This window comes from Macaca nemestrina, chromosome 2 (genome assembly GCF_043159975.1).
Source record: "Macaca nemestrina isolate mMacNem1 chromosome 2, mMacNem.hap1, whole genome shotgun sequence".
Classification (NCBI taxonomy): Eukaryota; Metazoa; Chordata; class Mammalia; order Primates; family Cercopithecidae; genus Macaca; species Macaca nemestrina.
This window is the reverse complement of record NC_092126.1, coordinates 1,788,959-1,909,806: the sequence shown is the minus strand read 5'-3', so window position 1 is coordinate 1,909,806 and position 120,848 is coordinate 1,788,959. Positions and strand designations below refer to the sequence as shown.

The following is a 120,848-nucleotide window of genomic DNA, read 5'->3' as shown; positions in this document are numbered from 1 at the left end:
AGTCAGCAAGACCAATACCTGTAATACTAGCACTCTGGGAGGCTGAAGGGGGCGGATCACCTGAGCTCAGGAGTTTGAGACCAGCCTGGGCAAAATGGTAAAGCCCTGTCTCTACTAAAATACAAAAATTAACCAGACATGGTGGTACGCATCTGTAATCCCAGCTACTCAGGAGGCTGAGGCAGGAGAATGGCTTAAACCTGAGAGGCGGAGGTTGCAGTGAGCCGAAATTGCACCATTGCACTCCAGCCTGGGTGACAGAGCAAGACTCTGTTTTCAATAAATAAATAAATAAAGGAATAATGTTGACTCTGTAGATTGCTTTTGGCAGCATACCATTTTAATGATATTGATTTTTCCAATACATGAGCATCGAATGTTTTTCCATTTGTTTATGTCATCTAGATTTGGGTGCGGACACAGAGCCAAACCATATCATGTGGTGAATCACATTTATTGATTTGCATATGTTGAACCAACTTTCCATTCCAGGAATAAAACCTACTTGATTGAATTAACTTTTTTTTTTTTTTTTTTTTTTTGACACGGACTCTTGCTCTGTCACCCAGGCTGAAGTGCAGTGGTGTGATCTTGGCTCACTGCAAACTCCAACTCCTGGGTTCAAGTGATTCTCCTGCCTCAGCCTCCTGAGCAGCTGGGACTACAGGTGTGGGCCACCACACCTGGCTAATTTCTGTATTTTTAGTAGAGACGGGGTTTCATTATATTGGCCAGGCTGGTCTCAAACTCATGACCTCAGGTGATCTGCCCACCTCAGCCTCCCAAAGTACTGGGACTACAGGCGTGAGCCACTGTACCTGGTTTTTTTTGTTTTTGTTTTTGTTTTTGTTTTTTCTTTTTGAGATAGAGAATCTCACTCTGTCACCCAGTCTGGAGTGCAACGGCATGATCTCGGCTCACTGCAACCTCCGCCTTCCACATTCAAGCAATTCTCATGCCTCAGCCCCCCGAATAGTTGGGATTATAGGCACATGCCAACACACCCAGCTAATTTTTGTATTTTTAGTAAAGATGGGTTTCACCATGTTGGCAAGGGTGGTCTTGAACTTCTGGCCTCAAGTGATCCACTCGCCTCAGCCTCATGAATTAACTTTTTGACGTGCTGCTGGATTCAGTTTGCTATCTGCCTGGGCCTCTCAAAGCGCTGGGATTACAGGTGTGAGCCACTGCACCTGGCCTCCTATATTTTTTTGTCTTTTTTCCCTTTCCTCTCCCCCATAGGGGGTGTGACTGTAGAGAATGCTGGGCAAGCCAGTGTGGTGGCTCATGCCTGTAATCCTAGCACTTTGGGAGGCTGAGGCGGCAAGATCACTTGAGGTCAGGAGTTCGAGACCAACCTGGCCAACGTGGTTGAAAGCCTATCTCTACCAAAAATACAAAAATTAGCTGAGCGTGGTGGTGAGCGCCTATTTTCCCAGCTACTCAGGAGACTGAGGTGGGAGAATCACTTGAACCCACGAGGCAGAGGTTACAGTGAGCCGAGATGGCACCGCTGCACTCCCACCTGGGCAACAGAGCAAGACTCCGTCTCAAAAAAAAAAAAAAAAAAAGTGTCTATTTTGGGCTCTGGGCACAGTGGCTCATGCCTGCAATCCCAGCATTTTATGAGGCCTAGGCAGGAGGATTGCTTGAGGCCAGGAGTTGGAGACCAGCTCAGGAAACACAGAGAGATCCTCCCAATCCCCCAAATCTAAAATATATTTTAAAAATTAGGCCAGGTGCGATGGCTCACACCTGTAATCCCAGCACTTTGGGAGGCTAAGGCTGGCGAATCATGAGGTCAGGAGTTGGAGACCAGCCTGGCCAACATGGTGAAACCCAGTCTGTACTAAAAATACAATAAAATAAGCTAGGCATAGTGGCAGGCGCCTGTAATCCCAGCTACTCAGGAGGCTGAGGCAGGAGAATCTCTTGAACCTGGGTGGTGGAGGTTGCAGTGAGCTGAGATCAGGCCATTGCACTCCAGCCTGGGCAACAGAGCGAGACTCTATCCCAAAAAAAAAAAAAAAAAAAAAGGAAAAAAGAGACAGAATAAGCACCGTTGGACCTCCTGCATGCTTCTGGGAGTCATATCCCAGGGGAAGAAAGTACACGGGAGCCAGGAAGCGAACCTACCCCTTCTTATGCCTCACAGGGCAAAGAATAGTAGATTTCGAGCCCAGGGGTAATAGACTGTGTACGGGGAACACCCTCTACATTTCCTGTTGTTTTATGAGCCCCAACTTCTGTCTCATGACCCTTCAAACCAATAATGCTTTCACTTTTTGCCACCTAAATTGTGTGCAGGTTGAGGAACAGACTCAGTATAAAACTCATAAATCTCACCAGGATCACTTCTGTCTTCAAGATAGGATCCCTGCTGCCCCCGCCCCGGCCCCCCTCAGTTCCTGCTTGCCGTTTTATAGGGGTCCCTGGAGCTCCTGTAGTATGTCTGTAGTATGTCTGTAGTATGTCTGTAGTATGTCTGTAGTCTGTAGTATGGCCAGCCAGGAATTTAGGCAGCCTTTATACTCAGGTTTTGAATCCAACCCAACTGCGACTTTCTCACTTCTAGAATTTATCCTTCAAGTTTCTAGCTGCTCCACTGTTTTGTACTCCTTCATCTGCCACATCAAGCTGGTAAGGCTGTGGTATTCTGCATGGAGAGTTGACAGCGTTCAGAAAGCCACAAAGTTGCAGTTCTTATCTGACATGGTAACAGTCTTTTAAAGAGTTAACTCTTCTCTTGACCAGGCGCATTAGCTCACGCCTGTAAACCCTGCACTTTGGGAGGCAGAGGCAGGAGGATCCCCTAAGGTCAGGAGTTCGAGACCAGCCTGGCCAACATGGTAAACCCCATCTCTACTAAAAATAGAAAAATTAGCTGGGCGTGGTGGTGTGTGCCTGTAATCCCAGCTACTCACAAGGCTGAGGCAGAATTCCTTGAGCCCAGGAATTCAAGGCCAGCCTGGGCTACATAGAGATACTTTATCTTGGGAAAAAAAAAAAAGAGAGAGAGAGAGACCATAAAACAAAACAAAATATGCCATAAGACCATTTTGTACAACACCCTGAAAAATTATTATTATTATTTTGAGACGGAGTCTTGCTCTGTCACCCAGGCTGGAGTGCAGTGGTGCGATCTCGGCTCACTGCAACCTCTGCCTCCCAGGTTCAAGCGATTTTCCTGTCTCAGCCCCCCAAGTAGCTGAGATTACAGGTGCTCGCCACCACGCCCGGCTAATTTTTGTATTGTTAGTAGAGACGGGGTTTCACCATGTTGGTCAGGCTGGTCTCTAACTCCTGACCTCGTGATCTGCCCGCCTTGGCCTCCCAAAGTGCTGGGATTACAGCATGAGCCACCGCACCCGGCCTGAAAAATTATTTTCTTAGTGACATGATTCAGCTCAAATGTAGCCCTATATGTCACAATTATACATGCTTTTTTCCTGTTCTCATGTATAAGCCTATCTTTCATAAAACTGCTATTTTTGAAAGTAAAATAAAAAATACAATTTAACTATTTAATGCGTAACCCGTTTGCTTTTACTGCACAAATATTGGATCCAATCCTGCATTAAGCTTGAGATAAGCACACACTGATTTCATTTGCCACTGAAATAAGGTTGTTTCCGTTTTTTCTCCTGATGTCTGTTAAACAAGAGAAAGTTTGCTCATAGGAAGCTAAAATTCTAACAAAATGTGCACTTCTTTCCTAAGAATGGCAGGGTATGCTTCCTTCACAGATATCCAGAACTATGAAGACCAGAAAATGTCCTTCATCTAGTTATACACTTCTGTTTGTTCCTGCCCAAGTCATCTTATATCCATAGCTGCAGAATTACATTAAAAGCGCCCATTGCCGAATGCCTAGCTCATGGATCGTGCTCGGCACTGCTCCTGTCATTTCCCTCAAATTATCTGGCTCTGAACTTTTTTTTTCTTTTCAAGATGGAGTCTTGCCCTGTTGCCCAAGCTGAAGTGTAGTGACGCCATCTTGGCTCACTGCAACCTCTGCCTTGGGTTCAGGTGATTCTTCTGCCTCAGCCTCCCTAGTAGCTAGGATTACAGGCACCCCCACCATCATGCCCACATGATATTTGTATTTTTAGTAGAGATGGGTTTTGCCCATGTTGGCCAGGCTGGTCTCAAACTCCTGGCCTCAAGTGATCTACCCACCTCAACCTCCCAAAATGCTGAGATTATAGGCGTGAGCCACTGCGCCCAGCCACCAGCATTTTTTTTTTTCTTTTTTTGAGACGGAGTCTCACTCTGTCACCAGGCTGGAGTGCAATGGCATGATCTCGGCTCACTGCAACCTCCACATTCCGGGTTCAAGTGATCCTTCTGCCTCAGCCTCCTGAGTAGCTGGGACTACAGGCGACTGCCACCACGCCCAGCTGATTTTTGTATTTTTAGTAGAGACGGGGTTTCACCATGTTGGCCAGGATGGGCTTGATCTCTTGACCTCATGATCTGCCAGCCTCGGTCTCCTGAAGTGCTGGGATTACAGGCATAAGCCACCACACCCGGCCAACCAACTTTTGTTAAACTTTTTTTTTTCTTCCTTTATACACAAACATCCCCTTTGCCTTATCCACTTTGGGTTGGTAACCCACTCTTGCGTTACCTACTCAGCCCCAGTATGGCACTTCCTGGAGACACTGCTTCCCATGCTGCCCCCTTGGTTGCAGGTACCACAACCCCATGAGCAAACAACTGTTAATACTGCCCAAGTTCCTCGCCCAGCTCCTGGAATTCAGTTTCTGCCCAGTCCTCAGTTCTCAGCATCTGAGACCATCTCCCCAAAGCCCTCAAGCATGAAAATAACTCATCAGATTGACCCAGCCCGTCACTGGGAGAGGTACCTTAATGTGAAAGTCACAGAAAATTAAGGTGAACATCTTAAACACCTCCCAGAGGCCTAATGTCACTATACCGAACCCCTGGGATTCAGGATGAGCTGAGAACATCAGAGTCTCTTTCTGAAAAACTTAATAATACTAAATGCAATATGGTATCCTGGATTGGATCCTTGAACAGAAAAATGACATTAGTGGAAAAGCTGCTGAAATTTGAACAAAGTCTATAGTTTTGTTAATATTATTGTACCAACTTTTTGGTTTTGACAAATGTTCCATGGTTATAGTAAGATGCTAATATTAGGAGAAGCTATGTGAAGGGTAGATGAGGTCACCCTGTGCTATCTTCGTAACTTCCGTAAATCTAAAATTATCTTAAAATATTCACAGCCAGGTGAGGTGGCTCACGCCTGTAATCCCAGCACTTTAGGAAGTTGAGGTGCACAGATCACCTGAGGTTAGGAGTTAGAGACCAGCCTGGCCAACATGGCGAAACCCTGTCTCTACTAAAAATACAAAAATTAGCCGAGCGTGGTGGTGCGTGCCTGTAATCCCAGCTACTCGGGAGGCTGAGGCAGGAGAATTGCTTGAACCCGGGAGGTGGAGGTTGCAGTGGGCTGAGATCTCGCCACTGCACTCCAGCCTGGGCAACAACAGCAAAACTCAAAAAAACAAAAATAAATAAAAATAAAATTATTTAAAAATAAAGTTTAAAATAATAATGAATATGTTTTGAGAGATTTCTATTTACAGACACTGTGCTAAGCACCTTAAGTGAATGAACGGAGGCTTAACAGGGAAAAGAAAGAGAAAAAACAGCTCTCCTCTAGCGAGAGAGGACTTCCCAGAGGAACAGTCTGGCCAGCAGCAGATGCCGGATTTTATAGTCTGACTTGAGGAGGTGGTGTCTGATTTACATAGGGCTCACAGATTGGTTCCATCAGGTGTGATCCTTCCTGTACACGTGGTGGCAGAGAAGGGAAGAGGGAGCTGCCATCTTGAATGTGATTGGCACAACTGACAGCATCTGCGTCTGCAGCTTTGTTTTATAGGCAGCTCTGTGTCAGAAAGAAAAATAATTTGGGGCTGCTTTTCATCCAAAGGAGAATCCTACCGAAGACTTCCATACCCTCACTCTCTGCCTAAGTAATTTCTGCTTAACTCCTGTATCATTCCCGCCTCTGGAGTGGTAACCCTGACTGTTGTTAGGGGGTGCTGGATAAACTGTTGTTAGGGGGTGCTGGATAAACACTCTTTCTGGCTACTTCTTGCTGAAAAGGGGCATTGTGTGGGGAGCAGCAGCCAAGGCTGCTCCTGGGACCGATCTCAGGGTCCTCAGAAGAAACGCGTGTTCATGGGTGGTTCTGTCTGCAGCAGCATTTGGAATCTGATTGCTGTCAGCCATTCTGACGGGTTCTAACACTGGTTTCCCTCCACCAGATGTTGCCGAAACATTAATATAAAAGTAACATTCCTTTATAAAAGTAACATTCCTGCCGGACGCGGTGGCTCAAGCCTGTAATCCCAGCACTTTGGGAGGCCGAGACGGGCGGATCACGAGGTCAGGAGATCGAGACCATCCTGGCTAACACGGCGAAACCCCGTCTCTACTAAAAAATACAAAAAACTAGCCGGGCGTGGTGGCGGGCGCCTGTAGTCCCAGCTACTCGGGAGGCTGAGGCAGGAGAATGGCGTAAACCCGGGAGGTGGAGGTTGCAGTGAGCCGGGATCCGGCCACTGCACTCCAGCCTGGGCCACAGAGCGAGACTCCATCTCGGGGGGGGGGGGGGGGCGGGAAGTAACATTCCCTTTTTTTTTTTTTTTTTTTTTGAGATGGAGTCTTGCTCTGTCACCCAGGCTGGAGTGCAGTGGCGCCATCTCAGCTCACTGCAACCTCCACCTCCCAGGTTCAAGCAATTCTCCTGCCTCAGCCTCCCAAGTAGCTGGGATTACAGGCATGTGCCACCATGCCCAGGTAATTTTTGTATTGTTAGTAGAGACCGGATTTCACCATGGTGACCAGGCTGGTCTCAAAATCCTGACCTCAAGTGATCTGCCCACCTTGGCCTCCCAAAGTGCTGGAGTTACAGGCGTCAACCACTGTGCCTGGCCAAAAAATAAAAATACAAATAAATAACAAAATAGAAGTAACATTCCTTTTAGGATAAGTGGCATTGGATTTGGGTGGCTAGGGTAACTTTAGTGTTAACTTTGGCTAAATCTTTACCACAATTATGAATCCCTTCATGACTTCTGCAGACCGTCTAAGACATGCTTAAACTTTCCAACTTGTGTTGAACATCCTTTTTGTTAAACAACCAGGCCCGGTGTAGTGGCTCACATCTGTAATCCTTGCACTTTGGGAGGCTGAGGCGGGTCTATCACTTGAGGTCAGGAGTTTGAAACCAGCCTGGCCAACACAGTGAAACCCTGTATCTACCAAAAATACAAAAATTAGCTGGAAATTGCTTGAACCCAGGAGGCAGAGGTTGCAGTGAACTGAGATTGTGCCACTGCACTACAGCCTGGGCAACAGAGCAAGACTCTGTCTTGAGAAAAAAAAAAAAAAAAAGGCCAGGCACAGTGGCTCACACCTGCAATTCCAGCACTTTGGGAGGCTGAGGTGGGTGGATCAGCTGAGGTCAGAAGTTTGAGACCAGCCTGACCAACATGGAGAAACCCTGTCTCTTACTAAAAATACAAAATTAGCTGGCGTATTGGCACATGCCTGTAATCCCAGCTATTTGGGCTCAAGTGATCCTTGAGGAGGCTGAGGCAGGAGAATTGCTTGAACCTGGGAGGCAGATGTTGCGTTGAGCCAAGATGGTACCATTGCACTTCAGCCTGGGCAACAAGAGCAAAACACCGTCTCAAAAAAAAAAAAGAAAAAAGAAAGAAAGAAAGAAAATTCACTCATTAGGGTAGCCAGTGTCTAGTCAGAACAGTTACACACTACACATTAGAGGCAGCTACTACTTGCAATTTTTTTTTTTTTTTAAGAGATAGGGTCTTGCTCTCTTGTTCCAGACTGGAGTGCAGTACTACAAGCATTTCTATTATCTATATCTCAATCAACACCTGAGGCTCAGTTAACAAGCAGAGTGATTATCAGAAATAGATGTTCTGGCTGGGTGTGGGGGTTCATACCTGTAATTCCAACACTTGGGGAGGCCAAGGCGGGAGGATCACTTGAGCCTAGGAGTTCGAGATCAGCCTGAAACCACTATTGCAAAATTGTAACTGAGACAGTGAAAGAGATTTGACCTAACTAACTCCATCTTGCTTCTAACCTCCAGACTGTCCCTGTTCATTCCTGGGTGCAGGCTGAACTAACTTTGGGAGGAACTTAGTTTATAGTTTACAACAAATATGGTAACAGCCCTTTCCCAAAACAAACCTCCTTCTTGCCTGGGTACTAGACTGCCTTTGTAGGACAAACAAATTGGCCACAGGATTAGAAATCATGGTTTAGGAGTCATGCAGCTGGAGGCTACAAGATTCTGACCCTCCCTAAACTGCTCCTAAGGTCAGTGCTTGAGATATTTTGCAGACCCTGCCCTTGATGGGTCAGCTGGCACCACCCGGATGGATAAACTGGCTCATCTGATCTTGTGGCCCCGACCCAGGAACTGACTCAGCGCAAGAGGACAGCTCCAATTTCCCATGATTGCGTCTCCGGCCCAACCAATCAACAGTCTCTCACTGGCCTTCTCCCACCCACCAAATTATCCTTAAAAACTCTCGATTTCTGAATGCTTGGAGACTGATTTGAATAATAAACTCCAGTCTCCTGCACAGCCGGCTCTGCGTGAATTCCTCTTTCTCTACTGCAATTCGCCTGTCGTGATGTATCGTCTCTGTCTAGGCAGCGGGCAAGGTGAACCCATTGTGCAGTTATAAGCCTGGGCAACATCGTGAGACCCCCGTCCATACACAAAATAATAATAAAAAAAATTAGCCAGCCGTAGTGGCAAGCATCTCTGGTCCCAGTTACTCAGAAGGCTGAACTGGAAGGATTGACTGAGCCCAGGAGGTCAAAGCTATAGTGAGCCATGATCACACCACTGCCCTCCAGCCTGGGCAGCAGAGCTAGACCCTGTCTCAATAAATGAATGAATGAATGAATGAATGAATGAATGAATGAATGAAAAAATAAATGGTTGTTTCTTTATGAACTTAGTTGCTTGTTAATCAGTAATGAGGTCATAAATGGGCTCTCATCAGTGAAATGAAAGGTATTCAGGATCTTTCCATTGGCTAAAGTTATTTGAGAGATTCCTGCTGCCTTTGCATAAGCAAGGTGTAAGAATCTAGTGAGGCCAGCAACTTGACCCCTTAGGAATGGCCCTCAAGGCTCCATCCTTAAATAATCCTGTGACCAGCCACTAGTTAAGAGGATGTCTGGTTACATGATGCCATCTTGCAGGGTAACAGAATCCTGGCCCCTGGCATGTTTCCCTCTCCGCCTCGAGTGAACTTTTCATGCCAGGTTGTAGACAAGTGAAATTTTCATGCAAGGTCGTGGACAGAGCATTTGGGACAGACAGCATGGATCATAGTGAGCTACAGGACAGGCTGAACAAACGCTTTTGCAGATAAATGTTTGCTTAAATTAGCTTTTAGGTGTGTGGCAAGATTTGGTCTGAGACTTGCGTTCATTATGATCTGGCAGTGGGGTTGTCAGAAGTTAGTTAACCCTCACACCTCAAACTGCATAGGTAGCTGACTTTGCGGAAAGAACCTAAGCATGGCTGGGCGAGGTGGCTCACACCTGTCATCCTAGCACTTTAGAAGGCTGAGGCTGTGGATCACTTGAGGCCAGGAGTTCAAGACCAGCCTGGGTCACATGGTGAAACCCATCTACAAAACACACAGATTAGCCGGGTGTGGTGGCTGGGAGTCCCGGAGTCCCTTCTTGAGAGGCTGAGGTGGTAGGATCACTTGAGCCTGGGAGGTGGAGTCTGCAGTGAGCTGAGATCGTACTGCTGCACTCCAGCCTGAGCGACAGTGTGAAACCCTGTCTCAAAAAAAAAAAAAAAAAAAAAGAAAAACAAAAGCAAAAAAACAACCAAAGAAAAATGAGGCATGATCAAAACCTTGTTTAGGTTCATTTGCAACAATCTGCAAACCATGTTTTTCTTTATCCCTTTGTCAGAGGTGTTTGAACCAGAGTGACTCCATCTTGAATAAGGGCTGGGTAAATAAGGCTTTTGCCTGGAGGTCAGCACAAGATACAGGTCATAAAGACCCTGCTGATAAAACAGGATGTGTCAGGAAGCCAGCCAAAACCCACCAAAACCAAGATGGCAATGAAGTGACCTCTGGTGGTCCTCACTGCTCATTATATGCTAATTACAATGCATTCGCTGCTAAAGGACACTCCCGCCAGCACCATGAGTTTACAAACGACATGGCAACGTCAGGAAATTACACTATATGGTCTAAAAAGGGGAGGAATCCTCAGTTCCGGGAATTGCTCACCCCTTTCCTGGAAAACTCATGAACAATCCACCCCTTGTTTAGTAGATGGTCAAGAAAGAACTGTAAGTATATTCAGTCAAGCAGCCCAAGCTCCTGCTGCCTATGGAGTAGCCAGGCTTTATTCCTTTCTTTACTTTCTTTTTTTTTTGAGACGGAGTTTTGCTTTTGTGGCCCAGGCAGGAGGAGTTCAATGGCGCGATCTCGGCTCACTGCAACCTCCGCCTCCCGGGTTCAAGCGATTCTCCTGCCTCAGCCTCCTGAGTAGCTGGGATTACAGGTGCACACCACCACACCTGGCTAATTTTATATTTTTAGTAGAGACGGGGTTTCACCATGTTGGCTAGGCTGGTCTTGAACTCCTGACCTCAGATGATCTGCCTGCCTCAGCCTCCCAAAGTGCTAGGATTACAGGCGTGAACCACTGTGCCTGGATTTCTCCTATATATATATATATAGGAGATATATATATATATATTTACACACACACACACATATATTTTTAGATGGAGTCTCACTCTATCATCAGGCTGGAGTGCAGTGGCGCGATCTTGGCTCACCGCAACCTCCGCCTCCCCGGTTCAAACAATTCTCCTGCCTCAGCCTCCCGAATAGCTGGGATTACAGGCATGACCATTTCTAGGTACTTTGTATTTCTGATCTGTTATAAATAGTAGATTTTTAAGACTACATGTTCTGTTTGTTGCTAGTGCTTAACAATGTAATTGACTCTTGCACACTGATTTTGTATACAGCAAACTTGCTAAATTTTAATAGTTTATATCAACCTTATCTGAAAATAATGAGATTTTATCTTGCTTTCCAATTTTTTTTTCCTGAGACCGAGTCTCACTCTGTTGTCCAGGCTGGAGTGCAGTGGTGCGATCTCAGCTCACTGCAACCTCCACCTCCCAGGTTCAAGTGATTCTCCTTCCTCAGTCTCCCGAGTAGCTGGGATTACAGGCAACCATCACCACGCCCAGGTAATTTTGTATTTTTAGTAGAGACAGGGTTTCACTATGTTGCCAGGCTGATCTCAAACTCCTGACCTCAGGTGATCTGCCTGCCTTGGCCTCCCAAAAGGGCTGGGATTACAGCCATGAGTCACTGTGCCCAGTCATCGCTTTGAAATTTTTTTCTCTTTTTTTTTTGAGACGGAGTTTCACTCTTGTTGCCCAGGCTGGAGTGCAATGGTGCGATCTCAGCTCACCACAACCTCAGCCTCCCGGGTTCAAGCGATTCTCCTGCCTCAGTCTCTTGAGTAGCTGGGATTACAGACATGTGCCACCACGCCCAGCTAATTTTGTATTTTTAGTAGAGACGGGGTTTCACCATGTTGGTCAGGCTGATCTCGAACTCCCGACCTCTGGTGATCCGCTCACCTCGGCCTCCCAAAGTGCTGGGATTACAGGCGTGAGCCCCCGTGCCCAGGCATCCAATTCTTGTATCTTTTCTTTTACTTACTGCACAAACTAGGATCTTCAATTTCACATTTAAATTAAAGTGGTGATAATGGGCCGGGCACTGTGGCTCATGCCTGTAATCCCAGCACTTTGGGAGGCCAAGGCAGGCAGATCACATGAGGTCAGGAGTTCAAGACCAGCCTGGCCAACATGGTGAAGCCTGTCTCTACTACGAATACAAAAATTAGCTGAACGTGAAGGTGCTTGCCTGTAAGCCCAGCTACTCGGGAGGCTGAGGCAGGAGAATCCCTTGATCCCAGGAAGTGGAGGCTGCAGTGAGCTGAGATTGTGCCACTGCCCTCCAGCCTGGGTGACAGAGCAAGACTCCATCTCAAAAAACAAACCAAAAAATCACCAGGACGTGGTGGCGTGTGCTGTAATCCTGAGGCGGGAGGTGGAGGTTGCAGTGAGCCGAGATCGCGCCACTGCCATCTAGCCTGGGTGACAAAGAGTAAGACTCCATCTCAAAAAAAAAAAAAAAAAGATTCGTGATAATGGGCATGATTCTGGTCTTACTCTGGTACTCAAAGAAATGGTTTCAATGCTTCACTTCTGAGCATGATTTCTTGTTGCAGGATTTTGGAGGTACATTTTATTGGGTTAAAGTTCACTCCTGGCTGGCACAGTGGCTTCACTGTAATCCCAGCACTTTGGGAGGCCAAGGCGGGTGGATCACCTGAGGTCAGGAGTTCAAGACCAGCCTGGCCAACACGGTGAAACACCGTCTCTACTAAAAATACAAAAATTAGCTGGGTGTGGTGGTGCATGCCTGTAATCCCCACTACTCGGAAGGCTGAGGCAGAAGAATTATTTGAACCTGGGAGGCGAAGGTTGCAGTGAGCCAAGATCGCGCCACTGCACTCCAGCCTGGGCAACAGAGCAAGACTCCATCTTAAAAAAAAAAAAAAAAAAGTTCACTCCTAATTTGCTAAAATGTATATTTTTAAATCATGAATTGATATTGAATTTTACTTTTTTTTTTTTTTTTTTTGAGACAGAGTGTTGCTCTTTTTGCCCAGGCTGGAGTGCAATGTAGAAGTCTTAGGTCACTGCAACCTCCGCCTCCCAGGTTCAAACGATTCTCCTGCCTCAGCTTCCTGAGTAGCTGAGATTACAGGTACATGCCACCATGCCCGGCTGATTTTTGTATTTTTAGTAGATACAGGGTTTTACCATGTTGGCCAGGCTGGTCTCGAATGCCTCACCTCAGGTGATCCACTCACTTCGGCCTCCTAAAGTGCTGGGAGTATAGGCGTGAGCCACCAAGCTGGGCCAATGCTTTTTTTTTTTTTTTTTAAAGAGACAGTCTCACTGTGTCATGCAGGCTGGAGTGCAGTGGTGCACTGCAACCTTGGACTCCTGGGCTCAAGCCATTCTCCTAGCTCAGCCTCCAGAGTAGCCAGGACTCTAGGTGTGCTACCATACCTGGCTAATGTTTTTTTATTAGGTTTTTTAGAGATAGGGTCTCACTATGTTGCCCAGGCTGGTCTTGAACGTGGCCTCAAATGATTCTCATGCATTGTCCTCTCAGAGTACTGGGATAACAGGTGTGAACCACTGGGCCCAGCCACTCTCTTAAATCTGTTGAGATGCCCAGATAATCTACTAATACTGTAAACTATCTTGATTTTTACATGCATAACCCTACTTGATTAGGATGCACTATCTCTTTTATACATTGCTAGATTTGGTTTGCTAGTAATATATTTAATAATTGCACATTTGTATTTATAAGATTATCATATATATATATATATACACACACATATATATATATATATATTTTTTTTTTTTGGGGGGAAACAGAGTTTTGCCCAGGCTGGAGTGCAATGGCGCGATCTTGGCTCACTGCAACCTCCACCTCCTGGGTCAAAGTGATTCTCCTGCCTCAGCCTCCTGAGTAGCTGGGATTATAGGCACCCACCACCACGCCGAGCTAGAGACGGGGTTTCACCGTGTTGGCCAGGCTGGCCTTAAACTCCTGACTTCAGGTGACCCACCTGCCTCAGCCTCCCCAAGTGCTGGGATTATAAGTGTGAGCCACCATGCCTGGCCTATCCTGTAATTTTCTTCTTCTTCAATTATTTTGGTATCATGGCTATGCCATCCTCATAATAGAATTTGGGGAATGTTTTCTATATCCTCAGATACTTTGTGCAGGATTGGAATTTTTTCTTTGAATATTCGTAGAACTCACTGGTAAAACGGCCTGGGTGTTTGCTCTAAATTTCATCCAGGGAATGCGGAAGAACTACCCTGTAAGACGGGTTAGAACAGAGGGAAACGAAAGTCAATTTTCTGCGATTGCGCCCTTCAAGAACTGCTTGGTCTACAAAACTGACCAATATCTAGATATAATGTATAGAGAAAGGTCTGAAAAGATGGAAACTAGCAAGTTTTCCTTTGGAACGGGGACTTGGACTGGGACTGAAGGGCCTTTCTTTTGTTTGAATGGCTGAAATTTTATAGATAAGAATGTATTTCTCTATTATGTAGTTGTTTTTTTTTTAAAGAATAAGAATTATCATAGGGAGCCAGGCTCTCTGGAGCACCAGCAAGTGTACATTCTCTCCCTATAAGAATGTAGCTTTGCTGATACCAACTTTGACTCGAGAACCAAAAGATCTCCACGTTTCTTAACAGTCAGACTGCTTGTTACATCGAATAATGTTATATTTGAGTTCTTCCAGAACGGCGACATAAACCCGAGGATAGCAGGGCAATGGCAAGAACTGGGCTTTCACCTCTGGCAGGCTCCATCTTTGAGAATGACAGTGGCAGCAGCACCCCCTAGAGGACGCTCAGGGGCCAGGAACACCCACAAAGGGCTATTTTGCTCAGGGTCACCTAGGCTCCTGCTAAACTAAATCAATCAACTGCTTAATCACGAATTTATAGCAGATACTTGTGGTCTCCTCCCAACGATGGATCACTAAACTTGCCACATTGCCGATTACATTTAAATTGCATTTATGACCTATAAGCAATTACGTTTCTTCAAAACTAGCTCTCTAGCTGAGATGAGGCCTAGAGAGTTGAAAAGTTTCCAGTTCCTTAACCCAGAAGAGCTAAAATTCTACCTGGATAACACTGGAAAAGTTAATTGCTCTAGGCCTTTTTCTCATATCTAAAAGTGAACACCCCCATCAATCATGTAGTATCAAAGTCAACAGATGGGGAAGTGCCCTGTAGAAATAGTAGGGGAAGAGCTACAAAAGATTCCAATAGAGCAATTTTCACACTCAAGCTATGGTGGTCAGTTATATACTATTTCCATCCCTCCTTCTTTACCAGCAAGTCTGATTTTATCTGGAGAAGCACTCTTCCCTAGACTCTCTTGCAGCTATGGGGTGCCAAATGAGTTCTGGCCAATGGGAGAGAAGTTGAGGGTTTCTGGGAAAACTTGTGTTCTCTTGCTGTAAGTACTACTCCCTTCTGCTCTCCACGTTGCCTTTTGCCATCTCTCTTTTTCCTGCCTGACACCTGGACAAGAGGTTGGAGGTGCACCAGCCATCTAGTATCTATGTTGCAACAGGCATAAGGATACAGGCCTACATGCTAAGAATGGTAGAGTGAATACGTGGAGAGTCCAAGTGCTGGCGGGGCTGCTGGACTCCCCGATTGTCCTAGGACAACCCCAGACTGACAAACACTGAACTTCTTGTTACATTAATTAAAGGTACTAACACTTTGGAACCTGTGGTTTACAAACTTATTTCTAATAAATACATAAAACAATTCTTGGCTGGGTATGGTCGTTCACACCTGTAATCCTAGCACTTTGGGAGGCCGAGGCAGGAGGATCACTTGAGTTCAGGAGTTTGAGAACAGCCTGGGCAACACAGTGAGACCCTGTCTCTATTTAAAACAACAACAACAAACAAAAACTTCAAAAATCAATTCTCGATTTAAATTTTTTTCTTTGCAATCTCTCTTCAGGAAAGTGATTATCCAAACTGTAATGCACAGTGTCACATTACCAGCTATGCAATACTGTAAAATATACAATTTCTCACTGTGTGACCAAATAGGGATGTACTGGGGGCCTTCTTTGTGTAAAGCTGTGGAACAGCTGGGTGTGGTGGCTCACGCCTGTAATCCCAGTAGTTTGGGAGGCTGAGGCAGGTGGATCACTTGAGGTCAGGAGTTCAAGACCAGCCTGGCCAACATGGTTAAACCCTGCCTCTACTTAAAATACAAAAATTAGCTGGGCTGTAACGGCACCTGCCTGTAGTCCCAACCACACGGAGGCTGAGGCAGGATAATCGCTCGAATCCAGGAGGCGGAGATTGCAGCGAGCCGAGATTGAGACTGTGCCACTGCACTCCAGCCTGGATGACAGAGGGAGATCCTGTTAGAAAAAAAAAAAAAAAAAAGCTGTGTAATATTTGCAGAATAATTTCCATAATGCATACATTTTTAAAATACGAGAGGTGGGAGAAAAGTGCAAATAGCTCTGTGCGGCATTCCGTTACTTCTGCACCTGCTCCGGTACTTCCATAGAGGGGAAAAAAATAATGATAGGAGATTACATTTATCAAATGTTTACTTCGTGCTGGACATCATTCTAAATATTTTATTTGGAATTAATGAATTTAACCCTGAAAACCCCCTAGGATGTGGGCCCTTGTATTATCACTCAAAACAGACACAGAAACAAGCCCAGCAACTCACAGTAACCGTTTTCGTGCACATCCTACCAGAGCAGTGCTGCTAGTAACTTCCAAAAGCATAACCAGTCCTCCCTCTAGCAGCAAATCTCAAAATTAAACAGTTCCATGTAAAAGAAACTCACAAGTTCAAACACGACTATAAGATGAAACTAAGTAAAAATAAGCTTTCATACAGTTCTGTGTCTTGCGGTGCTTAGTGACTGGATGGGGAATGTGCAGCAAGAAGCTCTCATTTACTCACACCTGTGATAACACCTTGGCCAGCTGTGCTTTGTCATAAAACAAAACAAAAAAAAACACCACCACAGAAACAGGACAGAGCAGGCGCATAACGGAACACAGTTTATCCACAGTAAAACATGCAGGGCTGAAGGGAAGTGGAAAAGTATTTGCTGACAATGCAGGTTACATGAAAGTAGCTTATCCATATATCCAACAGTCCAAGGCCTAAGGTCATTTTCAATGACACCACAGTCTCATGGCACGTTCCAACAGATCTACAGATGAACAAATGAGATGGTCAAACGTTTAAACACTTCTGTAGCACCAAGAGCGTGAACAAAACAGTGACAATGTCTATAGTAAAAACTCAAATGATTAAGATTTTTAGTTTACCGAAAAACAGCTCAACAAAGTTACTAGCAGCAGATCGTAACGTGTACTACAATGTAAGGAATACCGAATGTGACTGAGATGTCTTCTAGTTTCAATCCTGAAGCTCCCTAAAGACTTTACTGACAATATATTAAAGCAATCAGAGTTGGGTTGTACTGCTAGATATTCCTTAATTTTATGGCCTGGATCAATTAGGTTTTGAAAATTGTACACTTCTATTATTTTATTTTTGAGACGGGGTCTTGCTCTGTTACCCAGGCTGGAGTGCAATGGTATGATCTCGGCTCACTGCAACCTCTGCCTCCTGGGGTCAAGCGATTCTCCTGCCTCAGTCTCCCGAGTAGCTGGGATTACAGGCATGTGCCACCATTCCTGGCTAATTTTGTATTTTTAGTTGAGATGGGGTTTCGTTGGCCAGGTTGGTCTTAAAACTCCTGCCCTCAGGTGATCCACCCACCTTGGCCTCCCAAAGTGCTGGGATTACAGGCGTGAGCCACTGTGCCCGGCCCTACACTTCTATTTTAAATATGTAAGTCAAAGTGAAATAGTTTCTTTTCTTTTCTTTTTTTTTTTTTTTGAGACGGAGTCTCGCTCTGTCGCCCAGGCTGGAGTGCAGTGGCCAGATCTCAGCTCACTGCAAGCTCCGCCTCCCGGGTTCACGCCATTCTCCTGCCTCAGCCTCCCGAGTAGCTGGGATTACAGGCGCCTGCCACCTCACCCGGCTAGTTTTTTGTATTTTTTAGTAGAGACGGGGTTTCACCAGGTTAGCCAGGATGGTCTCGATCTCCTGACCTCGTGATCCGCCCGTCTCGGCCTCCCAAAGTGCTGGGATTACAGGCTTAAGCCACCGCGCCCAGCTTTTTTTTTTTTTTTTTTTTGAGACTGAGTCTCTCTCTGTCGCCCAGGCTGGAGTGCTGTGGCTGGATCTCAGCTCACTGCAAGCTCCGCCTCCCGGGTTTACGCCATTCTCCTGCCTCAGCCTCCCGAGTAGCTGGGACTACAGGCGCCTATGAAGTAGTTTCTTAAGAAATAAAGGAAAACAGTTTTTTGGCAATGCGCTGATGATGCTGTGCTGTATATACCTACAGGTCTAAGAAAGAAAAACAGAAATGGATGGCATTGTCACTCTATCTGGATTGTTAAAAAAAAAAAAAAAAAAAAAAAGGCAGCACTACTAGGGTGAGACGTTTTCATCTGCTACAGAGCACAAACTGGGACGGATGCAAGGAGGTAACGCAATGGTCATCTTTTAACAAATGTACCAGAGATGATATATCCACCAGTGTCATTCCTTTCAAGATCATCAGTCTCTTGATGTAACTTACAAGTTTATATAAATGCTGTCATTTTCTGAACAAATTGTTTCCCAGAAATGCAGCATTTTTAGTTTTTTTCCCTAACCCCAAACTAAGATGTATGGGTAAAACAGTTATAATCAGGATTACTGAGACTATAAAATTATCTTTATAGAGATATAGGCAATTATCAACTCTTTTTTTGTGAGACAGGGGTCTTGCTCTGTTGCCCAGGCTGGAGTACAGTGGCATGATCTTGGCTCACTGCAACCTCTGCCTCCCAGACTCAAGCCATCCTCCCATCAAGCCCTAGAAATAGAGCTTCTGAAATTAACCACAGACTTTTAAAAGTTTTCTTAGGCAATGCTTTGAGCATTTGCTATTAGTTCAAAGAAATATGTTAGAACAAGACAAAACAGCCACACAGTGTAACAAATACATTTTAAAGTCATTGCCTCCAACTCTCACCCAGGATAAAAATATGTATACTTTTTTTTTTTTTTTTTGAGACAAGAGTCTTGCTCTGTCACCCAGGCTGGAGTGCAATGGCATGATCCTGGCTCACTGCAACTTCACCTCCCGGATTCAAACAGTTCTCGTGCCTCAGCCTCAGTAGCTGGGACTATAGACATGCGCCACAATAACTGGCTGATTTTTTGTATTTTAGTAGAGACGGGGTTTCATCATGTTGTCCAGGCTGGTCTCCAACTCCTGAGCTCAGGCAGTCTGCCCGCCTCAGCCTCCCAGTGCCAGGATTACAGGTGTGAGCCACCGCGCCTGGCCTTATTTTATGCTTTTTTTTTTTTTTTAGACGGAGTCTTGCTTTGTCGCCAGGTTGGAGTGCAGTGGCACCATCCCCGCTCACCACAACCTCCGTTTCCCGGGTTCAAGCAATCCTCATGCCTCAGCCTCCAGAGTAGCTAGGATAACAGACACACGCCACTACTGCTGGGCTAATTTTTGTGTTTTTTTTGTAGAGACAGGGTTTCACCATGTTGGCCAGGCTGATCTCGAACTCCTGACATCTCGTGATCCACCCGCCTCGGCCTCCCAAAGTGCTGGGATTACAGGCGTGAGCCACTGCGCCCAGCCTATTTTATGCTTTTTGATAGCAAACCATTACTGTGGCTGTTCCCTATGTTAGGGTATCTAAGATCCCAAATTAATTCACATAATGAAGTGACGCCTTTTACCGCGTATTACACTCTTAAGGTTTCTTGGTTCATTTAACACAGAAATTCCGATCAGGTTTTTATTACTCCAGCCAAGTATGTGCTCAAATCAGAACTGTTTCCCTGGGTCTGACAGAGAAACACTGTAAGAAAATTATTCTGAACTTGATTTAGAAGGGGAAACTTCCCCAACTACTCCGGAGGCTGAGGCAGGAGAATCACTTGAAACTGGGAGTCAGGGGTGCAGTGAGCTGAGGTCGTGCCACTGCACTCCAGCCTGGGAGACAGAGTGAGACTTTGTCTCAAAAAAAAAAAAAAAAAAAAAAAGGAAAACTTCATGTTTACTGCCCACCCACACATTTCTAGAAACCTTCCTACTTTGGAGCTTTGTAATAAATTCAAAATGATGGCAAAACACCATTAAAAGGTTTAAAATATTTATCACTAAAAATACTAGAATGTTCTCTGAAAACCTATTAAAACATTTAAATATTCTTTTATGCTATTCTGATCAAAAGAAAGAATAAGTTTAGGAAAGGTTAAAAATGCAAATTTTTTTAAAAAGTTTATTTCTAGCCCTGAAAGAACAAAATTATTGAACAAAGTCGTAAAATACAGCAGTTAATGTCAATGTATAACAATTAAATAATTGAACGGGATTAAATTAAAAATAAAAGGCATTATAAAATTTGAAGACAACAGAAAAGACAAACTACTTTTACTTAATTCCACTTCTATCAAAACAAGGGAAAAAAAGCCAATGTGTTCCAACATTGAATTCCAAACATAACTGTTTCTCTTAATAAAGAATCGAAGTGTGCTTGGCAGAATGGTCACCCGTTCCTTTCTGCCTCTCTCGGCAGCACTCTAGAGGACTGAATGGGAGAGACTTCCATTCCTTCAAAGGCGGCCAGTGCCTGCTTCTTTCTAACTCCAACCTCACCCACCACAGCATCTTTGCCAGAGTGTTCAATCAATGTGTTGGGGGAGAAAAAAGAAGGCGTGTATATATTTTTTCTTATATACACAACACTATCAAAAAACTGATTTTACCAGTTTCAATACCTACTGGGGGAGTGGAGACAGGAAGATAATCTGCTTTTTGTATTACAATGAAGTTCTACTATAAAAAAACCCCAAATGAGGCCGGGCGCGGTGGCTCACGCCTGTAATCCCAGCACTTTGGGAGGCCGAGGCGGGCGGATCACAAGGTCAGGAGATCGAGACCACGGTGAAACCCCGTCTCTACTAAAAATACAAAAAATTAGCCGGGCGCGGTTGTGGGCGCCTGTAGTCCCAGCTACTCGGGAGGCTGAGGCAGGAGAATGGCGTGAACCCGGGAGGCGGAGCTTGCAGTGAGCCGAGATCGCGCCACTGCACTCCAGCCTGGGCGACAGAGCGAGACTCCGTCTCAAAAAAAAAAAAAAACAAAAAAAAAACCCCAAATGAGTATTAATCTGGATTTTAACTATAATCTGTAATATTTTGACACTGCCATTTTACTAGATGTGGATCTCAGTATATTTTAAAAGATTTAGACTCAAAAATTGATGCAAATTCTTTAAGCACCTTTTTTTTTTTTTTTTTTTTTTTTTTTAATTTTAGCTACTACCTGATCAGATCTAAAATTATTCTGGCCAGAATACAGTATATACAAACATGTATTTAAGTGAGCCCTATAAAGAAATACTCATAGGTAGTTTAAAATTGCTTGTTAAAGGCACAGGCTCATTTACAATTGGTGGTTACTAGACTGTAAGCAGCTTAACATTTATATGTTAAAGAGAAGAGAATTAAATACTATGTGCCAGGCACTCAATACATGAAGATAGAGTTGTATTAGCCTTGGTGTCTTATGCTGCACAATTACTCGTTTACTATTCTAGGTAGGATAAAATGTTCCATGTTTCATAGTTTCCCAGTTTTAACTGTCCCTAAAAGCAGCAGAAGAAAAAAGAAAAAGAGAAGATAACTTTAAGTCTAAAATAAAATAAATAAGTACTATAATAATACTGTCCTAATAACACAAGAGGACTATTAAGGTAACTTTTAGATTTAAATGAGAATTTTCATTCTAAAGTGATGACAAAAAGGGGGGATATAAAAGGCAATTATTTAAAAAACATGAGGCCAGGCGCAGTGGCTCACGCCTGTAATTGCAGCACTTTGGGAGGTCAAGGTGGGCAGACTGCCTGAGCTGAGGAGTTGGAGATCAGCCTGGACAACATGGTGAGACTCTGTCTCTACTAAAAATACAAAAAATTAGCTGGGTGTGGTGGCGTGCACCTGTGGTCTCAGCTACTCAGGAGGCTGAGGCACGAGAATTGCTTGAACCCAGGAAGCGGAGGTTGCAGTGAGCTGAGATCACACCACTGCACTCCAGCCTGGGTGACAGAGTGAGACTGTATCAAAAAATAAAAATAAAAATAAAAAATAAAAATCATGAATCTTGATTCAGATATAATTTTTCTTTCAACAAGTTCTGAATGTTTTAATTTAAAATTAATCACAATTCTGTATTGCTTTTAAGATTTTGTTTAAAAATGACACATTTCAAAATTAACCAAAGTATATTTCTGTTAGAGGTTAGTTTATCCACGTAACTTAAGAATAAACCACAGTGTAGCTCCCTTAACCAAAGAGCCAGGTTTTAATGACTGAAGTCAGTTGCCAGCAATGGACGTGCAGGTAACTATCGAAGAAGCTGTAACTACAAATCCCAAACTGCTTCTATCAATGGAAAAGCCCTTTGTTGAGTCACAAGCCTGAAACGAGGCATTGGCACACAGTCAATGAGGATGGTCTTTGACTTAGGAGGGAAGTGCCTCTGAGGGCACGAGGATCACAGTCTTCTCATCTAGGTGGTTTTCTATTTCATTGGTAGCATCTTCTTTATCACAATCCATCCAGCTGTTTACACAGAAAGTTAAAATGTGGAACTCAGGTGGCACTGCAGCTTTCTGCCAGAAGTAAACCAGTTTCTGTAATTCAGTAATAGCTGTAGAAGGCCAATATATTCCAGAGAAAAATGAAATCAAGAATTATATTGAAAACAGAGACCATTAAGTGCTCTAAATATGTTTCATTAATTATTTTACTCATTTTTCTGAAAACCTTCTTGCCTAATCAATGAAAAAGTCACTTCTCTCCTTATAATTGTATCTTAACATAGATATAGCGGGAATAAAATAATGGAAATAAAACCCTTCTAGTTTCCCCAATGTATACTACAACAGCAAAATGATTTTTTATTCATGATTTCTACTGCAGGATGGGAAGCAGGGGGGAAGTTCATGGGGGAAGGGGATGGTGGGAACAAAATGCCAGAACCAAACCACTGATACTTGAACAACACCTACTCCAAAAGCAAAACTACGAATAAAGAAGAAGGAGAGGAGAGGAAAGCAGAGAAGAGAGGAGAAAGGGAGGGGAGGGGAGAAAGGAGGGCACTCAAATAATTAATGCTACAGGTCTCAGACCTTTTAGAATCTTTAAAAGAAACAAATTATTGCTATCAACACGCACATTTCATTTTCCTTTCTTGTTTTTTATAATAGTCTCTACTTATTTGGAAAAAAAAAAAAAAAAGTAACTCAACATCTCAAATGATCTATAAATTCACAAGAAATACTCTGTCACTCAAGTTCTCACAGACAATGCCACACTGATGATGACCCCGGGCAATGCGCCCACGGCCGATTTGCTATCAGCTGCTTCTCTGTAACACAAACATTCTCCTTCATGAGTATAATCTCTTCTCACTATATCAGAGCTCACCAAGGTCCACATCTCTCACTCTGCCTCTGCTAGTCCCAAATATTTTTCTCCTTTAAGTGGAAAAAACCTAATTTTAAGTTCCGAAAATTCACTGGTTATTATGTTATTTGCCATGGGAGGGAGTATCTGTGAGGTGAGAGAGGATTAAGGAAAAACAAAAAGAACAAACCTAAATCTAAAATTGCAACATATACAGAAATTTATTTCCAAATTGAAGGGGGAAAGGAGAGAAGAGGAAGGTAGGGCACTAACCAAAGTCGTAAAGTCCAGGTTGGAACAAGGAACAAATCACTTTGGTTCCTGGAGCCAAACCTGAAGGGGAAACAGGCAGAAGGGAAGACAAAATGGGAAGTCTACAGTCAATGGGAATCTTTTTCTATCTCAATGATTTAGTTATAAATAGAGATTATTAGTCTTCTCTCTATACATGTAACAAATGCCAAACTTACTACCACGAAATTTCTAAAACTGACTTTTTCACATTTGTTAAAAAAGGTAAAAATCACACACTCTTCTTCCCTTCCTTCAGGTCAAGTTCTGAACTAAAATATTACATGTAACAACAGCTGGTCCTAACTTTTATACAAAGTGAAACTATATAGAGCTCCTTAGCCAACAGAAGGAGCTACATAATTTCTATTACACTTGCCTAGGCATGAGAAACTCAAAAGCAACTCAAAAGGAGCAAGTCCAGGGAAAGGAAAGCTATGAAGGAGAGAAAGACTAGCAGATAAACAAATACTCTGAAAAACTCCAATCTGCCATTCAAGTATTGGAAATACCCCAAAGGGGACAATGAATGGGATCTATTACAACAAAGTCAGCAAAGTAAAATGCAAATCTCACACATGATAAATGGCCCTGATAGGCTGTTTGCTGAAAAGACCTAAGGCTAGTGATTCAGTCCACAATTCCTTTTGGACCCTAAAGAAGGGGTTCATATAAAAGTCATACTTTTCTTTTTGCAATTTTCTCTTGGTTGTCTTCAGAGAATAGTCACTTGCTTCTTTCATTCAGGTTATGCAGACCATTTCTTTAAACCCCAAAAAGAGTAATAATTTTCATATACTAAAAGGCTTCTTGTAGAAAATGGAAAAAAGAATATGAGGCCACAGCAGTGATGTTAACGGTTACTCTTCATCGCTTCTTTAGCTGCCATGATCAGTGGTGTCAAGCTAGATAATGGTTTGGCCAGTTTCAAGAAAGGATGCTGCCAGAAAGAAGGGGAAAAATAAATGTGTAAGTGCTATTCATCAGGTTAGAAACAAAATAATTTTGTTCAATTAAGCCCCAAAGACTACTTGTCAATCATAATTTATTTAATAAACTAAACACATATTAACACCTTCATAAGACTAACATAATCAATGCATTACTTTCAGAGTTGAATGAAAGCAGAATCATTTCAGTTTGACAAATATACACAAATATACGCAAGCCAGCAATAAACAGGTCTGAGGACTGTAAACAGGTCCGAGGACCGACACTACACGCAGACTGTAAACAGGTCCGAGGACCGACACTAGGCGCAGACTGTAAACAGGTCTGAGGATTGATACTATGCACAAACTGCACACTGTGGTATTGTCAGAATTTTAATTCCAGCAGATGAACCCCCCTTTTTAATACTTTAAGTTCTAGGGTACATGTGCACAACGTGCAGGTTTGTTACATATGTATACATGTGCCATGTTGGTGTGCTGCACCCATTAACTCATCATTTACATTAGGTATTTCTCCTAATGCTATTCCTCCCCCCTCCCCGCTGCACCATGACAGGCCCCCGTGTGTGATGTTCCCCACCCTGTGTCCAACTCATTGCTCAACTCCCACTTATGAGAACATGCGGTGTTTCGTTTTCTGTTCCTGTGTTAGTTTGCTCAGAATGATAGGATGAAACCCTAAATTGCAGCAGCTGCCATACCGCTAGTGATCAATGAATAGTGAAATCTAATTATTAGCCCTAGGAAAATTTTCTGTTGGTTACCAAGAGTCAACTATTCCCCCAAATGAAATCATTTTTAAATTTACCTGTAATAATTCTTTGGCTGAACCCCTTTTTTCCACATCCATTTCCAAACATCGATTTAAGAAATCTCGAAATATTGGGGAAAGTTTCTCTGGATTCTGAAGCTCTGGGGTTCCATTAGTTGCTATTAGGTACAAGGCCTAAAAATAGAAGAACATCTTTGATCCACTTAAGATAGCTCAGCACGGCCGGTCACGGTGGCTCACGCCTATAATCCCAGCACTTTGGGAGGCTGAGGCAGGTGGATCACAAGGTCAGGAGATCGAGACCACCCTGGCTAATACGGTGAAACCCCGTCTCTACTAAAAATACAAAAAAATTAGCCGGGCGTGATGGCGGGCGCCTGTAGTCCCAGCTACTCGGGAGGCTGAGGCAGGAGAATGGCGTGAACCCAGGAGGCAGAGGTTGCAGTAAGCCAAGATCCGGCCACTGCACTCCAGTCTGGGCAACAGAGAGAGACTCTGTCTCAAAAAAAGAAAAGGATAGCTCAGCACAGTCACAGAGCCATGAATAAAGTCTATGAACTTTTCTTCTTTAAAGAAAATCATCATAAAATACTAAACTGGGCTTATCATTATCTCATTTAAACTTAGATTTGATACTTTCCTCTTATTTTTAGATGTTACATTTCTCTAAGTTATTCTTCCAAAATTAGATTCACATTTGGTTTTTCTTTAGTTATAAATGCGATGCATATTGCTTTTGTTTTGTTTTGTTTTTTTGTTGAGACAGTCTCACTCTGTCACCAAGGCTGGAGTGCAGTGGTGCAATCTTGGCTCACTGCAACCTCTGCCTCCCGGGTTCAAGTGATTCTCCTGCCTCAGCCTCCGGAGTAGCTGGGATTACAGATGCCACTATGACCAGCTAATCTTTGTATTTTTAGTAGAGATGGGGTTTCACCATATTGGTCAGGCTGGTCTTGAACTCTTGACTTCAAGTGATCCATCTGCCTCGGCCTCCCAAAGTGCTAGGATTACAGGCGTGAGCCACTGTGCCCAGTCCATATTGCTTTAAAAAATAAAACAATGTTAATAATTAAAAATAACCACAATCTCACCATTGATCATCCTGCTTAGTTTTCTCAAATTTTTTTCAAGTCATACGTATCATTTTAAAAAATGAGATTTGTGAAGACTTAAAAAAAAAATTAGGCTGGGCATGGTGGCCCATGCCTGTAATCCTAGCACTCTAAGATGCTGAGACAAGTGGATTGCCTGAGCTCAGAAGCTCGAGACCAGGCTGGGCAACATGGCAAAACCCCATTGCTACTGAAAATTCAAAAAAAAAAAAAAAAAAAAAAAAAAAAATTAGCTGGGTGTGGTGGCACACGCCTGTAGTTCCAGTTACTTGGGAGGCTGAGGCAGAACGCTTGAATGTGGGAGGTGGAGGTTGCAGTGAGTGGAGATTGCACCCTGAACTCCAGCCTGGGCAACAGAGCAAGACTCTGTCTCAAAAATGAAAACCAAAAACAAATTATCCCAGGTCATCATTACTAGTAACTACCTAGATCTATAAAACTACTGTAATGGCTTAAGGAAACACTGCCTTATATGAATGTTTCCTAATTTAATCAACTCCCTTTAGAAAATCCTTATGTAGTTCTAATTATTTCCTCTACAGTTCTATACATTTAATTAATTTATTTATTTTTGAGACAGAGTCTGGCTCTGTGGCCCAGACTGGAATGCAATGGTGCAATCTCAGCTCAATGCAACCTTCACCTCCTGAGTTCAAGCGATTCTCCTGCCTCAGTCTTCCGAGTAGTTAATTTTTTTGTATTTTCAGTAGAGACAGCATTTCACTATGTTGGACAGGCTGGTCTTAAACTCCCGACCTTGTGATCCACCTGCCTTGGCCTCGCAAAATGCTGGGATTACAGGTGTCAGCCACTGCATCCAGCCTATTTTTCTTTTGAGACACAGTCTCGCTCTGTTGCCCAGGCTGGAGTGCAGTGGCATGATCTCAGCACACGGCAACCTCTGCCTCCCGGGTTCCAGCAATTCTCGCATCTCAGCCTCCTGAGTAGCTGCAGGTACAGGCAGGCACCACTATGACCGACTAATTTTTGTATTTTTAGTAGAGACGGGGTTTCACCACGTTGGCCAGGTTGGTCTCAAACTCCTGACCTCAAGGGATCTGCCCACCTTGGCCTCCCAAGTGCTGAGATTACAGGTGTGAGCCACTGCACCTGGTCCTGAATTATTATTTTTAATTGACTATTTTTTTTTTTAGAAGTTTTAGGTTTACAGGAAATTGAGCAGAGAGTACAGAGTTCCCACACGCAGCCTCCCTCATGTGGAGTGTTACTATTATCTGCATTATTACACTATGGGACACTTGTTACTAATGAACCAATACTGATACGTTTCTATTAAACTAAAGCCCTCAGTTTACATTAGGGTTCACTGTGTATTACATTATATAGTCCTATGGCTTTTTTGTTTTGTTTTTAGTTTTCTTATGCAGTCTCGATATGTTGCCCAGACTGGCCTTGAACTCCTGGGCTCAAGAGATGCTCCTGCTTCAGCCTTTCAAGTAGCGGGGACTACGGGTGTGCACCACCGTGCCTAGTTGTTCCATGGGTTTTGAAAATGAACACTGTCCAGTGTCCACCATTATAATATCATACAAAGTAACTTCAGTGCCCAAAAAACTCCCCGTGCTTCATCTACTCCTCCTCTCTACCCTCCGGCCCTGCCAAACCCCATAGCCACTGATCGTTTTCATTTTTACTCTCTCTAGTTGAAACAATACGTAGCCTTTTTAGACTGGGTTCTTTCACTAAGCAATATGCATTTAAAGTTCTTACAACTGAAATGCAGTTGTAAGACTGTTTTAATGAGCTTGTGTGGTAATTCTTTTATCTGTGCCAGTTCTGTGTCTGTTTCAGTTGACTGGATGTTTTTCTCATTATAGTCTGCATTCGCCTGCTCCTTTGCCTATCTGGTAAACTTTGACTGGATGTCTGGGTGCTTGCTGGGTCCTGGCTACTTCTGTATTCCTACAAATATGCTTTTTCCCCCCTTTAGGCAGATAAAATCTTGTTTTATTTGAATGACTGGATCTATGTAATCACCAAGATCCGCTATGTATAGACAAGAGAGGGAGACCTTTATTCTTAGTTTCTTCCTCCTGGGACAGTCTTAATGACTTTCTCCTTCTTGGACCAGTGCTTTCCTGGTCTTAGACCCACGTGCCCTGGCCTGGTCAACCAGAAGCTTCTTGAGGCCTTGTCTATATTCAGCATGGAATCAGTTCCCAAAGAACCTGCTTGTTTTTGAACATGTCCCCCCTTCACTTCATGTACATGTAAAGGCCAATCTTCGTGGATTCACAGTGTCTTCTGAGCAGCTGGGACGGAATTCTCGTCTTCCTCATCCATGTTGCCTTTTTGGTAATTTGTGCATTAGCAGTTATGCCCATATGCCTGTGGGCCAAGGTGGTTTTTTTGTTTTTGAGACAGAATCTCTCTGCCGCCCAGTTTCAAGCAATTCTCCCGCCTCAGCCTCCCGAGTAGCTGGGAATACAGGTGCCCGCCACGACGCCTGGCTCATTTTTGAATTTTTAGTAGAGACAAGGTTTCACCATGTTAGGCTGGTCACGCCTGACCTCAAGTGATCCGCCCACCTCAGCCTCCCAAAGTGCTGAGATTACAGGCGTGAGCCACCGCGCCCGACCAAGGGTTTTTTTTTTTTTTTTTGCGGGGGGCGGGGGATCCAGCCTGGGAATGGATAGTCACAGGCGTGCAGAAGATCAGCCCATCTTTGGAAAGCTTCTGGATCTGCTGATAGGAGCTGGCGCTGGTGATTTCACCAGTCTCACTGGGGTTCAAATATACCTTTTTGTCACAGTGAAGGCCACTGGAGGCGAGCCTCTTCTGAAGCCTAAGCGCACTCCTGGCTGTGGGCGCAGTCCTGTAATATTCTTCAGCTTTGTACAGGAAAGCAGTTAAGTTACTTGGGAACAGATCCCGTTGGTCTTCTCTCTCCCATGTAGACTCCTCTTTCAAAATACATCCAGAATCCCACCACTTTTTACCACCTCCGCTGATACCGTCCTGGTCGAGGCTATCATCACTGCTTGCCTGAATCATTACATCAGCCTCCTAACTGGTCTTCTGCTCTGCCTTTGCCTTCCTCAAGAATCTCTCAACAAAGTAGCCAGGGCAATCCTATTAAAACCTAAGGAGACCAACTTACTCCTCCGCTCAAATCTCTCTAACAGTTTCCCCATCTGGCCTCCAGTAAAAGCCAGAATCCTTCCAAGGGTCTCATAAGGCACTACAGCCTGGCCTGGTTTCTCTGCAGATCGACCGCACCTCTTGCTGTTTGTTCAGCAGAGGCCAGCTATGCTGAGGTCCGTCATCACCTCTTGATACACCAGGCACGCTCCTGCTTTAGGGCTTTTGCACGTGCTGTGCCTTCTGTTTAGAATCCTTTCCCCTTAGGTAAGTATTACTCTCGCACTTCCTGTGTCCAAATGTCACCTCACCTCAGTGAAGCCCTCCCTATGCATGCTTTTGATTTAATTTTAAAATTTATTTTTATTGTATTTTTTTGGAGACAGGGCCTAGCTGTCACCCAAGCTGGAGTGCAGTGATGTGAGAACAGCTCACGGCAGCCTCATCTTCCTTGGGCCCAAGTGACCCACCCACTGAGGCGGGATGGTCCCAGTTAGCTGTGACTACAGGCACACACTAACATGCTTGGCTAATTTTTAAAATTTTTTTTGTAGAGATGGGGTCTCACTATGTTGCCTAGGCTGGCCTTGAACTCCTAGGCTCAAGAAATCCTCCCACCTTGGCCGCCCAAAATACTGGGATGACAGGCATAAGCCACTGTGCCCAGCTCTCCAAGCACCTTTTGAAAGTAAACGCCCTAACCTCCTTCCTGCCAGTCTCAGCACTCAAGAGTCCATTCTTCAATATATTACACATTATTCTGTTTATTTGGTTTTTCTCTCTTTTCCCATTAGAATATAAGTTCTGTAAGAGCAGGAATTTGTGTGGGTTCTTTTAGACAGCCTTTTGAGTAGTGCTTAGCACACGGCAGGTACTCAAATCAATACTGGCTAAATGAATGAATGAAATTAGAGGACTTTAAACATCGCTCTGAAAAGTACCCTAATTAATCACCTCTAGAGAAGTACTTTAACTGCGCACATGAACTGGAATCTTTGGCAACGGGATGAAAAGCATTCAGGATACAGAGGGCCAGAATCTACTGCCATCTGTTATTCAGTTTCTTTCACTTAGCACCATACTTTGAAGGCTCAGTGCTGCAACACAGATTGGCACTTCCTTCCTATGACCAAATAATATTCCACTGTTCAGCAGGTTTGAATTATTTCCATTTTTAGTGTAAATAATTGAGGCTGCATGCAGGCTTTTGTATGGATGTATGATTGTAATTCTCTTGGCTCTGCTGTCTGTACCCAGCAGAGGAACTCTTAGGTCATCTGGTAATCCAGTATTCACTTCATACAGAATTGTCAAATTGTCTTCTAAGGCAGATGTACCATTTTATATTTTGCAATGAATAAGGGTTCCAGTTTATCTTCTCACCAACATTTATTTATTTATTTATGGAGACAGAGTTTTGCTTTGTTGCCCAGGATGGAGTGCAGTGGTGCGATCTTGGCTCACTGCAACCTCTGCCTCCCGGGTTCAAGCGATTCTCTTGCCTCAGCCTCCCAAGTAGCTGGGATTACAAGTGCCCACCACCGCACCCAGCTAATTCTGTATTTTTAGTAAAGATGGGGTTTCTCCATGTTGGTCAGGCTGATCTTGAACTCCCAACCTCGGCCTCCCAAAGTGCTGGGTTTACAGGTGTGAGCCACCGCACCTGGCCACCAACATTTATTATTGTCTTTTTGAGTATAACAATTCTAGTAGTTGGAAGTGTTATCCTGTTGGGGTGGGTTTTTTGCTGTTGTTGTTTTCTGAGATAGAGTCTCACCCTGTCGCCCAGGCTGGAGTGCAGTAGCTCTTGGCCACCTTGGCTCACCGCAACTGCCACCTCCTGGGTTCAAGCAATTCTCTTGCCTCAGCCACTGATTGTTGAGGTTCTGATTTACATTTCCTTAATAAGTGATAATGTCGAACCACATATGGTAATTTAAAAGAAAAAGAAGTGGCCAGGCACAGTGGCTCACACTTGTAATGCCAGCACTTTGGGAGGCCAAGGTGGGTGGATCAACTGAGGTCAAGAGTTTGAGACCAGCCTGACCCAACATGGAGAGACCCCGTCTCTATAAAAATACAATAATCAGCTGGGTGTGGTGGCACACACCCACAGTTCCAGCCACTTGGGAGGCTGAGGTAGGAGGATCGCTTGAACCTGAGAGGTGGAGGTTGCAGTGAGCTGAGATTGCGCCACTGCAATCTAGACTAGGCAACAGAGTGGGACCCTGTCTCAAAAAATCTTAAAACATAAAAGAAGGAGAAGGTTTAGAGGCAGGTGCTCCAAACTTCCTATGTAAAATACAAAACAATACAGCTTACTACTAAAAACCTACCAAGTCTTCACCTAGCACATTAATTTGTGACTCAGAAAGCAAATGATTTTCAGATGAAGAGTTAGGGGCAGAGACTAGGTTTTATCAACTTTCTACTTTAAATTCAAGAAAAATATTTACAAGGCTGGTGTTTAATTGATCTTACCCTCAAGGGATTTTCATTGAGGTATGGAGGCTCTCCTTCTACCATCTCAATAGCCATGATACCCAGAGACCATATGTCGACTTTGGGGCCATAAGCTTTCCGTGTAACCACCTCTGGTGCCATCCAGTATGGGGTTCCGACCATGGTACTGCGTTTGCTCTGCTCGGGGGTGATCTGGGCACAGAAACCAAAGTCAGCTACAAAACAAAACAAAACAGAACAGAGTTAATGGTTTCCACAGATCGTTTTAACAAAGGAGTTCACTTCAGATGATGTAATTAATTATATTTTGACTCTTCAGCCTCTTGTTTTTAAGGATTTTATTAATAAAGTAAACCAGAATGAGTTTAAAAACATTTTCATGATGTAACACACTCTCACATTTTACTTTTACTTGTCACAGAGTCCAAATTATCAGGAGGCCTTTTATTCTGAATAATTCATTCTCTCCTAAAAAATCTTTTTTTTTTTTTTTTTTTTTTCTGAGACGGAGTCTCGGTCTGTCTCCCGGGCTGGAGTGCAGTGGCGCAATCTCGGCTCACTGCAAGCTCCGCCTCCCGGGTTCACGCCATTCTCCTGCCTCAGCCTCCGGAGTAGCTGGGACTACAGGCGCCCACCACCGCGCCCGGCTAATTTTTGTATTTTTAGTAGAGACGGGGTTTCACTGTGTTGACCAGGATGGTCTCGATCTCCTGACCTCGTGATCCTCCCACCTCGGCCTCCCAAAGTGCTGGGATTACAGGCGTGAGCCACCGCGCCCGGCCCCTCCTAAAAAATCTAAGAGAACTGAAAGAGGTCCATGAACAAGTAAGCGAAGGCAGACGCCGAAACTAAAGGCAGTGATCAGGCAAAGGTCGAAGGTCAGGCCACGGAAACCACTTTGTCTTTGAATTCTGTTTAATTTTTTAAAATTTCCTGTAGAGAGGGAGTCTCCCTATGTTGCCTAGGCTGGTCTTGAACTCTTGGGCAACACAGGGAGGGATCTTCATACCTTGGCCTCCCAAAGTGTTGAGATTACAAGTGGGAGCCACCACACCCAGCTGTAAACTGTTTTTGAATAAAACAAACAGAAGCAGGCCGGGCGCGGTGGCTCACGCCTGTAATCCCAGCACTTTGGGAGGCCGAGACGGGCGGATCACGAGGTCAGGAGATCGAGACCATCCTGACTAACACGGTGAAACCCCGTCTCTACTAAAAATACAAAAATTAGCCGGGCGCGGTAGCGGGCGCCTGTAGTCCCAGCTACACGGGAGTCTGAGGCAGGAGAATGGCGTGAACCCGGGAGGCGGAGCTTGCAGTGAGTGGAGATCGAGCCACTGCACTCCAGCCTGGGCGACAGAGCGAGACTCCATCTCAAAAAAAAAAAAAAAAAACAAAAAAAAAAAAAAAAACGAAGCTAGAGTCACTAAACATCCATCATCTCAGCAGAGAGCCTAGAAAAAGAACACACTGAACTGCACCAAGCGATGAGTTCGCCGCCCGTGCTACCTTCTCAGCCATCTCACCTGGAACAGAGGCGCAGGACGCCTGGTATAGTACTCAATATTCATTTAGTGGAAAAGTCAGGATTCGTATTTAGAATTCTTTCTTATGCTGTTCAACCCATTCTACTCCATATGTGACTACTGTTAAAATTTAGGTTTGTAAGCTTTAGACTGTTGGTTACGCATGTACATATATGCATGAATAAAATCTATGAACTGTTTGGTTTGCATTATCAATCAGGATATTCTGTAAACTTTTGTAAAACCTTTTTTTTAAAGAGACCTTTCCGTATCAGTACATTTATCTGCCTACTTAAACATTTTTTATTTTTAAATTTTTTGTCACAGTGTTTCACTCCGTTGCCCATGCTAAGTGCAGTAGAGCAATTTCAGCTCACTGCAACCTCTGCCTCCTGTGCTCAAGCCATCCTCCTACCCCAGCCTCCCAAGTAGCTGGGATTAGAGGCGTCTGCCACCATGCCCAGCTAACTGTTGTATTTTTAGTAGAGATGGAGTCTTGCCATGTTGCTCAGTCTAGTCTCGAACTCCTGGGCTCAAGCAATCCACCTGCCTCAGCCTCCCAAAGTGCTGGGATTTTTTTTTTTTTTTGAGACGGAGTCTCGTGGCCCGGGCTGGAGTGCAGTGGCCAGATCTCAGCTCACTGCAAGCTCCGCCTCCTGGGTTTACGCCATTCTCCTGCCTCAGCCTCCCGAATAGCTGGGACTACAGGCGCCCGCCACCTCGCCCGGCTAGTTTTTTTTTTTTTTGCATTTTTTTAGTAGAGACGGGGTTTCACCGTGTTAGCCAGGATGGTCTCGATCTCCTGACCTCGTGATCCGCCCGCCTCGGCCTCCCAAAGTGCTGGGATTACAGGCTTGAGCCACCGCGCCCGGCCAGTGCTGGGATTACAGGCGTGAGCCACTGCACCTGGCCTGCGTCATCTTAAAAACTACACAGAGGGCTGGGCGCGGTGGCTCACGCCTGTAATCCCAGCACTTTAGGAGGCCGAGGCGGGCGGATCACGAGGTCAGGAGATCGAGACCATCCTGGCTAACACGGTGAAACCCCGTCTCTACTAAAAATATAAAAAACTAGCTGGGTGTGGCGGCGGGCACCTGTAGTCCCAGCTACTCTGGAGGCAGAGGCAGGACAATGGCGTGAACCCGGGAGGCAGAGCTTGCAGTGAGCGGAGATCGCGCCACTGCACTCCAGCCCGGGTGACAGAGCGAGACTCTGTCTCAAAACAAAAAAAAAACAACAAACAAACAAAAAAAACTACACAGAATATAAAAATATAATAATCTATTTAATTTATTCTCTTACTGCTCAACACTTAAGATAGTTTTGGTTTTTCTTTGCAATACTGCAGAGAACATCCTTGTACTTACTGTGGTATGTAAGTTCAGAAATTCTACAGGAGAGAATTCTAAAAGAGTAACAGTTAGGTCAAATAATATTTATAGCTAAAATGAGTACTTAAAACAACCCAGGTACTGTTTAAGTACCTTATAAGAATTAAAATATTTAATCCTCATGGTAACCCTACGAGAAAGGTACATTTATTATTATAATTATTCCCATTTTACAAATAGGAAAACGGAGGCACAAAAACAACTTATCCAAGGTTATTCACCGAGTAAATGGCAGAGCCAGGAAAAAAAAAATGTCATTCAAAAGTTTAATTCAGTTGCATGTGTATTCATCAAAAATGAATGAGAGCGTGCCCATTAAGATTACTTAAAAATAAGCAATCATGGCCGGGCATGGTGGCTCACGCCTGTAATCCCAGCACTTTGGGAGACTGAGGCGGGCAGATCACCTGAGTTCAGGAGCTCGAGACCAGCCTGACCAACGTGGAGAAACTCCATCTCTACTAAAAATACAAAAATCAGATGGGTGTGGTGGGGCGCGCCTGTAATCCCAGCTACTCAGAAGGCTGAGGTGGGAGAATTGCTTCAACCCAGGAGGCGGAGGTTGCAGTGAGCCGAGATCGCGCCGTTGCACTCCAGCCTGGGTGACAAGAGCAAAACTCCGTCTCAAAAGAAAAGACATTACCTAAAAACGTCGCATCTAGTGGTAATTATTAGGTAATGTCTTATCTAGCTAGTCCTTTCTCTGGCACTGATTAGTTAAAACCCTCAGAGTATCACTCAGTTTTCAAAGGTCTTACCTCTTCCTATATTAAATCATTATTAATCCTTGCATTGGTCAAGAAACGTTTTTAATTAAACAAAAGGCAGAAACTTAAAATAAAAAATAGTGGTTTGTCCATTTGTTACTCACTGAGCTTAACCGATCCTTCCATTCCCAAAAGGACATTGTCGCTTTTGATGTCTCTGTGGATCACTTGATTAGCATGTAAAAACTCCAACGCCTGCAAACACTGAACAGAAGAAAAACACCTCTTCATGAAATAGTCCCTGAAAAGACACAGGGAGGTTCCCGTACAGTAGTTATGGCCTGAGCACTGCTTCCAGTACCCAGAAAAGACCCACCAATACTTGTAGTTATAAAGAGAAAACATCCTCTCTTATATACAAAGTTATGAAAAGTAATTATATCTCCTCCTTAAAGTTTTATATAAGAAAATAAAATTTTTTGAAAAGTTAGTAGATGCCCTCCTATCCTCTGATCTTACTCAGGGACACTCTTGAGCTGGGTCTGTATAATTTCTTGCCTCCTGGCCGGGTAAGGCAGGTAGATCACTTGAGGGCAGGAGTTCAAGACCAGCCTGGCCAACATAACAAAACCCTATCTCTACTAAAAAATACAAAAATTAGCCAGGTGTGATGGCTCACTCTTGTAATCCCAGCACTTTGGGAGACCAAGGCAGGTGGATCATCTGAGGTCAGCAGTTCCAGACCAGCTGGGCCAACATGATGAAACCTTGTGTCTGCTAAAAATACAAAGAAAATAGCTGGGTGTGGTGGCACACACCTGTAACCACAGCTACTCAGAAGGCTGAGGTAGCAGAATTGCTTGAACCTGGGAGGCAGAGGTTGCAGTGAGCCGAGATCGCGTCACTGCACTCCAGCCTGGGAGACAGAGCAAGACTCCATCTCGGAAAAAAAAAAAGACAGAAAGAAAGAAAAATTAGTGAGGTGTGGTGCCTCAGGCCTGTAATCCCAGCTACTCGGGTGGCTGGGGCAGGAGAAGCCCTTGAATCTAGGAGGCAGAGGTTGCAGCAAGCTGAGATTGTGCCACTGCACTCCAGCCTGGGTGAGAGAGTGAGACTCAGTCTCAAAACAAAACAACAATAAAAAATTGCCTCTTTCAGGTTTAAATGCCTAAAGGTATACAACACTTAGTAAACATGCACAGGCTCTTCAGAAATCATTTCAACAGTAATGAAAAAAACTTGATCATTCCCATCTGAATGAGAGATACTCGAAGGCTAGTCAATGTGAGCCACTGAGAAGCGGTAAGATTCTGGGTGGCCGCTTCCATCTGGCTGTTCATCAGAGACAAGATGTTCTTCTTCAGTGACGGATTTTAATTCAGCTGCATCTACAACTTGGACATGAATGACGAAAGAATAGCTTTCCCCTTACACCATATTCCAGAGAGCACCGAGTCACAAAGTAGGCGCAAACTCTTCACTTCCTTACAAACGAGAACGAGATGATGTTTAAAACATCTGCCCACTCTGGTGTTTTTGAATATAAACTACGGGTGTAAGTTGGCTGTGCTTTTATTTCTTACTCCCATCACAGGAGAACAAAGTCAGCACAACTAAAAATCTCATCCAAAATCTTCTACTATTCATTCAAGGAAAACCAGACAAATTGGGTGTTATACCACAATATATTTACCAGGAAATAATCAGATACAAAGCTCCAGAAAATATTTGTACAAATAAATAGAAAGAAAACTGTCACAATTAAAAAGTTCTGGCACACAAAAGAAAACTCAAATTAGAGGAACTCCCAAAATTAATTTTTATATAGATTACAAAGAAATCTGTAGAAAAAACAAAATTAAGTATAAATAGGTAAATTATTGTTTTCATCAGCTTTCCAGTGACCAAGCATCCATTGTTAAGGAATATCATATGCTATTAATATTCTATTCAAGAGTTCTTATTTCCTCCCTTCAACCAAAGAGGTACTATTCCTCAGGTAGAACATAATTCAGAATTAAAATTTTCAAAGAATTTTTTTTTTTTTTTTTTTTTTGAGACGGAGTCTCGCTCTGTCGCCCAGGCTGGAGTGCAGTGGCCGGATCTCAGCTCACTGCAAGCTCCACCTCCCAGGTTTACGCCATTCTCCTGCCTCAGCCTCCCGAGTAGCTGGGACTACAGGCGCCGCCACCTCGCCCGGCTAGTTTTTTGTATTTTTTAGTAGAGACGGGGTTTCACCGGGTTAGCCAGGATGGTCTCGATCTCCTGACATCGTGATCCACCCATCTCGGCCTCCCAAAGTGCTGGGATTACAGGCTTGAGCCACCACGCCCAGCCTCAAAGAATATTTTTAACACCTTAAGATGACAGATGGAAAAGGGAAATATATATGTATCATCCTTACATGAACAAAGTTTGTAATTCACATGTCCCTGAAGAACTGTTGAAGCCAAATCACAGAAAACACAATACAGTCCTACAAGCTTAAAATTCTGCCCTTTGTGACAGTGATTCCTATGATATTAGAAATTTCAATGACAATAAGCAAACCATTAGCCCAAAACTTATCTGTAGAAAAAGCTGAGATACAGGTGGGAAAAAGAAGGCCTATTTTTGGCTTAAATTGGCAATTTGGCAGAATTCTACTGGCTTAAGCTAATAGTATGTCTAGAAATTCATTAATGAATATAAAGAAATAACCAGTTTCTTCACCATTAGTGAACTCAATGAAGCTAGGCACAGACTTATTGATACTTAAGGCGAGTAAGTGTCCTGCTTCACCTGAGATAGTTCTAGTTTCCGCTGTTGAGTGGTGCATTTCTTTCTTTCTTTTTTTTTGAGACAGTCTTGCTCTGTCGCCAGGCTGGAATGCAGTGGCGCGATCTCGGCTCACTGCAGCCTCCACCTCTTGGGTTCAAGTGATTGTCCTGCCTCAGCCTCCTGAGTAGCTGGGATTACAGGCATGCACCACCACACCCAGTTAATTTTTGTATTTTTAGTAGGGATGGGGTTTCACCATGTTGGCCAGGATGGCCTCTATCTCTTGACCTTGTGATCCGCCTGCCTCGGCCTTCCAAAGCGCTGGGATTACAGGCATGAGCCACTGCGCCTGGCCTCTTTTTTTGAGACAGACTCTTGCTCTGTCGCCAGGCTGGAGTGCTGTGGCACGATCTCAGCTCACTGCAATGTCTCCCTCCCCAGCTCAAGCGATTCTCCTGCCTCAGCCTCCCGAGTAGCTGGGATTACAGGCACGCGCCATCACGCCCAGCTAATTTTGTATTTTTAGTAGAGATGGGGTTTCACCATGTTTCCCAGGCTGGTCTCAAACTCCCGACCTCAGGGAATCTGCCTGCCTCGGCCTCCCAAAGTGCTAGGATTACCAGCATGAGCCACCACTTCCAGCTGAGCGGTGTATTTCTAATGGTATACACCCTTTTACTCTCAAAAGTGTCCTGTTTGGATGGTAAATGATCGTCATCACTCTACCGGAATTTCCTTGTGAATCTGGATCTTCAAAGGTCCACAATTCATTCCCAAATTATCTTATACCTGAAGGAAAGGGCTGAAATGCCTGTGTAGGATGAAATGGTATGGGGATGGAGTAACTTGTAGAGAATGTGTACAGAGAAAGCACTTCCCACAATAACAATTAACTGTGCAGAAAAAGTTCCTTTTGTTCACTTCTTGCTAACCACATATCACCATAACATATCAAGGAGGAGGCACACCTACCTCTCTGCATACGGCAGCAATCTGTGCTTCATCCATGCAGGTTTCTGTTACCACATCAGTGAGCGATCCACCAGCAAGGTATTCCATGACCACAAACAATTCATCTCCTACCAGGTAACTAAAAATACACATACCAAATACACTCACACTTACATTTTTTCTAAACACATGGTATCCTATGTTGAAGAATACAAATATTAAACACCCTAACAATGAAACTAGAGGGCTGGTAGCTTGAGAGTTAGGAAGAAAATTGGAAAGCTGCTATGTAACAGCACAGAAAAATAACTGAGGTTATGACCCTGAATCATTTTTAAGTTAGTTTGCCCACAACTGTAGTGTGAGTATGCACACAGATTCATTCTGATTAAAATAATCCTACAATATAGAAATTACTAGTCCCGTTTTAGAGATAAAGAGACAAAGGCTTGGAGAGGTTCGTGACTCATCCAAGGTCACACAGCTATTAACAGTAAGTAACAGAACCAGAATCTGAAGCCAAGCATCAACGATTCCAAAGCCCATGGCTTATCTTAACCACCCTACTATGCTGACTTGAAATGTTATTTCAAAAAGCAGGGAACTGTACCTGAAAAGTTTATTTTTTATTTTTTTTTTGAGATGGAGTCTTGCTCTGTTGCCAGGCTGGAGTGCAGTGGCGCAATCTCGGCTCACTGCAACCTCCGCCTCTTGGGTTCAAGCAATTCTCCTGCCTCAGCCTCCGGAGTAACTGGGACTACAGGTGCGTGGCACCATGGCCAGCTAATTTTTGTATTTTTAGTAGAGACGGGGTTTCACCATGTTGGCCAGGATGGTCTCGATCTCCTGACCTCATGATCCACCTGCCCTGGCCTCCCAAAGTGCTGGGAGTACAGGCATGAGCCACTGTGCCTGGCCTGAAAAGTTTATTTCTATGAACATGTTCTCCATAACTAGGGCTAAAGTCTCGAAATGTATTATCATTTCCTTATTCTAAACAAATTTAAATATGGAAGAAAATCACCTATAATCACCTCTATCTTCAATAAAACCACTGTTGTCATTTTCAACTAATCTTCTCTCATTCGTATATGTGACTGCTTTTTCAAGCGCAGTTGTAGTAATATACATCATTTTCTTTTTTTTTTTGAGAAGGAGTCTCACTGCGTTGCCCAGGCTGGAGTGCAGTGGTGCGACCTCAGCTCACTGCAACCTCCACCTCCCTGGTTCAAGCGATTCTCCTGCCTCAGCCTCCTGAGTAGCTGGGATTACAGGTGTGAGCCACTGCACCTGGCCAATATGCATCATTTTCAATTCTGCTTTTTGGTCTGTTATTTAACATTAATTCCTAAACTAAATGAGGTTTTGATAGACATACAATTTGTCCATAAAGGATAGCATTTGAAATAAAAATTGATCTACAAGTTTAAAAACCATGTGACCAGTCCCCTGTCAGTCACGACATGAATCACAGCCAACCATTCATGTTTTCACTTCAGGTCATTTGCAATGAATATAAACACCACCAGCTATGGCCTTCATTTAACTGCCTTCTCTCACTTGCCAAGTGATATCCTTGTAGAGAAGGACCTTCTAAAACTGCAGTGTGCTATTTTTACCTCTCCTCTTATTTCTCAGCATTGACAGTTTATTCTAAAGTGGCTAGCCAGCCCCCAAACCATGAGACTTAAAATTTCTACATTTTTATCCCAATGTTTAAGAAATAATCATATTGGCCGGGCGCGGTGGCTCAAGCCTGTAATCCCAGCACTTTGGGAGGCCGAGACGGGCGGATCACGAGGTCAGGAGATCGAGACCATCCTGGCTGACACGGTGAAACCCCGTCTCTACTTTAAAAAATACAAAAAACTAGCCGGGCGAGGTGGCGGCGCCTGTAGTCCCAGCTACTCGGGAGGCTGAGGCAGGAGAATGGCGTGAACCCGGGAGGCGGAGCTTGCAGTGAGCTGAGATCCGGCCACGGCACTCCAGCCTGGGCAGCAGAGCGAGACTCCGTCTCAAAAAAAAAAAAAAAAAAAAAAAAAAAAAAGAAAAAAAGAAATAATCATATTTACCTGTCCAAGAAGTTAACTATGTTGGGATTTTTTAATTCTTTCATCACCAGAATCTCATTAATGATCAATTCCTTCTTTGGCTGTTTCTGTAAATTAATCTGTTTGATAGCAACCTATAATGAAAACAGGATTGAAAAAAATCAGGTTTACGAATTCTCTTAGAAAATTACAAACACCAAGCAGTTAATAACTTACTTTACGGCATGTATATTATATTATACAATGCTATTACTCATAGGTGGTACTTTTACTTGCACATTGCCTCTGCACAATGCTTTGTAATGTATAGAGCCTAAACAGTTTTAGATTTATCTTGAAGTTAATACACCCACAGTCAGTCCAACACTAAGAATTAATCCTCTTTTCACTTGAGCTGAGAAAACAATTTTTAAATACTTGCTTATTTATGACATTAAACTCAAAATTCCTTCTTTGTTCCCCTTAATGACAGAAGTGCTATAAAAACACGTAGAGCAATTCTTACAACATGTTCAACTTAAAAGAGAGTCCTAGTGATTCTTCCCAGCTTTATCTAGTTTCCACCTATATGACAAAATAATGGTAACATCCAGGATTATGACAAAGTAGCTACCTCCTGTCCCAATGCAACGTCAGTAGCAGTGAAAACTGTACCAGAAGCCCTAGAGGGAGAAAACAGCCAGATTTAAGGTTGACACATCACCAGCATTTACAATATCCAAAGACTTTACACTTCAAGCAACTGAAAAAGAATTAAAGAACAGTGACGACCTAACATGCTTAAAAGGAGTAAAAGCAAAAACACGAGGAAAGGGAGTGGGGGAAGAAAAAGAGACAATCCTCATGGCCAAAACTTATGTTTGAAATATTTCAGACCTACAAAAATGTAGGGAAAAAAGATCAAGAAAAAAATATATGTAGGCCGGGCGCGGTGGCTCAAGCCTGTAATCCCAGCACTTTGGGAGGCCGAGACGGGCGGATCACAAGGTCAGGAGATCGAGACCATCCTGGCTAACACGGTGAAACCCCGTCTCTATTAAGAAATACAAAAAACTAGCCGGGCGAGGTGGCGGGCGCCTGTAGTCCCAGCTACTCGGGAGGCTGAGGCCGGAGAATGGCGTAAACCCGGGAGGCGGAGCTTGCAGTGAGCTGAGATCCGGCCACTGCACTCCAGCCTGGGTGACAGAGCGAGACTCCGTCTCAAAAAAAATATATATATATATATGTAACATATACTTATGGATACACTTCCCTGATTAAGATACAAAGAACTATAAATAATTTGAAGATTCCCATGAGCCCTTTCCAACAGCAGTCTCCTTCCTCCCAAAGGTGATCTGTATTTGGTGTTTATCCTGTATTTAATGTTCATCATTTTCATGCATTTCTCCATACTTTTAACTACAAAGGACACAGATGTTTATCCCTATAAAATATACTTTGCCTAATTTTTTTTTTTTTGAGACGGAGTCTCCCTCTGTTGCCCAGGCTGGAATGCAGTGGCACAATCTCCACTCACTGCAAGCTCCGCCGCCTCCCAGTTTCACGCCATTCTCCTGCCTCAGCCTCCCTAGAAGCTGGGACTACAGGCGCCCGCCACCACGCCCGGCTAATGTTTTTTGTATTTTCAGTAGAGATGGGATTTCACCGTGTTCGCCAGGATGGTCTCGATCTCCTGACCTGGTGATCCACCCGCCTCGGCCTCCCAAAGTGCTGGGATTACAGGTGTGAGCCACCGCGCCCGGCCTGCCTAATTTTTAAAGTCATATAGTTTCATTTCACATATTATCCTGCAACTTGCTTTTGTTACTCAATACTGGATTTGTGATGGTCATCCATATGGATAGGCATTGCTTGTTCATTCATGCTCAAAAATAATAAGATAATCTTCAATTCTCTTTCACAAAACCAGTGCTGCAATTGAATTTAGCTGTTAGGAAGAAATTCAGGCCTGGTGCAGTGGCTCACACCTGTAATCCCAACACTTTGGGAGGCTGAGGCAGAAGAACTGTTTGAACCCAGGAGGCAGAGATTTCAGTGAGCTGAGATTGTTTCACTGCACTCCAGCCTGGGTGACAGACTGAGACTTCACCAAAAAAAAAAAAAAAGAGAGAGAAGGGAAGGAAGGAAGGAATTCATATGGAAGTTTTCAAAAATGGCTTAAGCCCTCACTGTAAATTCACTGAATGCTTTCCAGAGTTTAATAACATTAAAGATTTAAGGTGTTTATTTGCTTCGAAGCAACAGAAAAAAGGAGTTTAGTTAGTACACTTTAAAAATACAAATTACAGAACAAAATCAGAAGATGAGTAGACTCAAAAGTCGATACTCAATGACATGATTTAAATGCATTTTTTTATTGCTTATAATCCTGAAGTAAATATTCTTACTGTCTTTTAAATATATTTTGTGGGCAATTCTTCCCTCTAACTCTTTATTTTTTTTTGAGACAGAGTCTTGCTCTGTCGCCCAGGCTGGAGTGCAGTGGCTGGATCTCAGCTCACTGCAAGCTCCGCCTCCCGGGTTTACGCCATTCTCCTGCCTCAGCCTCCCAAGTAGCTGGGACTACAGGCACCCACCACCTCGCCCGGCTAGTTTTTTGTATTTTTTAGTAGAGACGGGGTTTCACTGGGTTAGCCAGGATGGTCTCGATCTCCTGACCTCGTGATCTGCCCGTCTTGGCCTCCCAAAGTGCTGGGATTACAGGCTTGAGCCACCACGCCCGGCCCCCTCTAACTAATTCTTTATCACGGATGGGAAATGACACTTAAGAAAAAATGAAGGCCGGGCGCGGTGGCTCAAGCCTGTAATCCCAGCACTTTGGGAGGCCGAGGCGGGCGGATCACAAGGTCAGGAGATCGAGACCACAGTGAAACCCCGTCTCTACTAAAAATACAAAAAATTAGCCAGGCGCGGTGGCGGGCGCCTGTAGTCCTAGCTACTCAGGAGGCTGAGGCAGGAGAATGGCGTGAACCCAGGAGGCGGAGCTTGCAGTGAGCCGAGATCGCGCCACTGCACTCCAGCCTGGGCAACAGCGTGAGACTCCGTCTAAAAAAAAAAAAAAAGAAAAAAAAAAAGAAAAAAGAAAAAATGACACACAATCGCTGCTAACAACTAGTACAGTTTTTTAACAGCATCTACAAATAACTGCATTATTTATTTACACAAATCCCCCAAGGGTACCACTCACAGACTACTACATAAGTGCTCAATGTCAGCAGGCAAAATAAATATCATGCTATAAAACCAGGAAATACTGAATATTGAATATTATGATAATACAGTCATGAATACTTACCCTTGTCCAATTTTTTCATATCTTGTATATTTTTTCTTAGGGTCACCTATGCTCACAATAGTTCCTAGAATAAACAAAAAGCTGGAAGCTCAGTCAAGCATTTTAAGTGTAAATTGATTTTGATATTATTATTCCTTTTAATAAATGCCACTGCTTTTATAAGTGATTTTCAAACATAACATTAAGTTTCAAAAATAACAGGTTTCAAACACAAAACACTAAAGAAACTTAAATACATAATAAAAGTTTAAAAGTATCAGAAACAAGACACATTAAAAGTTAAAGTATCAGAAACAAGAAGACACATTATTTCCATGAGGTGAGACCTCCTAACTCATCATTTGCTCAATAATGGTCACATTTTGGAAAGACTGTACCAGTCTGTCAGAGATTAATTAGGTTCTCACATGTTCAGCTTTAGAATCAGGTAATCTCAAGGAAACAGACATATTTGAATATAAAAGATATATTTGAATATAGAAATAGGTATATTTGAATATATCTATTAATAGATAAGTTTGAGACTACTTAGTATTGTAAATAATAAAGTCTATCTAAACCCTAGATGGTCTTTCTGACTCCTCCAGTATACATATCATCTACCTTTCAATATATTTAGAAAACCACCTGTTAGCATAACAATTACTATGCTTTCACATAAACTAATCATATGTTTGTTTTAGGAAAGTTCAAAGTCGCAAGACACATATTTTTTTTTTTTTTTTTTGAGACGGAGTCTCGCTCTGTCACCCAGGCTGGAGTGCAGTGGCCGGATCTCAGCTCACTGCAAGCTCCGCCTCCCGGGTTCAAGCCATTCTCCTGCCTCAGCCTCCCGAGTAGGTGGGACTACAGGCGCCGCCACCTCGCCCGGCTAAGTTTTTGTATTTTTAGTAGAGACGGGGTTTCACTGTGTTACCCAGGATGGTCTCGATCTCCTGACCTCGTGATCCGCCCGTCTCGGCCTCCCAAGGTGCTGGGATTACAGGCTTGAGCCACTGCGCCCGGCCAAGAAACATATTTTAAAATCAGGAAGTTGGGGCTGGGCACGGTGGCTCACGCCTATAATCCCAGCACTTTGGGAGGCCGAGGCAGGCAGATCACGAGGTCAGGAGATCGAGACCGTCCTAGCTAACACGGGGAAACCCCATCTCTACTGAAAAAAAATACAAAAAGTTAGCTGGGCGTGGTGGTGGGCGCCTGCAGTCCCAGCTATTTGGGAGGCTGAGGCAGGAGAATGGCGTGAACCCGGGAGGCGGAGCTTGCAGTGAGCTGAGATCGCAACACTGTACTCCAGCCTGGGAGACAGCAAGACTCCGTCTCAAAAAAAAAATTAGGAAGTTGGACAGAAAAATCATAACTTATATTCTTATTACTAGTAAGTCAAAATATAAGAAAAATCACATTACATTTTCACTTGCCTTGTCAAGGTAAAAAAGGACAGGACCATATCAAGGAAACTCACATAAATAATTTTATGTAGGTACCCAACCTCAAGTCAACAAGCAAAGAACAGGAGCAATAATAAGAGGCTAAGGCAAAAAGAAACCAAAAAGACTGGGGATGTGATAGCTAAAGGTCACAACTGAATGATGACGATCAGGATTCCAGTTAATTTTTTTTTTTTTTTTTAAAGTAGCAGCTCTCCTAAAATAATTCTTATATGCCCATAGAGTAACAGAGTAGGCTGGGTGTGGTGGCTCATGCCTGAGGTCAGGAGTTTTGAGACCAGCTTGGCCAACATGGTGAAACTCCATCTCTACTAAAAATGCAAAAATTAGCAGGGTGTGGTGGTGCGTGCCTGTAGTCCCAGCTACTCGGGAGCCTGAGGCAGAAGAAACGCTTGAACCGGAGAGGCAGAGATTGCAGTGAGGGGAGCCAAGATCGTGCCACCGCACTCCAGCCTGGGCGACAGAGTCAGACTCTGTCTCAAAATGAAAAAAATAATAATAATATCAACAACAACAACAACAACAGAGTAACAGCCAGGTTTATACTTGAAAGCACTGAGAAATCAAAAGCAAATAAACATGAGGCATATGAACATTTGTTTGCTTTTTAGAGACAGGGTCTCACTCTGTCACCCAGGCTGGAGTGCAGTGGTGCAACCACAGCTCACTACAGCCTTGAACTCGTGGCTCAAGCAATCCTCCTGCCTCAGGCTCCCAGTCAGCTGGGACTACAGACACGCACCACCATGCCTCGTTAATTTTTTTTTTTTTTTTTGGGTAGAGTTGGGGTCTAAGTTGTATAGTTTGGCCTTGAACTCCTGGACTCGAGCTATCCTATCTTGGCCAGACAACGTACTGAGATTACAGGTTTGAGCCACTATGCCCAGCCTAAATGTTTAAAACAGTCCTTCCATAAACTATTTTTCCTTGATCCCTCTAGATTAGCATTCTTTAATTATTATTTATTATTATTATTGTTATTATTTTTTGAGACTGAGTCTCTCTCTTTTGCCCAGGCTAGAGTGCAGTGGCACAATCTCGGCTCACTGCAATCTCTGCCTCCTGGGTTCTAGTGATTCTCCTGCCTTAGCTCCCCAAGTAGCTGGGATTACAGGCGCCTGCCAAGACACCCAGCTAATTTTTGTGTTTTTAGTAGAGATGGGGTTTTGCCATGTTGGCCAGGCTAGTCTTGCTCCTGACCTCAAGTGATCCGCCCACCTTGGTCTCCCAGAGTGCTGGGATTACAGGCGTGAGCCACAGTGCATGGTCAGTTAGCTTTTTTTTTTTGAGATGGAGTCTCACTCTGTTGCCAGGCTGGAGTGCAGTGGCATGATTTCAGCTCACTGCAACCTCCACCTCCCGGGTTCAAGCAATTCTCTCGCCTCAGCCTCCCAAGCAGCTGGTACGACAGGCACGCGCCACCACACCAGCTGATTTTTGTGTTTTTAGTAGAGACAGGGTTTCACCATTTTGGCCAGGATGGTCTCAATCTCTTGACCTTGTGATCCGCCCGCCTTGGCCTCCCAAAGTGCTGGGATTACAGGCGTGAGCCACTGCGCCCGCCCCAGTGACGCAATCTTGACTCAATGCAACCTCCACCTCCTGGATTCAAGTGATTCTCTTGTCTTAGCCTCCAAGTAGCTGGGATTACAGGCACATGCCAGCACATCCAGCTAATTTTTGTATTTTTAGTAGAGATGGGGTTTCACCACGTTGGCCAGGCTGGTCTTGAACTCCTGACCTCTGGTGATCTGCCCACCTCGGCCTCCCAAAGTGCTGGGATTTAGGGGTGAGCCACCACGCCCGGCGACATCTCTAGATTGTAATTGAAGCTACCGTTGCTATAAGAAAACAATGTATTCTTTATACTTTAAGCCATAATGTAAGGTGTAAGTTAAAATCCGTCTGGGCCAAATGTTTTAAGAGCTGTTAACAATTTAACAATGATATAAAATGTAGATAACATACTTAATTTCTCCATAATCTCTTCATCTGTCATTTTAGTCTTCTTTTTCTGTTTGTCTGAAGACTTGGCACCACCATCAACACTTGAATCACCAACTGGTGCAGGAACGGGGTCAATTACAGACCGTGTGTAAATCTGTGGAGAAACAGTTCATTACTAAGGTCTGAGGAATCATGTTTTCAGATATTCTTGCTGGCACACTAATTCAGTTCTTTGATTTTTAACCTGAACTAAGTTATCTCTTCCATTGTTCTAAATAATGAGAACACTATTTTCAGATATAAAAGATGTGTAACTAAGAATAAAAAATACGAAACATTTTTCTTTGGCATAGCATGTATATATTTGAAAAGCTGTCTAGTAAAACAGCAAGTCCATGAATGAAATTTAAGTGTGACCAGGTCTAAAATGGTACAACAATGTATCAAAAAGCACAGTTTAAAAATCCTGTTTTTACTACAGATGTAAGTAAAATGCAAAAGAATGGAAACCTTGACGTTGAAAGATTAATTCCCACAAAAGTTTTTACACAATTATAATGCCTACCACCCATTTCAAATAGCCAGGTTTAAAGGCTAAAGAAAACAGTCCTCTGCCGTCAGCTCGGCATCCAGAGGCCGTCCCCGGAGCTCTGCCTGCCCACTGTGCCACGAGCACAGCCCATTCCACGGCACAGCACCTTCCCCACCCTCTACTTGCATCAGTGCAGGGAGCAGAACGGTAACTGCAGTCATTCCTCTCTTCCTGGCTCCATTTAAGGCCATCATTTTTAGTCTCCCTTACCTGGTTAGGAATTTCACTCTCAACTGCCTTTTGAATGACATGAAGGCGCTGAGAGGAGTGTAAAATGGGAGATTAAAACGCATCATCTGGGTAGGAGGAAAGCTGTAATAGATTTACCAGCCATCTACGTTGAGATGAACAGAGAAAGCTTGGGAAATAGATGAACCCTCTGGAAAAGCGTACTACAGAAAGAAAAAAGCCCAGTGAGGTGAGTGCGTTATTTATTTATTTATTTTTTTGGAGACAGGGTCTCGCTCTGTCGCCCAGGCTGGAGTGCAGTGACGCGATCTCGGCTCACTGCAAGCTCCGCCTCCTGGGTTCACACCATTCTCCTGCCTCAGCCTCCCCAGTAGCTGGGACTACAGGCACCCACCCACGCCCGGCTAATTTTTTGCATTTTTAGTAGAGATGGGGTTTCACCATGTCAGCCAGGATGGTCCTGATCTCCTGATCTCGTGATCCACCCGCCTCGGCCTCCCAAAGTGTTGGGATTACAGGCGTGAGCCACCGCGCCCAGCCTCGAGTGCATTAACTTTTAAAGACACATCACATTTCAATCTTCAGAAAACTAGTTTTTGGTGAGTGGTCTTTGGGTACAGATCTCTCGGTTAAATTTCCCCACACTAAATGGTTTTAAACTCGACGGCTTTCTAAAAGCAATCACTGAAAGTCAAATACAGACTCTTGTTTTTTAAAACACACACGCACACACACAGCCTAGGTCACCAATCGACACTCACTGATTTCGTATGATCTGGTCGTGGGGCAATAACAGGAGGAGCAGTCTCTTCATCATCATCATCTTCCTCTGTCACTACTGCGGGTGTTTCTGTTCCCTTGGCGTTCAGCTGCATTGATTATGAGCAAAGTCAGGAAAACAAGTCAAATAGGCTTAAATGTGACTATCGCCCTTTATGAACAGACTTCAAAAAGTTTGCTTCTGGCCGGGCGCGGTGGCTCAAGCCTGTAATCCCAGCACTTTGGGAGGCCGAGACGGGCGGATCACGAGGTCAGGAGTTCGAGACCATCCTGGCTAACACGGTGAAACCCCGTCTCTACTAAAAAATACAAAAAACTAGCCGGGCGAGGTGGCGGGCGCCTGTAGTCCCGGCTACTCGGGAGGCTGAGGCAGGAGAATGGCATAAAAACCCGGGAGGCAGAGCTTGCAGTGAGCTGAGATCCGGCCACTGCACTCCAGCCTGGGCGACACAGCGAGACTCCGTCTCAAAAAAAAAAAAAAAAAAAAAAAAAAAAAGTTTGCTTCTTTGATAGCTCATTTCAAAACCATTAAATCTCATTAGCTCTTATATAACTCAAGAGAATTATAATCTAATAAGGTGATTCTATGAATTATGAAAAAGTTTATGAAATAAATATGTTCAGTACCACATCTTTTTAATAAAGTACTATTTACCCTAAGCATACATATACAATGCCCTGAAAGTAAACAATGTTATTTGTTAAGACCAAAATCAAAGATCCTCTGAGCTTTGTATGTCAGAGACATTTGGTGACATTTAAAATAGTCAGATTTGGCCAGGTGCAGTTGCTCACGCCTGTAATCCCAGCACTTTGGAAGGCCGAGGTGGGTGGATCACTTGAGGTCAGGAGTTCGAGACCAGCCTGGCCAACACGGTGAAACCCTGTCTCTACTAAAAATACAAAAAATTAGCAGGGCGTGGTGGCGGGCGCCTGTAGTCCCAGCTACTCGGGAGGCTGAAGCAGGAGAACAGCGTGAACCAGGGAGGTGGGGCTTGCAGCGAGCTGAGATCCGGCCACTGCACTCCAGTCTGGGTGACAGAGCAAAACTCCGTCTCAAAAAAAAAAAAAAAAGTATCATATCAAGGAATTTCTATTTAATACAGCTTCTTCAACTAATTGGGTGGCTAGCTAAAAACACCTATTGAATAGTTATTTACCTCTGATGGCTGTAATTTATTTTAGAAAGCGAAATAAAAACTGAGATTTGTCTTGGGTATCCTAAATCAGAACAAGAGATACAAGAAATAATATCATTAACTTACTGCTGGTGTTCCAGAAGGGAAGCCATCTTTCTCTGAATATGAAACAAAACATAATGTTAGCAATTCAAGAAATAGCACTTTTATATGATAAAAGGAAAAAAAAAAAGCAGAAAAAGTGAAATGTTCTTAAACTGATCTCAAGTTGAATTAACTCTTGAGAAAAATGATAACACAAGTAGTCAAATAAGAATTTATGTAAGACCAAGCTAAGGAATCTGAAATCTAAATGAAACTATAAATTTACTAAAATTTCAGTGAATTACATATTTAAAATGGGTGAATTGTACTGCATGTAAATTATACCTCAATAAAGCTATCAAAATTTATTTTGAAAGTATACCTATCCATCTGTATTTATTAAAACAAAACAAATGGCCGGGCGCGGTGGCTCAAGCCTGTAATCCCAGCACTTTGGGAGGCCGAGACGGGCGGATCATGAGGTCAGGAGATCGAGACCATCCTGGCTAACACGGTGAAACCCCGTCTCTACTAAAAAATACAAAAAGCTAGCCAGGCGAGGTGGCGGGCGCCTGTAGTCCCAGCTACTCGGGAGGCTGAGACAGGAGAATGGCGTAAACCTGGGAGGCGGAGCTTGCAGTGAGCTGAGATCCGGCCACTGCACTCCATCCAGCCCAGGCGACACAGCGAGACTCCATCTCAAAAAACAAACAAACAAACAAACAAAAAAACCAAATGTATTCATAAAGATACTTTCTCCAGTAAACTGCTGACTGAGGAACTTAATGACAATTGTGCAAAGTAAAAATTCTGACATTGTTTTGTTTTTCTTTTAAAAATGCCCAGAGACATACATATATATATATATCATATATAACACACGTACAGGCCGTGCGCTGTGGCTCACGCCTGTAATCCCAGCACTTTGGAAGGCTGAGACAGGCAGATCACATGAGGTCGGGAGTTCAAGACCAGCCTGGCCAACATGGAAAAACCCCGTCTCTACTAAAAATACAAAATTAGTCGGGTGTGGTGGCACATGCCTATAATCCCAGCTATTGAGGAGGCTGAGGCAGGAGAATTGCTTGAACCGGGGAGGCAGAGGTTGTGGTGAGCCAAGATTGTGCCATTTCACTCCAGCCTGGGCAACAGAGCAGAACTCCAGTTCAAAAACAAAACAAAACAAAACGACACACACGCGCGCACACACACACACATTTATGTATGTATGTATGTGTACTAGGTGCAAATAAGCTACCATTTGGTGGTCACTGATTTTTCAAACAAATTACTAATTTACACACAGACTTACTGGTTGATACAAAAATTCTAGGTACAAGTCTGACCTTTTCCTAAGGGTGTACTAGACTCAACAAAAAAGGTCAAGATCACTTGCAAAAAGATTTCTCTGTCTCCCCTGAGCATGGCCTTTGTTTCTGTGAGGATGCAAACATTAAGTATAATCAATTAAAATCACATGCAGGATTTTAGCTCAATCATACTGTTTTTAAAAACCACGTGTATGACTTCAGATACAGACAAACACATTGAAAAATGACATCCTGAGGGTGTAGTGAGCAAAATCTAAACTGAGGGAAACAGGACAAATGGTCTTGTTTCTTTAATAAATAAACGGCAAGAAAAGACAGCAGGAACCAGTGTGTGGGAGGGAAGCCTAAAGATCAAGAGATTCAGTATCAACCAACTGCAATGTATGAACTTTATTCTGATCTTTATTTGAACAAAAACTATTTTTAAAAATCCACTACACTAATTCTTATCCTATATACCAATTCACTGGTTCTCTCATAGATAACGGTATATCTCAGATACTGAGCAACTTGGAAAACAAAGTACATCAAACCCAATTTCCACCCAGCTATATTCATCCAGAAAGTAAAATTTACATTACTATGATTACATAGATAACATTCCAGATATTCCAATTCTGAGGTATAAATCCTTCTAGTTCTAACGTTTATTTCATATACGATTTATCTATTTTATATATTAAAATACATATATTCTATTATCTGCATACTCACGAGTTTCAATTTTTTGAGTGGACCTAAACATTTTTTAGTTGAAATCGGTGCAAAACAATCTCCTCTTGTCCCACTAACAATAAGTGTATTTCTAGTGTGAACATGTCTATCAACCAGCGTCTTTTCCTTTGATTGCTGGAAGTCATTTAAAAGCAGTGACGAGTGAAAAATGAAAACAAAAACACAGCAATGAAGAGAAAAAACCAAATAAACAAAAAGCCAAAATATCCATCAACTCCCATTTCTGTCAAACCTATGAGATTACTATAATTTCAGATCCAAATTATGCTTCAGAACAGCCCTGGATCAGTCTACAAAAGGTAGAATCTATCCAGGGAAAAACGTTATCGACAAGAGCCATAGTTTAGCTTTTCATTTTTCCAGGAGTAATCTTTTTATCTAGAAGCGCTTCACACATCTCCATCTGACCCAGCCCTAGCCGCTGTCTTACCCGGAGGAGTAAAGCTCAGATACTTCTGCTTCACTGTGTTGGAGTCGTAGAACTTGAGGACATCCAGCACAGCCTGAGGATTCTTCTTTTGCTCTAGTTTGGTGATGTTGGAGGTCTGTAGTAATCGAGCCCACTGTTCTGGCATGCCCTAACAAAAAGACATTCAGAAATTAGGTATGGTTTAAATTGACGCAATAAAATTAATTTCCAGAGATAAATGACAAAATATACAGAACAAACCAATCTTGTAAGTGTAGGTTTGACTAAATTCTAAAAGATCTTGTTTTCTAAAGGTCTATTTTTTCTTTTTCTGAGACAGAGTCTCGCTCTGTGGCCCAGGCTGGAGTGCAGTGGCGCGATCTCAGCTCACTGCAAGCTCCGCCTCCGGGTTCACGCCATTCTCCTGCCTCAGCCTCCCGAGTAGCTGGGACTACAGGTGCCACCACCTCGCCCGGCTAATTTTTTGTATTTTTAGTAGAGACGGGGTTTCACCGTGTTAGCCAGGATGGTCTCGATCTCCTGACCTCGTGATCCGCCTGCCTCGGACTCCCACAGTGCTGGGATTACAGGCATGAGCCACCGCGCCCGGCCTGGGTCTATTTTTCTAAGTCTGCTTTGCATAACTACAATGAACAGGCTCTGCTCTCTAGGGAAACAATATATCCAACCACTAACACTTTTATAAAAAGCGGAAAGCAGTAAGAATTCATAGTTGACATATGGATAGAAATGTTAATTTCCTTTTTTTGTGAGATGGAGTTTTGCTCTTCTTGCCCAGGCTGGAGTGCAATGGCAGAGTCTCGGCTCACTGCAACCTCCACCTCCCGGGTTCAAGCGATTCCCCTGCCTCAGCCTCCTGAGTAGCTGGAATTACAGGCATACACCACCACGCCCGGCTATTTTTTTTGTATTTTTAGTAGAGACGGGGTATCACCATGTTGGCCAGGCTGGTCTCAAACTTCTGACCTCAAATGATCTGCCATCCTTGGCCTCCCAAAGTGCTGGGATTACAGGCGTGAGCCACCGCGCCTGGCCTGAAATGTTAATTTCAAATTTAATAATGAAGGAAAATGTTTGAGTGCTATTTTACATGTTATAAATGGGCCCAAACTAGGTAAACTTACAGTGAATTCTCCAGTAACAGCATCAAAGCCAACATGGATGGTGTGTTCAAAATCAGATGGAGGAGAAATTTCTGGCCGTTCCTTTTCTTTCTTTTTACTTCCTAGAGGGCATCAGAAAAAAAGAAAAAGAATCAGCCTATTTAAACAAGACTAGCGAAGGCACTTACAATTTTTTTTTTTTGTCTTTTGTTTTTTTACACAGAGTTTCGCTCTTGTTGCCCAGGCTGGAGTGCAGGGGCACGATCTCAGCTCATTGCAACCTCTGCTTCCTGGGTTCAAGCCATCCTCCTGCCTCAGCCTCCTGAGTCACTGGGATTACAGGTGCGCACCACCCCTCCTGGCTAATTTTTGTATTTTTAGTAGAAATAGGGTTTCGCCATGTTGGTCAGGCTGGTCTCAAACTCCTGATCCACCTGCCTTGGCCTCCCAAAGCGCTGGGATTACAGATGTGAGCCACTGCTTGCCCGGCGTATTATATTTTTCCTAAAACATATTAGGATCAAAGTTATTCTAGAAAACATATTAGGATCAAAGTTATTCCAGAAAAGATTTCCCCTAAAAACACTGGCTGATAGGAAACCAGTAAATGGAGTAAAGCGGACTGTCCTGCCACAGAGCAGGGCTGGACACAACCAAACACCGTCCTGATGAGGCGGCACATGGAGCGAGCAACAGCAGCCTGAATAACAGCACAGGCAGAAGAGACACCCCTTAGGGCAGCAGCTCTCTCACAAAGGGCTCCATCTCAGATTCTGAGCAACGTGGACAGCAAGCACAGCAAACCCCATTTCCGCTCAGCTACATACATTGGGAAGTCAGATTTGCATCGCTGGGACTCCGCAGCGAATACACACTGTCAGGACAAGCAGTGACAAGGCCACCTCTCCTTTTTTGTGCAAGCCTAATCCTTCCTTTTCAGTGGAGTTACTAATTGCCACTTTTTAAAACTACACAGTTTTTCTATGATCCGAGTGCAGAAATTATTTCTGCAACATTTCTGCCATACACCTATCAATAATATTCTCTGTAAACTCCAACACATCAGTTCCTCCCCGCAACCCTCCCTCTCAGCTCCTCCTGCTGCAATCCCAGTAGCTCACGCCTAGGCCTCCTGCACAGTTCCTGTCCGTGACATCCCTTCACTCCTGCCCTGTGCTGGAATCTATTTTCTGGATCTTATGTTTTCCTCCTCTAGATTTATCCCTTTAGGTGATAGTTCTTGACTCATTATATATATGCATATATACGTTGGAAATGTGTTTTTTTACCCTCAGCATTTCCAGTGTTGCTATTGAGAAGGCCAGCGCCATTCTGGTTCTCGTTTGGAGCCACCGTTGGAAGTCAATGTCTGTATATGTGTACGTCTGTCTCTGGAGGCTCTGCCCTGTTGCAATTATCTGTTTGTCTGCCTTTCTGCCTCTATCAGACTGCCTGGATTATTTTCTTGCCATTTTGTAACACGCATTGAAACTATGTCACATAAGTCTTCTTTTTCTTTTGTCAAAGCTTTTTGGGTAATCCAGTCCTCTGTATTTCCATATGAGTTTTAGAATGAGCTTATTAATTTCTACAGAAAGCCTGTTGGAATTCTGACTAGAATTGGAATGAATGTACAGATGAAATTTTAGGGAGAATTTCTTTTTTTCTTTTTTTTTTTTTTTAGAGGGAGTCTCGTTCTGTCACCCAGGCTGGAGTGCAGTGGCATGATCTCAGCTCACTGCAACCTCTGCCTCCCGGGTTCAAGGGATTCTCCTACTTCAACCTCCTGAGTAGTTGGGATTACAAGCGCCCACCACCACACCCGGCTGATTTTTGTAATTTCTGGTACAGATGGGGTTTCACCATGTTGGCCAGGCTGGTCTCAAACTTCTGGCCTCAAGCGATCCACCTGCTTTGGCCTGCCAAAGTGCTTGGATTACAGACATGAGCCACTGTGCCTGGCTGAGAATTTATTTCTTGATTTTTTTTTTTTTTTTTTTTTTTTTTGAGATGGAGTCTTGCTCTGTCGCCCAGGCTGGAGTGCAGTGGCCGGATCTCAGCTCACTGCAAGCTCCGCCTCCCAGATTTATGCCATTCTCCTGCCTCAGCCTCCCGAGTAGCTGGGACTACAGGCGCCCGCCACCTCGCCCGGCTAGTTTTTTTTTTTTTGTATTTTTTAGTAGAGACGGGGTTTCACCGGGTTAGCCAGGATGGTCTCGATCTCCTGACCTTGTGATCCGCCCGTCTCGGCCTCCCAAAGTGCTGGGATTACAGGCTTGAGCCACTGCGCCCAGCCTCTTGATTTCTTACCACCACCGAGTTTTCTGATCCATGAAAACAGTAAATCTTTTCATTTATTTAGGTCTTTAAAAATTTCTCTTAGCAGTGTTTGCAGTTGTCTGTATCTGTTCGGTATGCTTTATCAGAATACCACTGCCTAGGCAATTTATTAATATAAACATTAGAAGCTGGCTGGGAGCAGTAGCTCATGCCTGTAATCCCGGCACTTTGGAAGACTGAGGTGGGCAGATCACATGAGGCCAGGGGTTCAAGACCCATCTGGCCAACATGGCAAAACACTGTATCTAAAACCAAACTTTAGCCGAGTATGGTGGCACGAGAATTGCTTGAACCCAGGAGGTGGAGGCTGCAGTGAGCCGAAACTGTGTCACTGCACTCTAGCCTCGGTCACAGCGTGAGACTCTGTCTCCAAAAAAAAAAGTTCATTTGGCTCACAGTTCTTCTGGAGGCTGGGAAGTCCTCCAGATCAAGGATCAAGAAGCCACATCTGGTGAGGGCCCTGACATAGCAGAAGGCATCACATTGCAAGAAAGAGCAGGACGGGGCCAAACTGGTTTTTATAACCAACTCGCACCCACAATAGAGACGTTGAGCCCATCTGTGAGCACTCGCGTCGTCTCCTGAAGGTCCCATCTCTCAACACTGTCTTACTGGGGCTTCAGTTTCTAACACGTGAACTCTGGGGCCACTTCGAATCAGAGCTGTAGTTATCAGTATAGAGCGCACACTGTTTCATCAGCGTTCTGCCTTGGTATTTCCTGATTTTTGATACTACTGCAAATGGCAGTTTTTAAATGTCCTTTTTAATCATTCATTGCTGCCATAAAGAAACACAGTTGTTTCCTGAATACTAATCTTATTTCCTGAAACCTTATTATGCTTACTTCCACTAGTATTTTTGTAAATATAGAATTTTGCTATAAAAATTCAATCATGTTGCTGGTGAATAAACTCAAGTTTACTTGTTTCCAATCTGGAGTCCTTTTATTCATTTTCTTAAAAAAAAAAAAAAGTTTTTTGTTTTTGTTTTTTTTTTTTGCCTTACAGAATTAGCTAGACCCTTCAGTATATTGTTGAATGAAAGTGGATGAAGAGAAATTTTATTTTTCCTGATCTAAGAGGAAAAAGTGTCATTCTTTTTACCTTTAAGTTTAATGGCAGTGGTAGGTTTGTAAAAGATGTCCTTTATGAGGCTGAAGGGCATTCTCTTCTATTCCAAGTTTGCTGAACACTTTTATCAGAAATGGATATTGGGTTCTGTCAAATGCCTTTTCTACACATACTGAGACAAACCCATGGCTCATCCTTTCTATTGTGTTAATACAGTAAATAACATCAATCGATTTTCAAACTTAAACCAATGAAATCCACTTAGTCATGACGTATCACCCTTTTTATACACTGTTGGATTCCAATTGCTAAAATCTTGCTAAGAATTTAACATTGGCCAGGCACAATGGCTCATGCCTGTAATTCTAGCAGTTTGGGAGGCTGAGGCAGAGGGATCACTTGAGCTCAGGAGTTTGAGGCCAGCCTGGCCAACATGGTGAAGTCTTGTCTCTACTAAAAATACAATAATTAGCCGGGCGTGGTGGTGCATGCCTATAATCCCACCTACTTGCGAGGCTGAGGCAGGAGAACTGCATGAACCCGGGAGGTGGCAGTTGCACGGAGCCAAGATGGCGCCACCGCACTCCAGCCAAGGCAACAAAGCAAGACTCCTCCAAAAAAAAAAAAAAAGAGAGAGAGAGAGGGGAAAAAACATTGGTACGTATTTGTTCATATCATCTTTTTAAAATCTGTACGGTGCCATCACCTCTCTCATTCTCAATACTGGTAATTTGTCTCCTTCCCATCCACAGCCACCTCCCCTCCCCGTCAGTCTGGCTACAGTTTATCCATTTTATTGATATTCTAAATGAATCTACTTTTGGTTGCAGTGATTTTCTCTGCTGCTTTTTTCCCCTATTTCATTTATTCCCATTTTGCTTTTTATTATTTCTTCTACTTACCTTGGATTTCATCCACTCTTCCCTTCTAGTTTATTAAGACGGCTTAGTTAAAGTCATTGATTTAAAATCTTTCTTTTCTTCTAATATGGTGTTTAATACCATAAGTTCTCCACCAAGTACTGCTTTAGCACTATCCTACAAATATTGATGTTTTGAATTTTCATTCAGTTTAATATATTTTCTAAATCTTTTTATTTGTAAAGTGCTTTCTCTACTCTCCAAATATTTCCAGAGACCTCCTTGTGACTGCTTTCTAATTGAATTATATTACGGTCACGAGAACACATTTTGTACGATTTAAATCCTTTATTTATTTATTTTTTTTTGGATACAGAGTTTAGCTTTGTTGCCCAGGCTGGAGTGAAGTGGCATAATCTTGGCTCACTGCAACCTCCGCCTCCTGGGTTCAAGCAATTCTCTGCCTCAGACTCCCGAGTAGCTGGGATTACAGGCGCCTGCCACCATGCCTGGTTTATTTTTGTACTTTTAGTAGAGACGGGGTTTCACCATGTTGGCCAGGCTGGTCTTGATCTCCTGACCTCGTGATCCATCCTCCTCAGCCTCGCAAAGTGCTGGGATTACAGGCGTGAGTCATGACACCCAGCCTATTTATTTATTTTGAGAAGGAGTCTCGCTCTGTCACCCAGGCTGGCGTGCAATGGCGCAATCTCAGCTCACTGCAGCCTCCACCTCCCAGGTTCAAATGATTCTCCCACCTCAGCCTCCTGAGTAGCTGGGATTACATGTGCCTGCCACCACATCCAGCTAATTTTTACACTTTAAGACGGGGTTTCACCATGTTGGCCAGGCTGGTCTCGAACTCCTGACCTCAAGTGATCTGCCCGCCTCAGCCTCCCAAAGTGCTGGGATTATAGGTATGAGCCACTACACCCAGCCAACATTTTTGAGAATTTGTAAAAGTAGATCTCATGTGTCTTTAAAGAGAATGTATATTCTGCTGTTACTGTGTGGAGTGTTCTATAAACGTCTATTAGGTCAAGTTGGCTGATAGTTACGTTCAAATTTTTTATATCCTTACCGATTTTATGTCTATTTTTTCTACCAATTACTGAGAGAAGTTTTGGAATCTCCAATTATAATTGAATTTTCCTGTTTCTTCTTGAAATCCTCTCAGTTTTTGCTTTGTGAATTTTGAAGCTGTTATTAGATATATAAATGTTTAGTTCTATTATATCAGCTTAACGAACTGGTCCTATTATCACGAAATAACAACCTTTCTCATTATCACTGATAGTATCTTTTAGCTCTGAAATCTAGTTTGTCTGCTGTTTATACAGCCAGTCCAGGTTTCTTTTAATTGTTAGCACACCTTTTCTATCCTTTTATTTTGACCTATTTTGTGGCTTTATGTTTTAAAGTAGATTTCTTGTAGGTAGGTCTGTTTTCATCAATCTTTTCTGCCTTCTTCTGGACTAAGTATTTTGAGATTCCCTTTTATCTACTCAGTTGTTTGTTAAGCTAGAACTCTTCATATACTAACATGTTCACCTGTTGAAATTGTACACGTCGGGCCGGGCGCGCTCGCTCAGTCGCCCAGGCGAATCACCTGAGGTCAGGAGTTCGAGACTAGCCTGGCCAACATGGCGAAACCCCGTCGCTACTGAAAATACAATTAGCTGGGCGTGGTGGCGGGCACCTGTAATTCCAGCTACTTGGGAGGCTGAGGCACGAGAATCGCTTGAACCCGGGAGGTGGAGGTTGCAGTGAGCCGAGATCACACCACTGCACTGCAGCCTGGGCGACAGAGCGAGACTTGTTTCAAAAAAATAAAAACTGAAAATGGTAGTATAAGCATGTTTCTTAAGAAATGGAGAGAGAAATTTTGGAAGGCATGCTTTTTAAAATTCAATCCGGCTCCGTATGAAGAGGAGTAGGGCCAAGGACTATAGTTTGTTGTTATAAGCCTTATAGAATTATTTTATATTCCAAATACAAACATTACTTCAACAAAAATTAAAGTTAAATTTTAAAAAGAGTCTAGTAAAAAAAACTACATTATTTGAGCACCAACTGCATACATCTTTGAGGAGTACAGCCATTGCGTCAGTGTGTGTAGTTTATATTGTGCCCAGTAGGTTCTAGTTTACTAACATCAAATTTTAGTTAGGTGAATTGGGAGTAGTATTCGTTGAAAAACAAAAAAAAGCCGGGCGCGGTGGCTCACGCCTGTAATCCCAGCACTTTGGGAGGCCGAGGCGGGCGGATCACAAGGTCAGGAGATCGAGACCACGGTGAAACCCCGTCTCTACTAAAAATACAAAAAATTAGCCGGGCGCGGTTGTGGGCGCCTGTAGTCCCAGCTACTCGGGAGGCTGAGGCAGGAGAATGGCGTGAACCCGGGAGGCGGAGCTTGCAGTGAGCCGAGATCGCGCCACTGCACTCCAGCCTGGGCGACAGAGCGAGACTCCGTCTCAAAAAAAAAAAAAAAAAAAAAGAAATTGTACACGTCAATGGGTTTTAGTATATTTAGAGTTGTGCAATCATAATCACAATCTAACTTTAGAACATTTATCATACCCAAAAGAAACCTTGTACCTAATGGCAATGACTCCCCATTTCAGCCGCTGCCCAACCCCAAACCTCAGGCAACCACCAATCTACTTTGTCTCCAAAGGTTTGCCTGTTCTGCTCATTAATCTAAATGGGACCACACAATATGCAGTGTTTTGCGAATGACTTTTTTCACTTAATGTTTTTGGGATTCATCCATGTTACAAGGTGTATCAGCGCTTTGTTTCTTAAACACTCAAACGATTATCTTTCAAAGAAATTTAGATAAGAAAGAACGCATCCCACAGGGGTCCCCAACCCCCAGGCCACGAACTGGTACCAGTCTGAGGCTTGTTAGGAAGCTTGTTAGGAACCGGCTGCACAGCAGGAAGTGAGTGGCAGGTGAGTGGGCATCGCTGCCTGAGCTCCGCCTCCTGTCAGATCAGCAGTGGCATTAGATTCTCATAGCGTGAACCCTACTGTGGACGGCGCACGCGAGGGGTCTAGGCTGTGTGCTGCTTATGAGAATCTAATGGCTGATGACCTCAGGTGCTGGGTCTGTGGAAAAACTGTCTTCCATGAAACCAATCCCCGGTGCCAAAAAGGTCGGGAACCACTGATGAACCACTTCCAGTGCTTTTCATTCTTTCCCGTAAGTCCACATTTCCATCTGACATCATCTTCCTTCTGCCTGAAGGGCTTAGTTTAACATTTTTTGTAGTATGTCTGCTGAGATACACTCTTTCAGCTTTTATGCATTTAAAATTCTGTTTCCTCCTTTGTTTTGGAAAGACACTTTCAAGAGTATAGAATTCCAGGCCGACAGATTTTTTTCTCTTTAAATACTTGAAAGATGATGTTCCTTGTCTTCCGGCTGGCATTGTTACTTCGATATAGTCTGTGATCTCTCTATCTTTGTCCTCTATATGTAGTGAGTCTTTTTTTTCTGGTAGCTTTTAAAATTTTCTCTATCACTGTTTTTCTTGTTTATTTCTTCGGGTTTGAAACAGGGTCTCGCTCTGACACCCAGGCTGGAGTGCAGTAGTGCGATCTCGGCTCAGTGAGATCTGCAGCCTTAACCTCTGGGCACAAGCAATTCTCCTGCCTCAGCCTCCCCAGTCCTGGGAGTACAGGTGCATACCACCTTGCCCAGATCATTTTTCTTACTTTTTTTTTTTGTTATTTTGCAGGGATGGGGTTTCGCCACGTTGCCCAGGCTGGTCTCGAACTCCTGGGCTCAAGTGATCTTCCCACGTTGGCCTCCCAAAATCCTAGGATTAGAGGCCTGAGCCACTGTGCCCGGCCCTATCACTGGTTTTAAACAATTTGATTACTGTAAGCCTTGGTGTAGTTTTCATGTTTCCTATGCTCAAATTTTGTTAGATTTCTTGAATCTGTGGGTTTACAGTTTTCATTAAATTTGGAAAATTTTAAGCCATTTTTCAAAAAAGTATGAGGATATTTAAGCTGGTTTTTATTGGATATGTTTGCTTAGAGAGTCTCTGTAATTTACCTGTTGATTTTCTTTCTTTTCCTCACCCCTGTGCCTAGGTTGCTGCCTCCTTTCCAGCACTAAATGGCACTGTAAGTCCAGGTTTGCCTTGGTTCTAGCAGAGTGCAGCCCATCCTAAACGGGAGCGAGGCGCCCCAGAGGGGATACTCTGGCAGCAGTACAGGCAGGGTGCTGTGGAATAAACCTCCTACAACACGGTGGTGCTGAACAGCCGCTCTATGTGGCATCCCCTCTGGCTGAGTTACACGGCAGGGTTTCCAAGGCTGGGAAACGTAATCCCACCTCCCTCCTTTGCCTCTGGCTGCCCTCAGGGGAGTTCTCCCTTTGGGCACTCCCTATGCCTCCTGTGGGCTAAGGCAGGGACAGGCCTCCTGCCAGGGAACCCAAGATGGTGGGGAAGGTGGTTGTCCTCTTCAGTCTCACTTTTTCCCACGTAGAAACTGTAAACTGGGGGAGATTTTCCCACACTCAGTGCCAGGCGGACTGGGGGAAGGGGTGTTGCAGATACAGAAGTCCGATTCTTACAGCATGCTTGCAGTTCTTTCATTTCTCTGTGCCCCTATCTCATATTTGAGTTCTTGGATATTGCTGGCGATCATCTTAGTGCTGTATGTTCTTGGTTTTCTGTGGTGGGAACGGCAGAGTGAGTGAAGCCAGTGTGCTTCTATACCACCACTTAAGAGCTAGAAGTCGCTATTTCCTTAATTGTCATTAGTTAGATCTTTTAACTGTTATCTTTTCTCTCATATGTTCCATCTTTGTATTGCTGTTTAATTCTTTGGGATTTTATTTTCTTTTTTTATTTGAGACAGAGTCTTGCCCTGTCACCCAGGCTGGAGTGCAACGGTGCAATCTCGGCTCGCTGCAACCTCAGCCTCCCAGGTTAAAGTGATTCTCCTGTCTCAGCCTCCCAAGTAGATGGGATTACAGGTGTACGCCACCAAGCCCAGCAGCTACTTTTTGTATTTTTAGTAGAGACGGGATTTCACCATGTTAGCCAGGCTGGTTTCGAACTTCTGACCTCAAGTGATCCACACACCTGGGCCTCCCAAAGTGCTGGGCTTACAGGCTTGAGCCACCACTCCAGCTGGGAGAATGTTCTTGATTATCTCCCACTCTTCTTTCTATTGCTATCTTTTGTTTGTTTTGGTAATTTTAGATGTTGATATTCCAAGAATTAGTTTTCCATTGTTCTCTGTTCATTCTTTCTCTGCGAACTCTTTTCTTGTTTCATGGATTCCTTTATCTCCTCTCTCTCCGAAGGTCACACAGTATGTGTGTGTGCGCACGCTGGGGTTTTGGGGTTGTTTTCTCCTTACACTATTTAAGTTCCTGTTTTTATCCCTATTGTTTTGGACTCTCCTTCTCATTTATAAAGGGTTTTTCATAAATGTCTGGTGATCCTTTACTGTCTACTCACACAGAAAAGTATTAAAAAGCTAACTGGGAGATAAGCCAACCTTAACACTAAAGATAAGGACAGCATGCAAGGTACCTAAAGTATTTTTTCTCCAGGCCATTGTTTATCCAGAGAAAAATCCTCCAATCTCCTGTCTGAGGGCTATGAGTCAGGCTACAAGTATTCTGAAAGCAGGATGGGGGAAGGAGATGAAAATGCTGACTTGCATGGAAGTCACCTTCTTTATTCTGGAGCTTCAACTTTTCCTGACTCCCCTGATAAGAACAGAGGCTTCTCTGGTTTAATTTCCCTTGAAATAAATGTAAATGTCAGTTTATTCTTTTTTCCTTCCAGAGAATGGGGGTTACATTTACGTGGATTGTGGGGTGTAAAGGAGGAGTCCTGGCGGGCCTCTGACACTTTCTGTGTTGATTTTCAACTAATCCCCCTTCTTTTCAGCATGTGTATTACATCCCACCCCTACTCTGACACAGTATTGTGTGACTCTAAATCTTGAGCTTCCGGAATTTTTACATGGGAAACTTGGTCCCCTTCTCACAGATTCCCCTCTGCTAACACTTAGGTTATGTGTTTCTCTGTCCTGCTGAGTCAGGTGCCAATTTTCCACCACTTCCGCCTTCCAAATGTGTACCGAGGCCTCTTTCACACTACTATCTCCTCTTTTTCTCCTTGACCTTGTGTGCGTGTGTATATACATATATGTGTTTTATTTTTTTCTTCTGTCATTTTAGTTGAATCTCGGGAGGGAGAGTAAATAGAACGCCTCTGTATGTGGTCAACATGCTGTGTTTAACCTGAAGATTCTTCTAATATCAAAGAGTTAAAAATCATGCTGCTTGATAAGTCTGTACATATAAAACTGGAAATGTTACCATATGCTACTCTTTGTTTACCATGGTACTACTAATTTAGTATTGGTAGGAAACACAATAATACTTATTTAACTAGTAATGACAGATTGATGCTCAAATGTCCACCCCCTCTCTAGGCACATAACTTAGAAGAGATCTGGTCAGAGTGACGGGGAAGGGAATACTGGTTATGGAAAGGAGCAGAGGGAAATGAAATTGTTAAGTCTGGATTATCTTTACTGAAACACACAATTATTAACATATCTATCATAAATTACTTTTCTCTCAATTTTCACTAGACTTTGAGTAATTTGAGGTCATGCGCTCAACATTTCTTTATGTCCCTTGGCTTCTAACGGAATATCCCATATACAGGAGAAAATATTTGTTGGTTAATGATAAACTAGTAGTTTACAATTTAACGTACTATGATTATATGTGTTCTTTCTTTTAAAAAAAAATCTGCTCAGCATCCTACTTCTGGAAACTTCCCTCACCCTTCCTCTATGCAGATAGTTGGGAAAGATGCCGTTTTCTTACATGACTATGGTCACAGATGACTGGTCCAAGGTGGACATTTAATTCAAGCCAGGTCAGCACAGCTTCCCACATACCCTCGGGCAACTGGTTCAGGGGCAGCTACCTCAGCAGCTAAGCCAGACTCAGCTCCCTCAGAATCAGTCTATCACCAGTGACTAAAGTTATAAGAAACTGAGCCCAGGAATTATATTTCTTAACACATAGAAAAAAAACATTCTGAAATAAGAAATATAAAATAAGAAAGAAATATAAAGAAGGGTGAGAGATATCCAGCAAGAGAACTCCTGCTCCCTGCTGTGTCTGAGGCCTAGTCAATATTCTTCAACTTGGAAATGTTAAGAGTTTAGAGAAATATATTAAAGTTTCATATATGATGGAAGTATAGAGTAAAAAGTTAAAGGAAAAGACACAAAAATGATTAAGTAGAGCTTGAGATAGAGTCACATTCCTTCATTCAAAATAAACATAATATCCTAAAAATCTGTTTAATTCCATTTGTTTTTACGTAACACACATACAGGTACTCTGTATATTTTAATAGTCTCAATGAGAAAAGGAAGGGATATTAGAAACAGTGTCTAAAACAAAAAGATACCAAAGCATATCTCGAATTGACCAATGTGCTGGAAGGACAATGTGCTGGAAGGACAATGTGCTGGAAGGATATTGCTATATAAACAGAATGTCTTTGATACTGTTATATGTAACAACTCTAGAAGCCCAGAAATAGAGGGCCAATCAAAATAAATTTATGTAGATGTGGGGGTTCAGTCTGGATGGCAGAAGAAATTATAGAAATAGAAAAAAGCGAACCTTCTTGGAAGGCCGGGGAGTTTTGGATAGCTTCAAATAGTTTGGCTGAAGGCAGCCAGATTCTCTTTTCAGGAGCCAGAGAGCTTAAGGTGCAGATACAAAGGAATATAAAGTAGTTTATTTAAAGAGCTTGTTTACTCATGTGGTCCTAAGACTAACCTTTGATCATTTGTGGGCAAGATGGCCCTCTCCAGGGTGGAGGTGACCAGGTTAATTACCCACAGGTGTGTTGACTCAAGCCTTTGTCAATTAATCTATACTAAATAAATGCAAGCTTCATTGGCTAGTCGAGGCCGGTGGTTGCAACATTTTTTTTTTTTTTTTTTGAGACAGAGTCTGGCTCTGTCCCCCAGGCTGGAGTGCAGTGGTGGGATCTCCGCGCACTGCAAGCTCTGCCTCCCGGGTTCACACCATTCTCTTGCCTCCCCCATTCTCTTGCCTCAGCCTCCCGAGTAGCTGGGACTACAGGTGCTCACCACCACGCCCGGCTAATTTTTTGCATTTTTAGTAGAGATGGAGTTTCACCGTGTTAGCCAGGATGGTCTCAATCTCCTGTCCTCGTGATCCGCCCACCTCAACCTCCCAAAGTGCTGGGATTACAGGCGTGAGCCACTGCATCTGGCTGGCTGCAACTCTCTACAGCACTCTCCTGGGAGTCTGTAAGCAGCCCGGACTCTCAGTTGGACTGACAAGCGTAACATCTGTGTCAATGTAAGTTATTAATCTGTCATTGGGACAGGGTCTGCGGGACAGACCCATGCATGTGGACACCTTAGCCTTGGAGAAATCTGAAATCTGTTCATGTTTCATAAAATAAAAATAGGTCAACTTCCCACTTCTGTTTATCAAACACAACCATCCACAGGAGGTTCACCGGGCAACCAGATCACCTGATGGGAAGTAATGGACCAGGGTAAAAAACTTATTTTAATAAAATGAACGATTTAACTAGTGTCCTAGGGGAAAAAAAGATTCTTAGAATCATCTTCCAACTTCATTAGACAACAAAACAGCAGCAGGCAGGCAGCAACCTTCAGCCAAGAGGCAGAGAGAGACCCTGAGTCACATGTTGACAAAAGGCACTGAAAAGAATCCTAAGTAGGCTGCTGTCACGTTCTCCAGGGCCACTACCTTTTAGACTACTTCGAGCTAGTCTAAGGCTAAACAAACAAAAGAAACCCCTTATCTGTTTAAAAGGAAGACTCTTCTGTTTCTATTCTAACCATAAGCAATTCCTTCTTTGTTCTTTTGACATGCTATGGCTTCAAATTCCACCACACAGCAGAGAAACGGGTCCCCAGCCCCTGGGCCATGGACCAGTACAGGTCGATGGCCTGTTAGGAACTGGGCAGCCCAGCAGGAGGTGAGCAGTGAGGAGTGAGCATCACCGCCTTAGCTCCGCCTCCTGTCAGATCAGTGGCAGCATGAGATTCCTATAGGAGCACGAACCCTATTGTGAACTGCACATGTGAGGGATCTAGGTTGCACACTCCTTATGAGCATCTAACTAACGTCTGATGTTGTGAGGTGGAAGAGTTTCATACCAAAACCACCCCCCCGCTAGCCCCATAGAAAAATTGTTTTCCAGCCGGGTGCGGTGGCACACGACTGTAGTCCCAGCACTTTGGGAGGCCAAGGTCGGCAGATCACCTGAGGTCAGGAGTTCAAGACCAGCCTGGCCAACATGGTGAAACCCCGTCTCTACTAAAAATACCAAAAAAGTATCCAGGCCTCATGGCAGGTGCCTGTAATCCCAGCTACTCGGGAGGCTGAGGCAGGAGAATCGCTTGTACCCAGGAGGCGAAGGTTGCAGTGAGCTGAGATCATACCATTGCATTCCAGCCTGGGCAACAAGATGAAACAAAAAATAGAAAAAAAAAAAAAAATTGTTTTCCAGGAAACCATCCCCCCCAGTGCCAAAAAGGTTGGGGCCCACTCCTCTAGGAAATAGGCAGAGAAGTATGGGCTACTATTATTAATCTTAGAATTCAGTTTTTTATTGTATTTATTTATTCACTTATTTTGAAACGAGTCTCGCTCTGTCGCCCAGGCTGGAGTGCAGTGGCGCGATCTTGGCTCACTGCAAGCTCCGCCTCCCGGGTTCACACCGTTCTCCTGCCTCAGCCTCCTCAGTAGCTGGGACTACAGGCGCTCGCCACCACGCCCGGCTAATTTTTTTGTATTTTTAGCAGAGACGGGGTTTCACCGTGTTAGCCAGGATGGTCTCAATCTCCTGACCTCGTGATCCGCCCGCCTCAGCCTCCCAAAGTGCTGGGATTACAGGCGTGAGCCACTGCGCCCGGCCAGAATTCAGTTTTTTAAATTAGAAAGGTTGTTTACAGATCGAAGTCATAACCAACCAGAAGTGAAGGTGCTTATAGGTTGAATAACTAGATGTGAAAATTGCTTTAGTTAATAAAGACAATATTATTCAACTCTGGCTGTATGAATAAAGCTTATTTTAAAAAGTCAAATGGCTCATTGACATTTTCATTATTAAAACTAGTAGACTAGTTAGGACATTTCTCACTTGGGCTACTGCAAAAACCTCCTAACTAGTTTCCAACTTTACTCTCACACTTTGAACAAAACCTATTTTCTGTAAGCCTATTATTCTCTCCTATCTAAAACAGAGAGGTGGCCAGGTCTTTCCCCTGTTTAAAAATCTGTAACGGTTCCCCAGGAAACAGGATAAAATCTGAGCTCTGTAGCATAGAATACAAGGCCCTTTATGACCTGGTCACTGCCTACCTACCTCTTCAGCCTCTTCTGCTGTCTGCAGTGCCTACACACACCCTTCTGCAATTCTCTCTCCTTCCCTCTCTGCTTTCCAGTAACACAGGACGGCCCTCAGCTCCACGGACGTGCTACGATCCCTCCTGCAGGTGGGCCGCTGAAGCAAGCTCTTCCCCAGGCATGGAACACACTTTGTAGCTGTCGTTGCCCTTACTCATGCTGCAGTCATCAGCTCTATTATCATTTCCTTAGGAAGCCTTCCCAGGCGTTCCAGATCAGACAGACGTCTTACGCTACCTTGGTACCATAGCTTGTAATTCCATAGCCTGTAATTCCATACCATGGTTGTAGATTGCTGTCACGGGAGCAGGGACACTATCTGCTTTGCTTGTCACTTATCTCTGATTATTCACATAGTACACACATTAGCAAGCATGGAAAAAAGATTTGTTCCATCAAGTTGCCCTAAAAAGGCATGATCGGAAAGGATTTCTAATTTTCTCAAGTTTTTCAGTGACACCAATTAAAACCAGTAACGAATAACTGAAAACATCCTAGAGTCTTTCTTTTCTTTTTATAAAAATATTAGCTGTTTTTTATTTTTTTTTTGTAAGGAAAGCAGTGAGGGATGTAAATTTTTTAGTGGAATAAAATGAATTATCTCTAGATCAGGCCTTACATTAGAGATGGCAAAAATCTTGAGGTCGTTACGATTTTTTAAAAATAGAAATACAATTGTTTGCCTTTTAGACTCTTCTGTTTCAAGACGATGTACTGAGCACATACTGTAGTCCTCTCCCTTCTAAACAAAATCCAAGTATTTCACAGAATAAAATTCACGAGGAATGCTCAAGAACGAAAAGCAATTAGGATAAGACCAGGGAGACAAGCAGCGCTTAGGATGTCGGTGGGAGAATGCTTCTGCAAACCGCTGCAGGTGGCTGAAACTAGAAGCGAGGAGGGTGAAAATGGGGGGACCCAGAGGCAACAACTAGGGTGATGAACGGGATAATCCAGTAAGAGCAGCAGAGCAGGTTATTTCTATGTTCACAAAAGCACGGATATGCACACACCACACGGTTCTCCCTCATTCCTAATGCCGAAATCTGGGCCCAGTGACTGGGCTGTGTTTCAGCTTCCAGATAGGACCAGTAAGTGTAAGAGGAAAAGGAGGTAGAGCTCCAGGGACAGGAGAAATCAAGAAGCATCCTGCCCTCCCAACATTCCACACATCTCTTTGTCTCTCTGAGACTGAAGACGACGTGCAACTAAACTTCCCTGTAAACAGGCTACACAGAGGCTCTGCAGATTCTCCACCCTCAGTTACAAAGATGGATGCAATTCTCCCCTATTTGTCCTACAAAATCTATACAATTCTTTTTCTTTTTTTGAGACAATCTCGCTCTGTCGCCCAGGCTGGAGTGCAGTGGCCGGATCTCAGCTCACTGCAAGCTCCGCCTCCCGGGTTCCCGCCATTCTCCTGCCTCAGCCTCCCGAGTAGCTGGGACTACAGGCGCCGCCACCGCGCCCGGCTAGTTTTTTGTATTTTTAGTAAAGAGGGGGTTTCACCGTGTTAGCCAGGATGGTCCCCATCTCCGGACCTTGTGATCCGCCTGCCTTGGTCTCCCAAAGTGCTGGGATTACAGGTGTGAGCCACTGCGCCCGGCCCAAGAATCAAAGTAGCCACAGGTTTTTCTTTGTTGCTGTTAAAGTACATGATAAACAGATTCTAAAATTTATAGAAAAAGCTGAAGAAGAATCTGGTTAAGAAATTTGTTCTATCAGACATTAACAATAATTATTTAAGAGCCAAGTGTGGTAGCTCACACCTGTAATCCCAGCACTTTGGGAGGCCAAGGCTGGCAGATAGTTTGAGCCCCAGAGTTTGAGACTAGCCTCGGCAACATACAAAAATACAAAAATTAGTTTATATATATATATATATATATATAAAAAATACAAAAAGTAGTTGGGTGTCGTGCACCTGTAGTCCCAACCACTTGAAAGGTAAGGCAGGAGGATCACTTGAATCTGGGAGGTGGAGGTTGCAGTGAACCAAGACACATCACTGCACTCACTCCAGCCTGGGTCACAGAGTGAGGCTCTGCCTCCAAAAAAAAAAAAAAAAAAAATTATATAGTAATCAAGACAGGGTGCTATTATTAGCTCAGGTACAGACAACCTAATGGAATAAAATAGAGAACACAGGAACAGACTCTCACATAGAAACTTGATAAATAATGGTGTTATAGGTCAGTGGGAAAACAGAAGACTCAATAAATGGTCGGGGATACTATCCAAGTTTAAAGAAAAAAGTGAAAGTGAATCTTTTCACAGACATACAAAAATAAAATCCAGATAGCTCAAAGATTTAAAGTGCAAAAGGCAAGCTATAGAAAAAATATAGGAAAAAGTCTTTATGACCCCAAGTTAGACAAAAATTTCTTAAAAAACAAAAACCTCGAACCATAAAAGAGAAATTGAGGCCAGGCACGGTGGCTCATGCCTGTACTCCTAGCACTTTGGGAGGCCGAGGCAGGTGGATCACGAGGTCAGAAGTTCAAGACCAGCCTAGCCAAGATGATGAAACACTGTCTCTACTAAAAATACAAAAATTAGTTGGGCGCAGTGGCAGGCACCTGTAATCCCAGCTACTCGGGAGGTTGAGGCAGGAGAATCGATTGAACCTGGTGGGACGGAAGCTGCAGAGAGCCAAGATTGAGCCACTGGACTCCAGCGTGGGTGACAGAATGAGACTCTGTCTCAAAAGAAAAAAAGAAATTAATTCCATTATATCAAAATTAATAACTTCTATTCATTAAAATATACTACTAAAAGGGTAAAAAGGCAAATCACATCCTGGAAGACTATCTTTAACATCATATGATTGACAAAAGATTAGTTTATAGACTAAAAGGAATGTTTATTAATAGAAAACGAAAAAGTTAACAACCCAGTAGAAAAATGGATTAAAGACCTTGATATGGTTTGGTTGTGTCCCCACCCAAATCACATCTTGAATTCTCACGTGTTGTGGGAGGGAGCCGGCAGGAGTAACTGAATCATGGGCAGGTCTTCACAAGATCTCCTGGTTTTAAAAGGAGGAGTTTCCCTGCACAAGCTCTCTCTCGTTGCCTGCCGTCATCCCTGTAGGACATGACTTGCTCCTCCTTGCCTTCTGCCATGATTGTGAGGCCTCCCAGCCATGTGAAACTGTAAGTCCAATAAACCCTTTTTCTTGTATAAATTATTCAGTCTTGTATAAATTTATCAGCAGCATGAAAACTGACTAATATAGATAGCGAACAGGTATTTCTTTCTCTTGAAGAGATATTTCACAGAAAGCACACAGGAATGGTCAATTAACCTGAAAAGATGCTCAGTTTTTTTGAGTAATCAGGGAAAGGCAAATTTAAACCACAACGAGCTACTATTTCACCCCTCCCAGAGCTGCCGAGGGTGTTCGGCAATGGGAACCCTCATGTCCTGTGGGTGAGAATGTACACTAAAAACTTTTAGAAAACAATCTTGGCCGGGCGCGGTGGCTCACGCCTGTAATCCCAGCACTTTGGGAGGCCGAGACGGGCGGATCACAAGGTCAGGAGATCGAGACCATCCTGGCTAACACAGTGAAACCCCATCTCTACTAAAAGTACAAAAAAAACTAGCCGGGCGAGGTGGCGGGCGCCTGTAGTCCCAGCTACTCGGGAGGCTGAGGTTGGAGAATGGCGTAAACCCAGGAGGCGGAGCTTGTAGTGAGCCGAGTTCGCGCCACTGCACCCCAGCCTGGGTGACAGAGCAAAGACTCCGTCTCAAAAAAAAAAAAGAAAACAATCTGACAAACCTAGTCAAGTCACACACGGGAACAGCCTGTAACCCAGCAATTCTAATCCTAAATATATACCTCTGAAGGACCTTTAAATCTTTAAGCCAGGACAGACACCAAGAAATCCATTTTACATCCTGACTCAGTATACACATAACTAAAACAAAGTCTTTCATAAGACAACGTTTCCACTGTGTGCACAATACTCTGATTACATTATTCTCTTTCATTTAGTGTTGTCCACTACACAGATTTCAAAACCCCCCAATGCACTGGTTTTTAATATGAGCTGCACATCAGAATCATCTGAGGTATTAAAAAAATTAAAAACAAAACCAAAACTGATGCCCAGGGTAAGCCCCTAAAGATGCTGATTGCTGATTCAACTGGAATGAGATGGAGTTTGAGCACAGAGTTATTAAGCTTCCCAGGGGATTCTAATTAGCAATTCAAGAACTAAACTAACAGATCGCCTGAAGCTTGAGAAGCTTTGCCCCAGAGAAATACCTCAACACATCCAGTAAGATGTATGTTCAAGACTATCCACAGCAGCACTACTCATGAAAACAACCCAAATGTCTACAGATAGGAGACTGGCTAAATAAACTGCAGTATATTTACAGTGCAGCAATACACAGCAGTGAAAGTGAACAAACTGCACCATACACATCAACAACTCTCAAAAGCATAAAGCTGAGTGAAAAGGATGTGGAAAAAATAAAGACAGCATAATTCCATTCATAAAAGGTTCCCAAACAGGCATGCCTAAACCACAGATATTTGAGGGTGAATAGATACGTCATAAAATTACAATAAAAATGCAGAATTCAGAATGGTGCATATTGGGGACAAAGAGAAGGACAGGATGGGGCATAGCAGATGGGGACTTCAGAGGTACTGATAAAATTCTAGGCTGGGTGGTTGGTACAAGGATGTTTTATATATATATACATAGATACACATTTTTTTTTTTTGAGACAGAGTCTCACTCTGTCCCCCAGGCTGCAGTGCAGTGCCACGATCTTGGCTCACTGCAACCTCCACCTCCCAGGTTCAAGTGATTCTCCTGCCTCAGCCTCCTGAGTAGCAGGGATTACAGACACACCACCATTCCCGGCTAATTTTTTGTACTTTCAGTAGAGATGGAGTTTCACCATGTTGGCCAGGCTGGTTTTGAACTCCTGACCTCAAGTGATCTGCCCGCCTCAGCCTCCCAAAGTGCTAGGATTAACAAGTGTGAGCCACCGTGCCCAGCCTATATAAATATATACTATATATATTACATATACACTATATATACTACACATATATTATATATATGTATACTATATACAGTATGCATATATATAGACTATATACTATATAGATAATATACTATTGCGTCTATTATGTCAACACAAAGTAAAAAAGCCAAATTCAATTTGACAGTGGTTATGGCCTATATCTGGGTGTATCCATTTGTCAAAACTGTGTAATTAATATCTGTGCATTTTGATAACTGTAATTTTATCTAAAAAATAAGTGGAGGCAGGATGTTGAAATTAGGTGACAGCATTGATTTACACTATTCTGTCTACTTTGAATTTATTTAACATTTTCAATAACAGAAATTTTTTTAAGAGAAAGAAAAAAAAAGGATAAGGCAAAGTTCATTTTTAGAGAACTTGTAAAGTTTTGAGATCAGCACTCAAAAGTTATTAGATGTTGACTGTAAACACAATAAAACGAAGACTTCAGAAATCACCAACAAAAACTGAATGAATATCAATTACAGATATAAAGAACTGATAACCCTAAATGCAATTAGAGTCCCCGCTAGGAAACCAGTATGTTCACTCCCCCTTTCTTAGGGGGACCTTGAGTTGGCTACAGCAGGTAAGTAATTTGGGGAGAAAGAAATGGAAAGGAGGAGTAGAGGAGGATAAAACTGGAAGATTCTCAAAATGACCAGAGATGGGAGCGCTCTCCTGCATTTACGTAAACGCAGTTCAATTTGCTCACAAACCCTTCCGTTACCCAAAATCAACCACCAGACTGTCCACACTTTCTGTTTCGTTTTACCATCTTTTCCCTTTTCCAATGCCGTCCCCAAGTATACTTTATCTTGAGAATTCCCCTACTCTGCCCTTGATTCTAGCTCTCCATAGGGAAGTAATAACAACTCTTTCAGCGATTTTTTCTGGTGTTAACCTTTATCTTTTTTTTTCCTGACCTCCATAATTTTAAAGACCATGTTCACATTGCCATTTTTAGGTCTTCCCACTTTAAATATACTGACTTACTACTCCAATACACACTTCATTGCCTTCTTCCCATGCAATTTTTGGTTCATTGCTTCATCTTCCTCTTTAACCTTTACCTAATCCAGCCTAAGTACATTTATCATTCTCAAATGTGTCAAACACACACCTTATCACTTCCTTTAAATAAACTTTAAAAATATACTTCCATTAAGGCTTTTCAGTTATAACTTCACAAGAAATCTTAATAAAACAAAATTAGAAAGAGGTGATATACAATGAAATGAATAGGTTTTCAACTGTTCCATGATTACACTCTATGAATCTAAATTCTCCAAGACTTGATTCTTCATTAATACTAACTCAAATTCTCACTGATTATCTCACTTAAATGTGTATTAAGGCGTATTACATACAAAGCACCATTCATCTTCTACTTGGGTTTACCTCTCCATGTAGAATATTAAGAGGTATATCTTTATCTTCGCATATATGTATTTCCAGCCATCAGAGCCATATCACCATATTTAAGGTGATGAAACAAATGAACCCCTTACCCTTATTCTAAAATCCATTAGTGTCTGTAATCCATTACTTAATTCTAAAATCCAAAAAGCCCTGAAAACTGAAGGGTTTTTGCTCAAATTTGACAACAAAACTAATTTAGCGATTTCAACTTATTTGAGACTATTTGTAGCCTTTATCCCACCTTTGTGTGACTAGACCAGTGGTTCTTTTTGTTTTTGAGACAGTCTGGATGGAGTGCAGTGGTATGTCCCTGGCTCACTCCAACCTCCCCGTCCAGGGCTCAAGCCATCCTCCCACCTCAGCCTCCCGAGTAGCTGGGATTACAGGCATGTGCCACCATGCCCGGCTAATTTTTGTATTTTTGTACAGATGGGGTTTTGCCATGTTGCCCAGGCTGGTCTTGAACTCCTGAGCTCAAGCAATCTGCCTGCCTTGACCTCCCAAAGTGCTGGGATTACAGGCATGAGCCACTGTGTCCGGCCCAGTGATTCTTAATTGGAGTAATTTTGCCCCAGGAGATAGGTCCCTGCAAACAAATTATTTGGCTCCAAGATGTCAACAGCATCGAGGTTGAGAAACCCCGAACTAGATATATTTTGCTGAGGACATCAGTCTGTGAGTACTGAGGCTGCCTCAGACTCTTCTGAGGGCATTATAGAATACCTGGGAAAAGACAGTATTTACTACTCAAGAATCACAAAAACTCTTAATTCCAAAACACAGTTGGCTCCGGGGATTTCAGACAGGGGACTGTGGGCCCTATATCACCATTCTTATAATGGCAGGTCTCCTCAAATGTCACAAATCTCATTAAAATATGGCCAAGGTCTCAGAAAACAAAGGAGATGAATATAGAAATTCACTGGCCGTAACAAGTACGGTGAGAAACAAATTTACATTTTTTTTCTCTTTCAAAATCACAATTTAAAATAAACTAGCCTTTTAAACAGTGCCTGTATATGAGCATCGATTGTTTTCATGATCTGTTTTAATGTTCTCACCATAAAAGTTATCAACACGGGTAACATAGAATAATAAACCAACACTGAGACTCTTAAAACCACAAGTGCTGTTTACCTTTCTCTGTGCCTGAGAATATGGAGATGATTTTGTGCCTGGGCTTCTTCTCCTCCGGAACAGAGGGCAAAGGTTTCAAACTGTGATTGGCTGACAAGGGGTCTTTGCCTCCAGTGCTAAAGATGGTGCTGCTCATTCGCACAGGAGGTGCTGGGGGCTTGTCTTCCAGTTCTCCGTTATCAGACATGGTTCAGAATTACCAAACGGCCTGAACCTGGAAAAAACACAATTAGTAACAACGCAAAAAACGGCACGAACAAGCAAAAAACAGTCATAACTACCCCTGCCACAATTCCAAATTAGAAAATAGTATCCATTTAGAGTGACATTTGCAAAATTCTGGAAAAATCAATGTGTAAAAGATGTAACTCTCTTGAGGTGTAACAAAGGTAACTTCCCCTAACAAAGTTGGTAATGGTCAGCTGGAAAAAGTTTGAAAAGTCACATGGAAACGTGATGGTACTACCAAAAGCTCCTGATCTAACCAACAGATTCTAAGAGACCTTCTCAATGGAAAGACAGACAACATGAAATCTTTTTTTTTTTATTCCAAAGAGGAAAATTATGTTCTGACCAGCAAATTACAGGATATCTTGGGGAGGTGCACCTCTAGAGCAGAGACAGACGGTTGGCTATTAAGCCTATCAAACAGCACCCCTCTGATCTGATTTCACGCACACCAACTTCGCAGTTACAACTTAGTCTTCACAATAACTTGACTAAAAAATTCTTATTTTTGAGATGGAGTCTCACTCTGTCACCCAGGCTGAGGTGCAGTGACGTGATCTCAGCTCACTGCAACCTCCACCTGCCAGGTTCAAGAGATTCTCCTGCCTCAGCCTCCTGAGTAGGTGGGACTACAGCCGCACGCCACCACTCTCAGCTAATTTTTGGTATTTTTAGTAGAGATGGGGTTTCACCATGTTGGCCAGGCTGGTTTCAAACTCTTGACCTCCGGTGATCCGCCTACCTTGGCCTCCGAAAGTGCTGGGATTACAGGTGTGAGCCACGGCATCCAGCCTAATCTTTGTATTTTTAGCAGAGACGAGGTTTTGCTACGATGCCCAGGCTGGTCTCGAATTCCTGACCTCAAGTGATCCACCCGCCTTATCCTCCCAAATTGCTGAGATTATAGGCATGAGCCCCCAAGCCTGGCCGAGGATTCTTAAAACAACGCACTGCTGAGGCAGTATTTGGTCTCTGAAAATCTGACATCCTAATTTACACAAATTAGTCTTTTGAGTTTTGCAGACAATCACAAAGGAGCTTGGCCAATCTGGATACACTGACAAAATTAAATACAGAGCATGGCTGAAAGGCTGAGTGTGGCCACATCCCGCAGGTTCTGTGACACCAGCAAATGCCCTGTCCAGGCAGTTGCGTAATCCCTCTTACCTACATGGCTAATTCAGCGGGAACCTCAACCCTGCTTACCCATACTTCTAGGCATGTCTTTAAAAAAGTAGATTACACAAATTTGAAATCAGCAGGAAAAGGGAGAGGATCCCTAACTTACATATGAGTTCTGATACCAAAAAAAAAAAAAAAAGGCCATGTTAGGAAACATATTTCCCACTAAACATGGTTTTGATTGGTAACTGGATCTTAATTTGATTCTAAGATTATTTAATGCGCTTAAGCAAATACAACCTTGCATACATACAATGAAAAGAATGCTAACTGTTCAGAACTTATAAATATATTTTTTATTTAGTTTGAATGCTTATACCTGAAGAAAAGTAGGTACAATTTGAGAAGATTATAGCAAATCTTACAGCTTTTATTTTCCTTGATGGGAGTGTGTCACTAGCACTACGGTGTATTTTCTCTCTCAAAATCATGATTATTTTTTCATTCTACGAAAGAGCAAGAATAAAAAAAGGTAAAGGAGCAAACACATTTCTGGGAGTGACATGGTTTGGCTGCGTCCCCACTCAAATCTCGTCTTGAATTCCCATGTGTGGCAGGAGGTCAATGCGCTCAGATCTCATCTTGAATTCTCACGTGTGGCGGGAGGTCAATGCGCTCAGATCTCATCTTGAACTCCCATGTGTGGCGGGAGGTCAATGCGCTCAGATCTCATCTTGAATTCCCACGTGTGGTGGGAGGGACCTGGCGGGAGGTCAATGAATTATGGGGGCAAGTCTTTCCTGTGCCGTTCTCCTGACAGTGAGTCTCACATGATCTGATGGGTTTAAAAAGATTTCCCTGCACAAGCTCCCTCTCTCTGCCTGCTGCCATCCATGTAAGATGTGACTTGCTCCTCCTTGCCTTCTGTCATGATTGTGAGGCTTCCCCAGCCACATGGAAATGTAAGTCCAATTAAGTCTGTTTCTTTTGTAAATTGCCCAGTCTCAGGTACGTCTTTATTAGCAGCATGAAAACAAAACAGACTAATAGAGGGGGTAACTAGCTAGAGAAGGTCTGGGAAAAGGGAGTGAAAATGATCTCTATTTCTGTGTGTGAAAGACTGGTCTAAGGAAGACATGAGGGCAGGATCTAAGGTGGTGCTGACATGCCCTAAAATGATTCTTCTTAACCAGCTCATGACATCATGCGGGATTTATTTTGTTTTTGGGGTGGGATGCAAGCAGGATGTAACTGGTTATTCCTAAGTATGGGCTACTACCAGTGTGCATTCCAAGAGGGGACTTATCTTGCTACAGACAGAAGAAAGACAAAGCTTAGTAACAACATTGCAGCTGGGCACAGTGGCTCACGCCACACTTTGGGAGGCCAAGGTGGGCGGATCGCTTGAGGTCAGGAGTTCGAGACCAGTTTGGGCAACATGGTGAAACTCTTTCTCTATGGAAAACACAAAAATTAGTCAGGTGTGGTGGCGCACGCCTGTAGTCCCGGCTACTCGGGAGGCTGAGGCAGAGGAATCACTTGAGCCCGGGAGGCAGAGGTTGCAGAGCCGAGATCATGCCACTGCACTCCAGCCTGGGCAACAGAGTGAGCCACCATCTCAAAAACAAAACAAAACAAAAAATAACAAAAAAAAACATGGCACAATAAAGTGACTATGAATTCTCTTCTCAAGGCTCCCATATCGATGGAACATGAGTAGAAACTGCCAATGCACCTTCAATAATAATAATAATAAATCAGCTGCATGTCATCCAGTTCTGTGGTTAACAGCGTATGTTCCAGAATCAGACTGCTTTGGATGGAATCCTGTTTCCACCACTGACTTAGTGTGTGACCTTGGGCAAATCACTTCACCAAGTCTCATGACTCCCTGAAGAAATGGCTGACTCTAGGCGTGGGACAGGGAAAATGCAAGATGAGCCCAGAGCACGCTGTAGTGTCAGAAGGCAAGGGAGCACTTTAAAAGGATGAAGAAATGCCAAAGGGACACAGGAAAGATCTTCCATAGGCCAATGCTGGGATGATTTGAGCAAATTAGTATACTATTTGATTATGACCCAAAGTATCAAATAAATATGTTATTCCAATCTGACATAAATAAATGAGTAAGTAAATAAATGGGAGAAAAGGAACAAATCTTTCTTACAGAAGAATTGCAAATAAAATAGGTAAATACATCTCCCTCTAGGAGTTTCAGCTTAATCCATGTTTCCTCTTGAGTGAAGGCAAAACTTAGTGACTCGTTTCCAAAGAACAGTGTATGGCAAGGGAAAAAATAACTTCGCAGTGAAAAAACCCAGCAAACATGCCTTATTTATTACCCAAGTGACCACAGCTGACATCGCCAGCGACAAGTCGTGACCCTATTACTTATCCCCTCATCTAATGTGATGGAGCACACACTTCGCCTCTGTGGTGTTCTTCCCGCAAACCCACAGCCCTAGTCTAATCATGAGAAAACACCAGACAAACCCCAATTGAGGGATATGCTACAAAACTCCTGACCACTACATTCCTCCAAACTGTCAAGGACATGAAAACCAACACTGAGATACTGTAACAGATCAGAGGAGACAGAACCATAAATGCAACATGACACCCTGGATTGGATCCTGGAACAGAAAAGGGGCACTGGTGAAACAACTAGTAGAATCCAAATAAACCCTAGAATTTAGTTAACAGTAAGGCACCAATACTGGCTTCTTTGTTTTGACATGCGTATCACGGTTATGTAAGATGTTAACATCAGAGGAAGCCGGGTGACAGGTATACAGGAAATGCACTATCTTTGCAATTTGTCTGTATATCTAAAATCATCCCCTAATAAAAACTCTATTAAAAAGGGAGTTAGTAAGTTCCTCAAAAATTAAATACAGAGCTACCATGTGATCCAGCAATTCCACTCCCAGGTATACAGCCAAGAGAACTGAAAACATATGTTCACGCAAAAACTTTATATGAAAGTTCACAGAAGCATTCATAATAGCCAAAAGATAGACCTAAATATCCATCAACTGATGAACGGATATCCAAAATGTGGTGTGTCCATAAGATGGAATATTGTTTGGCCACAAAAAGAAGTACTGATACATGCTGCAAGATGGATGGCCCCTGAACACTAAGTGGAAAAAAGCCATAAAAGGCCACATATTGTAGGATTCTACTTCACATGAAATGTCCAGAACAGGGGCATCACAGAGATGGAAAGGAATTTAGTTCATAAACACGGCTGATTAGCGAGTGGTTGCTACGGAGTGAGGGAAATGAGATGTGGCTGCTAATGGGTATGAAGTTTCTCTGGGGGACGCAAAGGTTCAGTATGAAGACAGCGGAGAGGGTCGCACAGCCTTGTGAATATACTAAAACCACTCAATTGTATACTTTATAAGATGGTAAATTTTAGGTTGCGCAAATTATATCTCAAATTAATATCTACTCACAGAATAAACATCAAATGAACTAACAAAGATAAAAAGCCTTTGCAATTGTTACCATCATTACTACTTATAAGACTCTATGCTAGACATTAGAGAAAATGAAAGTCACCCTGTGTCTTCTCTAAGAGTTCATAACCTAGCGGGAAGGACCAACACATACTTGTTTTAAGTTAGGTCAGGCATTCCCCTTATCAGTATCTGCTCTCAACACAGGCCTATCAAAGCTACTCAGCTCCTTCAAAGTAGCCGTTCTCAAAACATTTTGGCCACAATACCCTTTACATTCTTAAACATTAATGAAGAGTCCAAAGAGTTTTTGTTGATGAGGGTTATATCTATCTATATTTACTGCATGAGACATTGAAACAAGTTATTGGCTGGGCACCTTGGCTCACGCTGTAATCCTAACACTCTGGGAGGCTGAGGTTGGGGACTACTTGAGGTCAGGAGTTCGAGACCAGCCTGGCCAACATGGTGAAACCCCGTCTCTACTAAAAATACAAAAATTAGCTGGGCACGGTGGCGCATGTCTGTAATCCCAGCTACTTGGGCGGCTGAGGCAGGAGAATCGCTTGAAGCTGGGAGGCGGAAGTTGCAGTGAGTCGAGATCACGCCACTGCACTCCGGCCTGGGTGACAGAGTGAGAATCTGTCTCAAAAATACAAAGCAAAACACACAAACAAAAAAAACAAGTTGTTTAAATAATTCATTTAAAAATAACAACAAACCCATTACATGTTATACATTTTTATGAAAAATGACTATTTCCCAAAACAAAGTAAGTTGAGTGAGAAGACTGATATTCTTTGACATTTCGGCCAGTCTTTTTCATGTCTGGTGTGGTAGAAGACAGCCAGATGATAGATCTGCTTCTGCATTCAATCTGTTGTGCTACGTTGTTTTAGCTGAGGATGATGAAAAACATCTGGTCTCACACAGATACCACCTTTTCGAAAAGGCAGGAGCATTTTAACAGCTTTCACATAATTGTGGATTTTCTTCTTCGGTATGACACTAAACCTGACCTTCCTAAAAGGTTAGCTGTGGAATCTGAAACCACAGCAATGAATCCTTTTTACTCTATTACATGAAGCCAATTGATTCTCTTGAATTCTGAATGAATCTGTTACCTATGCAGAAGTTTTACGATGTCATGTGTCGGTTTTTGGAAAATATTGTTCCCTGGGTTTTGAAGATACTCCAAATGTTGACACATTTCATTGTGCAGTAAAAATAAAATCACATTCATTAATATCACCACCCATCTCATCAGAAAAGTCTTTCAAGTGCTGGGAAACTGCTAAAATCAACATAGCGGATACAAGTTTTCTAAAACTCTAATTTTTGCTTAAAAGCCTAAATTATATCAGAAGCAACACATTCTGTCACTATTTTTGAGGAAATGTCTGCAAAATACCTAAGTTGAACCACCAGAATTTGTGGGTCAGTTGTTCTTTCAAATAAAAAAAGGTGTTCCATGAAACAGAGGGCTAGTTTAGCTCTCTCGCAAAAGTGGTTATCTCCAAGACAACGATTCCTACTTGGTATGCAGAAGTACCTTATGAGTACTTCCCATTTTGCTATATAGAATACTTGATCAATAACTTTATTGTTCCATTAAGTATGTTATTACGTGAGGCTGGTACTTTACCGCAAGCACGTGGCCATGGCCTTGGTATGGGTTAAAGTAACGAGCAATTTGACCCACTTCTGCTTTTACTCCATCAATCCATTTGTCAACACAGTGTGAAAGCAAATAATGTGTTAAGAATATTCTGAAAAAAGTTTTGACATCATAGACTCCCCCATGATACCGCAGACCACACTTTGAGAACTGCTGCTTTAAAGTGTACTCCATCTTTATACTTCACCGACATACCCCAAATGCTTTGATGTTTTATGGAGGTGGCAGAAGACTCATATTTATTTCATCTTATACTCGATAGAACACATTTTAACAGAACAAATAAGCAACAGCTAGATTTCCAAGCTAGGGTACAAAAACCTCCTCAATCCTTAACGTGTTGAAAAATCCAAATACGTGCAATGGTATTTACTATATCGCTTTTCATTACAGTATCAGAAAGATGAGTAGGCTTTCGTGGCTTAGCCAGAGACACACTTTCATTCTTACGAGAAGCAATGCTAAATTCTAAGCAAAGGACATTACACAGCAACCTTCAGAACACAGCCTTTCCTTATACTTTGGTTATCCTTTGGTGGCTCACGTCTGCAATCCCAGCACTTTGGGAGGCTGAGGCAGGCAGATCACAAGGTCAAGAGATCGAGACCATCCTGGCTAACACAGTGAAACCCCGTCTCTACTAAAAACACAAAAATTAGCTGGGCATGGTGGTGCGCGCCTGTAGTCCCAGCTACTCACAAGGCTGAGGGAGGAGAATTGCTTGAACCCGGGAGGTAGAGGTTGCAGTGAGCCGAGATTGCGCCATTGCACTCCAGCCTGGGCCACAGAGCAAGACTCCGTCTCAAAAAAAAAAAAAAAAATTATTTTTTCCTACTGCTCAATATTAGTATACTGTGCAGTAACTTTTTAATTTTCTGCACATATTCAGTCTAGTAGAACGAAACAGGAGCCAGAGCATTGCGTTCTCAGAACTTTTTAGTGACTATACACTATCATGTTGAATGAGCTGTCTCAAAGAAATTCCAATTAACATGACTTACCCTTTAAGCAATACTTGCCTAAACAAATCCCAGATTTAACAGTAAACTTGAGTCAGAGATGTCCCTAATGAAATTATTCAAGATGACGAATATGCCGCAACAATTCTAATACACCACATGAGTGACTAGATCTTAGTAAATACAAGCACAACCTTCGATACAACACTGACGCCCCTGCCACCTGCTTGGCTGAGGACTTACCACTTCATCTCTGGGTTTCTCTCAGTCTCTATTGTTGTTGAAGAAATTCTATCAGGTTGGTGCAAAAGTAAGTAGTTTCCATTGAAAGCAATGACAAAAACCGCAATTACTTTTGTACCACCTAATAACTAGCTCCCTAGAGGGTTCCTCTGTGTTCAGTTTTTTGTTGGGAGAAAGAAGTCAGAATTGGTTAAATATACCTTAATTATCATGCAGAAGTTGACTAAAAGTAACAAGTGCTATGGCTCTCCCTGGCTACACATCGTCCTGACTGGCTGCCCATAACCTACAGACTGAGGACTAAACTCTGGCATTATGGCCACTCAACTCCAAACTGCTGAGTCAATCTCATCTCATGGAATGCACGTCAATCCTGTGCCTCATATTCCTCAAATACACCAAAGACTTTCCTGGCCTAAGTAATTTTTATGTATCGATTTCTGCATTCTTAGCTTTTCTTTTTCCTTTTATCTACCCAACCAAATCTTTCAAGGCTTAGTGAAAATGATTTCCTTCCTAAGGTCATTCCTTGCCCAAAAAGATCCTTCACATCCTCTAAACTCGAGTTACATGGGAAAACAAATTCGGATGGTATTAAGATTGTGAAGGATTAAGTCATCTAGTCCATTTGCCTTGTTTTATATGTGGAAAAAAACCAACTTTCCAAAAAAGTAAGTGGTTAGCCTAAAGGCACATCAATCTAATTACTAACAGAACTAAGACCAGAACTCAAGTTTCCTAACAACTCTTAATCTCATGCTCTTTTTTCTTACTATATGCTAATACACTGGGCCATTCTTCCGCGACCAATTACAACTATAAACCCTTAGTTATTTTATCTGCTTTTCCTACCTAAGACCTCAAGCAATTCAAAGGCAAGTACTGTGCATGTACCAGGCAATGTTTGCTGATTTATGGTACCATACTCTATCCACAGATGAAATACTATTCTTGAATTTGCCTTTTTTTTTTTTTTTTTTTTGAGACGGAGTCTCGCTCTGTCCCCCAGGCTGGAGTGCAGTGGCACGATCTTGGCTCACTGTAACCTCCACCTCCCGGATTCTCCTGCCTCAGCCTCCCAAGTAGCTGGGATTACAGGCGTGCACTACCACACCCAGCTAATTGAATTTGTTTTCTTTTTCTTTTTTTTTTTGAGATGGAGTCTCAATGTCACCTAGGCTGGAGTGCAGTGGCATCATCTTGGCTCACTGCAACCTCTGCCTCCTGGATTCAAGAAATTCTCCTGTCTCAGCCTCCCAAGTAGCTGGGAGGCAGACACCACCACATCTGGCTAATTTTTCTATTTTTGAGTAGAGATGGGGTTTTACTATATTGGTCAGGCTCGTCTCAAACTCCTGACCTCAGGTGATCCACCCACCTTGGCCTCCCAAAGTGTTGGGATTACAGGCGTGAGCCGCTGTGCCCGGCCTGAACTTGTTTTCTTAATCAAACAGCACTAGACAACATAAACTACCCCATATTAACAAAAATATATTTAGAAAGGTTTATACTTTTCCCCTCACATCTGATTCATGACCTTCAGTTCTCTTTTCCAAAAAACAGCACTTTTTGTGTGTGAATTGCTGCTTCTGACAGTGTCAAATGCCTGAAAAGTACCAAATGAGACTGTGGTAAGGTTCTTTATGTTCATCTTATATGTTAGCCAAAAATAGTATTAGGTATAAAAATAATTCATGGTGAAACACTGATTTACCTTATGTTTTGCTCAACCATTAGTCAAAAATGTTTTATAAAAAAAAGAGCAAACAGTAACTAGTGCTTCTCTCTAAATCTGTTCAAACACTTTTTGCTACTTTTCAGTGAAAAACAAGTAGGCGAAACAAAAAGTGTGCCCCAAACACACTGCACTCTTCTGAGAGGCCCATTGTTTAACTGTGACACGGCTCAAACACAAACAACTCCTCAATTGTCTGCTGAAGGAGACTAGGGGTAGCTAAACATACAGCAGAAACCAACAGCGGAGTGGTATCTGGAACCAGTCAGCCCAGAGTAGAAATTACTAAACTTAATATTATCTGCTGGGATCAACTATAGTACTCCAAGTATAAACCATATACTATTGAAAAACACAATGATTTTAAAAGCACAATTTCGCTTTACATTTTTATTTACTTTTCATATAAATAGCAAGTGAGTCTTAATTTTTCAGTACATTATGAATGCAGTAACGCAGCACTAATTAATTACCCAGACATTCAACAATCTCTCAAGAAGCTGCAAGAGCCCCCACACCAGTGGTCCCTCCCTCCCCCAGTCAAAAAAACAAGAGCCTCAAATGCCTTTGAGAGCAAAAGCATGAATGAAAACATTTCCAAATCACCTGAAGATGACAACACACACTTCTAAATAGAAGGTTCACAACTCAGAAGGAAAAGGGTGTTCTCATGTGGTGACAATGGCCATAACATCAGTCCCACTAGTAGCAAAGCCAGAAAGAAAAGAGGAAAAGGGAGAAAAGAGATGTAGAAAACACAAGCTGGGGCTGGTAAAAAAGAAGGAAAATAAAACGTCGCTTCAAACTCTAAAATAAAGGACTGGATAACGTATCAAATCTTTTTAAATGCATGGATGGGCTAGTAAAATAAGAGAGATGATTCCACAGAGCTCCAAACCAAAGTGAAACCAGGAACTCAAAAAGAGTAAGCAATTTACTAATCTAGTTATTCTCGAGGGATTTCTACTAAACCCCGGAGACCTCATGCTTCCACTTTGATGGCTGCCACAGGGGACAGGTAGTAAAACCCAGACTGCCTAAGGTTGAAAAATTAACAGGACTCCCCTCCCACCTGAGGCTAGGCCTGAAAAAGGCTATAATGCACATAACGACCAATCAGGAATAAATCCCTCTGGACAGAAAGGAGCAAGAAAACCTTAAGCATTTTGAAAATGGTGATGGCAAGAGGAGGAAAAATCTCTGAAAAACACAGATAGGGAATGACGTGTCACAGAACACATAGAAGCAGCTTGAAAATAAAAGCAGAATAGAGCAAATATGAAAACACCATAGAGAACTTTCAATAAGTCTATATGGTGAACTTATTGGTAAGTTCTTTCTCACCAATAAGAAAAAATAAGTGAAAGCTAAAACTCAGCATTTGAAGTAAAAAGCAGCGCAGACATAGTGTTAGAGAGAACTGATGAACAATGAACTAACTGCAGACAATGAGATAGAAAATATGAAAGCGGAGACCGGACGCAGTAACTCACGCCTGTAATCCCAGCACTTTGGGAGGCTGAGGTGGGCGGATCATCTGAGGTCAGGAGTTTCAGACCAGCTTGACCAACATGGAGAAACCCCGTCTCTACTAAAAATACAAAAATTAGCCAGGCGTGGTGGCGCACACCTGTAATCCCAGCTACTTGGGAGGCCGAGGCAGGAGAATTGCTTGAACCCAGGAGGTGGAGGTCGCAGTGAGCCGAGATGGTGCCACTGCACTCCAGTGTAGGAGACAGACCAGGACTCTGTCTTTAAAATAAAATAAAATAAAATAAAATAAAATAAAAAATACTATATGTAAAAAACTTGCAGGATTGAATAAACAAAATGTGGTATATATACACACAAAAACTTCTTTAAGAGATGAGGTCTTGCTGTGTTGCCCAGGCTGGAGCACAGTGGCTACTCACAGACATGATCAGAGCACAGCATCGCAGCCCTTCAGCTCCTGAACTCAAGCAGTCCTCCCACCTGGTCCTCCCAAGTAGCTGTACTGAGACGACAGGTACATGCCACCATGCCTGGCTCACGGATGAAATTCTGATATATACTATTAATAAGAGTGAACCCTGAAAATAATATGCTAAGTAAAATAAGCCAAACACAAAAGGACAAATACTGTATATATGTATTTTTAATTGAGATAGGGTCTCACTGTCACCCAGGCTGGATTACAACGGCATGATCACAGCTCACTGCAGTCTAAACCTCCTGGGCTCCAGCGACCCTCCCACCTCAGCCTCCTAAGTAGCTGGAACTACAGGTGCATACCACCATCCCCGGCTAACTTTTAAACTTTTTAGCAGAGACAAGGTCTCACGATGTTGCTCAGGCTGGTCTTGAATTCCTGAGCTCAAGCTATCCTCCCACTGTGGACTCTCAAAGTGCTGGGATGACAGGTGTGAGCTGCCATGTCCAGCCTCACAAATACTGTATTAATTTCACTCAAATGAGATACCTTACAGTAGTCAAATTCATAGGAAGTAGAATAAAGGTCACTAGAGACTGGGGAAAGTGCAACATGTGTAGTTACAGCTTCATGGATGCGGAATTTCTTCTTCTTTTTTTTTTTTTTTTTTGAGATGGAGTCTCACTCTGTCGCCCAGGCTGGAGTGCAGTGGCGCGATCTTGGCTCACTGCAAGCTCCGCCTCCCGGGTTCAAGCAATTCTCCTGCCTCAGCCTCCTGAGTAGCTGGGACTACAGGCGCCGCCACCACGCCCAGCTAATTTTTTTGTATTTTTAGTAGAGACGGGGTTTCACTGTGTTAGCCAGGATGGTCTCCATCTCCTGACCTCGTGTTCCACCCACCTCAGCCTCCCAGTGCTGGGATTACAGGCTGAGCCACGGCGCCCAGCCAGGATGCGGAATTTCTGCTGGGGATAATGAAAACGCTCTGGAAAAGGACAGCGGTGGCGGCTGTACAACCCTGAATATACTTAATGTCACCAAACTGTACACCTAAAAATGGTTAAAACATTTTATGTTACGCATATTTCACCACCAGCACAACAAAAAACCATGCTAGGATATGAGGCCCTTACAGCTCTGAATTTTTATTTTTTATTTATATATTTTTTGAGACTCATTGTCACCCAAGCAGGAGTGCAGTGGCGCAATCACGGCTCACTGCAGCAACCTCCTGGGCTCAGGTGATCCCCCCACCTCAGCCTCCGAGTGGCTGGCACCACAGACGTGCGCCACCACGCCCAGCTAATTTTTGTATTTTCTGTAGAGAAAGGGTCTCCCTATGTTGCCCAGGCTGGTCTTGAACTCCTGGGCTCAAGTGATCCACCCTCCTCGGCCCCCAGATTGCTGGGATTACAGGTGTGCACTACAGTGCCCAGCTAGCTCTGAATGTTTACATCAAAAAAGGAGAACTTCCAGCCTGGGTAACATAGCAAGACCCTGAAAAAAAAAAAAAAAAAAAAAAAAGGCCAGGTGCGATGGCTCATGCCTGTAATCCCAGCACTTTGCAAGGCCAAGGAAGCTGATCACTTGAGGTCAGGAGTTCAAGACCATCCTGGGCGACATGGTAAAACCCTATCTCTACTAAAAATACAAAAATCAGCCGGGCGTGATGACGCACGCCTGTAGTCCCAGCTACTCGGGAGGCCGAGGCAGGAGAATTGCTTGAAACCATGAGGAGGTTGCAGTGAGCCGAGATCGCACCCCGCACTCTAGCCTGAGGCACAGAGCGAGACTCTGTCTCAAAAAAATAAATAAATAAAAACAAAGAATGAGCTGGCCGTGGAGGCTTGCACCTGTAATCCCAGCTACTCGGGAGGCTGAGGCAGGAGATCACTTCAGCCAGGAGGCTGCGGTCGCCACTGCACTCCAGCCTTGGCAACAGAGTGAGACCTTGTTTCCAAAAAATAAATTAAATAAATAAATAAATAAAATGAAGGAGAACTAAAAATTAACAAGTGAAGCATCCAACCTAAGAAGTCCAAAAAACAGTAAAATAAATCCAAAGAATGTAGGAAGGAAATAATCAAGATAAAAGCAGAAATTACTGAATATGGCCGGGCGCAGTGGCTCACGCCTGTAATCCCAGCACTTTGGGAGGCCGAGACGAGAGGATCACGAGGTCAGGAGATCGAGACCATCCTGGCTAAGACGGTGAAACTCCGTCTCTACTAAAAATACAAAAAATTAGTCGGGTGCAGTGGCGGGCGCCTGTAGTCCCAGCTACTCGGGAGGCTGAGGCAGGAGAATGGCATGAACCTGGGAGGCGGAGCTTGCAGTGAGCCGAGATGGCGCCACTGCACTCCAGCCTGGGTGACAGAGCAAGACTCCGTCTCAAAAAAAAAAAAAAAAAAAGAAATTACTGAATATAAGACTAATATACAACTAAGAATATCAATAAAGCTAAAAATAGTGTCTTGGGCAAAACTAGTTAAATACCTCTGGCAAAATGAATCAAAACAAAGAGAGTAAAAAATAAACATGATTGAGAATGAAAAGCAGTTCTGCTGGCATTTAATGAGCAGAGGTCACAGGTATCCGATGTCTGCACTGTGTGCACAGCTCCTCGTGTCCCACCACGTGTTGACTTATCATTTTAAAACTTACAATGATCTGAACTGAGGACACAATTCTATTTCACATATGAAAATATTTTTCCAGTTTTAGCATACACTGAATTTTCCAGATATGCAACCGCTATGTAAACCAAGAGGAGCTTGTACTTTTGCTCAGACTTTACCAAGAAGTTTATTCACAATTTCGGAAATCATGTCACTAGGCATACCGCGCTCATGCTGGTTGAGTCACCAACGGCAGAGTCCATATGATGAGACCGTACTGTGGTCACCCCTATGTAGAGACACAAGTCTCTGGTCACTGCATAATGGTTTTTAGTATAGTTGTGATCAAGTATTTACAAATAAAAACATGTATTTCATTATAAATTGTTTGCCTTTTATTTCTTTTTTTCTATTATAGTCAGGGCATTATATTGATTTTTTCCTCCTAAAATTCTGTGAGGATAGGTCTAATAATCCACAATTTTCATGTCATAGGAAAGCAGTATAACACAGTGTTTAGGAGTACCGACTATATATATACCTTTTGACCCATATATCCCGTTTCTAAAAACCTATCCAAAGGATATACTTGCAAAAATATGAAAAGACACATGCACTAGGCTGTTATTGTAGCATTATCAGTAACAGTAAAAGACCGGAAGCAACTCAAACAGCCATAAATAGGGGAATGGCTCAACTAACTACAGAACATTCTACACTCAAGTATTTTGAAGCTATAAAAACAAATGAGAAAATCACTCTATATATTGCCATGGAGTAATCTCCAGGATATATGAAGTGAAAATCAGTTGGAAGGAAAAAAATATATGGGAAGCTGTCATTTACCAAAGCGAGATGGGGGGGGAAGAAGGTATATCAATGTATACACACACACACACACACACACACACACACACACATACACACACACACTTGGGTGTACTTATTTCTATTTTTTTTAAATGGAAGAACCATAACTTTTTCCCAGCTTTACTGAGGTATATAATCGAAAAAAAATTGCATACATTCAACATGATGATTTGATATACGTATATACTGTGCCATAATTATCACAATCGAAATGAAGACATCCATCACCATCCATAGTTACCGCGTGGGTCGGGGATGCGGCTGGCGGAGGAACCATAATTTTAAAAAATAGTTACTTTGGGAGAGATGGGACTAAGTTAAAACCTAGATTTCTCTGAATATACATTTTTTGTATATTTGCTTTTGGAACTCTGTAAATTATATAAAATCACCAGCTTATGAAGAATGAACCACACCTGCTCATAGTAAGATCACTAAAAAAATTCCTTGTACTTTTTTGCTTTGTAGATGACATATGAACCTTATTTAAATTTACAATTAAATGAAGACCAAACTACAGAACAGAATTGAATGCAAATTGACAGTGGTTCTGTTCTTACATCTTTAGAGATTATGATGTCTATAATGGTAACTTTTTGTATTATATGTATTACACAGTTAGCAAACACTCATTAACCAGATTATGACCTGGTTATTAGCTCTATTATTTATAGGTTATGCCTCTATTATTAGCTACTATGATGTATCATATTTCCTATACTGAACTCTACTCTTTGTGAGAAGACACTAATTTTTGAGCGAGGATAAGAAAATAAAATATAAAAATAAAAATTTAAAAAAGAGGCCAGGTGCGGTGGCTCATGCCTGTAATCCCAGCACTTGGGGAAGTTGAGGCGGATGGATCATGAGGTCAAGAGTTCGAGACCAGCCCGGCCAGCATGGCAAAACCTCATCTCTACAAAAAGTACAAAAACTAGGCGGGCATGGTGGTGCTCGCCTGTAATCCCAGCTACTCGGGAGGCTGAGGTAGAACCGCTTGACTCCAGGAGGCGGAGGTTGCAGTGAGCTGGGATCACGTCACTGCACTCCAAGCTGGGCAACAAAGCAAGACTCCGTCTAACATAAAAAAAAGAAGACACTAATTTTATAGCTCTCTGTATTCCCAAGGAGCACCTAGCAAAATGTTATATACATCATAGAAAACTCAAAATGTGTTTTTCAAATAAACGATGTTAGCCAGTCTAGGCAAATAAACTACTGCCACTTATCAAGTTGCATACTGAACGCCAAAACACTCTTCCTTTTAGTCCCTTTATTTAACTACCACTATAACGGAGTAATACCTGTATTATCTGTTGGCACAGTGGGTAGGGATGGGAGATGGCATTTCACAGATGACAAGTAAAGAACACATGCATAAGAATATGTCCAACCTCAGACATTAATGAAATGTAAATTAAGGCCTCAAGCAGATACCATTTTACACCTTCCGCACTGGCAAAAAACAGGAAGGCTGATTCAAATCAAGTGTCACCGGGAATACGGCACAAAGAGAACTCTTACATACAGCTGGCAGGAGTATGAACTGGCAAAACTACTTTAGAAAATTTGGGAGGCTGGATACAGTGGCTCGCGCCTGTAATCCCAGTTACTCAGGAGGCGGAGGCGGGGAATTGCTTGAGGCCAGGAGTTCGAGCCCAGCCTGGCCAACATGGCAAAACTCCATCTCTACTAAAAATGCAAAAAAATTAGATGAGCGTGGTGGTGTGCGCCTGTAATCCCAGCTACTCAGGAGGCAGAGGCAAAAAAAGAAAAAAGAAAAGAAAAGAAAAAAATTTGGGGTTGGTGCGGTGACTCACAGCTGTAATTCCAACATTTGGGAGGTTGAGGAGGGAGGATTACCTGAGCTCACTAGTTAGAGACCAGACTGGGCAACGTGGCAAGATGCTGTCTCCATTTTTAAAAATTAAATGGCCGGGCGCGGTGGCTCAAGCCTGTAATCCCAGCACTCTGGGAGGCCGAGACGGGCGGATCACAAGGTCAGGAGATCGAGACCATCCTGGCTAACACGGTGAAACCCCGTCTCTACTAAAAAAAATACAAAAAACTAGCCGGGCGAGGTGGCGGGCGCCTGTAGTCCCAGCTATTCGGGAGGCTGAGGCAGGAGAATGGCGTAAACCCGGGAGGCGGAGCTTGCAGTGAGCTGAGATCCGGCCACTGCACTCCAGCCCGGGCGACAGAGCGAGACTCCGTCTCAAAAAAAAAAAAAAAAAAAAAAAAAAAAAATTAAATTAAGTTAAATTAAATTAGAAATTGGGTATTAGCGGCCGGGCGGATCACGAGGTCAGGAGATCAAGACCATCCTGGCTAACACAGTGAAACCCCGTCTCTACTAAAAAAGACCAAAAAATTAGCCGGACGTGGTGGCGGCGCCTGTAGTCCCAGCTACTTGGGAAGCTGAGGCAGGAGAATGGTGTGAACCCAGGAGGCAGAACTTGCAGTGAGCCGAGATTGCGCCACTGCACTCCAGCCTGGGAGACAGAGCGAGACTCCCTCTCAAAAAAAAAAAAAAAAAAAAAAAAAAAAGACATTGGGTATTAGCTTGTAAAGTTGACTTCTATCTGTATTTTTTTTTTTTTTTTTTTTTTGGAGACAGAGTCTTGCACTGTCACCCAGGCTGGAGTGCAGTGGCACGATCTCAGCTCACTGCAACCTCCGCCTCCCAGGTTCAAGCGATTCCCCTGCCTCAGCCTCCCAAGTAGCTGGGATTACAGATGCCCGCCACTACGCCTGGCTAAGTTTTTGTATTTTTAGTAGAGATGGGGCTTCACCATGTTGGCCAGGCTGGTCTCAAACTCCTGACCTCAAGTGATCTGCCCGTCTCGGCCTCCCAAAGTGCTGGGATTACAGGTGTGAGCCACTGCGCCTGGCAAGAAAAAATGGACTTCTAAGATACAATGTTCCATCAGAAAATCTCTTCCTAAAGGTCACTTGAAGAACACTAAAATAATGCTTATTTGACAAACTTATAAAGAAGTTATGCAAATAAACTTCATACAGTTGAAATACCAAAAGTAGAAAGTTTCTCCCAGTGTCTGTTTATAAAGTTTAGTATTATTACACCTAAAACCAATTGTTTTCTGCAAAGATAAAAAAGCACCAGCAGGCTGGGTACCGTGGCTCACGCCTATAATCCCAGCACTTTGGGAGGCCGAGGCAGGCGGATCACGAGGTCAGCAGATAGAGACCATCCTGGCTAACACGGCGAAACATGGTTTCTACTAAAAAAAAAATATACACACACACACACACACACACACACACAAACACAAAATTAGCCGGGCATGGTGCCTTTAGTCCCAGCTACTTGGGAGGCTGAGGCAGGAGAACAGCGTGAACCCACGAGGCAGAGCTTGCAGTGAGCCGAGATCGCATCACTGCACTCCAGCCTGGGTGATAGAGCGAGACTCTGTCTTAAAAACAATTTTTTATCAAGCAGTTAACACTGGATCTCTTTGTTGACATTGGATGTGAGTGCCTTTCCTTTCTTTCTAGAATATAGAATATAGACAACAACACTTGTCTGTATTCTATTTTTTTCTAAAATGCACGGATACTGTTTTGCAATGAAAACAGTAAGCGATCTTCAATTTAAAAAACCTGCTCATTTTGGCCGGGCGCGGTGGCTCACGCCTGTAATCCCAGCACTTTGGGAGGCCGAGGCGGCGGATCACGAGGTCAGGGGATCAAGACCATCCTGGCTAACACGGTGAAAACCCGTCTCTACTAAAAATACAAAAAATTAGCCAGGCGAGGTGGCGGGCACCTGTAGTCCCAGCTACTCAGGGGGCTGAGGCAGGAGAATGGCGTGAACCCGGGAGATGGAGCTTCCAGTGAGCCCAGATCGCGCCACTGTACTCCAGCCTGGGCGACAGAAGGAAACTCTGTCAAATACATAAACAAACAAACAAACTACTCATCTTACAAGCTCTCTCTCAAATACTTCTCTCACTGCCATGTGACCTCTGCTCCGTCTCTGCTCTCCTACAGCAGTTAATACCATTCTCATGCCAGTTACTGATCTGGTGCCTCTCCATTCCAAATTCATCCTTTCTGTCCATTCTGAAAATGGATCTGGGGCCTTTAAGCACTTTTCCTTTGCCAGGGCCTGATGCTAAGCTCTGTCGATATAGGGCGCTGGAGAGACGTGACAGAAGAAAAGGAGTTTGGCTTCCTGGTTCCAGCTGTCACGAGACTCCTGATGGGCAGGCAGCTCCTCCGGCATCAGACTCCAACAGGGGAAGGTGGCCAGCAGCACTGAGTCTACTGGAACAGGGAGCCACCCCACATACTCCTTTTGGGCAGTTTTGTATCAGAGTTAACGATTCTCCTTGGCACCCTAAAGGGCAGATGTCCAGCAACTTTTCCAACAAAGAACCATTAAATGGCAGAAACTTCTCTGCCATTCGGTGATTTACAACCATGCTCTCTCCAGTAAGGTCTGGACCTCAGCTCTGGGGAAAGGAAGTGCTCTTTCCCAGGCAGGGGGAGGGTCCATCTCAGCCCTAGGGCTAGTAGCTGCTTCTTACTTTTGCTATTCCAACATTCTTTAGAGCTCTATTTATTTTGTTATTGGCTAATCCCTCATTACTCAATTACCCTGTTATAGTCAGTCAATTATGTTTTCTCATGTTCAAATGACTGTATGGCTTCTCTCTCCTGACTGGACCCAGAATGACAGAGTCCCAACCAACCACATGGTACTTGCACACTTCCTTGAAATTCAGTCACCTGGCTTCTAACTTTTCTCTCTTCTTTTTTTTCTTTTTTTTTTGAGACGGAGTTTCATTCTTGTTGCCTAGGTTGGAGTGCAGTGGCGTGATCTCGGATCACCGCAACCTCCGCCTCCTGGGTTCAAGCAATTCTCCTGCCTCAGCCTTACCGAGTAGCTGGGATTACAGGCATGCACCACCACGCCTGGCTAATTTTGTATTTTTAGTAGAGATGGGGTTTCTCCATGTTGGTCAGGCTAGTCTTGAACTCCTGATCTCAGGTGATCTACCTGCCTTGGCCTCCCAAAGTGCTGGGATTACAGACGTGAGCCACTGTGCCCGGCCCTAACTTTTCTTAAACTGGCTGGCAGGTAACACTTTGCACACATCTCTGTATCTATCTGACACTATTTAACGTAATGCTTTTAACACAGAGGCACCAACAAACATTTAAACTCACACTTTGAATCAAGACTCATAAATATCCCATACACCTTCAGTAGTTTCAGGCCCTTATAAACAAGTAAACACTTTCTAATGACACATTTTGTTTCAGAATCTTCACCAGCAAAGCATCGATAATTTGGATAACATAAGAACGCATCCTTATGCATTCAAACTGCTCAAATTCACAGACTGGTCATGGTTTCAGGCCATAATGTGGCTGCACATGAATGATGCCTACTTATTACTGTAGAAATTTAAACAATGAGGTAAGAAATTATGCTCAGAGTCTAGGCGCAGTGGTTCACACCTGTAATCCCAGCACTTTGGGAGGCTGAGGTGGGCGGATCACCTGGGGTCAGGAGTTCAAGACCAGACTGGCCAACATGGAGAAACCCTGTCTCTACTAAAAATACAGAAATTAGCTGGGTGTGGTGGTGGGCACCTGCAATCCCAGCTACTCAGGAGGCTGAAGCAGGAGAATTGCTTGAATCCGGGAGGCGGAGGCTGCAGTGAGCTGAGACCACATCACTGCGCTCCAGCCTGGGCGACAGAGCAAGACGCTGTCTCAAAACAAACAAACAAAAAAACTGAAAATAACCCAGGTGTGCACCATCCCAGCTACTTGGGAGGCTGAGGCAGGAGGATCACTTGAGCCCAGGAGTTCAAGACAAGCCTGGACAATACAGAAGACGCTGTCTCTTTTGCCCATACAATGGAATACCATTTGACTGTAAAAAGGAATGAAGTACTGATAGATGCCACAACATGGATGGACCTTGAAAATATTGTGTTAAATGAAAGAAACCAGTCACAAAAGACCACATATTGTATCATTCCATTCATAAGACAAAAAATAGATTAGCGGTTATTTGTGGGGGGATATGAAATAAGGAGTGACCACTATTCAGTGCAGTATTTCTCTCTGAGGTGATATAAATATTCTGTAATTAGATAGTGGAAATGGCTGTATAACTTTGTGAATACACTTAAAAAACCCACTTAACTGGCTGGGCGCAGTGGCTCATGCCTGTAATCCCAGCACTCTGGGAGGCTGAGGCGGGCAGATCGTAAGGTCAGGAGTTTAAGACCAGCCTGGCCAGTATGGTGAAACCCCATCTCTACTAAAAATACAAAAATTAGCTGGGCGTGGTGGTGCGTTTCTGTAATCCCAGCTACTTGGGAGGCTGAGGCAGAAGAATCACTTGAACCCGGGAGGCGGAGGTTGCAGTAAGCCGAGATCGCGCCACTGCACTCCAGCCTCCAGACTGGGCAACAGAGCAAGACTCTATCTCAAAAAAAAAAGAAAATCCATTTAACTGTATACCTTAAAGGGTGAATTTTACTGTCTATCAATATCTGTTTTTTAAAATTTAAGGAATTTTTAAGGAAAACAAAGAAACCACGTTGGGCCAAACATGGATGGAGAGAGCAAGAGAAATTAACCTGGAATAGAGGCAGAGGCAAGGATGAAGAGTTTGCCTCTGGTGAAGAAGATACTCTAAAGAATATGCCAGAGGCTCCCAGGGCAATGCAAAAAGAAGAGTTCTAGAAATAATCTGAAGAGTGGAAGCATCACTGGAATAATCAGTCTCGCGATGGCACTATTTCCACGGTGACAAAAACCATTTAGAGTATTTGCTGTGTTCAGGAAAAGATCACTGGAATGACCTCACAGCCACGCCTCCTACCTTCTATGCTTACTCTTCATGCCTGGAAAGCAGGCTGATGACAGGCATCTGGATTATTTACTCTGCTAGTAACATTTCTATCCAGTGACAGAAAAATATGAGAATAAAAATGTGTAGTTTTTCCATTTTTAATAAATTAACATCCTCGGATGGGTGTGGTGACTCATGCCTGTAATGCCAGCACTCTGGGACACTGAGGCGGGCGGATCACTTGAGGTCAGGAGTTCAAGACCAGTCTGGGCAACATGGTGAAACTGTGTCTCTACCGAAAAAAACATAAAATTTAGCCAGGCGTGATCACGAGTGCCTGCTGTTCCAGCTACTCAGGAGGCCGAGGCATAAGAATCACCCGAACCCAGGAGGTGGAGGCCACCATGAGCTGAGATCGTGCCACCGCACTCCACCCTGGGCAATAGAGCAAGACACTGTCTCAAATACAATACAATACAATACAGTACCAAACCAAACCAATACTATCACTTCATTCTCCTACTTAAAACCTTCTCACGGTTCTTAAGGTAAAGCCCAACAGTGCATCATCAGGCTCCTAACTTTCTAGACTCGTCTCATTTCAGTCTTTCCCTCTTTGGGCTTTAAGTTTTTCTGTTCTTATTGTTTCTTTAATTGCCATCTGAAGCTTTCGCACATGACCTCCCTGGACACAGGACTTTTAGTGCTAAAACCAGGAAAGCTGTGGACAAACCAGAATGAACTGATGACTCTCCTTTCTCTCCACCACCTCCACCTGGCAAACACCTACTTCAAGTACTAGCTTAAATGTCATTCTCTCAGGAAACCTCTGACACTTCTTCATTGCCACAAGCGTAGGTTTATTTCCTCTTATCTCAACATTCATCACACTGGATTTGCTTTTTTAATGTCTGTCTTCTCTAACTACATATAAACTCCACAAGCATGGACCCAGTGAGTATCTATCTTGTTGACCATTACATCACCATCACACTGGACACTGTGTTTAGCCCAGAGTAGGTGATGAGTCGTTATTTCTTGAATGAATACATCAGTGAATGAAAGGATTTCATCTGTGACAGCATCAGATTTAAAGGGTTTTTTCTTCTTTAGACTAGTGGAGACCCAGGCAAGTTTGAAGATACATTCACTATTCTCTCTCTTTTAAGGTCACTATTCTAGAAAGCTAAGACGAACGCTCCATTTATCTTGTTCATCACAACTGATAAAACTGACCCAGAAACCTCATCCCTTAAGCACCGTATGTTCAAGATGAGACCCCAGGTCATTAGTCTAAACTCTCACTATTCAATCTCTAATGCAAGTATTCTCAGTATTTATAGCAGATCATCTTCCTAACCAGAAGATGGCATTCCAGGCAACAGGAACAGTAAGTATGATGCAGCTCATGAGACAGCAAGGAGATCAGAGGGCAGAGGTAGCAGGCAATGGAAAAAAAACTAGGCTGAGTGGGGCCAGAAAGGGGCAGGTGCTGGGCATAGGAAGCAACTGGAAATTCTAAGAGTTTGGTGTTAATAGTTTTTTCTATCCTTATATAACAAAAGTAGTACATGATCATCACAAAAACCTCAAACCAGAATAAAGTCTAAAATAAAAAAAGAATAACCCTAAGTCTACTTCTCAGAGATACCTGTTTTTGGTATTTTCACACTAGAAGTTACTAAGCAGGGAAATGACATAAATGGAAAAAATAACGGAAACTTCGTAAATCTCTCCTGTTGGATACAGTGAGTTCTAGATTTCTCTTCAAAGAATCAGTATTATCCTCCATTTTAAAGTTTAACTTCCGCATAGTTTCGGTAAACAACCTTTTCCATCAGTTTTAATCAGTAGTTCACATCTGTTACCCCGGTCACCTGCTCCATCCTGACTCATCCTGGTCACCTGCTTTGACCTGAGTCACCCGGGTCACCTGCTCTGACCTAAGTCACCTTTAGTTACCTGTTCCTAACCACCCTTCCCACTAAACTACTCACCCCGCCACTCTGGCTCATACCTCTGGTCTCTTTCAAACAGCCAATTGGAATTAGCTTAGACCGTGAGGTCCAACCCTAGCCAACAGGGGAACGACACAGCAGTAGGGGATACCTGTGTCAGAAATAAGAACCCGTTCCCCTCCCTTGTTCAGGTGTGTGCTCACCATTGTTCCATCTGCAAGGAGCCCCCTTTCTGCAAAAAGTAAAATTGCCTTGCTGAGAAAATTAAATTTACACTTGAGTGCTATTTCTTTGCCGCACCAAAGAACAAGTATTTTGTTTCTTTCTCTTTTTTGTTTTTTTTTTTTTTTTTTTTTTTTTTTTGAGATGGACTCTTGCTCTGTTGCCCAGGCTGGAGTGCAGTGGCACAATTTCGGCTCACTGCAACCTCCACCTCCCGAGTTCAAGTGATTCTTCTGCCTCAGCCTCCCGAGTAGCTGCGATTACAGGCACGTGCCACCACACCCGGCTAATTTTTGTATTTAGTAGAGATGGGGTTTCACCACATTCGGCAGGCTGGTCTCAAACTTCTGACCTCATGGTCCTCCCGCCTCGGCCTCCCAAAGTGCTGAGATGACAGGCGTGAGCCACCACACCCGGCCCAAGCATTTTGTTTCTAATACTCCTAATGTATTCACTCATTCAAATATTTATTAAGTGCCTAAAAAAGTCTCAGTTTGGAGCTCACAAGTAACAACGACTACTCTGAAACGAGTTAAGGAGCTGACAGGGCCCAGTGGAACACACTGGAAAGGGGGACCCAGAGCTCCTATTTAGATGAGAGTAATTAGGCAAAAAAAAACACCAGAATTGGCTTTTGACGGATGAAAAGGAATTTGTCAGGCGAGAGAGAGAGAGAGAGAGAGAGAGAGAGAGAGAGAGAGAGAGAGAGACAGGGGAAGGGATCTGTATACAGAGGCCACAGGGAGTGTAAAGGCATTTTGTAATTCAAATGCGACCCTTTTTCTCTTTTTCTTCTTCCCCTTGGCTTTCACTCAATCACATTAAAAAAGTGAAACAATGACAAAGCGTGAAGGAAGTCAAGTGGTGAGGCTCAGAAAATGCTTCAAAACTGCCTGACGGTAGGGAACAGGGAGAGAACAGGTCAGCGACAAGAAAGACTACTAAAAAAGCTGGAAGAAGGGGCCAGGTGCAGTGGCTACACCTGTAATCCCTGCACTTTGGGAGGTTGAGGCAGACGGATCATGAGGTCAGGAGTTCAACAACAGTCAGACCAACACAGTGAAACCCTGTCTCTACTGAAAATACAAAAATTAGCGAGGCATGGTGGCACACACCTGTAATTCCAGTTACTAAGGAGGCTGAGGCAGGAGAATCGCTTGAACCCGGGAGGCGGAGGCTGCAGTGAGCCGAGACTGTGCCACTGCATTCCAGGCTGGCAAAAAGGCAAGACTCCGTCTCAAAAAAAAAAAAAAAGTCTGGGTGTGGTGGCTCACGACTGTAATCCCAACACTTCGGGAGGTCGAGGTGGGAGGACCACATGAGGTCGGGAGTTCAAGACCAGCCTGACCAACATGGAGAAACCCCAACTCTACTAAAAATACAAAATTAGCCAGGCGTGGTGGCACATGCCTATAATCCCAGCTACCCAGGAGGCTGAGGCAGGAGAATCACTTGAACCCGGGAGGTGCAGGTTGCAGAGGGCCGAGACTGTGCCACTGCACTCCAGCCTGGGCAAGAAGAGCCAAAGTCCATCTCAAAAAAAAACAAAAACAAAAACAAAAAGTCAGAAGAAGAAACGCGTAAACACTCTGAAGTCTAGTTTTCCCTAATTTTGGCCATGAACCCCAAATAGCAATTCAAAATGGAAAAATGGGCAAGGAGAGTCCATAGATATATGAAAAATTTTCAGCCTCACTAGATTTATCAAACAGATGCAAAATGGAACAAGATACCATTCTCCTACTACCGAAGTGAAAATCTATCAATCAGAGGTAAAATCTTGTATTGAAAGATGAAGGTCAAGATTGATGTTACTACTTAAGTGATTACCTAAGTTTCAAAAAATTGAAACAGGCTTTCTCTAGTAAATAATGGTATCAAATCAGAAATCACCAACGTAGTCTGTCCCAAATCTCCACCAATACAATTTATATGAGATCTTTGAAGGATTTCAACTAGCTTTAAGGTCAACCTACTGAAAAAAGACTTGTGACCCACCCATGCTCTGCCTCATAAAACAAAGTTCAACCATCTGCCTAAAAGAACATATGAAGATACCTTGTCTCTCTCCACTAGCCATCCCTTTATTTGGAGACTCAGAGTCTGTTTTGAAGAATTAAGGCGGAATTAAGAATTGGTCAGCCACTCCTTTGCTAAGCAGACGCAGTTTTTGTGGCAGCCACAGTTCCTTATCTTCTCTGATCTCTCAAAATACATTCAGTGAGACTACCAGGCGCAAATTCCAGAAAGCGAACCAGGAAGTGTGTGTCTGCGCCGGTGTGCAGGTAAGGTTCCAGCGGGGCGGGGCTGTGTAAGGGCAGGAAAACCGGAAGGACACCCTGCTTCCTGGGAGGTTCAGCGAAGTAACAAGGAGAGTCTTATGTTGTGGGTGTAACATCAGAATCAGAAAACCCCTAACAGCAGCAAATGCTAGAAATCAGGGCCACTCGCATACATCAGCTCGGACTCACACAGACAGAAACAGGGGAGGGTAAGATCCTACTACCTTAGCCCAGAATACCATATGAAGAGGAAAGTCTATTAATCACTGGAAATCAGGCTGGGAGCTGCGTATTTATCCCTCAGCAATACATCTGAGAAGTGGTTTCGTCAGAACTCCAGTCCCCTGTAGAGGCAAGGAAAACCCACCCACATTTCTGACAAATGCACATCAGATAAGACGTAACAGTTACTGTTCAATGGTAAGTAAGCAGTAAGAAATCCAGCACTGATCCTAACAACAAAAGAAAACCACAAGGAAGATCTCCCTTCCCACAAAAGCAGAACCTAACTTACAAAGTAAACTACTTCAGGAACTTCCCGTCACAATTTGGCAAACTACACAAAACAGGTCGCCTGTGGAGAGAGGAGACCAGGATGAGATAAGATCATTTAAGAAAAGTGAGATAGATTTTAAAAGGATACAAAGAAATTAAGATTGCAATAGCAGAAATAAAGCCAACATTGGAAGTGAAAAAGAGAAATCAAATGAGTGATAAAAAGCGCAAACATCTGAGCAGCTCACGTAGGGGACAGAAATGGTGAGCCAGCCTAATAATTACACGTGTTTTCAAGGAAGGAAACAGAACAATTGAAACAAAAGTAATCACCAAAAGTATTATTGGAAATTTTTGAAAAAGCACCAAGTACAAAGATTATAAGGAGCTAATGCTTCAGGCAACATTAGTGAACATGTACAAGTCAGAATCTGTCAAAATATTTTAAAAAAAAGAAAAAGGAAAATTCCTACCACCATCCAGGCACAGGAAAAAAACAAAATGATTAATGCAAGGCGACAGAACAACATCAACAGAATTTCTGAGGGAAGTTAGCAATCTAAATCATTAAATGTGGCTTCCAGGTACTCCTAGTGAAAATACTAGCTGAAAACGTACACTAGATGATATACATCATTAATGAATTTAAATATAAAAATGAGAAAACTGGCAATGAGCAATGAATTCACATAAATAAGGTTTAAATAACTTGTGTTAATACTAAATGTAATTACCGAGATAAAAGAAATAATTAGGCCAGGTGTGGTGGCTCTCACCTGTAATCCCAGCACGTAGGGAGGCTGGGGCAGGAGGATAGGAACACTTGAGCCCAGAAAATGAGGCAGGTGTGGTAGCATGCACCTACAGTCCCAGCTACTCAGGCGGCTGAGATGGGAGGACTGCCTGAAACAAGCTTAGGTTGCAACCACTGCACTTCAAACTAGGCAACCTTCCTATATCTGAAGATTATAAGATTTTTTTCTCAGGCTGGGCACGGTGGCTCATGCCTGCATTCCCAGCACTTTGGGAGGCCAAGGCGGGCAGAACACGAGGTCAGGAGATCCAGACCATCCTGGCTAACATGGTGAAACCCCCATCTCTATTAAAAATATAAAAAATTAGCCAGGCGCGGTGGTGGGCGCCTATAGTCTCATCTACTCGGGAGGCTGAGGCAGTAGAATGGTGTGAACCAGGGAGGTGGAGCTTGCAGTGAGCTGAGATCGCGCCACCACACTCCAGCCTGAGCAACAGAGTGAGACTTCTGTCTCAAAACAAAAACAAAAAAACAAAAAACAAAAAACAGAACGTATACATTCCAAATATCTGAGATAAAAGCAAACCAAATACAATTTACAAAGCAAAAAAGAAAACATTGATAGGTGAACAGATAAACAAAAGTGGTATAATATGTAGAATGGAATATTATTCACCCTTAAAAAGGAATTAAGTACTACAGGTTGAGTATCCCTTATCCAAAACGCAAAATGCTTGGGGCTAGAACTGTTTCAGATTTCTAATACTGGAATATTTGCATATATATAATGAGATATCTTGGGGATGAGACCTAAGTCTAAATATGAAATTCATTTGTGGCTGGGTGTGGTGGCTCACACCTGTAATCCCAGCACTATGGGAGGCCGAGGCAGGCAGATCACCTGAGGTCAAGAGCGAACTGTCTTGCTGACAGTTTCCGTCAACAAGACTGAAACTGTGTCTTTAAAAAAATAAAAGAAATTCATTTGTGTTCCATAAATGCCTTATATATATATAGCCTAAAAGTAATTATGTATATGTATATAAATTTTTGTGTTTTTTGGGGGGACAGTCTTGCTCTGTCACCCAGGCTGGAGTGCAGTGGCGTGATCTGGGTTCACTGCAACCTCTGCTTTCTGGGTTCAAGAGATTCTCATGCCTCAGCCTCCCAAGTAGCTGGGATTACAGGTGCACACCACCACACCCTGCTCACTTTCTATTTTTGGTAGAAAACGGGGTTTTACCATGTTGGCCAGGCTGGTCTTGAATTCCTGGCCTCAAGCAATCTACCCACCTTGCCCTCCCAAAGTGCTAGGATTACAGAAGTGAGCCACTGCACTTGGCCAATATTTTAAATAATTTTGTGCATGAAACACAGTTTGCATTAAGTACTTATATATGGCATTTACCATTTGTAATGTCATGTCAGCACTCAGAAACTGTTGGATTTGGGAGCATTTCAGATTTTGGATTTTCAGATTAGGGATGCTGAACCTATACTATATGCTACAAAATGGATGAACCCTGAAAATACTGTGCCACATGAAATAATGAGCGAGACACAAAAGGACAAACATTGCATGATTCCAGTTATATGAAATACCTAGAAGAGGCAAGTTCATTGAGACAGAAAATAGATTAGAGATAGGCTACTAGGGGTTGGAGGCAGGGAATGAGGAGTTCAGTGTTTAATGAGTACCGGGTTTCAGTTGGAGAAGATGAAAAAAATTCTGAAGATAGATGGTGGGGAAAGTTGTACCACAATGTGAGTGCTTAATGCCAAAGAACTGTACACTTAAGAATGTTTAAGATGGTAATTTTATGTTACATATATTTTACAACAATTTTAAAAAAGCAACAATGAATCATTAAAAAACAGAAAGCATTAAATAAAGTAACAGAAACATACCAGAAAGCATTTATTAAAATAAACATGTTTCGGGATTAAAAAAAAAACACACTTTATTTTAGGTTTTAAGCATTCATTTTTAATGCTTCAAGCATTAATATGTTTTAAGCATTCATTTTGGAATAAAGCAAAAATAAACTACATGCAATTTTAAAGACACAACAAAAAACAGTAAGGAAAGATAATGCTGAATAATTTATGGAACAAAAAAGAAAGTACACACAGGAATTTAAGACAAGCAAAATATAAGATGCAAAAATGTTAAATAGGACAATCATTTGAATGGATAAGGTATAATTCATAATGAGGATCTTGAGAGGTGTAGAATTTACACATGTACCAAATAATACTGAATCAAAACATGACAAAAATTATCAGAGTTGGGAGAATGAGAACTTAAGCCACAGACTTAGGAAAAAAATATCTGCATAAGAAGTATCTACCAGCCTGGGCAACAGAGTGAACTGTCTCTACAAAAGGACTTTAAAAATTAGCCAGGTATAGGCCAGGCACAGTGGCTCACGCCTGTAATCCCAGCACTTTGGGAGGCTGAGGTGGATGGATCACCTGAGGTCAGGAGTTTGAGACCAGCCTGGCCAACACGTTGAAACCCCATCTCTACAAAAAAAAAACACAAAAAATTAGCTGGGCGTGGTGGCAGGCACCTATAATCCCAGCTACTTGGGAGGTTTAAGGCACGAGAATCACTTGAACCCAGGAAGCGGAGGTTGCAGTGAGCTAAGATCGCGTCATTGCACCCCAGCCTGGGTGTCAAGAGCGAAACTCCATTAAAAAAAAAAAAAAAAAATAGCCAGGTAGGGTAGCGTACCTGTAGTCCTGGCTACTCTGGAGGCTGAGGTGAGACGATTGCTTAAGCCCAGGAGCTCGAGGCTGCAGTGAGTTCTGATCGCACCACTGCATTCCAGCCTGGGCAACAGAGCAAGACTCTACCTCAAAAAACAAACAGAAAACAATGAGACACTACTACCTATTGGAATGGGTAAAATCCAAAACAATGATAACATTACACGCTGGAAAGGATATGAAGCAACAGGAACCCTCACATCCACTGCTGGCAGGAATGCAAAATGGTACAGCCACTTTGGAAGACAGCTGAACAGTTTCTTACAAAATGAAATACATTCTTACCATACACTCCAACAATCAGGCTCCTTCGTATTCACCCAAATCAGCTGAAAACTTACGTCCACCCGAAAACCTACACACGAGCACTTGAACACACATTTTTTCAAAGATATACAAATGGTCACTAAGTGCATGAAAAAATGCTCAACATCACTAAGTTGCTGGGGAAATGCAAATCAAAATTAATGTGATACCACCTTATACCCATTAGGATGGCTACTATTAAAAACAACAGTTGTGTTAAAAAGTATGTAGAGAAATTGGAACTGCTATGCACTGCTGGTGGAAACGTAAAGTGATACAGGCACTGTGGAAAGCAATACAGTGGTTCCTCAAAAAATGAAACATGGCATTATCATATGACCCAGCAACTCCATTCTGGGTATGTCCCCAAAAGAACGGAAAACAAGGTCTCAAAGAGGTGTCTGTACACCCACGTTCGTAGTAGCATTATTCTCAGTACCTAAAATATGGAAGCAACCCAAGCGTCTACTGATGCATCAATGGACAAGCAAAATCAGGTAAACACATACACAGGAATACTCTTCACCCTAAAAAAAAGAAAAGACATTCTTTTTTTTTTTTTTTTTTAAGACGGAGTCTCGCTCTGTTGCCCAGGCTGGAGTGCAGTGGCGCAATCTCGGCTCACTGCAAGCTCCGCTCCCGGGTTCACGCCATTCTCCTGCCTCAGCCTCCTGAGTAGCTGGGACTATAGGCGCCTGCCACCACGCCCAGCTAATTTTTTGTATTTTTAGTAGAAACGGGGTTTCACTGTGTTAGCCAGGATGGTCTCGATCTCCTGACCTCATGATCCGCCCACCTCGGCCTCCCAAAGTGCTGGGATTACAGGCGTGAGCCACTGCACCTGGCCAAAGAAAAGAAATTCTGACGTGCGACAACACAGATGAACCTTCAGAATTAGTGAAATAAGTCATAAAAACACAAAATATTATTCCACTTACATAAGGTACTTAAGTGTAGTCAAAATCATGCAGACAGAAAGGAGAATGAGGAGAGATGGTTTAATGGGTATAGAATTTCAGTTTTGCAGGATGGAGAGTTTCAGAGACGGATGGTGGTGATAACTGCACATTATAAATGTATTTAGTACCACTGAACTGTATACTTCAAAATGGTTAAGATGGTAAATTCTGTTACATGTATTTTACACCACAATCAAAAACTCCACACATCGATGCTTACAGCAGCTTTATTCATAATCACCAAACCTGGTCCTTTGATAGGTGAATGTACATCCAGACAATGGAATATTATTCAGCACTAAAATGAAATGAGCCATCAAGCCATGAAATGACAGGGAAGAACCTCAGATGCATACAGCGAAGTGAAAGATGCCAAGCTGAAGAGGCTTCACACTGTATAACTCCAACTGTGCAACATTCTGGGAAAGGCACTGCCATGGAGACAGGAAAAGGATCAGTGTTGCCAGGGGTTGCGGTAGAGGGGAGAGGAACAGGTGGAGCAGAAAGTTTTAAGGTCGGGAAATCATTCTGTATAATACTGGTGGATACGTGTTGTTACACATTTGTCAAAACCCACTGAATGTACAATACTGTAAGAGCAAACCCTAACGTAAACTATGGGCTCTGGGCAGTAATGATGTGTGAATGCTGGTTCACTGACTCTACCAAATACACCACAGTGACGCAGGATGCTGACGATGGGGAGGCTTGGAGAAGAGGGGCGTGAGGAGCGTGGGGTATACGGGAACGCTGTACCTTAGGCTCAGTTTTGCTGTGAACCTAAAATGCTGCAAAGTCTATTAATTAAAATGAATAAAAATTTTTAAAAATCATTAGAAATAAGAGAGTGACACTCAACCAACACATACTTATTTTATATCTGTTTGTTCAAAGCTCTGTAAAATATTTAAAAAAAAACAAATAAATGAAAAAGAAACTTCAGATGGAAGTGCTATAAAGGAAAATAAACACACAGAGGGGCAGGAAGTTAGATGCAGTGGGGGCAGGCAGAGGTGATCATGAAAGATCTCTTTCAAATATGGCCTCAGTGACATTCAGGCAAAAGAAATAAAAATTCAAAGGTCCCAACGTGAAAACAAGCTTCTCAGAAACAATGCTACCTCTTTGTCTTTGACAGATTAGGAAGATTCTTAAATTAATAAAAATTATTAATAACGACTATAGCTCTTACTAGGACTAACAAAGACTAAGTCCTATATTTAATATGAACTATTTATAAAAATTGGTAATACAAATAATCTTAATCATTAATCAACAGGTATGTATAAAACTGTATATTACCAACAGGAAATGTTCTTTTTAAGTTTTCATAGAACATTTTCTAAAATGGATTATGTTTTAAGTCACGAAGAAATCCTCAATAAGTTTAAAAGATATTTTAAAAGATTATAGAAGCTGACAACAATGAAAGAAAATATAAGAGTGAATAGAATTATCCTAAATACCTCCTGAGTCAAAGAGGAATCAAAACAGAACCACCAACTATTTGGAAAATACTGAGCAGAAGAACATCATTCATGTAAATTAGAATGTGCAGCCAATGCTGCATTCAGAAGCAAATTAAGAACATTAAACGTTTTTACACTAAAAGACATTAAAAGGAACTAGCTTTGCACAGTGGCAGTATCGTAGCCAATGAGGGCTATTCGAGGTGCGATTATTGCTAATTGAAAACACACTAAAAGGAACTAAGAATTCATTAAGTTAGTTAAAGTATTAACAACAACAAAAAAAAGCAGGAGAGCAAAACAAAGACAAAAGTAGAAACGGGGATTCAGAAAACAAACAAACAAAAAAAATAGAATAAATAAATCTCAAAGCTGGTTAGTGAAAAAAGAAAACCACTAAGTAGACAAACATTTGGCAAATTCAGAAAAATAACGAAATCACTAATAAAAGATGGAAATGAATACCACAGATCTTAATGACAAAAGATTATACACACCTATACAGTAACAGATTTGAAAATCTAAAAGAAACGATCTAGGAAATAAAAATTATCAAAAGTGACTCACGAATAAGGATTCCTGGATAGGTTATAGAAGTTAACTACAGAAGTTTAAATAAAGGCCTTTTTTTTTTTCCTTATGAGATGGAGTTTTTTTCACTCTTGTTGCCCAGGCTGGAGTGCAATGGCACGATCTTGGCTCACCGCAACCTCCACCTCCTGGGTTCAGGCAATTCTCCTGCCTCAGCCTCCTGAGTAGCTGGAATTACAGGCACAAGCCACCACATCCAGCTAATTTTGCATTTTTAGTAGACACAGGGTTTCTCCATATGTTGGTCAGGCTAGTCTTGAACTCCGAACCTCAGGCGATCTGCCCACCTTGGCCTCCCAAAGTGCTGGGATTACTGGCGTGAGCCACCATGCCCAGCCTATTCTTATCAAACTAAATTTTTGAGATTCTCCTCTAACCTTTCAAAAAACTGTGTATGCATGACTAATGTGAGTGGGATTTTGGTTATTCATGATATATGCCTTATAATACCTTTGGTTAATAGCAAATTTACTATTACATATCTTCAGCGATAGGTAAAAGAAGAAAACCATATCATCTAAATGTTACAATAACATCTGATAAAATTCAGAAGCCATTCCTATTTTTTGTAAAGCAGAAACAGAATAAAATAATAATCTTTCTCTAAATCCAACAGCGGCCATCATCCCTAACTGAAAATATATTAATACCAAAGTCATTTCAAGACAATGACACCTCTCTTATTTAACCAGTCTTGGAATTTCAGGCCAATGTAAGAAAGACCTAAAACGGTTAACGGCTGGGCACAGTGGCTCACAGCTTTAATTCCAACACTTTGGGAGGCTGAGACAGGCTGATCACAAGGTCAGGAGACCAAGACCATCCTGGCTAACATGGTGAAACCTCATCTTTAAAAAACAGGAAAACAAACAAACAAACAAAAAACAAGGTTAAATATTGTAACCATAAAAAAGTGGCTGAAGTTACTATTATTCTCAGATAAAACAATGAACCTGGAAAACAAAATAAACAAGACTTTTACTGAAGTCCAGTAAGATAATAAAAATACCAATGAACAGAAACAATCTAGTTACTTCTTCCTCTATTTTTTTTTTTTTTTTTTTTACTTGGAGACGGAGTCTCATTGGAGTGCAGTGGCTGGATCTCGGCTCACTGCAACCTCCGCCTCCAGGGCTCAGACGATTCTCCTGCCTCAGCCTCCCAAGTAGCTGGAACTACAGGTGTGCATCACCACACCCGGCCAATTTTTTGTGTTTTTAGTAGACACAGGGTTTCACCATGTTGGTTAGCTGTCCCCAACTCCTGATATCAGGTGATCCACCCACCTAGGCCTCCCAAAGTGCTGGGATTACAGGCATGAGCCACTGCACTCGGCCAAATATTTTTATACCTGTATTTTATTTCTGTAGCAAAACTATTTTAAAACTCTTTTATCCCCAACAGGCAGAAAAAATTCCAGAAAGATAAAGATTGAAACACAATGGGCCGGGCACGGTGGCTCACGCCTATAATCCCAACATTTTGGGAAGCCAAGGTGGGCAGATCACCTGAGGTCAGGAGTTTGAGACCAGCCTGACCAACATGGCAAAACTCTATCTCTGCTTAAAAAAAAAAAAAAAATCAGCGGGGTGTGATCCCAGCTACTTGGGAGGCTAAGGCAGAGGAATCGCTTGAACCTGGGAGGCAGAGGTTGCAGTGAGCTGAGATCCAACACTGCACTCCAGCCTAGGTGACAGAGCAAGACTCCGTGTCAAAAAAAAAAAAAAAAAAAAGAAAGACAACAATTATTATTATCATTATTATTATTTTTTTGAGACGGAATCTCGCTTTGTCGCCCAGGCTGGAGCCACATCTCGGCTCACTGCAAGCTCCGCCTCCCGGGTTTATGCCATTCTCCTGCCTCAGCCTCCCGAGTAGCTGGGACTACAGGCGCCTGCCACCTCGCCCGGCTAGTTTTTTGTATTTTTTGTAGAGATGGGGTTTCACCGGGTTAGCCAGGATGGTCTCGATCTCCTGACCTCGTGATCCGCCCGTCTTGGCCTCCCAAAGTGCTGGGATTACAGGCTTGAGCCACCGCCCCCGGCCAACACAACAATTATTAAAAGTACCAGAAGAAAACACATAAGAATGTTTTTGTAAAGGTGGAATGAGGAAGATCTTAAACAGAAGGCAAAAGATTAATATCTATGACATGTGAAGAGCTTCTACAATTCAATAAGGAAATATAGATTGGTAACGTCTTTTTGGAATGCAATTCAAAAGGAAAAAAGAAATTTAAATGTACACTTACAAGTCGTTTTAATGGAAATACAAACATATGCATGTGCACAAAGACATACGTATAAAGAAGTTCATTCAGGCTCTAGTTTTAGTGACTCAAAGTCAGAAATAACATAAATGACCACAAATAATTAAGGTACTACCTACAGTGTAGTATCTTTTGGCTTAAAAAGTAGAGGTGCCACTATATGTAATGATACGGTTAACGATCAGACTTTTTATTTTACAATCAACATAAAAAGTATCCGACACACAACAGGGACTTATTTCTAACTTAGTAAGTAAAACTATTAACAGTGGGTAGGCACTTCTAAGGAGTGGGACTAAAAAGTGGAGCGAGAGCAATTTTCACTTTTTAAGAATTTTATAAGACAGGGCTGTGTCTGTCACTCAGGCTGGAATGCAACGGTGCAATCACAGCTCACTGGACCTCCAACTCTTGGACTCAGGCAATCCTTCTGCCTCAGTCTCCCAAAGTGCTGGCATTTTCACTCTTTAAATATTTAGTCGACTTGTTGGAACCTTTTATAACAAACATGGACTGCTTTTAGAATTTAAATGTAAAATAAGGGACAAAACCACTGTTCCAGTTTGTTACAATGGTTCTCTCTGCCAGCTGAGACTAAGGTGATTTTTGTCTTAATGGTTTTTACTACTTTCCAAATTTCTTATTTAATATTGTTTTCTGCTTTTATTTTTGACTCATTTAAGAGATGGGGTCCCCCTATGTTGTCCAGGCTGACCTCAAATTCCTGGACTCAAAGGATCCTCAGCCTCCCGAGCAGCTGGGACTACAGGCACCACCAGCCACTGCCCACTTCCCAACTTCTCTACAGGAAATATGCATATTTTTAAATCTGAGAAATCTGTGTTCGAAAACCCTATGTTTTATTTCAGTGGTGAAACAATTTTATGTTTTTTCTTCTGAAAAATTATATTTTATTCACCAAAAAAATTTTTTATTTTTTAGTTATGGTCTCAGAAACTTCGTTCTTTTAGATGGCAGTTTTATTTTTGTTTTTGAGACGGACCCTCACTGTCACCCAGGCTGAAGTGCAGTGGCACAATCTCAGCTCACTGCAGCCTCTGCCTCCTGGGTTCAAGCAATTCTCCCGCCTCAGCCTCCCGAGTAGCTGGGGTTAGCGCCTGCCATCACGTCCGGCTAGTATTTTTATTTTTAGTAGAGAATACTAAATTCTCTACTAAAGAATAGTAGAGAATATAGGTTTTACCATGTTGGCCAGGCTGGTCTCGAACTTCTAGTTCCAAGTGATCCGCCCGCTGCAGCCTCCCAAAGCGTTGGGATTACAGGTGTGAGCCAACGCACCCAGCCTACAAGGCAGTATTAAATCTAAATTTAGGAGTATCAACTCTACAGCATATAAGAATAGGCTATTAACTAACGTTTATTAAGAACTACACTTACAGAATACCTGCATTCCTTCATTTGATCTAAATGTTCCTATGAAATTGGTATTATTATTTTTATTATCCCCATCTTACAGATGAGAAAAGTCTTGAAAGGAACGTGTATCTTGCCCAGGGTAAAGCAGAACAGTAAGAATTCAAACGCAGGACTCTAGCTCCAAACCACATGGGATACATGGAGTAAGTTCTGAAGTAACTCAGGGAGAGGAGGCTGGAGCACTGAAATCCTGAATCAATGTTCAGACTGACTACCCTTAACCAGGCAAGTGACCCTAGAAGGGAAGAAGCGATGAAACTCAACTCTGATCATAGAAGAAAACAACCAGTATTTTATTTTTGGGGGGCAATGAGGGTTTTTTTTTTCCTTTCCTATTCTGTTCTGTTAAGGCACAAAAAGGATCCTAGAAAGAGCTCGGACACACAATTTGCAATTAATACGCTCCCTCTGATTAGTCTGGAAACTTAACTAACAAACTGATCAAAACCCTTATGACTTAGTCTTGAAGATGACCCAGTTTCAAATTTTAATCAAAAGTGGAAAAGTTGGGCCGGGCGCGGTGGCTCAAGCCTGTAATCCCAGCACTTTGGGAGGCCGAGACGGGCGGATCACGAGGTCAGGAGATCCAGACCATCCTGGCTAACACGGTGAAACCCCGTCTCTATTAAGAAATACAAAAAACTAGCCGGGCGAGGCGGAGGGCGCCTGTAGTCCCAGCTACTCGGGAGGCTGAGGCTGGAGAATGGCGTGAACCCGGGAGGCGGAGCTTGCAGTGAGCTGAGATCCGGCCACTGCACTCCAGCCTGGGTGACAGAGCGAGACTCCGTCTCAAAAAAAAAAAAAAAAAAAGTGGAAAAGTCAGAAGGCCAAACAAAATGCTATCTCAAGTATTATTATAATAATCAATTTAGATAGATAAAAAATAGGAAGAATCTAACAATACCTACTTATTTTATCCTTGGCTACTTGACAAAGTTCTTAGATATTAGAAAAGTATAATTGAAAGATTATCTTTAGCTACCTGAACAAATTCTAAGTTGTCTCTCTTAAAAAGTATAATTGAAAAGAAATAGAAACTGTTGGTGGGGTGCAGTGGCTCACGCCTGTAATCCCAGCATTTTGGGAGGCTGAGGCGGGCAGACCACCTGAGGTCGGGAGTTTGAGACCAGCCTGACCAACATGGAGAAACCCCATCTCTACTAAAAATACAAAATTAGCCGGGCGTGGTGGCTCGTGCCTGTAATCCCAGCTACTCGGCAGGCTGAGGCAGAAGAATCGCTTAAGCCCGGGAAGCGGAGGTTGCAATCGCACCATTGCACCCCTGCCTGGGCAACTGAAACTCCGTCTCAAAAAAAAAAAAAAGAAATATTAATTGTTAGCCGCATCTACTTCGGAACCTGTCTAACATAAAGATCAGAGAGCCCTATCACTTGTATACTCGAACCACAAACTTAATTTTGAATTTGGGTTTGCAAGGTTAGTATTAAATAGCACGGAGTCCAGTTATCTCTCTGAATGATAGTAAACCATAAACCAAGGCCCTAAAGGAAGTGAAATACCCAGGAACTCTTCCTTCATAAAAATATCTGCTGATTAGAAGAAACTAGCAGAGAAGCCAACACCTACAGACCAAGTTTCAAACTCCAACAAAACTCCAACCTTTCTACACCTTAATCCCTCAGGCCAATAAAACACCCATTAAGTTAAGGACAACTGATACTACTATTTAAGAAATGATGACAGTATTGAAGTTGAGTATTGGAGTCATTTTTTTCAGAGCCTTGCTGGAAAGAAAGGTAACAATGGGCTATTTAGTGAAAACACAAAATACACTGAATTTAGGTCAACCTCTGTTACCAAATCGGAAAGTTGGTTTAAGACCTACATGTATCACAGGTTCACTTTCCGTAATAAGGGTCAATCAGTGTGCTTGGCTAATAAATACCTCGAAAAGATTTAATAGCCGAGGATGACAGAGTGAAAAAGTTGCCTGAAATCCATACTCCTAACAGAACATGAAAAAGGCCCTTCTATATACACGAGCATGAGTGGGTTTTACAAAAGCCAAAGACCTTCTGGCGAAGTGGACAAGTTTTAACCTGCTTTAAAAATTACTGTTCACTGCCTTCATCCCAATCTAACTTTATTGAGTGTTATTCCATTGCACAACCCTACAAAAACAAAACCCCCAGAGCAAATTCTTGTACATTTCAATATCCTGCCTACTTATAAGAGCGGAAGAGTCGAACACAGCAGGGGAAAAAAAACGTGACGCGCACAACCTTGATCCAAAACACAGCTCTTCGTAGTCTAATTTTAGGCCTAACCATTCTGTCTTTCTAGAAAGCTTAAAAAAGAAAACAAACGACACATCACCTGTAACGCAGAAGTGAGATAATGATTTCAACGGGAGTTCCTTAGGTATCCAGGGAAGAGAAATCCCGCTCACACTGCCCAGAGAATAGTACTATTAAAATTAAGATACAAGGATGGGTACAACCTCACACCCACTGACGATGACACGCTTCTGTTCTTGGATGACTTATCTTTAAAGAATTAAGTCAAAAGGTTGAGTCCACAGAGAAATCTGTGGCAACGTTTTGTGTTTGTGCGTGCGTTTCCAAGAAAGCCAAACATGGTGAAAAACCAATCTTAACTTCACCTAAGTTATCTAAAGCAGCTAATTCCACCCCTAGGCTGAAGCTCAGACAGGAGCGAGGAGAAGCTCCGAGAGTTCCGCCCGTCAGCGGGGCCTCCAGCGCCCGGGACGCTCTGCGTTTCCACCGGTGTGGAATGTGGAAGAGGCTCCAGGCTGGAGCGGAGAAAACAGCCAAGCTCCTGGCGACAATGTTCCCGGGCAGTGAAACCGGGGTGAACAGAGAGCGAGCAAGGAAGGGCTGAGAGCCAGCGAGAGAGGAAACACTAACGAACAAAACCGGAGAGTCTGGTCCAGCATTAAGAAAACGGGGCAAAGGAAGAGGGTGAAACGGGAGGGCAGGGAAGACCGAGAGTCGGCAGCGCCCGTGGGGCCGCGCGGTTCAGGGCAGGGCTGGGTCCAGGAAGAGTCAGACCCCGGCAGCCCAGCAAGCTTCCCATTTCGGGCTCAAGCCAGCGAAGAAAACGGCCCTGGGGAGCAGACAATGAGCCACCGCCCCAGGAGCCGCGGCTCCCGGCACGCAGGTGGCGGCTCCCCGGCCCCGCGCGCGGCAGGTCGGCCGTCCCGGGCCACTCCCGCCCGCCAGGCCGCGGAGGAGGACGGAGGAGGAAGACAGCCGGCCCGCGTTCCGCGCCGGTCGGCCTAGGTGCACTTACCCCAGGCGAGGGAAGGTCCCCGCCCCAGCGAGGCGCCTCCGTCAGAGCTCCCGGCGGGCTGCGGAGCCGCCCCGGGCCAGCGCGCGGCGCGGGAAGGGGAGGGGAGGGAAGGGGAAGCGGGGCGGGAAGAGACGCCGCGCTGGAGCAGCCGCTGCTACCGCTAGGCCCGGCGGCGGCGGCGGAGCCCTGCGGCCGCCAGGGAGGGGAGGGGAGGGTGCCTTCGGCAATGGCGACGGCCCGGGCCGGAGGGGAAGCGGAACAACCGCCGCCGCTGCGCGTGGCCACAACCCTGGAGGAGGGCGACGGCGGGGAGCGGGGCGGGGCGGGGCCAGAACTCAGCACCCCTCCCGCCAGAAGCCGGAGCTCCCCGGGGTGGAGACGAGCGCCACCTCCCATGGGCAGGCCCGCGCGGGGGCCGCTGGGAGTCGTAGTTCGGTGATGGACGTTGCTTTTATTCCTTTGGTAGTCTTTGTATTGAGAGGAGCAGCCAGTCCCTCATTTCATTCAGCACTGTCTCCTAGCAGATTTCTGCCGACGGAAGACGCTGACAGACGATTGCCGTTATACACATCTGCTCCGCGACATTTGTTTCTGGGAATTCATCCGTTATCCATCTTGCTTTTTTGCTTACAAATTCTTAAATTTTGCTGCTAAATTAAGTCCCACCTTCTTGCAAATTAAGACTTCCCTATTTTATCCACGGAGGAGTTCATCAATGTTTCACTTATTCTACAAATATTTGAGTGTCTAATATGGACTAGACACTGTTAAGCATCAGAAATACATGGGTGGGCCAGGTGCAGTGGTTCACGCCTGTAATCCCAGCACTTTGGGAAGCTGAGGTGGGCGGATCACCTGGGGTCAGGAGTTCGAGACCAGCCTGGCCAACACAATCAAACCCCGTTTCTACTAAAAATACAAAAATTAGCTGGGCATGGTGGCGCGCATCTGTAGTCCCAGCTACTCGGGAGGCTGAGGCAGGAGAATCACTTGAACCCAGGAAGGAGGAGGTTGCAGTGAGCCAAGATCGGGCCATTGCACTCCAGCATGGGTGACAGAGCCAGACTCCGTCTCAAAAACAAAACAAAAAGCACAAAAGAAATGCAAGGTTGAACACGATTCACCAAGTCTTTGTGGAGCTTATATGAAGACATAGTAATCAAAGTGGTCACACCTGGTATAAGAAAAAACTTGGTGAGGTTACTTTGGATAGGGTGGTCGGAGAAGGCCTCATTGAGGAGGTGAGACTTAAGGCAAGAACAGAAAGAGACGGCACCCAGAGAAGCCCCCAGAGGTGAAAAGCAATACAGGCAGGAAAAGAAAGAAAAGGGCTTGCTACAGTCAGTAAGAAGCCCTGTGTAGCTGGGGCCTAGAACAAGAAGGCAGTACTATCAAGAAAACACTAGAGCAGACAAGATTCAGGTCATGAAAGATCCTGAATGCCATGGTAAAAAGCCTATACTTTATTAAAAGGCTTTTAAGCAGGGAAGTTATGTTACCTGGCTTACACTTCAAGATCACTAGACTGCAGTGTGGATAATGGAGTATAGAGATGCAAGAATAGAAGGGAAATAAAGTAGGAAGGCAGTGGAAAGAAAGAGGGATTGTGCTTCTCTATCAATGTAGAGCAGAAAACTCAATTGATGCAGAGGGTACAGGAGAGAAAGGAATCAAGGAGCAACATGGCACAGTAAGAGATAACCTGAAAAATGCTCTGATTATGTGTGTTTAATAAACACACAGAAACACTGGTAAACAGGACATTGTTTCAAAGGCACAGCTTGCAAGAATGAAAACAGAATGCTTCTGACAGTCTTCCAAACTTCACACTCAACCTGAAGAAGGGGCAGGAAACCAGAGTGGTAAGCAGGGCAGTGAAGCCATGGTTGTGTTGAGGGCACCTACTTATCTAAGAAATCTCTAGGGTTTTAACAGGTGCACAGGAAACTAAAGACAAGGACTTGGGCCTATACAAGAAATCAGGACTGTGATCCTGCATAGGACTGGAAATTCAAAGCGCTACACCCTTCAAGAACTGACTGGGGGAGAAAGACCCTGTACTAGCCCAGGGAGACGTACAGGACATTTGTTTACTTTGGCCTGCAGTGGGCTTGGAGGGAAAAAGAAAATTTTCCTTTAGAATTAATAACCTTTTAGAATTTTCCCTCACTAAGGTTTTAAAGTTCAAATTTGTCAAGAAAGTGGTCCCAGGCTGGAGTTCTGGGGGGCCTGGATGAGACAAATACAAATCCTGACTGCACAGGTGTACCCTCAACCTGGGTCTCAAAGGATTTCACAGATTAAACAGGATTTCCAAAGCCAAACATGAGCACCCAAAATACAATATACCTGAGGAAATAAGCAACAATGAGTGAGTCAATAGAAACTACAAAGAATATAAGAAAACCCATACAGACTTTAGCTGCTAGAATTAATGGCTACAGAATATAAAATACGCCTATTTAAATGATTAAAGAAAATAAGACAGGAGCTAGAAAACATGAGCAAGAAACAAGATGCTTTTTTAAATTTATTTTATTATCTTTTTAATGACCAAACAGCTTTGAAAATGAATTAAGTAGGCCAGGCATGGTGGCTCACGCCTGTAATCCCAGCACTTTCAGAAGCCAAGGTGGGCGGATCACCTGAGGTCAGGAGTTCAAGACCAGCCTGGCCAACTTGGTGAAACCCCCCATCTGTACTAAAAATGCAAAAATTAGCTGGGCGTGGTGGTGGGCGCCTGTAGTCCCAGCTACTCAGAAGGCTGAGGCAGGAGAATCACTTGAACCTGGGAGGTGGAGGTTGCAGTGGGCCAAGATTGTGCCATTGTACTCCAGCCTGGGCAACAAGAGCAAAACTCCGTCTCAAAACAAAAACAACAACAAAAGAATTAAGTAGAAGTTCTAGAAACAAAGAATAATTGAAACCAAAGCCAATGTTTGGTTAAATAGCAGATTACACACAATTGAAGAGAAAATTAGTAAACTGAAAGACAGATCAAAAGAAATTACTGAGAACAGCCTAGAGACAGGAAAAATGAAAGCAAGCTTAAGAGACATGGGGATAGATTGTTAAGGTCTACCATACTCCTAATGAGAATTCCAGGAGAGAAAAGAGAAAAACCAAAAGACACAGATAATAATGAGATAATGGCTGAAAAATTTCCGGAATTGATTAAAGACAAGAATCTTCAGATTCAGGAAGCAAACTGAACAGCAAGCAGGGTAAGTAAAAGAAATTTCAAACACATGCAAATGAAATTGCAGAATACCAGAGATAAAGCAACCAGAGAGAAAAGACATTCTGCACAAACAACTATTACATTCACAGCAGATTTCACAACAGCAAAATGGGTTCCAGTCAATAATGATATATTTTCAAAGTACCAAGAGAAAATAACCAAGCTTAGAAGTGTACAACTACCAGCTGGGCACAGTGGCTCACACTGTAATCCCAGCACTTTGAGAGGCTGAGGTGGGCGGATCACCTGAGATCAGGAGTTCGAGAACAGCCTGGCCAACAATGGCAAAACCCTGTCTCTGCTAAAAATACAAAAAATA

At 43.1% G+C, this 120,848-nt stretch overlaps 1 protein-coding gene and 1 pseudogene across 2 annotated transcripts; one reads left to right on the top strand and one right to left on the bottom strand.

The window, feature by feature from the left end:
* Nucleotides 1-22,189: 22,189 nt before the first annotated feature.
* LOC105470983 (p21 (RAC1) activated kinase 2) lies at nt 22,190-117,537 on the bottom strand. 2 transcript variants are annotated; one of them, XR_011619498.1, is made up of 16 exons: nt 117,289-117,537; nt 76,835-77,048; nt 54,488-54,588; nt 53,364-53,511; nt 50,910-50,941; nt 49,626-49,733; nt 48,105-48,237; nt 44,689-44,752; nt 42,004-42,052; nt 41,412-41,524; nt 39,361-39,478; nt 35,793-35,892; nt 32,026-32,222; nt 25,367-25,504; nt 24,290-24,545; nt 22,190-22,556 (listed from the first exon to the last, which is right to left on the bottom strand). XR_011619498.1 is itself a non-coding variant. In XM_071090582.1 (15 exons), exons 2-15 carry the CDS (start codon nt 77,019-77,021, stop codon nt 24,459-24,461), a joined length of 1,575 nt encoding a protein of 524 aa, XP_070946683.1. In that variant the 5' UTR covers nt 77,022-77,048; nt 117,289-117,537; the 3' UTR covers nt 22,190-24,458. The 2 variants fall into 2 exon arrangements, 1 of the variants encoding a protein (XP_070946683.1); XM_071090582.1 differs by having other exon boundaries at nt 22,190-24,545.
* On the top strand, nt 109,877-109,990 carry LOC112424785 (U4 spliceosomal RNA; annotated as a pseudogene).
* Nucleotides 117,538-120,848: the final 3,311 nt, after the last annotated feature.

What these genes read in the sequence shown, in the direction of transcription:
- LOC105470983 (XM_071090582.1), bottom strand. Translation starts at nt 77,021, where the DNA reads ATGTCTGATAACGGAGAACTGGAAGACAAGCCCCCAGCACCTCCTGTG. An exon ending in ATTCTCAGGCACAGAGAAAG is followed by an intron (nt 54,589 to 76,834) that starts GTAAACAGCACT and finishes GATGCCCTCTAG; the next exon opens with GAAGTAAAAAGAAAGAAAAG. An exon ending in CAGCCAAAGAATTATTACAG is followed by an intron (nt 24,546 to 25,366) that starts GTAAATTTAAAA and finishes TCTTTCTGGCAG; the next exon opens with CATCCTTTCTTGAAACTGGC.